The sequence below is a fragment of the Gymnoscopelus microlampas genome (genome assembly GCF_963454915.1).
Source record: "Gymnoscopelus microlampas genome assembly, chromosome: 21".
NCBI classification, from domain to species: Eukaryota; Metazoa; Chordata; class Actinopteri; order Myctophiformes; family Myctophidae; genus Gymnoscopelus; species Gymnoscopelus microlampas.
The window spans coordinates 22,506,301-22,621,935 of NC_139958.1; the positions used below are offsets into that span (position 1 = coordinate 22,506,301).

A 115,635-nucleotide genomic window follows, 5' to 3' on the forward strand; every position below is an offset into this window, starting at 1 on the left:
GACCAAGTATAGACCACTGGGAGATCCCGGTCAATGAAGTATAGGGTTTTAAGTGGTTAAAGGCCAACTTCACCCATTTTCAACCTTTGGTCCCCACTAATAATGCTCATTATAATATGGTACCATTTTTGTCAAAAGAAAATTAGTCTCAGAAGAGGACTGTAAAAAATGTGACAGCAATAACAATAAGGGGGGAGGGATGGGAAAAGGGAGAAAATGAAAAAATACAAAATGTTTACCTGATTTCATGTCATAACTGTGAAACTAATAAAAATATTTGTTAGAAAAAAAAGAAGAAAAAAAGAAGAGGACTGTAGACAGTTCAGAAACCCGCCTACCAGTGACATCATCGATGGGGATTCCAAGCTAACGGCAGGCTTTTTATTCCTGGAAAGTTAGCAAAAATCTCAAAAATCAAAGTACAAATTTAGAATCTAGTTTGAAAAAAAAAACCTGCCTAACAATGCTGTCACTGGTAAGCGGGTTTCTGAACTGTCCACAGCCATCCCATGAGACACAGACCGAGTTGAAAAAAAATGGTACCATATTATAATGAGCATTAGTGAGGGCCAATTATATGAAGATAGGTTAAAATTGGGTGAAGTGGTCCTTTAAGAGTGGCAAGTGGTTATTATTATGCCATGATAGCAATGTAGCTATGGCTTAGGTTATGGAAAGGAGAATTCGCTGCAATGATCTTAATACTGGAAAGTGACACAATCAAGAAGTTTATTTAACTCATCAATATTTAGAAATCCCTGCAACCGTAATAAGTAAAGTGTGGCATGAAAATTAAATAAATGTTTATCTAAAAGGAGCAACTTGCTATGTCCAACACAAGCAGTCTGCAAATAATAATGACTGCATGAATGTCTGCAGGGTTGGAGTACCAGACAAAATTCTCAAAAACAGTTTAATTACTACAAGGCTACGACAAAGAAATCATTGCGGTAGAAATATTTTCCACCGACTCAAAGCCTGTTCGAAATAATCAGAGGTTTGAGTGCAACGAAAAAACGAAATAATAACCGAGATACATTTATAGCATGAATATAGAATAAAAAAATATATACTGTATGTATTTTTTTTTAACTTTTTTAGTGAAGGAGCCCTGACACCCTTTGTCAGTTCAAACAAAACTAACAAGCTCATTAGAGACACACCTTGGCTCTGTTTTGTTTGAGTGCTGAAGAATCAGAGAATTTGTGAATACATGTAGTTGGAATAGTTCTACAGGACAAATTTGTATTTAATAACAGACTGTGTGACAAACAATAGCAAGAGATTAAAAATTCTACATCTGAGCAACTGAGACTCAAGCAATTCAATTAAAAGTCCATAAAAGCCCAAAAGTATGTCAATATTCTGCTTGATGTATACATTATTCAGTACAGTACATGTATCTGTCTCCAAGAGATGAGTGTTCTGTTCTGACACCGGAACAAAGCAATTAACACAGGCCAACAAAGGGCAGTAACCAGATCAGAACTGGAGTACGGAGCCATGAATATGTTAGGAAGTCTAAGTATAACAGTGGCTGTCATTATCGACATCACTATACAAATGCTGCTAATGACTGATCTGACAAACTAGAAGAGCTAGGACTGGGAAAGAGCCCACACAGTAAAACACAGAGTATTACTTTAACGCTTAAAGTGTACTTTTAGGACGCTTGGGTGGCACAGGAGTTAAGCCCCTCTCCACCACCGGAGTCTAGGGGGGTTCCATTCCACCGTGGTGCATCTGGCTTAGCTGAGCATCGATCGCAACAATTGCCCATGTCAGGGGAGGGAAGCAGGGCAGGCAAGGTCAGTTCTGCCACTGCATGGGCTATTGTGAGCATTTTTTTATCACGATAAACAACAATAACGATTATCGTCCCATCCCTACTTCCCGGTAGGGGCTCCTCACTGGCCCAGTAGGGTACAACAGTAGTGGTAACACATAAAGGTGTCGGGAGGTTTAATTGGCATAACGACTACATTGGGGTACAAGGGTACAAATAATTGACTTCTCTAGGGAAAAAAAGTCATCATTAACTTGGTACCAACCTAGACCTGGCTGTCACAACTGGTTCTCACCAGAATTACAGTAGCTTCATAGCTGGAGCCAATTCTCTCAGCCAAGCAGATAGTGGAGCCAAGAGGGGTGTGAATCCAGCCGTGGAGGAAGACGTACTCAGATTTATTACAAGTACAAGTAGCAATACCACAATATGAAAATACTCTGTTACAAGTAAAAGCCTGTATTCAAAGTTGTTTTGATTGATTGAATATTTTATTAGGCAAAAAAATGTAAAACAGCACAGTTACATTTAAAATACTTTATCTAAAAGGTCCGTTCAAAAACGTCTGTGCGGTCTTGACTTGAGTAAAAGTACAACATTTTTGGCATGAAAATATAATTACAATGCATATTTTCTAATAGCTGAAGTATAAAGTAGGGCTTAATTGGTTAATGTATGTTTTGTAATAATACAAAACAGATGTTCAACTATTGATTCAGTATGTTTTTTCACTTGCCTGTCATCATACTTACTGTACAAGAATGCCTGAAAAAAGGCATTCCATTTAGTTAGTCATCAGTGTGCTTCATTACTTTCCACCTGCTAATAGGACACAAGCTGAACAATTAGCGTAAGTTAAAGTACCAGCATACTGAACTGTCACCGTGAGTGACTTTGCTGCAGAAGGAACTCAGCTTGTCAAATATGGCCGCCTAGTTGCTGCATTGATACCTCATCTATTGCGCAATCAAATCAATAACAGAAAATGTAATAACATTTTAGTAATGCAATAATCCATTTAGTTATGTATAAATTTAACATTTCTAATGTGTGCTACGTACAACTTTGCCAAAATGTGAATTGCTGCATATTATAAAAAAACTAGTTGTGTTTTTCACTGCTGGGTGATGAAAAAAATATATTATGTAAAAGCTATTGACCACCGAAGCCCTAGGCTGCACCAGCGCACCTGTTTTCGGGTATAGAGGGGCGGGTGTATAGAGGCGCGAAGAGATCGCGCCTGATCCCATTGGTTCACTGATCTGTCCGTCAACCCCCGCCCCGTTAACACAATATTACAAGCGACCCCCAATGCACTCTGGTGGTTGGGGAAATGAAACACTTCCCATACCGGGTACACCGACGCGCTCCTCCAGGCTTTTATATTTTAGCAAAACTAAACAATAAAAGCCTGGAGATCGAGGCTAGCGAAGTCCTGACGTCACTCGTTCATCCCCAGGTTCGTAAAGTAATTTCGCTATGGAGAATAACATTGGGTCATCTTAGAATCGTCTCATATAAGAATTGTGGTCCAAAAATAAACAAACTGTCTCGGCGATATTGTCAGGGAGGAGGTTCTGTGTCGTTTATGATAGTCAGTCACTTATATTTGATACAGTCTGTTTCTGGCGAAAATGTAACTAATTCGGCTGAAGTAACATTATCGTTTTCTCACCGTCAGTTGATGCTTCATATCCATAAGAGTCAAACCGCCGGGGTAATTTGTTTATTTTTGGAACACAGTTCTTATTTGACGCGATATCAAATACGTCTATGGGATTCAGAATGGGGGCGGAAAACTACGAACCAGGTAGACAAACAAAGGATGTGTAAATTACGTCAGACTTCGGTGGTCTATTATTTGCCAATCATGACAGTGACATCCACCGCTGACTGAGGCAGGTGATAGGGCAGGTGTTCTAGAGGCCATGTTCTAGGTATGTGTCCTGCCTAATTGATCCTGCTCTACAATGACATATCCTAACTGACATCGTTTCATTCTCAATACTTACAAGGCTAATAGGGAATGGGATGTACAGTAAAGTTACTGTCCTTTCTACAGTATAGTGTGTGTGTGCGTGTGTGCGTGCGTGTGTGCGTGCGTGCGTGCGTGCGTGCGTGCGTGCGTGCGTGCGTGCAGGTGGTATATAACTCTACTGTACTACATACAGAATCTTACTGTCTTTTAAACATCCATACGCAACATCACCCCACCATAAACTGCAGCACTCTTTATATTTATCTTACACTGGCTAATTTTATACACAAAAAGCAGAGAGTTTATGCAAGTGAGACAGAAGGACAGTAATTGGGATACTTCTATCGATAAGAGTACAATAATAAGGTCCTATATTGTGTATGCTGGGGCAACCCAGTAAGGGTTCTCCTCTGCCTCTTTGGCGTGACGATGGCTTCCCTAGGATTGCTGTCATCGGTTTTATCAAGAGCAATGCTCTTTACAATGCGTGAAGACAGAGTGCCACCATGAGCTGCCACTCGACCACCACGACATGCTGGGGCACTAGAACACTGGATTACACACAAAGACAAACATATAGAAACTAAAAGAGAGACATACAATCACAAACACACGACAGGCGAACTCAACAAGGACTTAAACAAAACAAACGGCAATGACAGGCAACAGATCACTTTATGTTCTGTGAAACAGGGCACAGATAAGGGCTGGACCTTTGATTCACTAGTGAGCAGAGAGACCTCTTTCCATAGCTTATGAGCATCTATCCAACCATCAAACATTACCTCACAATGTTGTAAAGCCATTTCACAAAGGAGATAAACAATATGAAAACAGCCTTTCATCTAAAAAACACTGCTCTGCCCTGTATACAAGTAGGCCAAATGTCTTTTCCGTACAGTTCACTATTGAAATCTAATCTAGTCTTTAATCTTTATGTCCTTGTCTCCCAACTTCAACAAATCATTCCGTTCCTTCCAGTACATACAATAATAAATGTTTTATTCTTCCTGCTTTGGAAGAAATAACAGATAAAATTCAGAAACAATTCACAAAACGACACAGCAGCATAAAACCAGCTGGGATACATTTGGGCAGGAAATGTTGTCTGGAACCTCAGCTTACTGAACGAGGTTCAAGCCATGTGCGCGTGTGCGCATGTGCGCGCGCGTGCGTGTGTGCGTGTGTGTGTGTGTGCGCGCGCGCGGGGTACACACATAAGCAGACTGGACATGAGGTAACAAAGGAAGTGGTCAATAGTCAATACAGCAAATGAGCCAATCATTTTCTAACATCAAGCAGTTAGAGCAATATATAGCTACAGTTACTAGAGTTGCTAGCATCACTACTGCAGCAGTATTACATCATATGGAGTGATTCATACATCTGTCTGAGGTACCATGATGGGTGGGCGATGTCTGATTTAAGCACTCACTTCCTGCCGGAGAAAAAAATAAAGACTCTGAGCTAGGTGTTACACCTGTTGTGCATCGAACACACAGAAAAATCCCCCCCCCCCCCCCCCCCCCCCCACACACACACACACACACACACACACACACACACACACAGTCAAGAGAGAGAGACTCTTTCTGTCATGAAAAGTTTGTATCTTATCCACAAAATCTTACTTCCATGTGGCTGTCTAGGGCTAGGCATGGCAAGCAGCATGATGTTACTTTGAAATAAATCTCGGATCTAAGATCCTCGGCTGTCATCGGTTCTACCATTGAGCCTGTCACACATGATTAGGATATATCTTAAACTGAGTGCAGAACATAACCGTTATAATAGGCAGGCCTTTGGCGAACTTGGAGGAGCGACACAACAAACCGAACACATTCTGCCATACAATTGCGAAAACTGTGTCCTTCTGTCTGTCTGTCTGCATCCATTTTTCTCCTCAAAAGGCAAGCCAATCAATCTGAATGAAATGTATTGCACATGGGCATTGAGTGTTGGCATATGCAGGCCAGGGACTGACGAAGCAGATTTTTTTCCCAGACAGGGACTGACAAACCAGAAAGTTTCCATTTCCGAAATTTAAGCTGTTTATTAACATTTTTGCCAAGTCGGCGAAGAATCGTGGCACCCGATTCCAATGATGTCTGCATGTACAGTAGTTGGGGCGCACACATCCCTTGGTATGTAGTACATTTAACAACTTAAACCCTCTAGTAAACTAATACTTAGTTGACCGCGGTCGACTCTGTACTTGGTCCGCTCTTTTTCCCCTACACCAAATCTCTTCCCCTGAAAATAGCTGATCTAAAAACTCACAGCAAAGTTTCCCCCCAGAATAGGGATGCAAGGGTTCAAGTAGTTAAAGTGGAATAAAAGAAGGTGGCACGGTTTTGCCACTTGGAGAGATTATTTATTTATTTTTAAAGATATTTTTGGCCTTTACTTATAGTTTTACAGTAGAGATAGACATGCAAAGATCTTCGGGAATACAGGCTACATTGGAGCCTAGGTGCCCGGACCCCAGAAATCCCAAATTCAGACACATGCCAAACGGATAGTCATCCTATCCCGTTACCTCACACTACACAGTAGAATACTCAGGGTTCATTTATCAATTTGCACACTCGCCGAGTTAAACACACCTTGCAGGACATCATGAGGTGAACACACATGGCCCGCATGCACACCCGCTGACCTCCAGCAGCATCTCTCCTCTGTGTACACTTTCTGCCATAGTGGACACCAACAGGCTCATTACAACAACCATGTTTAGATTTAGACACTTTACTCTGCTCCTCTTCACACTTTGCTGAACACAACCACAATAGAGACTCCCAGCACTTAAACCAATGAGTGTGCGAGTGAGGTTGCCCTCAAATGTGTGTGTGTGTGTGTGTGTGTTTGTGTGTACACTTCTGCATTACTTTATTTGTGAGGGCCAAATGTCCCCACAAGTATGGTAGAATTTCAGAAATTTCCAGTTTCGCTCTGGCGTCGTCGTCACCAAAAATAGCCGATCCACAAGCTTATGTGTCGCAGTGCGACGTGTTGTGAGCTTGTAGATCGGCTATTTTTGGTGTGCGACACAAACTCAAGGCGTCAGGGTTAGAATGTTGGTTGGTCCTCACAAGTATAGTAATACGTGTGTGTGTGTGTGTGTGTGTGTGTGTGTGTGTGTGTGTGTGTGTGTGTGTGTGTGTGTGTGTGTGTGTGTGTACGCGTGCGTAAGTACGTGTGTGTATACTCTGCTCTTATCCTCAGGGGTTACAAAGAGACACTTTAGTAAAGGGCTAGATAAAGTGATTTTCCATTCAGGAGCCATGTTGTCACCGCTCAGTGTTAATTCCTCCCCTATACGCTACATTAAGCAAAAAGGTTACTGTTAACAGATTCCCTCGCGTTTCTCAATGGGCCATCGCTTGCTTCCTGTCCCCTCTAATTTTCCAGGGCCGGGGTATCAAGTGCGTCACTCAGCGCCCATGGCCTTACTTCACACCCGGCTGGCGTGGCTTGAAATCACATGACGTATGCAAAGGCTATAGTTGCCCAGAACAATCAGTGGGGTCCGACCTGTGCCTTAGGAGCCAATCAGAGACCCATTGTGGGGCAGCCGTCCTGTTCCTATAGGTTCACTAGCCAGGGAAGAGTGTGCAGGCCACGCACGGAAGAGATGACAGCCTCATGCATCCATGATATGACAGGCAAGGAGGAAAAGAGACTACATCTGTGTGTGTGTGTGTGTGTGTGTGTGTGTGTGTGTGTGTGTGTGTGTGTGTGTGTGTGTGTGTGTGTGTGTGTGTGTGTGTGTATACACTCACAATGATCACGCCAATGAGAGTGGAAGAGGTGGCTGTCCCTGGCGTGATCTGGATACCTCGTGGCCGACGCGTGGCACGGTGTCCTCCGGCTGCCGATCCACACATTCTCAGCCAACACTATCAGTTAATGAGCCAGTGAAAAGCTCTGAACAAGCGCTGCATGCCTCACAAAGCCCTCAGGTTGAGAGATAAAAGTATGTGCGCGTGCGTGCGTATGTGTGAAAAAGGGTGATTCCGCACCAAATCTGAGAAAGGTAATTTTCTGTGCATCAGGGTCCAATGTTCCCATCCTGATTCCTGCAGCATTGCTCAGTACAGTAGTATAGTGGTTGCACGCACCTTTCATTCTATTAATACAGTCTGTCATACAGGAGCAGATGAAGCTCCAATGAGCAGATTGGTTTGTGACTCAAGGTGGACAAAAGTGCTCAAGTGTCCTTGAGAGAGGGAGGCACTTAGCCTAAATTGCTCCAGTAATTGTTCATTGACATAAATGGGTAATGTGTGACCTTACATACATTGCCCTGCGAGGTAGACCAATTGAGAGCAAGATCAAAGATCATAAGGTGATTCCTTGGTACCTCCCTATGGACCGTTTCCGTTTGAAATCAAGTTAATGTGATGTATGCTTTGACGTGATGACATGGGTCTAACAGAATACAAATAAGAGCGTGTGTGTGTGTGTGTGTGTGTGTGTGTGTGTGTGTGTGTGTGCGCGTGTGTGCATGCATCATACAGTTTAGAGATTGTCGTTATGCCAATTCCTGAATTCCCCTCACACTTGTATGTAGTGTTTTCACTATCGACTCCTACTGGTTCACCTGCCAGTAGGGAGCTTCACCTGCAGGGTGTGGCAGCACAACCTATTCCTCACATTTCAACACCCCCGCTGACAGGCAGTTGCCTTGCCAGCCCGTAGAAGTTGCTGGTGCAGTGAGAATCAACCTCCCCGCCCGGCTTCCCTGCTGTAAACACGGCCAATTGTGCTCGTATGGACACCCGGCCAAGCCGGAAGCTCTCCGAAGGATTCAAACCTCTAGTCTCCTTGGTGGTGGACAGGAAACCTTAACCATGTGCCACCCGACAGACAATTATCCAAGACTGAAAAGGAATGTACAATGCCAGGGACATTAATTAATTTACCTGTGGCTTTTGCCCTTGTCATAGTAAACTTAAGCCATGATCTGGTTCAGCTTTGGATGCCACAAGCACTCGGGTCTAATACACACAATGAGACAGATAACCATGACTTACAGCTGTGTTAATGGATAGTAACTAAGCATTTTCATTAGATTGGAGGATATTTAGAGAGAGGAGGTAATAGTTTTGAGCAGCTCTTGTGTTAGATTCCTCTATTGTTGCTAAAGTCTGATTTATACTCGGTTGCATGATGTGTCGCTCACCGAAAATAGCCGATCTACAAGCTCACAATGTGTCACAATGTATCACGATGCAACGCATTGTGAGTTTGTAGATGTGCCATTTCTGGCACATTACAAGTATGAATTACGCATAATAGTTCATTGCGGGTCAGATTCGCTCGCTGGTTGACGGCTTTCTGTAGCTCCACAACAGATTATTGTCACAGTATTTTAAGTATTCTATGCAATGACCCAGGGGTATAGTGGCTGAGGTATAGTGAGGATCAGTCCCAGTATGCTCTGCTGCACTCCTTGACTATATTTGGATGTTAGGATGAGGGCTGGATCCCTCAGTCTGTGTGTGACAGATGGCCCACTGCCAATAGGCAAATGTGACCACATTTCTCATCCAGAGGTGTGCGTGTGTGTGTGTGTGTGTGTGTGTGTGTGTGTGTGTGTGTGTGTGTGTGTGTGTGTGTGTGTGTGTGTGTGTGTGTGTGTGTGTTTTTATGTGAGAGAAGAGTGGGGCATCGTGTCTCTCGTGTGTGCATGTGGGGTATGTGGATATGGTGGTGGGGGGACTAGGGCTGGGGGGGATCATTGGGGGTGGGTCAGGCTACGATTGGGATGTCCATAGTGTGTGACCGGTGCTAAAGCTGCTTAACGCCCCAGCTGTTCAGCTCCCCACCGGCCTCCCCGGTGTAGGAGTTTCAACCACAAACAACCATGTGCACACGCGCTTATGTTTTCATAGTTATTTACATGTACACACGCTTCAATAGCAGACCGTACGAGGTTAGGAGCTCTTTGATGGGCAGGACAGATGATGGTTAATCTGTTCCATAGGTCAAGTGGTGACTATAATTGGTGATTTAGGTAAATGTACCAAACAGGGTGGGCGTCTTGGTACTGTAATCCTCCCATTCTACACAGTAAAACCCTCAGTGCTAATTTACTGTAACTCTCTGAAAATGTGAAAATGGACCCGTACGGGTCTGGTTTTACAATCTGAGATTTAGATTACAGCCGAATTACACTTTGGTAGAACTTTGGGTTGTGTACAGTAGTTACCATGATGTAACTCCACATATTGGTGAGATATCTTTCAATAGATGCTCGGTTGATTAATAAATTGATCATCCAAAAGTCTCCTCATTGACATTGCGCAGTGAAACGGGTATCTCATAGTCACTCTTTTAACCCATTAAGACCTGAGGCCGATTTTACAAATGTCTTCTAAATCCCCCAAAAAAAAACGTATGTTGCTATATCAGTGGTGCTCAAACTTTTTCATGTCAAGGACCCCCAAAATTATATGTATTTGGCCGCCGCCTCAAAATATCTTGTTCCTGGGACCCCCAGAAGCAAAGATTTAAGTTAAAAATGTTCGTTTTTTGCACAAATTGTCACGATTTAAAAAAAAATACAGATCCACAAGCTCATAGCACGGCAAGAAGTGACATTCTATGAGCTTGTACATCTGCTATTTTTGAATAGCCAAAGTATAAAATAATGCTTTTTGCTCAAATCTAAAATGACACAGATGCTTTCCCGCTTGTAATGGCCCTATAGAAATTGGGCCCGCAGGTTGTGTGGGTGTCTTCTCTCTTCTTTCCCTGCACTGCCAAAGGTGATTGGAGGCTGAGTGACAGCACCTGGTCGTCATCGCCAATCAGCCAGCAGACAGCATAAAAGTCTGGGAGGAACTTCTCTTCAGGCTTTTTGCCATTCTTCACCCTATTTGTCATTGCCATACCTGTCTGTAGGCGGTGTGCCATTTTTTAATGCCGAGTGCTTAAAGTAGCTTTATGCTGCGTGTGCTTAAGTACAGACATGGGAAGCTTCTGGTAGGGGTGTGCTGCCCTTTATTTTGATTCACCTTTTCTCCTGTTTTTCTGTGAGTCAGGGAGACTAGAATTGTAATTTGACTTGGTGTAGATAGTGTATTTATTTATTATTTAGGATGGTCTTTGGTTTGTTGTTTTGGCCGTGGCCACCCTGACATCTTATGCTTCTATTTCGTTTCTGTAACCATGACTTCAATATTGTTAATAAATGTACACTTTTTTTCGTTACCTGTGTTTGTGGTACTTTATGTTACTCCTTAGCCTAATTGTCGTAACACCGGTTTGAATGGGTTAATACATAAACAAACTCAAACAAAGCTGATTCTGCCAATGAATAAAATGACAAAAGCCAACACATTATTTATTTTTAGGTACCATCATTGTTTCTTACATGCGTGACACATGATTCGGGTCTTCCTAGTTCAAATAGTAAAATCAACATGTAGTAGATTTTTATTTAGAATAAATGCTGTGTTAGGTATTGTAATTTTATTCATTATACAGAATCTGTACTTTGTGTGCTAAAAGTCTGACTTTGAGACCTGTTGCACTGCACAACATAATTCAATGAGGAGACTTTTGTATTGTCAATGTATTATCATTGGAGCAACTACTGAAGATAACATATATCAGTAGTGAGTATGAGGCATGGCAAGGGAACTACACAACCCAAACCTCTACCAAAGTAAAATTTTGCTTCAACCCTGAGGATTGTATTGTATTATTGTGTATCGTTTTCGCTGCAAGGTCATAATTGTTATGTTTTTAAAATATACAATAAGAGACTTAGTAATTGCAAAAGTAAATGTGTTACCCAGGGGGAGAGTACAGCAAACACTGTTGACTTTGAAAGATGTCCTAAGTACTTGTCATGAAGATATACAGTAGTAGTGCATTCCTAATGTCCACCTATGCCAACACAAAAGGTTATCTGTGTACTTACAGTATGTTATTATACTGTAGGTTCAGGTTGTGCGTTTTTGTATGTCATAAACGTGTGTAGCATACCCCTTGCAGTGTTGCTTCACAGACAGTGAATGGATAATGTGTGGGGGGGTTCCAAGAGGACCCTAGCTAAATGTTTCATACTGTAGTTAGGAAGCAAATGGGACCTTATGGATCTGGAACTCTGTATAATAGAACCAAACGGACTCTTACTGGTCCGTTTGGTTTCATCTGCACATATACATATATGCTTGTGGATGTGTATTTGAATGCAAAAGGTATTTACAAATTGTTTACGTCTGAAAAGATAATGTAACCCGAAATGTTGTTTCTTTTTGTTTCGTATGTTCTGAAATGTAATATTTGAAGCTTTGTGTTAGTTAATTTTCTTTTGTTTGAGATTACGTTTTCTTTATGCTACTATGATAATTTATTTTAAATGGTAATAAGGTGGGCAAAATAAGCTTCGGCTTCAGCCCATACCTTTTCGGCCAAATAGTCATCATGTTGACTAAGTTGTACTGTATGCTCAACTGTTTTGTTTTAAAAAATCTTGACCGAAATCAATAAAGTAACTATCTGTACTCTCAGCATTTAAATAACACAGAGGATTTTACAGTGAAGATTGGGGTCCCAAAGATAAAAATCATATAAAATAGGGGTCCGTGGCCTAATGTATCAAACTGGGGGTCCTTTAACTTTAAAAAAAAGGTTGAGAAATACTGTTATAAACAGTCCGTCAGGGTTGCTAAAGTAACATGGGCCATCTATCACTACCAAGGCAGAGCAGGGGCAATAGTTAGGAATTCTCCTCCACTCCAGAGGCACTCAATCAGAGTCGATATACAGTAACACTTACATAGCACAGCCCAAGCCAGACAAGATACATTTGAACACATTAAATCTGTGGTTCTCAAACTGTTTCATGTCGAGGACCCCCAAATTGATATGTATTTGAAAAGATTTTGTGCCAGGCGGGGACAGCCATAAGAGAAGATTTGTCAACATTAGTGAACTTTTTTCAAAAGTCGGTGATATACAAGCTCACAACCCATCAGGATGTGCCGTGTTGTGTTTAAACGGTTCCTTGTTTTGCTGGAGATCCCCTGGAAACCCCTCAAGTCCGCTGAGCGGTGCTGACCACACTTTGAGGCCAACTGCATTAAAGATTTGAAGCACAGCCAGCTATATCCAGTCCACCTGAAATCAGAAAACTGGCCTAGGGGTCCGGGCACCTAGGCTCCTATGTAGCCCGACAGCGCATCGCGGGTTTGAGTCCTGTTCCCGAAGATCTTTGCTGCATGTCTCTCCTCATCTCTCTCCCTGTTTCCCCAGGAGGACACTGAATCGTTTTGACACGTGTGGGTCTTCCTCAGGGCGTGGCTAAAAAAAGAGGACCCACGCGGGTAGAAATGGTTCGGCGTCCTTAAATGGCTTTTAACGTAAAGAACATGCATTTTGTAACATTATGCCCTAGAGACAATAAAGGCATTTAACTGTACAGTATCCTTGGCTCGCTGCGAGTGCATGCTTGAAGTTAGCCAGAAAGTTATTATCAATTTTAACCCACTCCAGCCGGTTTTCCTGAAAATACCATTGCCTCACCCGGCTCAACTCTGAATAGAAATAGGGCTGCTCGCTAGTCATTCAGCGCATGTTTACACGGTGGGAAACACTGTTTACACTTCCAGTCCACAAAATTACATCACATCGTGGAGGAGGAAACTTTGATCAGTTATGCCCGATTTATCCTTGGTTGCGCGCCGTGTCGCACACCAAAAATAGCTGATTAACAAACTCAAAGCGCGAAACACTGCAACATGTTGCGAGCTTGGAAATCTGCTATTTTTGGTGCGCAACACTGGCAAACATTTAAATATAATGCGCGCCAGTGTATAAATCAGCCTTTAGTTCTTCAGTAGCTGCCCTCAAATCCAAGCAGATGAAAATGCCACGGGCCTTTGTGAATTTAGAGGCAAATGAAATAACAGCTTTTTGGCTAATATACTTATTATGAAACAAAGTTATGCAGTATTCACAGCACAACACGCACAGCTGTGTTCCTTGGTTAGCTGCTAGTGACTTTAGCCAAATATGCACTGCTGATGACAGAGTTGCTACACAAGCCAAGTGACTGCAGCCGTGGAAAGGAGAATCCTAGGCTTAACACTTTAGCTACACATGGTTGAGTGGAAACATCCATTGAAGATCTGTAATTAAACTATCTCTCTGGACTGGACCCACATACTACTATAACCAGCCAAATGTACTTGGGCAGGCTTGGCCAAGTTGGCCTGCTTGGCTACAAGCAGTGGCGATTCTCTCCAGGGATATCACAACATAATAAGCCACATCAAGAGATTCAAAGCCTCTTTCGCACCTTGGCTACTCCTAGTGTCGAAGGATGAAAGACCAACTTTCCCATCAAAGGTTCCCTTCAAGAGCATGGCACGGGGAGAGGCAGCCCACTGTGTGAGAGTCATCGAGCGTGAGATGTTAAGTGTAGCATGAGCGAACATCAATACGCAATAACACCATCCACCAAAATCCCACCCTGCTGCTCATGCAATACTACTCACCCTCAGTGTAATTCACATCAACACTGTTGGGCGGAAACCTTGTATGTTACTTTTCAGTAAATGGAAAAACAAACAAACGATGGATTGCGAGGGATCCAATGTTGTTATTAAATGGCGCATTAATTTAGAGCCATTATCCATAGCACTTTACAATGTGTATTACATACACCCATTCACACACCGGTGGTGGAGGAAACCATGCAAGGCACCAACCTGCTCATCGGGAGCAGTTAGGGGTTCAGTGTCTTGCTCAGGGACACTAATTCCTTACGTTCTATTTATAAAAAAGAAAAAAAAGAAAAAAATAGAATTAACCACTTTCAATCTGGCATTCCTATTTTGGTCATGGCATGCAATTTTCACTATTCTTGCGCAACACGGTCATAGGCCCTGTAAAGCAGGGCATTCATTTATATCAAAAAAACATAGAAAGATGAAATATGGAGATACAAGGTTTCTGCCCGAAGTGCATACACTCGCACACTATATAGTGAATGCAAGCGCACAGACACCGCCCCCCCCCCCCCCCCCCCCACACACACACACACACACACACACACACAAATACACACGCTCATATCAGGGCTGCAATTCTCAATAAGCCTCCTTTTGAACTCCAGCCAACAGCTCAGTGCTGTGTGAGTCAGGAAGGTCTCACCTGGTTCCTGCCCTTCAGATGGACTAAGATAAGCCCAAGAGTGCTTTGAGTATTTAACAAACAGGCCTAAAACAGCCTCCACTCCCAAGCGTACCCCAGGATCCAGGTCTGGGGTTATATAGACTGTTTAGGTAGAAATGATTGGTGGCCGTTCCTTTCACTCGCCCGCCTGATGCACCACTTCATAAAGACTGCACTTAAATTCTTTAGGCCATCGGAGAGGCAGACGGTTGATGTAAACCTAGTAAATAGCTCATTCATCAAGTCTCCAGAGTACATGTCACCCAGAAATAAATGGTTTGCTGCAAAAACAAACCTTTACCACCCCAAAGTCAAGACTATATGGCATTGGCAAGGTTGCCAGAGTCACCGAAGTATAGGCCTTTTTTCAAATACACAGCCAGAATACTTTCGCTCTGCCTTAGAGGCATGCATTTTTGTTCCCATTGCCAGCAATGGTAAGAAAGCCAATTTTCTGTCGCCTCCGATTATGTCTGTTATCACATATTTTGTGATTCATTACAGTGTATATACTGTACCACAGAACAGGGGTGTTTTATGTCATTAACATCAGACGACTGCACCGCACACTGAGAATCTGTGCTTCCTCTGCAGAATCAGTGTGTCTTCCGTTCCTATACAGGTATTCAAAGTGTGTCGATTTACACAGAAACTGTTGGTCTGATCGCTTTCTGAGTTACGCCCAGGACATACACACACAGAGGTTCCGTGAATGAATGGGAAGATATGGACTGCACCCTAGATATTGTCAATACTATTAATGGATCCCGGTCCCTTTCAGTGATAAACTAGCCCTAACGCTTCAGAATATATTTGAAATATACCAAGGTACCGAGTCCTAAACAATACGTTCATACAGAAACCAAGGGTTTTATGCATATGCAGAAACAAGTGCTCTAGTGGCCCGGAACAAACTGTTCAATCTAAGGCCATTGATTTGATAAGCAAGCATGGAATGTATTCAATTCTAGTTTAATGTAATATCAGGCCCTTTCACTTTACCTCAATGTTACATCACGGCACTATGTTTACTCTGCTGCACCACTCTGAGATACCAGGCTCTCCTATCAGTAAATATGAGCTTATCTCTTGAGTTTGCAGAGCATAGACCCCATAAGTATGTACTGACAGCTGGGGCTTACACTCATGACACCTACATGGTGTATAACCTGAACCTGATGTGTAATGCAAAACACAATTTGCCTTGATCAAAGACTTTATAGAATTTGTATCAAATATAAAGTATTGCTTAACCCACTAAGACCGGGAACGCATCTGTGCCATCTTTAGATTTATAAAAAAAAAAAAAAAAATTGCGGATATTCAAAAATAGCAGATATACAAGCTAAAAAAATAGCAGATATTCAAAAACAGCAGATATACAAGCTCATAGCGTGGCATCGAGTGCCACGCTACGAGCTTGTAGATCTGCTATTCTTGAAAAATTGTGAAAATTATATATATATTTTTAAGCGAACATTTATAAATCAAATCTTTGCTTCTGGAGTGCCGCGCTACGAGCTTGTAGATCTGCTACTTTTGAAACATTGTGAAAATCACATAGATGTTTTTACGCGAACATTTGTAACTCAAATCTTTGCTTCTGGGGGGGTCCCTGCAACAAAATATTTTGAGATGGGGGTCCGCGGCCCCAGGTCTTAATGGGTTCAAATCAAACATAGGTTTGTACATTTCAATGGAAACATTTGCCTAGCAATGTTCCCATGCACCCCTAGTTGTCTGTAACACTCTAGGCAGAAAGACTATGTGGTTACAGTACTGTACCATGAGTTGTGCACTGCACTAGGGGGTTGTGTACTGAACTACTGTAGGGGTCTGTAGCCTAACAGCAGCTGGTTAGAAAAGAAAGAAGGTGCGTGTGAACACATGCACACTCGCAAATGAATTCCCCTAATTGACACTTTGTTAGTCAGATCTCACGGTTATGATTAAGAACATTGTGGTGCTGTATTCAAGACCACCGAAAATGAAGGGGGACCAAAGGAGTAGCCAACTTTGGAGAAATTTGCATACGGAAAATCCAGAGTCCTCTGGTCCGTAACAGAGTCCCTTCTTTCGAAAAGAGCAGATCTACAAGGTCGCAACGTGTCGCATAGTGCGGCTCTGTAAGAGTCAATGTTGTGGTACCATCATATGAGAAGGTGAGGCATGGTGTACAGTATGTATTCCTGGAGCATGAGCCAGATGACAATTAAACTTAGTGTGGACCAAAGGATACAAAGAATAGGGTTCAATTACAGAGATAAGCAAGTCAAAATGTAACATAAGCCAGTCTATACAGAAGCATGTCTCTCACAAAAAAAACTAATATGTGCAAAAGGTAAACATTGTAAAATTGCAACAAAAAAATTATAATAGCCCATTGCCAATTAATAATGTCCTGTTTGTGTAAACAATGGTTGTGATGACTGTTGGTCACAAAAACAAAACTATATTACCACATTGAGCAAGCAAGCAGACCACCAATTATAGAAAATATCAAAATGAACTGATGCATTAAATGATACATGATAATCTAAATCGATCATCATGTCTTTTACGGCGTGGCTCTGTAGGAGGCAAGCCATCTATAATTGGGTATGTCTGTCCGGGGATAATCTCACAAACTGCTAGACCGCTCGCAACACATTTCTTGTGTGTGAGCCAGTAAGCCAAAGAAGTATGTTTTATGGAGTTTCTTCACATTATGTTTTTTTTTTACCTTTCATTTTATAATGGAAGTGAATTGCGGTCAGATCGGGCTATTACCTTCCCAAATATGTTGTCATACATCATAGATACATCATAGATGATTGACGTCATTGATGACTGACTGACAGACTGGCCACATGAAGACTGAGATCCACATGCAAGCCATGATGTTATTAGACCCCATCTTATTTTGGGGGGTTATTTTATGCCAAATTCCTTTTGTACAGGAGCCCAATGGGGATTTTCCACTAGACGTTTTATAAAACTGCCAAGTGCAGGACAGCAACGGTATCAGAGACGGTCTCCTAATGTACTATGAAAACTCCCATCCATGTTTTTCTTCACTTTGTGGATGTTGAACTCTGCCACTGCAGTAACATAAAGACCTTTTCATGCTCCATCTCTTCAAAACAACATACGGTTCCCATTTCCTCCTCGAGCACTATGAGCTACGGACTACGTATACTCAACCATGAGCCCACCACCACTTATGAAATATAGTAGCACAATTACACCCTGTTCACACACTTTCTGTGAGGTTCTACCTTGGAGATTTACTTTGGCAATGTCAGGTATCTGTCTGACAGCTGCTAATTTGTATTCTTCTGCTCCTACATGAAATATAACGCTTATATAAGATGTTATAGCTTCCATGCAGCTTCACAATTTTGCTATCAGCGTCAGATCATATCTACTGTTGATATTCTGTATACATCCACTATATGCCCATACTGGTCATTGGTACAGGATACATATCAAGCCTCGATTTATCCATTACATGATACTTTCTTTTTTTATTTAAGATTTATTTTTGGGCTTTTAGGCCTTTATTAATAGGATAGTAGTTTGACAGGAAATGGGGAGAGAGATGGGGACTGACATGCAGCAAAGGCCGTCTGGATCGGGACTCGAACCCGCGACACACTGTCAGGCTACTTTGGCGCCTAGGTACTTATGCCTATATTTATATCTACTAACTAGGCCGATGCCCATTGGGAAAGATGCCCGTTGGGAATGCCCCGGAGGGGCATGCATAAGGAATCTTCTTCCTCTTCTCCACGCACCTGCAGTTCCATCTTCATCATCCTTCTCCCAATGTACTCCTCATCAACCATCTCAACCTCTTTGCTTTATCCCCAAACCATCTAACCTGGGCTGATCCTCCAATGTAGTCATTTATGACCTCGTCTCTCCTAATGAGAATCGTAGCATCCTCAATTCTGCCACATCCAGCTTCGCCTCCTGTCTTTTCCTCAGTGCCACCGTTTCCAAGCCGTACGTACAGCATGGCTGGTCTCGCTACTGTCTTATACATCGTGCCCCTCACTGTTGCTGGTACCCTTCTGTCACAAATGACTCCTAACAACACTATAATAGAATTGTCATTTAGCTATCACTTTTCCTCCATGCACACTTTCCTCCATGCACACTCCCCATTAGTTTGGTCCCGGACAACCACCAGTCTGACTGACTTCCAACTCGGCACAACACATCCTTGGTTCCTCTGCGATACACCCAGCAAATTCGAAGTCGGTCAGACAGTTCTCGAGATATGCCACACACACACACACACACACACACACACACACAATACACACACATACAGTACACACACACAATACTTTATGCTAACCAGGTCAGTCCAAGTGCAGACGACCAGGCCAGACTTTAAGTCTCATGCTACTGGTGATTGCATGTGCATGATACTTCATTTATATTTACTGTACTACTGGTTCATACACTATGCCAGTGGTTCTCAAACTTTTTCATGTCAAGGACCCCCAAATTGACACTTATTAGCCCGCAGACCCCCATTTGAAAAGATAAGCCAGGGACCCCCGTAAGAGAAGATTTTTACGGCTCTAGCAGTGATTCTCAACCATTTTAATTTCAAGGACCCCCAGTTTGACATGCATTAGGGCTACGGACCCCCATTTAATGGCATTTCTATCCCTGGGACCCCAATTTATATTGTAAAATCAATGTTAATTTAACTCTGAGAGTGTACAAATGGAACCAAATAAGGGTCCATTTGGTTCCTATCCATCATTTAGCTGGGGACCCCCTGGAACCCCCTCAAGTACCCCTGGGGGTCCCCGGACCCCACTTTGAGAAACTTGACACTATGCTAACCCGACCAGTCCAAAAGGCTTTTCTTTTATATTTTACTTAACATTTTCTTTTTTTCTACATAAAAAAAATATGTTTTTTAATTAGTGTAACCGTACCATTTATTTTCTACTCTTACTTGTATCTGTGTTTCATGACTACTGCGGTGCTGCTACAGAATGGCAAGTGAACTTCCCTCGGGATCAATAAAGATCTATCTATCTACATGGCTTACTAAGGAACATACCCTCGACAGGCTGGCTCCTAACTATTGCCCTGGGCTAATGTTGGTCTTTTCATTGTTTGGCATAGCCTACTCTTTGACGTCATGGCTATCCTTGATCATGTCCATAATGTCACCACAGACAGGCAGAGTAACAACTGTTCTAAAACTGCAGATGAGTAGAGGTCATATCAAAACATCTCTGACAATGGCAACTAATACAGCCATAGCTAGAGCCACAGCATCAGGGTAATTGGGGGCGAGAATTGAGAATAGGCGATCATCTGTTTTTCAACTGGTTTTATTTCGTTAGGGATGTGACTACGTTGTTCCTCCACTACAGCAGCAACTATTGTATGATAAAAGTGAATCACAACAATATATAGAACTTTCATGCAACTGATAAGTGGCAGCAAGTACAGAACAGCACAACATTGTGGTGGTATTGGCAGCTCAGAGGTCTCCCTCACCTTGGAACTTCTTTCACAGGCTATTGCTGTGTTAACTTGTGTGCTTAATTTTTTTTTTTATTATCAACTCATCTGACAATAGCCCAAAACAACCAAGTAACACTAAAGCGTAGGGACTTTTGTTCTGTTGAACCCAAAGTACCCTAAACACTACTATTTCCACTTAACAAGGACAGATCATGACATGAAAAGACTAAAGAGAAACTGAATGTTGTTCTACGTTGATGGGGCTATTTTGGAAAGAATAATTTCCGAGAAAAGGCAGCAGACTTTATTCAAAAGTCATCTATAAACTTCCTAAGTCATTCATTCCAGTATCTCAATCTTGTTCCCTCGGTCAGAGGCAAACACTTGAACACTTGGTATAAACAGGTGTTTCCAAGATGGTTTGCTTTCACATGTGTTTCCTCAGTGCTCACTGTGAGTGGTTGGTTTACAACTGCTGTGGAGTGGGTTGTGTGGCTGGTGCCAAGGTCTGCAGGTCCATGCTGGCAGTGAACCAATGTGTCCTCAAGTGTAGAATATCCTCTACACTGGTACAGTAAAAACAAAAACAAGAAAGAATTCTACTACAGTGCAATGTGATATCAGACTCACTCAAAGAGAAACATGGAACCATATACAGTACATAAGTAGGATTAAGCTAGGATTTACATTTACTAGGCTGATGCCCGTTGGGAACAATGGCCATTGGGAAAGCATGACCCTCCTGTTATGCAATACCCAATGTACATGTTGTACCTGTCCGAGTACCCATCTGCCTGTGTCCCTTTCACCCCCATATATGGAGATATATGTATCTGTCTGTGTCCCTTTTAAGCGCAAATACAGTATGGAGATCACAATTGCTGATCAAATCAAATGGAAAAAATCTAATCATGTGAATATCAGGAACGGCTTGGCTCCAATGTGGCCAGCCTGTGACGTTAGTCATGTACAGTATGACGTGTATGATGTACGACTCCAAAATTGGCTACGTTTTCAGCACGATCAGCCCCATTGACTTCAATTATAAAAGTAAAGTAAATAAATCATCATAATTGAATAAATATTTCAAAAAGTATAACAAAATATGTGAACATCTGTGGCCTACAGTACTAGCAGTTTAGACAAGAAATGTGGTGCTGATCGGTCTAGTGGTTTGCGAGATTAACTCTGGAAACACACAAACACAGACAGACCGACCCTCTTATAGACGGCTACCGTAACCTCATGTAGAGTCACACTGTAAAAAAAATGTTTTAAGGCTATTTAGAGAGAAGGGAATGATTTTTGAAACAGAGAAATAATGGGGATTTGTTATCCCCATCATTAGTTCTCTTTCTCCATTGATTATATAGATATCATTTTGATATATTATATACAGTAGATACATGTCAGCCAGCTGGAAGAATGGATAAATAAATATGGACAGTCAATGTCCAGTGAATATAATGAGGGATACAGAATTTATCCACGTTTCAGCAGTTTGCCTTAGAAGCTAGAATACCTTGGCTTTACCTGGACTGAGTACAAACTGAGTTCACACAGATGGATCACTATCAGACGCCCAGGCTCACAGATGCAGAGAGCTTCCCAGCACTCAACGACCTCAGTTTATACATCTATATTTTCATTAATTCTGAGCGGTATGCAAATAAATCAGAGGAAAGAGAAATGTGGCAACATTTGACTCTGGAAGCTGGATAAGGAATTTGAAGTGTGTGCAGTGTGTGTGTGGGGGAGAGATAAGATAGAGAAAGTCAGAAAAAAACTATTGGAAAAAAGAGAAAGGTATAACAAGAGTGATAGTGAGAGTGGAGAGAGGGGGATGAGGGATAGTGTCCTTAGGGTACATAGAGGGGAAAAAGAGGGTCATACAGTAAGTACTTTGGTTCCATTATAAGTGGAGGGAAGTTATTAACCTGTAAGACAGAGATAACACTGCTACATTGAACTGTAGATAGCAAACATTCATTCAACACTTTTGAGTCCTTGGCCACCAAGCTTTTGCATTCTTTTCAGAGGTAATTTCCTGCTATGCATTATCATTTCACCCTCACCTTACGTTTCCATCCTTCACTTCTGTTCTCTTATTTTATCTATCTATTCTTTCATGTGCTAGATAGAAATGGATTTGCTACAGAAAATTACTAAGAGGTCAAATACATGTGTTAAATATGCCACGTTTTAATTCTAGATTTTCACTAATACCGGTATTTAGATGGATGTGTTGAAGGTCATCTTGGACCCACAAAAAAATAATTAATATAAAAGGGATAAAATGTTAAAGGGAGAGCTCAGTTATTTTTATGTGGGTATCACACATCACAAGGAACTTGTCAAAAAGTTGAAAAACTACTTTTAAATCAGCACTGCGGTTACTGTGTAATGTCCACTAGAAGCATGTTAGCATTTTGTCAAAATGTTAATGGAAACAAATGGGGATATAGCTAGGCAATAGATGCAGTTAAACGCAGAATACCTTTCCTTGAGCTTTGAGAATTGGCTTCTACTGCATATTCTCTCTAAACCAAAACATAGGTATGAGGTAAGCTTTGTTACAGCATTTCTGCCAGGGTAGATTTGATTACTGTTGACATGACATATGAAGCCCCATCCCTGGCCTTTGCATTCAAGGAGGAGTGAGTGAGGGACGGACGGACGTAGGACATGTGGTGGGAATACACGAGAAAGAAAATCAGCAGTCTGAGTCTGAGACCAATGTTATTATAGATTTTTATATATATATATATATATATATATATATATATATATATATATATATATATATATATATATATATATATATATATATATATATATATATTTATTAACTTTTGTTGTTTCCTAACTACAACATACAAAGGTGATTAACTGATGTAATTAAAACACAAACCTGTTTGTCCATTGTGCAAATATTAGCATTGTAAACATAAAACCTAAATCAATGTGCTGGGAGGTGTTAGCTGGTATTACAACCTATGCTTAACTTTACTATTTATGGATCATGCCCTGTTGTGAAAGCTTAAGTGTTTGTTTGTTCTCATCATGTTGGCGAGCACTGGCAGACACTGTGCTGTTTGCTTCCTGTGATAGTCTATGGAGTCAGGTTGTGAAACCTGATTCGTTTGAAGCCTCTTTCACGCCATGCAATCCAACTTCCTCCCTAAGCAGCTCCGTCTTTGGCCTAAACCAGCAATGGTGGCGCTGACCATGTAGCCCATGTGAGTACCGGACGCATAGATATGGACAGCCAAATCCGGTATTAATTTCACTCTAGGAGTGTAAAAATAGACCCATAAAGAACCCCATAAGTCTAAAACAAGACCCACAGGGTAATTTATTTAAAATTAACACGCCAGGATTTAACTGTGCGCTCACATGCAAAAACCTGCATGCCGCCATGCTGCCTGACACTCCCCTGATGACCGAACCACTGCAAAAATATTCCACGCATTTTCAGCAGGGGAGTTGATAAAATAGCAGAGGGAACAGAGCATTGGGTTTCATCATCAGCGGGCTATGATAACGATCTACCACAGGCACAACTGTTCCTGACCATGCCATTTGAGTAGCATAAATACTGCGTCTCTTCTGCTCCCAAACACATACACACACCCAAAACCCACACACCTGAGACACTTTATGATGCCCTCTGTGCAGCCAGTTGTAGGAGTAACTCTGAGGATCGAGTGACAAAACCACAGTCCTGAACAGCTGCACTGATCTTTCATGGAAATCAACAAGTGGTGACAGTGCGTGTGTGTGCGTGTGTGCGTGTGTGTGTGTGTGTGCGTGTGTGTCTGTGTGTGCGCGTGTGTGTGTGTGCATGCATGTGTTTGTGCGTGTATGGCATGCGTGCGTGCCTGCGTGTGTGTGTGTGTGTGTGTGTGTGCATGTGTGTGCGCGTGTGTGCAGGAGATCAAATTGGAGTATGTACAAATGTAGATAATCCTTGAGTGCATGCAGTAGAACAGTAGAGTGCATTTCTCAGTGTGCCTTAAAAATGGTGCATTTATACAGCGTCTTTTATCCAATGTGCATTACATTGACCCATTTACAGACCGACGGCAGAGGATAACAACATTGGGAGCAGTTAGGGGGTTCAGTGTCTTTTCAATAAATATGCCCTGCTTAGGCTAACGGTCATTTCTGTGTCTGTGTATGTCGTCTATAAACTGGACTATAGGGTTTTAATAAACCACAGAGTGACAGACCATGGCACATCAGTGTCTTGCTCGGGGATACTTCGACACTAGCTGGGGATTGAATCGGGAACCTTCCAAATCGCAAGTGGCCGTTCTACCTCCTGAGCCACTCCCGCTCCCCTTATTTACACAGTCCCTTAATTCATTAAGACCGGGAACGCATCTGAGTCATTTTAAGATTTTTTGGGCTATTCAGCAGATATACAAGCTTAGATATGTATTGTCTGACATTTTGAGATCTGACCATCTCAAAATGTTTTGTTCCAGGGACCCCCAGAGGCAAAGATTTGAGTTACAAATGTTCGCTTTGATTTGCGCCATTTTTCTAAAATAGCAGATCTACAAGCTCATAGTGCGGCACCGAGTGCCAGGCTATGAGCTTGTATATCTGCTATTTTTGAATAGTCAAATACATCTAAAATGACACGGATGCGTTCCTGGGTTGAATGGGTTAAAGGAAAGGACAAAACCTGTTGTGCCAAGTCCTGATGTTTAACCTCTTAAACCCTATATACTTCGTCGAGTACACCGAATCTCTTCGTCAAAGCAGCAGATCTGCTATTTCCCACCTAATGCCTATATTATGACGTGCCCAGAATAGGGACGCTACTAGGGTTCATGTGGTTAAGTGTGGAGAGGAGAAGAAAGTTCAGGTTGGCCATGATGGAGCTCTGTGAGAATGGGGTGATGCAGCCTGTCACACTGAGCTCTGGTCAAAATCTTAACTCATTCAATCCGGGGAGGCATCTGTGTCATTTTAGATTTGAGCTATAACCATTATTTTATACTTTGGCTATTCAAAAATAGCAGATCTACAAGCTCATAGCGTGGCACCGAGTGCCACGCTACGAGCTTGTAGATCTGCTATTTTTTATTTAATCGTGAAAATTTGTGCTAATCTTTGAATATTTATATATTTTTAAGCGAACATTTTAACTCAAATCTTTGCTTCTGGGGGTTCCTGGAACAAAATATATTGAGATGGGGGTCCGCGGCCAAATACATATCATTTTGGGCGTCCTTGACATGAAAACATTTAAGAACCACTGATATACAGCAACATAAGTTTTCTCAAAAAAATAGATCTGCTATTTCAAAAATAGCAGATCTACAAGCTCATACAGTAGCATGGCACTCGGTAAAAAAACGAAAATGACCCCGATGCGTTCCCGGGTGGAATGGGTTAAGGAGTAGGTTGCCTTCAGATGGCCCAGTTGGATCAGTTTGTTCACACTCCAAATGCTTACCAGAAGACAGCCTCATAAAGCAGCCTGAGTAGCTGCTCTAGCTAGCTGTCAGGCCCTGGACTTCTCTAAACATTCATTGGACCTGTGCTGCGAAGAACTTTGCCTATTGGCTGTTCTGTTCTGAAGCCAATCTGCCCAGACTCTATCTTTTATGACCCAGGGATTTACTGGTTTACAGTGACACTGTGCAGAGTCACATTGCTGCGCTGAGGGTCCCATTAGGCCGGCGAGTGCAAATTATGTGCTAGCCAGCGCTGGTGGTCGATTTATGTTGGAAGGAATAAAGTGCATGTGACTGGAATAGCAACAAAAAAAAAAAAAACGGGAAGTTGAAATTATCAGGAGTTTGTATTTAAACTATATCCAGCAACAAAGCTGACTAGGATGAGCCGAAGAATTATAACGGAGTGATCCCTGCATCAGTACCTAAAGACTGACTTTATGTTGTCTTATGATAACACTGAACATGATATTGTCTGAGTTTGATCATAAGCCCCTGAAAGGGGTCCCGTTCTGGGGAGAACAATGACTTCATAACATTCCACTGGTCTCTGTGGTAATGTTCTAGAACCAAAGCCAGTGCCTTCACCCACGGCTCAAAGTACCACAGGCCGCACATTACCTGGCAACCACAGAACTAAACCCTCGCAATTTTGGCACAGACTCCTCTGGTCAGAGAATGAGCATGCAATCACGGTCTCCAGCAGCCCACTGAGAGACCTTCTTGACTCCCATCAAAGGATCAATCAACTAATGTCAAGGTTCAAGAACACGATGTGTCATCCTCAATACCTTCTCTTCGGTCGGAACTCTAGATCAAGGTCAGGTACATGATTGATCTTGTCTGCGTACATTTTCTGGCCATGAGTAATAGTGGTGATACAACAGGAGATAGGCCTTTCTTGCCTTGAGTGGGGGAGAATAACAATAACAGCATGGGTAGGGTAACTCCTTTTTAGGTGCAGAGGTGAATTTGAGTCATGAACATAGCTGATTCAAAGTTCAATAATAATGTTAGCAAATATCAACTATTGTGTCACAACTATTGGGTTCTTTCCATCATACAGTATATATGTGTCTAATTCAAGGTTACCCAAAAGTTGCAGGGCACCTTCGGGGCAGAGAGTTAAGTCCCATCCCATCCAGCTAGACATACTGTGGTGGTCAGGGAACACACACAGCTATTGTAAGCTGCCATGCGTTGCAGGGTAAATATTTAGTTTTGTAGAAGAACGGGTAATAAATTAGAAAGCTTTTACTCAATCTCCAGGAGCCTACTGTTACAAGCAATCTAGTGGTTAAGAGTGGATGGGGGCGTCCACAACAATGGAACATAATTCAAACCACAGATGCTCTAACAATGAGGGGCCGGTAAGGTGGCACAATTCCTGTGTATCTGGATAAACCTCTGCTTAATCATGATGTTCCAACTCACCAACTATGGCTTGATTATTACTGTCACTGCTTTTAGACCAAATAAAGAACCATTCACCCGTGTCAGTATGAATGTGTGAGTAGGGGAGGGGTCGGTAGGAAGAAGAATGGCTTGGAGCTGAAGGGTAATGAGGGTAGAGATTTAAAGGGGAAAAAATCATGCTCTTATTTTCTGCCTTGAATAGACAGCCTGTGTAATACTTCTTCCCAGGTAGCCGTCTGCCCTGTAAATGGTGAGAAAAATTAGACTCAAAATCTGGCAACAGCAGCATGGGAAATTTAACTGGAGTGATTTTGTATAGTCTAACACTTCCTTTGTGAAGCAGGTCCTTTTGCCAGCTATACAATGGAAAAGCCCTCCTCTCTTTAAACTCTCCATCTAACATTGTGTCACGGAGGTGAGTCTGGTCCGTGAGTGTCTCTGAACAAAATGAGCGATGGGCTACCCACCCTGCTCTCACACTGATCCCTCCACAGGATGCAATATTCAGCCATGTCCTGCTCCAACAGAGATGTATCACTGTGAACGTTCTCTCAAGCATAATGGTCCTCAAGCATGCACCGAAAAATTGCATGTTAATGTAACTGTGAAAAGGGATTTTACTGTATGGGTAGATGTCAGTGTAGAGAAGTCGATATCAAGTGGAGGAGTCTAATTCTTCTTGGGCTACCATAAAACTACTTTATTAGAAACTCTTATCAAAATGAGAACACTCACCATCTCCCAGTGCAAGTCATTTTTAATCCACTGTGAGGCTTTGTCACATATTTCCAGCATAAACAGTCCAACGAGTGAAAGGAATGCTTCCCAAAAGCCAAGATCTACTATTCATTTCAACACAGGGAATAAGAGAGATGGAATGCACTTTGATCACCTAATTACATAATTACTAATAGTGGAAAAAGTACAGAGTACATAGTGAAGAGGCCTCCCAGCAACCTCCGTCTATGCCTCCTCAATCATAACACGTCAACTAATACAGTTACATCACCAGTTATTTTTCTCTGGGCTTACAATCACATGAGAGCCAGCCTGCATGAGAGCTCAGCTAGCCTGCAGAGCAAACTGTCTCACAGGACCTACAGTAGGTAAAGTCATATCAAGACTAGGCTTTTAATCCATTAACCCATGGAGACCTGAAGCCGATTCTACATGTCTCCTAAATCTCAACAGTATTCTGAAAAACCTATGTTTCTATATGAGTGGTGCTCAAAGTGGTGCATCAAAATATTTTGTTCCAGGGACCCCCAGAAGCAAATATTTGAGTTAAAAATGTTCGCTTTAAAAATATATATATTCAGAAGATTTGCACACATTTTCACGATTTTTCAAAAATAGCAGATCTACAAGCTCGTAGCGCGGCACTCGGTGCCGCGCTATGAGCTTGTATATCTGCTATTTTTGAATAGCCAAAGTGTAAAATAATACTTTTTAGCTCAAATCAAAAAATGACACAGTTCCAGGTATTAATGGGTTAAGACCGGGAACGCATCTGTGTCATTTTAAGATTAAACTACTACAACTAACTAGGGTACAACTTCTTTTAAGTCATGCATTTTCAAACGAGCAGGGCACCAATAAACAACATTCACTTTCCATGAAAAGCGTAAAGCATTAGGCTTTTCAGCTAAAAGCATAATTCAGCCGCTATTAACTTATAGTGTGACACATGACACTGTATTCCAGTGAATGTGGTATTCTACAATAATGTATAGGCTACTAGGATCCGTGTCAGAGACACAACAGGCAAATGTAATTTCCTTCCAACTTCCAGCTGTCATAAGATTATGTGCACGTGTCGTGCATGCTCCTACAGTATGTCCATTACATGTACAGTATTACAGTATGCAGTAGTATGCATACACCCCCTCTCTCCTTAACCCATTAAAACCAGGAACGCATCTGTGTGACCACTTAAACCATTATTTTATAGTTAGGCTATTCAAAAATAGCAGATATACGAGCTCATAGCGTGGCACCGAGTGCCGCACTATGAGCTTGTAGATCTGCCATTTATTTTTAACATTTGTGCGAATCTTGGAATATATACATTTTAACTCAAATCTTTGCTTCTGGGGGGTCCCTGGAACAAAACATAGTAAATCTAGTCCATTATCTACATCAGTGGTTCTCAATCCATTTTATACAATTCTTATTTCTGAGACTGCAACTTACAGTACACTGTAAAATCCTCATTGCAAATGGAACCAAATGGGTCCATTTGGTTCCATTTGTACACTATTGGAATTACAGACCTAAAGGGGTCCATTTGGTTTCCAGCTATCAATCATGTAGCTGGGGACCCCCTGCTAGAACCCCTAGGGGTCCCCAGACCCCACATTGAGATCCAGTGATCTACAGACCTGCATATCGTTGCTGTCAGGCAGAAACAGCCTATCTCCATATTTCAACTTCTTCTTTTACTAAATGAATGCCCAGCTTTGTCACACAAAAGTAGCAAAAAATAGCTGTAGCTCACAAACGTGTAGATCTGCAATTTTTTTGCTAACATTTTAAACTGAAAGAGCTTGTGCCTACATAATAACTGCATTGGGTCCATTGGATCACAGGTTATTTTTTCCATTTCCTGAAAAGTAAAGATTTTGGACATACAAGGTTTCCGCCAGACAGAGACAACATGTCTCTCTCTCTCTCTCTCTTGCATTCCATAATGCCAGCGAGGACGATAGACAGAGGGACACAACACAAGAAAACGGGATGGTTCAAATTAAAGCTATTTGCCAAACACAAGCACAACATTCCCCTCCTATGGTTTTATTTACAGCCGGGTCCTGTTCAGCGTTGCTGACCTTTTGCACTCTGACCCCGTGACCTGATGACCTCAGGCTGCATGGCCACAAGGATCCAGAACAGCCAGACTTTATTACCCAACTAACATCCTGAACTTCCTCTGTACGTTGATCCATGTTTGTCCACACACACACACACACACACGATCATTTGTTTATCGCACATTTAGAACCTTAATCACAAAGGCAATGAGTATGAGAGACAACACGTTTGATCAGAGAGAGAGAGAGAGAGAGAGAGAGAGAGACTCACAGTGAGGTTTATATCCCATATCTTGATGCCATCATGGCTGAAGATACAACAGCTGGGGATAGATTTGATTCCTTCAGAGCATGGTACGATTACAGACATTTGCTGTGTTGTTGCTGTATTCATGTCCCATATGCGAAGGGTCCTAAAGTATGAGACCATGAAGGCAAGTAAAGTCCATTTTGTTAAGCATCATAAATCAATACAATCATAGATTTTAATCTGTCCTAATTATATATTTGGATTCTCTTAATGTTTTATTTCTTACTGCACTTTATTTTTCATTCATCATTTCATTGTTGGTGATAGTACTTCCTGATGATCGGTGGTGTTTCTTTTCTTCTTTGTTTTACATATTCCCCACTTGGCACCTATTGCACACCTGCCTGCCATGGAAAGCATCCCCCGCTTTTGAGAGTCTTCCCAAGGCTTTTTCTTGGTAACTTTTCCTTGACTGATTGAGGGCCTAAGTGACGTTTCCATTGTTAATCTTATGTTATTGCTTGCTATGGTCGGAGGCCATTTATTTTCATAATTTAGATGTTGAAATTTTTATGTTTTCATGGTATTATTTCACAATGCACGTTTTGCACACAGTCACGTTTTTGTTTTGTTCTTTGATTAGATGTTCTTTTATGTCAAGCACTTTGTAACTTTGTGTCTATAAGTGCTCTATAAATAAGGTTTATTATTATTAATAACATTTTCAGAGTTAGTGTCTCTCAAACATTTTGCCCATAAACTTTATGAGGCAAATTTATTTGACTCATAAACTTTATTAGTGTCAACTTAGATGCATCTCTTACATTTCTAGGTTTGTAACTATACCCTTACAACTCCTGTCACATAGAGAAATACAGTATGTGCCTGTCATTTTTTGTATATGATGTGAGGGAACTATGTTTTGCATGGCTGGAAACAGAGGAGACACAGAGAACAGTAGATCAAGCTGACAGGCGTGTCTGAAGCTTCCATGAAATCCCGATTCTCTCCCCTACATCTGCTGAACACATTACAGACAGGCTGGACCAGGAAGAGGGAGGAATTAAAACAGAGTTGTACAAAATTAAGATATCCGTCCACTCAAGCTGCGGTCCAGTGAGTTAGTTAGGCCAACACTGGCAGCCAAAATTTGACCTATCCAGTTTGGAATCAGATTGTTTTTTAATAAGTCTGAAGAGCAAAAAAAACACAGAAATAGATTTTTGCGAATCAGATTTGAACCAGATTCCTAGGTGGTTTGAAATGTGATTCTATTCTAATTTCTAAAGATGTGTCTCAGTCTCTCTGGACACTTGGGAGACTGAAGCCTGATTTATACTTAGTCATAAGTATAAATGTCGCTCGGCGAAAATAGGCGATCTAAAAGACCACAACGAGTAGCATACGCGTTGGACGCGTTGAGAGAATAAATTAAGCATACTCATGGGTCACGCTTATGTGTATGTCGTTATCTACAATGCAGATAAGATATAGATAAAAAAAATAAGAAATACAAAAGACACATTGCTTCAAACATTGAAAGTTGAGGTGATTCATCCATCCATGATTCATCTAAGAAAGAATGAAAGTGGGAATCTAAGTCATTGGATTGGGGCAAGCAAGGTTTTTGGACTAGTCACTGACTCAAAGTATACATTGGTCCGCCAGGATGTTTATGTTCAAACAAGGCAGAAAAATGTTGCCTCTGACCCCTCAATTTCAACTTCCAGTCTTGGGGATGTCAAAAGGACGTCCCGATGTCTCCGAGCCACCTTACTTAACATCACTCATCACTTCACTTACCCAACTCTTGAAGCTTTCAATGGCTTTCTTAACCTAGAAGATAAGCAGACAAGAGTATGGGGGAGGATATAGAGATGAAAACAGACGAGGAAGAGATTACGCGATAGAAAGACACGATGAGTGGGGAAAAGATAGGCGTGCTGATCAAGAGACTCATGGCAAAGAGGATAAAAGAGACACAGCACCTGACGCGCCATAACCACTGACAGGCTTGGAGTTCATACACAGAGACATATGATACTTGCATGCACTCACACACAGAGACACACGTGACCAACCACTCGTGGCACAAAAACATCAGTGCCAGACGATGAGCGTGTCCTAAACTCTGTCTGTGACCCAATGCCTGCTTTAGCTAGAGTGACCTTAAGGTCGAAGGGTCAGTTGTGGAGCGTAAACACACAGACATTGCTGTCCAAGCAGGGATTCCACTATGGCTGCTCAAAGACACACACTCAACTATGTTTGGATATGCCTGACATCTTGACACATATGACAGCATAAGACATATGACTTGAGTGAGGATTGGCAGGGGTCAAATAAAACTCAAGTTTGATGAACAGCTGTAACTCAGTCCAAGGCAAATTTATCAGATCTTGCTGAGGAAAAAGCCCATCAGAAAAGCCCATGTGACTGTATATCTACCCAGTTTTACAGGCTATTGCATTGTGAGTTTGCAGTTGAGCATGGATGTATGCGTGTGTGCAATCATGTTCACACATGCACGTGTGTGACAGCCACACACTGAGTGACAAATCGTTCCACCTGCTGCCTCACATAGACGTCTCTATTCTGTTTACAGAAGACTGCAGGCGTCTGTCAGGACACTAAAGACAACATAACCTTTCACGTAGCGCACAAAACCTGGAATGCAATTCATCGTAAGGGCTCTTTCCAAAACATGGCACTGTAGGCTGACAGAGGGCTTGAGCCTACCAGAGTCTGCCTTGGGCACAGGGTCCTGCACTATTAGGCCACACGTTTTTAAAGTGGGGGCCGGGGCCACAAGGGAAGCCAGTGCAATGGGGCCAATTGGCAAGGTGGGGGTGACAACTTGTAATTTATGAATAACCACCTGGAACTCTGCGTGTTGTTTTGTGCATTTGCACAAGAATAATGAGTCCTTGGTAATACAGGAGCAACAGCTAAAAAGGTTTAGATCTTGCAATTATTCACGTCCTGATTTAGTATAGCAAGTTCAAAGTTGGCTGAATATTTTGGAGAAATGAGCATTGGAGGCATGAGGAAACTTTGATTATTTGGGTGAACATGCTCCAAACAGAATGTTTTTTAGATGACTCATAACATTACAGCATGAGAAAGCTTGCATCTTTACAGAAACACACACACACTGTCCGTCTGTAGCTATGTATGTATGTATGTATGTATGTATGTATGTATGTATGTATGTATGTATACATACAGTACATACATAACATGTATGTATCTCTACGTCGTCCTCAGACGAGCCCTCCACCGGCGTCTCCCGGCATCCTGGTTCTCCATACATCTGGCCAGCTCGTTTGTGCTTTCCGTACCAGCGTCTTTCTTTAACACGTCCACGTAGGTAGGTGTGGGACGTCCTACTGATCGATGCCTGTGTGTTGGTTCAGTACAAGCTTTCTGGCAGGGAGTATGTATGTACAGTATGTTGACATCATGAAATTTTGCCGATTTTGATCTTAAATCCCATTGTTTTGATGTGAGGAGATCATATATTATCGTGTGGGAAAATGACAAAGACAATCAATAGTGCAAACCTTTATCAACAACTGTCTAAGAAGAATCCTGAATATCCACTGGCCAGATTACCATTGATGATCTGTGGACAAGGACACAACAACCACCAGCAACAGATGAAATTGGATGAAGAAAATCAGTTTCAAACATCACCATCAGTATACATTCTGTACTGGGATTTAGGTAAAAGAAAAATCGGCAAAATGTCCCATTTAGAAGAGCATGAACGTTACACTGTTGTTCTTGTAAAGTACTTTTGTTGTTAAAGATAACGTATTTATGAAGATCATTTCCATTTGGTCAAATGAGGTGTAGACCAACACCACACTAGTACGTACATGCACACGGCCTGCTGGCTTTAATTCAGTTTCAAGCTTGTCCCAATAAATAAATAAAACGTCACGTGTTTAGGGAGGTGGTTGTTTTCAGGATGTTACATGAATGTGAAACTTGGCAAACATCACTCTTCACAATTCAATGTGATGAGGTGACAAAACATTCATACAACATGAAAACAAATGAAAACATCAGGGGGCAATCCAAGTACCACTCCACCCTTTCCTACTCCCTGCAACCCTGTTTTCCCTTCAATCAGCACAACACTTTTCCTGTGCGAATGTTTAAGACGCAGAGGGGTGAACGTGATAAAAGACAAGAGCCATACAGCCTCAGCCATGCGTGTGTGCGCTTTACGAGGTACCGGAGCAGTTCACACATCAACCGATGTGGTAAGGCCTCGTTGAGGCCCCCTCCTCTCTCAAACTCAGATGCTATCTGTACACCAGGGCTATAGGCCTGGTGGTGGGGTGCTAGTGGCTGGGACAACTCCACTGATGGAGGGATAAGGAGAGAAAGAAATGTTGAGTTTGTAGGGTCAGTTGGATTGTGGAGACGCCTCCTACACTATGTGACCTGTTGGTTGATCGGTTGACTGACTGCCTGGAGTTCTGTTATCACCAGGTGAAAACGTTGGAGAGGACACTCATTCTGTTCCGTCAGTCAAAGGCAACAGAGACGAAAAAATATGCTGAAGCATCGATACTAAGAGCAAATGAGACCCATATACATTTACTTTAATAAGTGCAGCTTAAAGAGAGATGTGCATAAGTAATAATAATAGCTCAGATTTATGTAGCGCTTTTCTAAGTACCCAAAGTCGCTTTACATAAAGGAAGAAAAGAGTAAGTGAGCTACGGCCTTCAATAAACACATAATTAGTATGGCTCCTTACTGTGTACCAAATTAATCTCAACTGAATTATATGATGTATGCTCATGAATATCATATGCTTGTGTTATGGAAAATCAACCACCTAAGTAAGACTTAACCTCGCGTCACCAGTCTTTCCACCGTGGAGGAAAGCCTGGTATTCGTGCTGAACTAGCCGTATGACCCTGTTTAGAAAAAAGGAAAAAAATAACCGTGTTCGATGGTTGGTTCCGGTTGACGTCCCATTGTTTTTGTTCCCCACATAATGCAAATCAATTTGTTTAGTCTCACTAGTCACGCTACGAGTTAGAATAAAAGATGGACACACCAAACGATTATTATACCAAAAGAAACGAAAAGATTATACCAAACTAAACGAGTTTTAAACTAGGGGAATTATTTTGGAGGTGCATTGCGCCGGTGGTTCAGGTCGTTGGCTCCGGCCACCTGATGACGAAAGGTTATTTCCGCTCCGACCGGATCAGAAACCCGAAAATGGTATTGATTCCAGGCTAAGTAAGCCTAAAGCCGTGTTCAGACTGGCAGCCCAAATACGATTTTTGGCCAATCCAAATTGGAATCGGATTGGTTTTCATCAAGACTAAACAACAACTAAATTAATAGAAACGGTTATTTTGCTAATCAGATTTGAACCACATTTGCAAGTGGTTTGAGACTGACAGGAAATGGGGGGTGACACGCAGCAAAGGTCGTAGTAGGGATCGGGAGTCGAACTCGCGACACGCTGTCAAGCTGGATTACCAGCCTAGGTGCCCACTGCCCAGACGGTTACGCCAACCATCTGGGCCCTCAGCTCAAAATTTGATGAAAGCAGAGGATACAAGGTGTCACATTGCAACACTTTGTGAGTTTGTAGATCTGCCATTTTTGGCGAGTTACACGTCCTACAACAGGGCATTAGTCACGCCTATGTTGTTACAAAAGCAACCAATGCAGATAGGACTACAATGTCTATATACACAAATCCTATCTGATCACATGCAAATAACAGTGTGGACAGTCAGTCCAAAAGATCAGATTTGAGAAACATTTATTTTGCCTGCAGTCTGTAAAATCCCTAAGTCGGGCCTAAGTGGGCCTACATAGGATACATAAAATATGCTTGACTCAAGGATAAAAAGATGTGACAGCAGCTCTTCAAATGTAATCAAATGTAATCAAGTGACTGACAGTGAGTGTCATTGTCTCACTTTAACTCCACAGGATGTCGTGGCCATTTCTTCAGTCGAGTAAGAAAGCACACAATACAGTATGTTCACACCTTGAAGCACTAGAGGTCACTAATGTCTGCTCAAAATTCAACTAACACTGCAGGTGGAAAACAAAGGTTAGCCACTGTATTTTAAGGTATGGTATGTGCATTCTTTGGCAGGACATGGAACACTTGCAGTGTAAGGCAGGCAGCAGGCAGCAGTGAGACAAGCGCTGCACTGTGGATGAACCTAATGTGTCACAATGTGTAAATTGCCTCAACATGTTCCCCACAGTCCCTGTGGTGTCTGTCTCTCTTCTATATCCCTGAATTGGCATGCAGGTCATGTCCAGCAGCCTCTGCTGGAGTCCTGCCATTTCCCTTCTGGAAATACAAGTTTAATTTTTGGCAAAAAGGTTACAATTCAGGGAAATACTCACTTGACTACATCAACATGCCAGAAATGATCAGTGACCAAAAATTATCATTGAATATACGAGAGATGATCTACAGCAGTAGGTTCCAAACGGTGTGCTGAGGCACACTGGTGTGCCATGAGACAACCATACATTATTATTGAAATATATACAACTATACAATAAGCAAATTATCTTTTAATTTACGATATCAGTACTTTGTACGCACTCATTTTCTAATTCAAAGGCAAATATGCCCAAAAACGATATATTGTATCCACTTTCAACCTGGCATCCCCACGACTTTTTTTGTGTTATCCTTTTACAGTAGCTCAAATGTCTGACTGTACCTCATGCCGTTTACATTTCTGTCTAATAAAGTATTCAATCAATCAATCCCCGTTTTGGGCAAGTCATTACGGGTGATTTTTTTTATTTACATTTTATAAAATGGCAGATCTACAAGCTTGATACATTGTGAGCTTGTAGATCAGCCATTTTCATTATTTGGGAAAATGTGTTACAGTATAGACATAGTTTTTAAAAACAGAGAAAAAACAACCAGTCCTCAACAGAGACCAAAGTGATAGGTAAAAGGTACCTGGATCAAAATGGGAAAAACACAGAAGAAAATTGATGAAGGATCCTTCATCATCCTAGAGCTATTTTGCACAGATATAAATGCACGTGTCGTGTACAATGAGACTTTGACTTGCCCTTTGGTACAAGTTTGAAAACCACTGATCTGATCTACAGAACTGAGAGCGATAAAACATTATGGCTAGGGTGGATGCTCGATACGTTTTCAGCAGTGAAAAGGGCCATCTATGCTGTCCTCTGGGTCCCCTTGCATAATATAAAGCTATACAAGCAAGTCCAGCTGCAGTCTTGACCCCAGGCCAGCATGAAGGGAATCCCTGGCATTTCAGCCTCATGCACTGTAAAAATCCTGAGTGTTAAAATGTGCACGGTAAGGGTCACACTTAAATTACCAATCATCATTTTGCAGTGTGGAAAACATCTAAAGTGTGTGCACTGTGTGAACATGACAGTGCGTCAACATGTCCCTGGCTCCAGCATGATAAAAACACAGATCTAAGCGGCGTGTGGACTCATTTCAGATGCTGCCATTACCCTACAGTATTTATAAGACTACATTTCAGCATTGCAAGCAGTACAACATGTGATTCCTGACTGCTACCATGGGGACACTAAAACTGTCCATCAACACGTTATGTTATTTCCATGTAGTCACAAACAAATATCCTCTATTACGGAGAGAGATTTGTTAAACATCAAATAACTTCTTAAGCACTTTCAATCTGACATCCCTATTTTGGGCAAGATGAACATTTTCTTTATTATTATCATTTATTTTCTTCCCCCAAAAATGAGGGACAGTGAGTTCCAAAAGCGGCACCGGCAACCTCGGCGGCTCCCGTAGCAGATCTACAAGCTCACAACATGTGTAGATTTGTGTAGATCATATGACTAATATACTGCAAATCAGTGTTTTAAAACAGTGACTGCTGATTAGGATTTGTTCTGTTAGAAATGGCTGAAACTATCCCACCCCCCTCCTCGTGTTTAATCTTGGCAAAGAATATTCCCATTGGGAGTGCACCCAGGGCATTCTGACTACACTTTCTGAGGAATGAATAGACTATGTGGCTGGGAGACATAATTCATCTCAGGTTTTCAAACAGGTGTTCATACTTTCAGCGAGGAATTAGTTGAAGTGGCTGTGCTCTTAAAACATATTCGGGGCCCATGGATCAAATATGAATAATGTTAGCAAACATTGTAATGTATACCATCTGACAAGAGCTATCTAATTCACAATCTGAATTGACAGCAAATGGTTTTGGCGGCGTCAGCCCAATGAAAGCATAAACGCTTTCCATTAACTTACCATGCCGTAAAGACATCCTCTCCCTACCGTAACAGCAATCTGCCCTCGATTTGTAGGGACAATCAGCATTACACTGCTGCTGTATTGTCGATACTCTTCATAAAGCTCTTCCTTTATCCATTTCATCTCATGGAAAAACAACTGGGTCAATGAAAACATTCAAAGAAAAGAGCAGCAGTTTATATCCACACAAACTTAAGTTACACAAGGAGTCGGCATTTAATTAAGCTGCTGAGCAGTCAAGCAACTATGCTTCATGATGCATTCAAAGCAATACAATAAAACACTCAATAAGTTAGGAGAGAGAGAATAATACCTCGGTGATGGTCGGTAAGTTGGCTACCACTAGGCACCCAGTGTGGTTCTACTTTCCCCGAATTGGACCATTGTTAACCACTATAACCACCCTATCATACGTGTCCGTGACTCGCGACGGTGTAGATCTGCTATTTTTGCTATTTGTGAAAAGTTTTGAAAGGAAGGACGGAAGGCGAGGTGATAAGGAAGGAGGGAGTGGACAAGTGAGAAATGATCCCTTCAGAAATACTGCATTTTTTAGTAAGCTATGGGGACTAAAATCATAAACCCAATGTCAACCTCTACAAGGCCCCAAGGTCCCTAAACTGCGATCTCTATTCTAACTGCCAAAATGCTATAGGCGTATCCATGCACTGACTGTTCTTGATACCGTAGTAGGATGTCCATTTTCACTAAACAGTCCCCTAAAGCAGTGGATCCCAAACCTTTCTGGATCAGGGCCCTCTTGAAATCTTAAAAGAGTTTGTGGCCCACCCATCTGACCCATCAAAATTCCCTCTTGCTAGTATGGAGAAAAAAGGTGGCAGAGGTGGAGCACACACTGGCTGTACATTGCACTCCAAGCTGCCATCTTTATCTACAATCCGTAGCTCATTTGCAAGGGAAGAAACCCCTCTCCAACTCACATTCGGTCCACTCAGTGCACCGAGATCACTAGATGTGGACTCAAGGATACGGCCTCTTTCAACAGTAAAGCACACCAAGCAATCCCTTAATTCCCCCCCCTCCTCCATCCCTGTGCCTCGGGGGGTGCTGAAATGACCTGCTCTGCCGCTGTGGACCCTCCAACATATGCATGCATGCAGCTGCTCCGGCTGTGAATGACTCCCTATGCACTCCTCTCTCTCGTTCTCTCTCTCGTTCTCCTGTGAGCTGGCCGGGGGCAACACCCAGTGCTAACGTGCCAGGGGAGGATTTCCAGAGCCTCAATAAGAGCTAAATAAACCAACCCCCACATCTGGGAGAGCAGCGAGACTGGTAAACAGTGGGCCGGGGCCTGCCCACAGAGCCAGGCCCTTGTTTTCACTTAATGATGATAGCACTGGGTTTCTGCACTGCTGCCTGTCACACTCACTTAAACTCATCACGGCACTCTCTCTGAGTCACACATGTGCACGCAGACGGCCGCATGGATACAAACACAAATGCATGCATACGTGCACACACGCAGACACCACTGGTTACAGCTCCTGTGGCCATATACAGCTTTTCAGGAAAGCCTGGCTTCAACTCAGGCTTGGCTAACGGAAAACTTAATTTGATGTCTTGCCTACCCTAAAGTGACATTCATCCTTTATTGTAAACATATTACACTTTAGATTTGGGCCACATGTAGTGAGAAACGGTGCCATCTGTCAACATAGGTATGTGAGGACAAGCCAAGCTTCACAGAGGCATAGTCTGGTCTAGGGGACGCCCTGCTGGCGACAGAGGGGATGAGAGCTAACAAAATCAGAATTAGATCAGGATGCTGACTTGAAAATGCCACGTTCCAATTGCCTTTCAAGTCGGATAGCTTGGTTCACATATTAGAATAGCCATCTATAGAGACATGGCGCCTCCATCATGAAATATGCCAAGATACGTCTGATTCCAGGTAATGAACTATATGACTATACTGCAGTCCAATGATCATTTTTCTGATCATTTAAAATGAATGCCTCTAACCTAGGATTAACAGTTTCACAGGTGCTGAGAAGTAAACAGAACACAAGGCTTGCTGTTGCAAAGTGGCAACTCAAGAGATGGTTTGTTCTACCTGTAGAAACCCAGAGATTGTAGCATCAGTGACTTAATAATTACTGGAAGTAACAAATCCTACCAGGGTCATTAACTCAGCAGTTATTTTTGCGCTCCAGCAGCCATCATTGAGTGTGTCAATGTGCCCCTGAAAAGGTACAGTAAAGGTTAAAAATAATAAAACGTTATTGAGTCAAAGTAAAAATAACAAATACTGTAATGGGCATGGAGGCCTGGGGTTATTGCTGTCACGGCAAGAAGGTCCTGGGTCAAAACCCCACTGAGGCCTTTCTGTTTCTCCCACACCAATACAGTACATGTTAGGGGCATACTGTAATCCCACTAGTGCCCTGGACCCAGACTTTGGCCTCAGAGGTGGTCCCTGAGTGCCGGAGCCTGGCTGATCTTTGGACGAAGAATTTACAAAATGATTTGCCTCCTCAAATAAAGGTTAACCACTTAACCATTGAGCCACTTGACCACTAAGAATTTTAAATTATTTCTAAGATACCCGATCTACAAGCACATAATAAAATTACAAAAAGTTGAAATGGTTCAAATTAGTTTTGCCTACAATGATGGTCAAAAGTGGGATGACAGGGTTCATGTGGTTAAATAGTGTGTTAAATTCAAAGGGTTAAATGAGGATCAGTGATCACTGAACTTACTTAAAGGTAGGGTAAGTGATTTTCTTTGGTTAAAATAAGGGTTAAATAGCTCTATACTCTGATAGTACTCATTGCTATAGAGTGTTTGTTCAGTAAAAGGAGTCTCCTTGTCTCTCCAGCTCTTTATAAAACAGAAAATGCATTTTTGTTTCAGTTTCATTTCCAATTTTATCCAATCAGGATAGAGAACTCAATCAGGATATAGATTAAACAAGTGAAATTGGAAGTGATGACATTAAAGGGTCTACACCATGAATTTTAACTTTTTCTTCATTTTTGTGTGTTTTTGGTCTCCCCCACCTCTCTTCTGTTCCAACAAATACCCGACTTCGAGCATGCAGGCTTTCATAGGCTATCTGTGGTTTTTATGTAAATTGGTCTGAAAACAGTCCGTCAGATTTGTTCCCCCACCCTACGTCACGTCTGGGAACAATTCCTCCCGTTTTTCAGTTAACCCCAAAAAAAAAAAAAATCTTATTTTTTTTTTTTACTTTTTCCACACAGAACCAGGACATAACATGCATACAAACTGGCTCAATAGCGCCCCGTGCCAAACAGGACAATGTGGTATTGCAGGTGAAAGTGCTTTATAAGCCAGAGAGAAGTTAGTTGGAATGAGTATATCTGAGGCTTGATTTAGGCTCAAACCTTTTGAAAAACGTTTGAGGGACATAAACAATATGATATCAAATATTATTATTATTTTTTAAATTCATGGTGTAGCTCCTTTAAGAAATGAGCAGGCAAAATTGGAACTGGAACACTATAAAAATGAAGCTTAAAAATGGGTACTTTCTCCTGATTGGCTGAGATTTTGACACCTACCGGAAAATGTAATTTCTGTTTATTAAAGAGCTGTAGAGACGGGGAGACTCCTGTTACTGAACAAACACTCTATAGCAATGATTACTATCAGAATATAGTGCTTTAACCTTTTAACAAAATACTTTTTGTTTTAACCAAAAAATATCACTTACCCTACCTTTAATAAAACAGACCTGGATAAATGCATCAAACATAACCAAACCAAAACTGTGCAAGCAGGGCCAATGTCTTGTTCAAATGTTTTCCCAATCACCAGGAATGTGAAGACAATGAGAAGGATCAAACTCTAACACACAATTCCCTAGCCTTGGAGAACTATGGTCACAGTTCAGTCCGCATCTTGCCTTCGTTTTTGGCCTCCTCCAGAGAAACCTTGCCATAAGGGCTAGGTATAGCGAATGCTAAAAACCCAAGGCATCAGGCTATGGTTACAACCCAAAAACTCCAACTCACAACAGAATGACCTTCAGACGTTTCCTTTGCTAGAACAACCCTGTAGAGAATTAGTCATAATAAATAACATCTTCAAAGAGGGACTGCCCAGGGAGGGGAGGCCTTCTCCACTGCCATGTCAGAGGATCACTCTAGTGTGCTGCAGGAGCTTCAGACATGACATACCTCTATCTGACAGCATGGCTCAAGGAGGGGGAGCCTCATATGTGTGCAGGAGATTACCAAATGACATCAGTATGTGTTGATATGGATGAAAGGCTAGCCTGCTCACTGTCAAATAGTTTTTAGATTTATATATATACAAGGCGTGTCAGAAAAGTAACAGGACTGTGGCAGCCAGCCACGCTCATGACTCAATGCTAATTGAATAACCGCTTATGTCACTGTGTTGCGCAACATCTCACCACTATTCTGCTATAATATTGATCACTTTTCTCACTGTGTGTTTCTGTTCCAGGATGTTGTGTACACTGCTGTTACCCTCCGTCACGCAACTGGAGGTGGCACAAACATGGAGCAAAGAATCCATTTGAAATTCCTGGTTAAGTTGGGTCAGGGTTAGTATGACCCGGAAACTAAGATTTCACGGTGAGCACGGTGTGTACGGGCGTGTTGTCGCGGTGGAGTAGCCACAACTTGTCTCTCCACAGAGCCCGCCTGCTGCGCCGATCCCGTTCATGGAGACGATTAAGGACCTGCTGGTAGAAGTGCTGGTTGACTGTCTGACCCTGAGGAACGAACTCACGATGGACGACGAAGGATGCGATCAGCATGACGTTGATCATTGATTTGGACATACACGCCTTCTTGGGTCTGGGTGAAGTTGTGGTCTCCATATATGGAGACCACATATATACGTATTTGACACGTGATGTCACAAAGGTGTGACAAATGGGACATTTTTGCACCCATTAACACTGCATGTGTGGTGTCCACCGTCCACCCACAAGCCAGATTTAATATAGGATTCGTCGTAAAACTAAGTACAAAGGGCTTAAATTGTTAATGATCAGTACAGGCCACTAGCTAAATATTTTTGAGAGGAATAGAAAGAAATAAGGACTTTGCCTGCCTGGTTGTTAATGTTTATGGCAACAGCTGCACACTCCCGAGGTTAAAGCTTGAATGGTTTGTAAATGACTGAATTGCTTCCATGCTGTGAGCAACAGCATCAAAACAAACATTGTCATCCGCCGCAATGACTTTTTAATTGGCTCGAGGAACTACTACCGTTGCTAAGCACATCTGATTTCTCTTCCTCTACATCCTGGAGAGCAAATGACCAATGACTACAGAAACAGGCGATATTCATACCAAGGGTAAACACTGTATCAGTGGACCTTGATAGCAAAAGGTCAAAGGTAGAAATGGTCCTCCCAAGGACTGGGAGCTGGAGGGGTTTATGTGTAGGGGTGCATAATTTATATATAATAATATTAATAATAAAATAAGATCGACAGAATAGCAATGTGGCAGTGGATGCACATCTTTTTCTTAGCAGAAACCTTGGTCAAATTTATGAGTTACAGTTTGAAAAGAAACTGAATAAGCGACAATCTCTTTTTATTTAAACTCAATAACTTAACCACATTAAGCCCATAGATAGGGCTGGGGCAGGAGCCCATCTCCTGTTTCTGTAGCGTGAGGCAGCTTGATGTACAACTTGATGCTGAGTGCCAAGCAGGGAGACATTGGGTCCCATTTTTTATAGTCTTTGGTATATGACCCGGCTGGGGAATCGAAACCCCGACCTCCCAGTGTCAGGGCGGACACTCTAACCACAAGGCATTATAGGCAAAATATTTCCCCAAATCTGAAAGATTTGGAGAAAAAAAATTGAAACTAGAAGTGTGCTCCTCGGAGAACAGGTCTCCGCCAGGCCGGGTTGCCAACCCAGGGCCCGCACTTTGGTCATAGCCACTTGGAATGGGATCTGAAAGATCTTGATCACATGAACCCAGAGATAATGTGTACCAATTTGTGTGAGATTTTGGAAACATCTGTAGGAGTAGTAGCAAAGGTGTGATTTGAAGAAAACGCACTATGGCAGTAGATCCAAGGAATCCATGGGAAACTGTTCAAGAGTTATCAGGCCAAAACTTGAAAATCACATGACTACAGACATAATTGCATACCGATTTGCATGAGGTTTGGACAAGATCTGTAGGAGTAGTAACAAAAAATGTGTTTTGCAAAATGGGTGGCGCTATAACTGGACGATTTGAAAATCCAAATCATTCCTACAAAACCTGCAGGCCTCTAGGGAGTGTGCGTGCAAAGTTCCGATCGGCCCAGTTATAGGTAAAAACTTGAAATCGGCCTCTTATAGCGACGACATAGATTGTCTATTTTTGAAACAGGGCTTAAAATGGTTAACATGCACATCTCTATTACTCTGCAGCTGCGGAGAGTTTGGTTGCAAATAAAGAGTGTTTATGTACTTGTATTCTAATTAAGGACCATTAAAGGTCCAAAACAGCTTACACTCCTGTCAACATTTGACTAGATTCAGCAAGAGAGGGAGGTAATAGCCCAGCCCCCAGGAAAAGATTATATAATCAATTGACAGTCATTCCTAAACGTATAAACAATGTCCAATTGTATACGTCAGCCACCCTGGATGGTCAATGTCCACCAATTTGGCTTTCTAAATACAGTAACGCTACAAGCACTTTCAAGCAAACAGTTTAAACCAGATCCTCAGTACTACAATCATGTACACCTATGGAATGAAGATGAGAGTCTTCAGTCTTTGTGGTGACCCTCTTGCAGCTGGGCCTACATCACACACCATTACCCAATACCCACATCACAATGACGGGCCATTTCAGCTGCAGCAGGTTTCAATCATTACGGCTGGATCCACACAGAACACAGATTGAAGGCCAGATGAATAGAATTCATATAGATTGTGTTAATACATACAGAAGTCACTATCTTTATACATATACTAATGTCCATATCTGCTAAGCAGCAAGCTAGATAGGCCTCGACTAATTTGGTTTCCAGTAGGAATTAATTACGTGACTGCAGAGGCAAAACGGATGCAACATTTTCTACTCAATAACACCACAAAATAAATGTGTGAGCCAAGTCTGTCTCAAGAGACTAGTGTCCATCAGATGCATGCATGACAGACATCTCTTAATCAGTACTACTTTGTGTACCGATGTATTTGTGTTGACCATATCAACAATGTACTGGTCTCCCTTCACACACTCCATGACATTGAATCCAGCATCACGGTCGTTCCCGGGCGTACACCATTAAGATTACATCAACAGTGATGCTTTACTGCAGAAACTTGATCTGATGGATGATAAGTACACTACACACAGGAGATATGTTTTTATTTGCATTCCTGTGATCAACCATCTGTCATTCATTTAAAAAGTGCAGTTACTGTCTTTGTGTGCATCTGTTTGCATTGGTGGAAAACATCTAATAACTGAGTGTGTACAACAATTGAGAGACCGAAATCTGTACTCCACCTGGTCAGGGGAGATATCGCACTTATCAGTTTCAGGCAGTGCCACTTGTCAAACAGTCAGTAAGTGTCCCACCCGACACCAGGGTCTACATTTCTCAATAGAAGAATAAGGAGACCACCTCAAACCACTGCAGATACACTAGTTGTATTGTACTGACATACAGATTAAAATATGTAATTATTAATAAATAAATAAATGTTTTATTCATTAAAATAGTTTCTGGGTTTCAGCTTTAAATAACATAAATAAACAAGAGTTCAATATATAAAAGACAATCTAAGAAAAAACAACACTAGAACACATACACATTTACACGTACACATTATACAACCATGCACACGGAGGGGCACAAAATGCATACAACCGCTTTACCAGAGTGGAATTTGCAATTCAGGTCAATATCAAATAGCATTAACACAGCAGGAGGTAAAGGGGGCATGCTCATTTTTTTGCAGGAAGTAGAAAGGTCCGTTGTTACAATAAAAGTGGGGCTGCAGTCAGTGTTGTATTTTATTAATAGGGGTGGGGTGTGGGGGGGGGTTTAGTGCCTTTTAAGAGGTCCACCACACACAGTAAACTACATTGTGTTCATTTAACTCGGAGAGTGTAAAAATTGAACCAAATGGACCCGTAAGGGTACACTCTCTGAATTAAATCAGATTCCTCATTGTTTCTGTTTGACCCAGCTGAAAAAGCTCTCTACTATTCAGTGAGGTGGAGAATAATCATATTTGAACTCAGGACCCCCCACCCTGACAAGCACTTGACATTGTAGGAGTTGAGGCATTACATTTAGTTTGACTCGGTTCCACAGCAAATAGCCGATCTACAAGCTCACAACACCTCGCGTTGCGAGGTGTTGTGAGATTTGACAATTTGGCCAATATTTGGCCAGTTTATTGATTACTTTTGATGCAATAATGGCCTTTTTTATGTATTAGGTATTATTATAAGTCTGTAAATTGTCACTTCACTGTCATCTGGAGACCATGGGGGTCCCACCCCACAGGTTGAAAACCACTGCACTACTAGAGGACATAAGGCCCAGTATGTCAGTGACCATACAGGCTAATGCAATGCACTGTAATCACACTGAATGTAGCGTTGTAATTCTGTCAATAAGGGAGTGCCTGCTCCACTTCAGTCCATTGCTTACCAAAAACAGTGAGAATGCAGTCTCTGATGATGGCTTCCATTAAACACATGTGTGTAAGTAAACACGCACACGCCATCGCCATCTGCTTCTACAGTAGGTGGGTCAGTTTGATGTAAAAGAGTGTCCCACTCCCAACGTTAACATAAGACTCAGTTAAGCACAACAGCTGTGTTTGTGTGCATACCTTGGCAGTGGCACACACAAGCGCTGTGAGATTAGGCTTGAATCAAGCCAGCCAACCACATGTTCAGAAATTCTGTTAATGTTCAGCATGCATGCTCACCTTGTGAAAGGCTGCAGGGACCTACAGCCTGAGAAGGGCCTGATGATCCATGCCAGCACAGTTCCAGAACCGGGACACTGTAGTCCTCCTCCAGTCACCAGACGAGCTCCAGAGGGATCTAAACTTAGGGTAGGGTGATACCTTGCGATGCGACGAGGCAGCTAATCAGAGACAACGAGGTGAGGTCTGTGGGGGAAAGGTTTTTCATACATTCAGACAAGATTCTAAACTTCAGTGAGGCCTTTGATGCCAGTCAACAGTCGCTAGCTTCTATGTTGCTTATAAAGCCACAGTGTCAACTGTCATTCATCTGACGGTGTGCTGCTGAGTGCTCTGTGTGCCCACCGCGAGTATCCTACTTCGCCATACAGCGGCACGCGCATCGAAAATAGGCAGCTCACAATGCGTTAGTTATTTTCGGCACACGGCCCCATGACGCAGTATAAATTCAGTGTACACTACAAACTGATACCAACTTCACATTTAGGATTTAGGCTATGAAATCAATCATGCAATATCACAGTCATGCCTGTCGCCTCGCCACTGATGGGTCTGCGCGCACACACACACACACACACACACACACACACACACACACACACACACACACACACACACACACACTTGAAATATCTATTTATGCCCACATAAATAGAAGTACAAGAAATGCCTTGTACAAAGGGCATAAACACTGCCAGCGCAGTCAGATAATGGGAAAACAGCCAGTTACAAAGTGCATATAAGGCAGAACATACAATAATGTTGTCATACTTGTCAAACACAGAAGACAACAATCATGGGTAAAGGAAACAACGCCTCCTCCAAATTGAGCAGCTTCCTATAATAGCTGATATTGAGCAGTAGGCTACCTTGCTAATTGTTTAGCCCTCCTTTTGGAGAGGCAGGCAGGCCATTTGAAGTTTTGAAGATTTGAGTTTTGAACATTATCATATATCTTAGTATTATTATCCTAACTAATTATTGTAATACAATCCTTTATCAATACATCAATAAACGAATATTCTGCTTTGCTCTAGCTAATATGCAACGCGTAACTCCTTGTCCTGGTTCAACCTTACCTTCAGTGTGGGTGGCATCCTAAACTTGAATAGAATCAAATAAAAAAACGAATATAGGCCTAATGGCTGCCTACAGTAGTAGGCCTACATAAAATGTTAATGTAGGCTACATATAGGGTACTTACTTTATAAAGAAAGGGGGGGAAAGAAAACAACACCTCTTAACATTGAAAATCACTGGTTCTCTTGGTCCCAAGTAAAAGTTGCTTTCACAGTCAGGAGAAACTATTTTGAAAAGTGGCGCGAATCTGACTGTCAGGGAGAGGGAGTTCTCTGGTCCTCAGGCTCTCAGACAGCTCGTCCCTCCGCTGGACGAAGTAGTCCTTTCTTGTTTACCACAACCACAGTGTCTATTTTATTTGGAATTTGAATATGTCTATGATTGTACTGTATGAATATAGTTTAGAGTGATGATGTCATGTTTCAACTTGAACCAGGCAAGTGGTTGGGGTTTGAGGGGTTTGAGGGGTGTCAGCCAGCAAAATGAGTTAATTAATAGTGTCGGAATCAGTTTGTAACCCTAGCCTACAGCAGCTATTTGAAAATAGCCGATCTACAAGCTTACAATGTCTCACATCACGAGCTTGTAGATCAGCTGCTTTAAAAAAAATCTTGAAAATGTTTTGCTAAATTTGGAATAACCCTAACCCTAGGTTTGAAACATATAGGCCTATATACACAAATCTTGTATGGATAGCACAACATGTTTTCAGATGGGGGCACTTTCTTTCTCAAACTCAAATGACAGGAAGTGCTTTTTAGTTTACAGCCCACATCCAGCAACCAACATTTCCATCAAGGTTTTCAATAAGATTATGACAGAGGTGACAGAAATTATTAAAGCAATATTATAGCAATATAGGAATTCAGAATCCCAGGATTCTTTTCGGAACATTGGAAAATCCTATAGGATTATTATAGGGATTTCATAATCCTATAGGAATTCTATTGGAACATTGGAAAATGCATAGGATTCTGATATAAATAAATTCTATAGGATTCCATTGGAAATTGGAGATACATTTTCCAACTTTATTACCAACTTAATCCAATTATAAGGAGAGATAACTCATATAGGAAACAGGATAAACAAATGAAATTTGCTATAGTGATTAAATGAAGAAATGAGCAGACAAAATCAGAACTAGAACACTACATTTTAAGCTGATCTTGGATCATTATTAAGTTATCTAAAAGTGTTAACCCGACCTGAAATTGTATTTACTCTTTACTAAAGAGCTTTTTTTTTTTTACAAAAACACCTCCTTTAATTCCACAGATAACTTGGATGTATAGAACTGGACAATATACATGTAGTCCAAAACAAAAATGTCCGCATCTCCACAACATCTCCTTTTTAATCCTATGAGAAACCAATTTTCAATTTAACATATTTTGCTGCACTAGAAGGTATTTTTAATGAGCGTTGAGGGAGGTTTAGTCAAACATATGTTCATTATTGTAAATGACAAGCCAATACAGGCTACATAGAACATCTTGTGTTGGTAATTAGGAATGTTCTGGGAGGCTTTGGGAAAGGGGCTTTATGTGAAGTTTATGATTATGGTAGGGTTATGAAAGGAAAGACTGCATTGTTGCCGTGCTGCAGTGTTAAGCCTGACTACCTAGCAAGCACTATAACTATACCTATACAAATATTAGTTTTTCTAACTCAAGTGGGGTCCACAAACAACTATAACGAGTATAGTGGTGAAAATCATAGTTATAGTACTTGCTGCAACGTCATCCTGTGCCAAAAATAGCCAAACTACTAGCTCACAATGTGTTGCATCATGACACATAGTGAGCTTGTAGATCTGCTGTATGACAGAGTATAAATTAGACATTACACTAACCTATGACAGAAACAACACAGGGTGGCATAGAGAGACATGAGATGGGATCGATCCTATTTCAGCTTTAACAACAGTCTGATAGGCCTCCCAAATATAGGGAGCCATTCTTACTGAGTGTTATCAGCGGGTCTTAGGCCACTATCCAGCACGTGGTAGCCTACCACCACCGCAGCTGCAGCATGACATCACCTATGTGAAAGACAGACAGAACAAATCTACACACTGCAGTGTAGCACCCAAAGCCATTTGACATGTATTGCCTTCTGAATTAAGAAAGCTTATATGCAGAAATCTACACTTTATGAAGAAAATTGCTTTAGGAGCTACATTGCCGTGTGCACACACATTTACCACTCTTGAAGAGAGCGATGATAGAGGCTGCACTTTCTAAATGAGAAAAACAGATGAGCCTTGTACCTCTAGAAATTTTGTTTAGAGAATTTAGAGATGTATTCACTATCATCTTTTCGTTTATGCCACTGCCATCTAGTGGTGCAATCTTGATCACACCCTTCAAAAAGAGGGCTAGTATAAATCAGAGACTGTAGAACTGATTTACTGTACTTAAGTACAACTTACAATTTGGGGTTATTTTAAAATTTCTCACATGGATTGGTTCATATTATCCAATCCAATCTAAGATTTGAAAAGATTAAGATGTTCCCCGTTTAGTTTGTGCATTTTATAACATGTTATGAAAGAGGTCAGCATGGCTCGTAGTTCGCCCATTGGGGACACATGGGCCACACAATACAAAAATATGCATGTATAAAACTAAGGTAATAAGGTAAGGAACCTTATTCTGTTATAATGTACAATTTCAACTTGAAAACATCTTTCTTGAACATCTTTTTCTGATCAGGCCAGTAGACATGGAGATGGAGAAGTATTTCAGGTCATCTAGTAGGCTGGAGTGGTCTGCTATAGCCCCGCCTCCAAAATGTCTCTCCATCTGTGAAATCCAAGGCCAATGGGTGTAACTAGAGGACAAGGTTAAGGCTTCCATTAAAGTGCTAAACAGTGAGCAGGCAAGCCTTTCTTCCAGATGTAATTTGTAATTTCTATGCCAAACAGTGACTTACAAATGAAAACCTACTTGCACAAGTGTGTTAGAATAACGCTGTGATGGGCGGCAGAATATGAGTCAACTGCCTGTTGTTTTGGTAATAGTAGCTTATAGAAGACGCATAATCTCATTCCGTTTTAGCACACAACATGAATGAGATTTTTGTTGTACATAGGTACAACATACATATTCAATGGCAGTCGCTCAGGAGGTAGAGAATGTTGTCAAAGTGTCCTTGAGCAAGACACTAGCCCACAGAGTTCAGGCTGCTACACGGCCTTCAAGTGGTCTCCGTCTCCCTACATTGGCATGTTATGTCACGGATGTCACGTTTGTGAATTTATTTCAGGCGTTAACATTGTGACCCACCAGCCGCCCACTTCGTGGCCTGAACATCACTACATCACGCCAGACTCATGGGCAATCAAATCCAGAGTCACAAACATGACGTTTGGGATTTGGACAGAATGTTTTTCACCCATCTAAGTTCATGATGTCCCAATCATATGTGCATGTTACGTCACGGATGTCACATTTGTGAAATTCTTGCCCTTGATAACATTGCATTTGTGACGTCCCACCACCACAGTTTTATACCCAAATATGGAGATGACTGATTTCATAGTAATGATGTCATACAAGATTGACTGGCCTTCAAGTACTCTGACGACGGGTACTTATAAGAGAATGTTGAAGTTGTCTGATAGTTGATCCGAGATTTCATTGTTGGGACCCTTTAGCACCGACTTTTAGGGGACAGAACCATAAATAGACTAGTCATATGTAGCGTTGCATCTACAGAAGTACATGATAAAAGATGAGGTGTTTTTGAACAATATCGAGTTCAATCAATTCAAGTCTTATAGCTATGGAATCGTGGGGGGTCCGTGTCTTTGTCCTGTCATCTCTGTGTCTGTTGTGTACCATCCTATACCCCCAGCTGGGTCGTGTCTCCACATGGGTATCCCATGCGGAGATTGAGAAGCACTCAGAGATGGGCCGGAAGCCTCTCTTGGATGATAACCATGCAGAGATTGAGCAGCACTTGGAGATGGGCCACCGCAAGCGTCTTGTGGATGATACCCATGTGGAGATTACTGACCAGCACTTAGACAAGGGCCGCAAGCTTCTGGCAGCTGGTCAACTTGCTGAAGCACTATCCCACTACCACTCTGCTGTGGAAAGGGACCCTGACAACTACCTAACCTACTACAAGAGGGCTGCAGTGTTCCTGGCCATGGGGAAATTCAAATCTGCCCTGCCTGACCTGACTAGAGCTGTCCGGCTCAAGCCTGACTTCTTGGCTGCCAGGATACAGAGAGGAAATATCCTTTTGAAGCAAGGCAACACCCAAGAGGCCGGGGAAGATTTCCAGGCAGTGCTGGATCGGAACCCTGCACAGGCAGAGGCCAAGGACCATCTGATGAGAACCAACGAGCTGGAGGATCTTCAGGAAAAGGCCCATGCTGCCCACCACCACGGCCACTACAGCACTACCATCACCATGCTGGAACGAGTCATAGAGCTCTCGCCGTGGGATCCTGAGTCGCGGGAGCTTCGTGCCAAATGCTACATCCACCTTCAGGATCCCCAGAAGGCCGTCCTCGACCTTAGAGTGACAACGCGGCTACGCAATGACAACTGCGGTGCCTTCCTAAAGCTGAGCATGTTACACTACAGCCTCGGACAACACCACGACTCACTGACTCAAATTCGGGAGTGTCTGAAGCTGGATCATGAAGATAAGGAGTGTTTCAGCCACTACAGACAGGTGAAGAAACTCGGCAAGCAGCTGGACTTGGCACAGGAGCTCTTCCAGGGAAAAAGATATCAAGAAGCCATTGACAAGTATGACTCAGTGATGAAGATCGAGCCTAACATCCCATACTACACAAACCTGGGCAAGGAGAAGATCTGCTTCTGTCTGGTCAAGCTTAAAATGGCTGATGACGCCATAGATATTTGTTCAGAGGCCCACCAGAGTGACCCTCGCAACGCCAACATTCTTAGGGACCGAGCCGAGGCGTTCATCCTCAACCAGGAATATGAGAAAGCGGTGGAGGACTACCAGGAGGCCATGGAGTTTGAAAGGGACAGTAATGAGATCAGAGAAGGTCTGGAGCGAGCACAGAAACTGCTCAAAATGTCCCACAAGAGAGACTATTACAAAATCCTTGGCGTCAAGAGGAATGCCAACAAGCAGGAAGTCAAAAAAGCATACAGGAAGTTGGCACAGCAGTGGCACCCGGACAACTTCCAGTCAGAAACTGACAAGAAGAAAGCAGAGAAGAAATTCATTGACATCGCCTCAGCTAAAGAGGTCCTCACCAACACAGAGATGCGGCAAAAGTTTGATGCTGGTGAGGACCCACTGGACCCAGAGAGCCAGCAGAACGGCGGCCAAGGTGGGCAGGTTCACTGGCCCTTCCACTTTCATCCCTTTGATGCCGGTAACAACTTCCATTTCAAATTCCACTATAATTAGGAAGGTGGACGTCCTAATGGGGACTTAGTTGAAAACTGGATATACAATTAAGAGGATGAAGCAAGGCCAATGTAAAATGTGTGGAGGAACACTCTCAGCCTCAGCTTGGGATTTTTAATCAACTAAAGTTGAAGTTGTGTGCCTATCTCTCTGGACAGATATGGACATGCTTAACATCGATGTGTAGTACCGTATTTACGTCAGAGTGACTGACGTCATAGACTGGCCTCAAAATACTTTGTGCCCATTTTTCCAACGCAATAACCTGAGCACTGCTATGTACAGATGCCATAGAGCTGGCATCATAGACTGACCTCCAAGATTTACAAGCTGATAACAGAAAACAACAATCACATTAACATTACACCATAAATATACCAACACAAGACATAGCCACAATACAAAAAAAGAGCTAAATAAATAAATAAAAACAAAACCTTTTTTTTTCTCTCATCTATTGATTACATTGTCCAACTTCTGCATGGCATGCCAGGCCCTCATCCTGTACCCTTTAGACATGCCTGTCAACCCTTCAACAGACCCACCTACGTCTCACTGCCACTGTATATAGGTACCCCAGTTTTTTTTCACTCCCGTCTCCCCTTCATAGAGTAAGAGTCGCTATAATTGGCTTCCAAAGTTTGAGAGAGAGCCCTATTTTACAGAAAATTACGAAAATCATGAAAGCATCATCTGATCGACCCCAAATTTTAATCATATTGAGTGGCCTCTAAATAACAAATCATCTAGTATAGGGGATACCACAAATGTTTGTTGCAGTAACATCATTTTTTTTCTCCTCCAATTTAGGTACAGTACACATGGTGAGTAAGAATTATACTATGTAGTTATTATGGTTATAGCTAACCTTTGTATTTAACCATCACTTATAGTACTCACACCTACATCGCACTGACGATCCGACGTATGTCTGTGTCATAGTGTTGGGGGCTTTTTAAACGCTATTTACCCCTATTACATGGCTTTCTCTGGTCCTGATGGCTGCAACCCATGACTTGCACCGCGCTGAGTAGGCCAGTGCCCCACCCAACCTGGCGGAGATATGCGCTCCATGGATTTCCCCTTTCTAGTTAAAATGCTTTCTCTTTCTATGCGCCTTACATGAGATGAAAGATAAGCACTACCTCCTTTGAACTGTGTCTCATTTAGTCATTTACATTTAGTGAAAACTTAATTTCCATTCACAATTACGTTTCCATCTGAGAAAAATATAATAAAAAAAAATGTCACTGTACGTGAACATTTGAACACACTACAAAGACAAGCTTGTCCCTTAAAGCAGTTCTTCACAGCTCCATTACTCAGCCTCCCAAAGTGACCTCTTTGAAGTCACAACTCGAAATCACAAACATATCCCAGAAACCCTGCCCTTCTGACTGGGTGTCTCACAGTTACTGAAGAATTTAAAGAATAAACAGAAATGACTGCTGAATCATTAAACCAATAATTCAATGTGCTCCCCTGATCTAAAGGATCAGTAGTATAAGGCATACACTGTGCATACCCCTTATAGACCGCATTGGTTTACATCACTGCGTTTAACACATCAATCAGAAGTCAAGCTTCACAACATGCCATATTGGAGCATGGGTTCCCCTGACTGACCTACACAACCCAAGGAACGGCTAAGCTTTGCTTGATGTTTGTGCTGCTGTACCAATATAGGTGGTAGCACGTGCAATAGGACTCCATTATTTTACAGAGCAAGACTCTGAAATGAAATGTATTTTGATCCAGGGTGCTTCTCAAGTGTGAGATGTTACGCTGGACGGTGTATCTGAAAGGAGGCCCAATGACGATCTATCTTGCTGCTGTGGCAGCGCGGCACAAGGTGTACTCCTTCGGAGGGCACTGTGACGTCAATAAAAGGGATCAGATTGAAGTGAACATCTTCAATACAGTGCCTTTGCGCTGGATGAAGTTGCCCCCAGTGACAACTGGAAGAGAACTTCCCCTTGAGGTTCCCTCTACGCGCGACGGCCACACAGCTGTGCTAATAGAAGACATCATCTACATATGGGGCGGGGTTACTTACGCAGGGGTGTATTGCAACATGCTGTATGCATATGATATTGACACGCACAGGTGGTTCAAACCCAAGATTTCTGGGACTGCTCCAGAGGCGATGCGCAACCACTCAGCCTGTGTCTTGGGGAAGTTCATGTATATCTTTGGAGGATTTGTTGAGAGTTTTCAAAACACTATTGAAATCTACAAGTTGGACACCACCACAATGATCTGGGCTTACATTAACACTAGAGACACCCCAGCACCTGCTCCATCATATCACTCTGCCACCATCATCGGGACAAAGGTGTTTGTATTTGGCGGCCGACGGGACTCTGACCAGTACAAGATCTATTACAACAACATCAGTGTGTTTGACACAGAGACCAACTGCTGGCTGAGCACGCCTTCTGTACAGCTTATTCCAGAAGGACGCAAGGGTCATTCAGCCTTTGCCTACAATGGAGAGCTGTACATATTTGGTGGTGAAAACTTGAACCGGTTCTTCAATGATATGTGGAAATTCAATCCAGAGACCTTCACTTGGAAGAGGGTTGAACTTGGGCCTAAGGGGAAAGGTCCGCGTCCATCGACATCTAGGATGTGCTGCTGCATGGTGGGAGACTGTATCATCCTCTTTGGAGGATACAGATACACACCTGATGAGCTGTACATGTTAGACTTAAGTCCCAGTCTGAAAACATTGTGCAAGCTAGCCGTTATCAAGTCCCGTCTGGAGCATTCGGGACTCCCACACAACATCAGGTGGGAACTGGCAGCCATGACTACCACCACTGCCAGCAAGAGAAAACATAACAGCCCACTAAAAAGAACGAACAAAAGACAGCGAACCCACTAAAAAAAGCTACTTCCAAGCAATGGGGATGAAGAAAGGGAAAGACAAGATTTCCACCCTTAAAAAGGCTCCCTTCATTCAGATGGGAAAGAAAGCAGAGCACAGGAATATGCTCAGTGATACCCAACAGGAGAATAGAGAACTCTACTACAAACTGAATTACTTCACTTGCTGTCGATCAGGAATGAATGTAGAAATTAGATGATTTGTGTAAAGGAACGGACAGTTATGGAAGAGGACTTCACGAAACACATGTGAAAAGGAGAACTGGGAGTGGGAGAGGAAAATCACTGCAAAGGTGGAGACCTTTGTGTGTGTTTTTTTTTCCTTTTCTTTTTTTGCTGCTTCGTTTGAGGCAATAATAAAGTGAGGAGCAGATTATAATAGACAGACAGACTACAGACAGATAATTTGTCCTAAAGGAGTTAGTTATTTTCCACAGTAAGATATATATATATATACACAACAGAAACAAATAAGATACAGAATTGTACAGAATTATATAAAATACAAGATGTGCAGGAACACTTGCGTCACACAGCACAAACACGTGGGTTTTGAGTGTTGCTTTCTAAAGGCTTTTCAGTTGTTTTTCAGTTGTGTCACTCATGACACGCTTTCCAGTCACCAGTTTGTGACAGGAACTAAGTGCTGCCATGTGTCACGTGAAGCTTGACCAATCACTTTGTTGACGGGTCTGACCAATCAGAACGTTGACGGTGAACACGGACAAAGTCAGGTATAGAGCAGGATCCGCTCTATACCTTGCTAGCGCCGCTAAAAATAAAAATAAACATGAGACAAAACTCCATGTTTCACATTCTACATTGGTTTAATTATTTAAATGAAAACAAATATACTGATAGCTCAATTAATTTACATTGCAATTCTTGTTTCCTATGAAAATTAAATGATATATTAAAATTATAAAGTTTCCATTTCCACAAGCACAAAGTATTTTAAATAAAATGTCTAAATTGGAAACGTGAAAACTATTAGTATAAAAAAAAACTAAACTAACTAAAAACTATTAGTATAATAGGCAATAGTAAAATGAAACTGATTGATAGGCACAGAGATGGTTGGACATTACTCTATATAAAAACATGTATTAAAGCCGGCTGATGGGTTTGTATCTATTTTCCTGAGATGGCTTATACTTGATTTGTAATTATTTTATACACATTGCACCGCGTTGTGATCTTGTAGATTGGCTGTATTCGGTGTGTGACACCGGTGCGCAACGAAGTATAAATCAGGCTTTAATCTAATTAGATAGTCCCCTCTGCAGCTACCATGCTCTCAACTGCAGCCCAGTCAAGTTTGCTGAGGGTTGTGCTCGCACTTTCCGACGGGTTCTCCAGCCAATCCATCCATGACATGCCAGGTCTGGTCACATTCTGACCATCAGTTCGCTCAGTCACACCCACACCCTAAGCAGAAAAACAAATCACATGAAACAAACACATGAAACCACAACATCTCTAAACTTCTAATGCAGGGTTTTGGTGCCAGTGGGTTCCCAGCCAAATGAAGGATAGTTTAACTTCATTATAACTAGAGTTGTTCTTATACTGATACAGTATCGGAAAAGTTTCTGATACTGCCCAAAATGCTGCTAGCGGTATCAGAGAGAGTGCCAGTCTACGCCAATCTGATTATCACATGATATTTAATTTACAGTGAATATTTGTTTTGATTGCTTCAATTGATGTTATCATGTTGTACTACTGTTTTATAATCTTACTGTACTATTTACATAATTATTTTACTTACTTCTATGGCTGCACTTTAACAATTATTAATGCAATTGTTATTTATTGCTACTAGACATTTCTATTACGTGTTGGTATTTGATCGGTACTCTGTACCAGCCAATATCCAAATGCAGGTATTGGAATAGGTATCGGGAAGGAATAATTGTAACCTCTCTAATTATAACTAAATACATTCACTAGAAATGACTACAATTACGTAAAAAAAATAATCATAACAAAAAAACACTGGATTGAGGCTTTAATTTAATTTATAAATCCACACATACCAGATCAGGGTCGGACTCCTCCATATCCAACAAGCGACGGATTTCTGGAGGGGGGATCCATGGGCTCATGCAATCTCTTTCCTCTTCAAACTCCATCTCCCTCTGCTCCCTTCTTACTTCATCCCTTACGACAGCATGCCTTCCAGTCGGAGATTTGCTTTGTCTCGTCTTTGTCCCTTGTCCACAGGGTTGTCTGTGCATTCCTTCAAATTGGTTGATCATGTTTGACTTACACTTGCCCTTTACGTTACTGATCATGCCTCGTCTGGTCACCTGAGACAGACAGTCTCTTGGCAGAGAAGTCACTGATCGAAAAACAAAAATCACACATAAACGTATGAAGTTAAACATTGTGCGTTGTGTGTTGTTGTTGCACTCGTGATGTACGCACAGTTTCTATTGAATACTAATTAAGTTAACGTGTGAGCTACTTCGAACTCCGATGGCCAGCAGTCATTATCACCTGAATAGGCTCACCTAAGCCTTCACCTCGGACACTACATTATCAGCTGAATAAATAGGCTGCTATACCAGCCCCTTCTTCTGCGTTTACAGAAACGCTAGCTAAGACGGTTAGCAGACCGTTCCATGTATTCTGTAAACCTTTCACACTAATTAGATAGTCCCTTTTTCACACAGAGCATACTATGTATAGCGTGTATTCATAGAACACACTACTGGATTCCAGGGTGTCCCCACAAGCAAAATTGGTTAATACAAGTTTGAGAACCACTGCTTTATGGCATTCCATTTTAACAGATTGAGCTGCTTATCCATTATAACAATAGGACCCCCTCTAAAATGAGATGCTGCATCTAAAGGGGCTATCCTCTCAATGAATTCTGACCAAAAATAAATTATCCATTATAACATACTGTAGATAAAATCTCCATAAAAGTAGTTGAATAACCAAGTGAGATACCTGGTCTTTGTAGTCCCAGCCTGTTATGAAGATTCTGTCCTTGTCGTTCAGTGTTTTCCCATTGACAAATATGGGGCTGAGCTTGTTGTAACTGGGACTTTGGTCTCATTCTTTTACCAACAGCAGATACACTTTGAGCCCTTTGACAAAAAAAAGCACATCCATTATGTTCCTCATATATACCTAATTTCAGATATTATACAGATTTACTTTTATATCATTGTGAACACTGTATGGCACAAGGCACGTCACACTTTTCAATGTATTACTAATATAACAACATCAAACAGGCGTTCTCTGTATTAGCTTTCAAAATGTTGCCGTATAACTCTTCAAAGATTTATGCATACAGGGTCATCTGAAAATAATAATGTTTACTGATGCCAGGATACCTGTTTCTGCCATGTGCACTGCCAGCGGTCTGAGCTGTAGCAGACAGTATGGAGGCAGCAGAAGGGGCGCCTTGGTTTTGCAAGGAGTTGGGCAGGGTGAGAGGAGCAGTGAGAAGATCATTGATCAATGTACAGGCCGCATGGGTCCTCTGGGTATTTTGCTCCAAAAGCATCACTCTGTAATGAAACATAAACAGACCACTGTTATGCACAAACACACATTAACACAGTCTGATAATATAGACATATACTGTTCTGTACATACTTGTCTTTTTCCAGCTTCATCTTCCTAATTGTTGCTGGGTTTGTGTATGTTGATTTCTGTAGAAAACAGTGGTAGGATCAACATCAATAATTGAAGCCCTGTTTCAAAAATAGTGAAAATAGTAATCTAAAAGGTCATGCATTGTGAACTTATAGATCTGCTATTTCGGCTATTTTTGAAAACGTCTTTTTTTTTTTTACTTTAAAGCCATAGACATTTTTTAATCTATTTTTTTTCACCTATAATGAAATACCCAAAACAGGGTTGAAAGTGGTAAGAAATGTTAAAATATACACCATTGTCATATACAATTGCAGTCTTTCTCACCAATGTCACAGACGTGGAGTAAGGTCTGTACTCTCTTTCTCTCATTCCCTCCCGTTGTTTTTGATACTCTGCAAGTCTTTCTCTTTGTTTGCTCCTCATCCAAATCCTTAACTCCTTCCTATTCTCCTCTTCAAGAAGCACATTCCTCTGCAACGTATGTCTTCTGTGCTGCTGGTCTTGCCTGATTTCCATGACACATTTCACATTACTTGCTGCTGAGTAGTAATCATGTTTTTTGCAGACTTGGAATCATAACAGGTTTGATTTACACAGTTAACAAAATTAAGTATTTACAATACCTCTCGAGGTGGGCAGCGTGTGTCGTGGGCAATCCGAGGTTAGTGGGAGATAAAGCCCCTTCCTTCACCAACTCACCCAAGATATCTGCCACATCACTCAGCCCACTAAAACCCAGAGTATCATTTGCCCACCTGAGACAGGGACAGAAGAGAGTAAGCGCATAAGAAAAACAGCAGAAATTATGAGTGAATGGAGAACAATAAAATACATGTTTATCATTGTAGTATAAAAAGGACTGAAATCTGAATTGTTATGTTAAGACTTACGTTCCAGAGATTCCTGATGTTGTAGGTGCTTCTGTCATCTTACCTTTCACATCTACAGGAGCAACACAATCATTCAACACAGAGATTAAACTGGTGAGAGATACAACTGGGAAGAAATTCAACCTGACTCCAAAACTGAATTTGGGCTGCTACTGCACTGTAACACCTAGATTCTGTTCTGGATCGGCGGTTGTGAGTGCCTGTTGCTTCAGTGTTGGGTGACACAGCTAATGCCTAATTTATACTCCGTTGTATGACTATGTCCCGTGCCAAAAACAGCAGATCTACAAGGCTTGTAGATTTGCTATTTGGTGCATGACACTTGCAGTAAGGCCCATGTAGATAGTGTTTTCCAAAGGTGCTTGCCCTCCCATACTCATATAGCATGTGCACGCATGTATTTGTTATCATTCTGAACTGACAGGAGACAGGCCTGCAGCCATCCACATTCAACTACTTCACAAATTAACTATCATCTACTCTCAATAAGGCTGTTATCGGATCAGAAGGAAATACACACGTTTCTAATACCACTATAGTGGTATGTGTTCTGGTAACATTAGCTGTTTGTCTGGTAATTAGAGATACTTGACCTAGTCCTCCTGCTTCAAGTCTGTCCATGTGGACAGACTACTCTCAGTATTTTTGTCCACATCAGCAAATCATTTGGTTATTATTAATAAAGTAATTATTACTCAATTTTCCATTTGATCCATTGGCTACAGCAATTTATTAAACACCAGTCAAGTGCAAGCTGAAAAGCATACTATGTCAAAAATGCAGGCGTAATGGCACATCCATTATACATGTGAATTCTATTTTATGCCAGGCCTCAGTATAATAAATAATACATCAAATATGTGCCAGTAATATAATATTTTGAATTTCTAAAATTTAGTTTAGGTCATGCAATTTGTCATTTATTTCATTTAAAGGGTCATGAAACCCTAAATTGAGTTTGTAGTTTGTTTTCCAGTTCAGGATTTTCTTTTTTTAAATACAGCCGATTGAAAACATGGCAGTCTAGTAAGCAACACAGCTGCCTGCAGCAAATAAAATTAATAATGCAGCAGTAGGGGCACTATAATGGAGCATTAGATTTAGGTCTGCCCAGAGCTATGGGTTTACCAATGTGCAATCATAGACAGTAGTCAACAGTATTGTCAGTGCAAATTGACAAAAATGGATCTAAATCTAACAGATCCCTTATTAATTGTATTAGCTGCAGCCATGTTGCTTACACTGTACATCACAGTGTACTAAATTTTCAACCGTTCTGAATTTCCTTACGACCAGAGAGACACTAGGGTGTGCTAGTACGATTTCCGAATGCACCCTATGTGAAAGAGTTTTAATAGATTTTGATGATATGTGTGAGAATATGTGCAGAATCAATTCATTGTTTGTGCTTTTGATGAAACACTGCTTCAATCCCAAAGCACAAGGCAAAGCATAAATAAAGATGTATTATTAGCAGGCATTATTCATTTTAATGTGGTTCATTAATAAACTTTATATTCACCTGAAGGACTGTGAAGGCTTGAAGAAGCATTTCTATAAATAGCAGCAGTCTCAGGAGACAGAAATGACTCTAGTTCAGGAATGGAGCGGTTGTGGTCATCCTCCTCGTCTATACAAGCATTTGGTTCAATCAAAGTGTGTGGTCGTGGTGTCCATGCTGAAACAAACAAAGAGGGGCCATTAATTATATTGTGACGTTCTAATCCGTATGTCACTGTAACGACTGAATCAGCAAATTCCCGTCGTTTTTTATTAAATTGGCTATCAAATCAGGATTTATGTGGGCAACCTGATTAGTGAGGTCGGTTCGGTTGTGACATAAACAGAGTGCATAGTCGAATAAGAACACCTGGAAGCTGGACGAGTGTGGGTTTATTAGATAACAATGGTTTTGGTGTCTTTCTTTTACAATCTTTATTGAGGAAATGTCTGTCGTCAAACCTCTTTTTGGCACATCCAGGCTGACTGTTTTGTTCCTCACACCAGGGACCGTGATTGGCGTAAGTGTCTCAATGGTGTTCACCAACTAGAGGAGAAAGACAAGTGAGAGAGAGAGACAAACTGGAAAGTGGAAGGCTTCAAGCTACCATACCCATTCTATCTTAACAAAAGACCTGACAAACTTGGGAAACATGATGAATGGAAAAAGTATTAGTGGTCTGGTACCTGACATGAGTCGAACAGGTCCTAACAATGTATTGGGTTTGGGATTTTTTTTTTTGCTTACATCTTCAGGACGGGTTTGTTATTATTCAAATGTATTTTTATTATTAGGAACGGATCAAAAGAAAAGTAAGCCACAGCTGAGCAAACCACTGTAAAACTTTGTGAGAAGGCATTAGAGTTCTCAAAAGGCCTGAAAATTAAGGCCAGGACCTAACTGGGCCGGCCTAAACAGAGCCTGGCCCGAACAATTACCATAATGTTAGGCCAGGAATTACTAATTAGCATACATTTTCGGCTCGGCCTGAAAACGGCCTGTGTTCAGGTTTCAAATATGGCGGTACCAGTCAGGCTCAGTCTGGTAAAAGGCTCAAGACATTGCCAACATACCAGCCTGGAGTTGGCAAACTCCATCTCCATGTGGTCTGCAATCCTTTGCAGGGCTGCCAACTGGGCATCCATCTCTGACAGGCGGGCAGAGACCTGGACAATTGGAGGTACGGGTAAGCTGCTCACGGTATCACGGGCCACTGACGGACTGGTCATGTGCTGCAGTAGGCTGACTGTCACTGGGTCTCCACCGGGCTCAACAGGCTGGAGAGTTTCAGGGACGTCTACACGGTACACAAGAGATTAGGGTCCAGCTGGAATGAAACCTATTCTACTTTCACAATATTGTGCTTTGCCAAATATCTGATTTCATTCATTCTAAAGGCTCAATACCTGGAGGAGTTATGGGTCTCGGGCTCCCCTCTGTGACCGGTACAGAGGTGTGTGCAGCAGTAGGGGCATCATTAATAACAGAAAGTGCCATTAAATGGAGTTCTGCGGAAGTAGGAGGAGGGGGCTGGGTGGCAGGAACGTCCTGTATCGCTGGGCTGGGACAGGCTGGTAGGTCCTGGAGCAGCGCTCCATCCTCCAAATCAATGACATTGATGAACTGGTGGCCCTGAAGTTCCTGAGTGAGAGACAGATGAGACAGCAATTGGGGAGAGACAGAAATTAGAGAGAGAGAGAGAGAGAGAGAGAGAGAGAGAGAGAGAGAGAGAGAGAGAGAGAGAGAGAGAGAGAGAGAGAGAGAGAGAGAGAGAGAGAGAGAGAGAGAGAGAGAGAGAGAGAGAGAGAGAGAGAGAGAGAGAGAGAGAGAGAGAGAGAGAGAGAGAGAGAGAGAGAGAGAGAGAGAGAGAGAGAGAGAGAGAGAGAGAGAGAGAGAGAGAGAGAGAGAGAGAGAGAGAGAGAGAGACACAGAGACAGAGAAACAGAAAGAGAAACAGACAAGGAGAGACAGATAAAGTGAGATGGATTGATCCTGCCGACAATACATAGTGGATTGCTTTGTGCATTTTCAATGACAAGCATATTTTCTAACATCACTGTTTCTCCATGTCGGGTCCAGGGACCATCAGGGATCCAAATGGACCCTTTTGAGTCTGTAACTCTGAGAGTGTATAAACAGAACCAAATGGTTCAATTTTTACACTCTCAGAGTTAAATAAACAGATTTCCACTGTAGTGGTATCAAATTAGGGTCGTTGGAATTTTAAAAAGTTTGAGAATCCCAGTCTTACATGGTCCCTGTGTTTTTCCTGTGTGTCTTGATCAGGGGTTTCAAGATGCAGATGGAGGGACGAATCAGGAGGAACTGCAGCAGAAGATTGTGCTGTGTGGAGAACACACACAAACATACAGTACATAGAAGTTAGAGAAATCAATGATGACACACTCAAAACACTATTACTTACTTATGCGGCATGCCTGACAGACACCCCTACTGGCGTATAGTCCGTCGACAAGGGACCTATGCAAATACTGTATGCTGTAACGAAATTACACTTGTGTTGAATTCTGTAATTCACAGTGCAATCTTATTCCTGATATTATGCTTTTGATAGGTTTACATACATTTATGAAGTGTACTTGGAGTTCATGAACTGAATGACCTAAGGCTTAGATTCTAAGCTATTATAAAGTATGAGCATACTGTACGCGGTCTAGCAGGACCTAAGGGTTACAGGGCCTACAGTGTACATTGAGTACTGGACAATAAGGGGAAACACATGTGTAAGCCATACATAATGTCTGTTTGGAGAATATACATAAGTAGCCATCACACACACACACACACACACACACACACACACACACACACACACACACACACACACACACACACACACACACACACACACACACACACACACACACACACACACACACACACACACACACACACACACACACACACACACACTCTAACTATAGTAATAATTCCCTGTACACACTGTATAGTGATAAAGGAGTGGCTACTGTGAGAACAATGTTCATTGTTCATTGTAAAATGGTATTGCATTGAATGCAATACTGTAGCAAATGGTCTCCATTCCATGCTCACCTGGTTCTGTATTGGTGCAGACATCATGAGTCTCAGGGGGTCTCTTGTGAGTGGAGGCAAAGGCATGAAGCTCAGCTGTGGTGGAAATTGCCTTGTCCAGCAATCTTTGACCAGTCAGCATGGAGTCAAAGGACCCTGGAAGAATAAGTTAATTCATATAAATGGTCTTAGGCTGCAAACAATAATACAGCTTCTCAAAATGTTTCAACCCTGTGAACATTTCGTTTGTAACTACTGTCATGGGAAACATCATCATAAACTACTATCAATTGTTACCAGCTCAAGTTGTTGTCATTTTGCTTTGGTGTAAACAATAACTGCCGACCGGATGTTGACAATCATTGCCAGATGATAACACTCAATTGATAAGGTACACCATGTCTCCTAGCAACAATAAAATGTTGAAATTGTCTATAACACATACTGCCAGATGATAACACTATTGGACTCGATATATATATTGGAATCATATGTTTCGATTTACGAAATTAACTTATATATATCCACCCACATGTGTTGGTGTGTATGTGTGTTGATAGTTTCTAGGCTCTTGAGAAACGATGATAATATATGACAAAACAACATACACCTCTTTGTTCTGATTGCTTGGTTATGATAGCTTTAAACCAACCGCAATCAAATCAAATATTTATCACTCAATATTTTGAATTGCCCACTCCAAGTTCCAAAAACCTTTTGGATTCCAAATGTCTGTATTTGTTTGACACCGAGATAAAGTATAATCCCGGATGAATATGATACTCACCAAGTGGAATGGTAAAGCCCTGCTCAGTGGTAGACTCTACTCCATCGGCAACAGGTTCCTCATTTACAGGTGTATCTGTTGGCTGAAGATGCATGGTTTCATATACAAGTTCACAACGTGTTGTGATGCGATGTGTTGTGAGCTTGTAGATCGGCTATTTTCGCTATAGTATATAGTGGTTCAAGTGGTTAATATTAGTAAAGGTAACATGAATGCAGAATTGAGTGACATTGATCTACCTCTTGAATAGGAATGATGGAATGATTTGGTCTGAACGTGACTTCTGTTCTCTCTCCTTTCCTCCTCATCCTTTCCTCTTTCCTCTTCTGCCTAAAAAGCAAAACACAAAGTAAGTATGGCACTGTGGGACAAGTTACAGTATACAAATATAAACATGGGATGTGATGCATAAACCTCTTGCTGGAATAGGGGCTGGTGGACCATGCAGCATTGTCAGAGTTCTGAATTTCTGGGTGTACACTGAGCAGCCGAAGGCCTGTTTCTCCCGCCTTCTGCCTCCCGATATCTAAGCTAGCCAAGTCCTCCAGAGAGATGAGATGAGTTGCTTGGATTGGAGGGGTAGCGAGGGGCAGCATCTAATATGGAAAACACAAGTTCATATTGTACATGTTACAGAGTATGATTCAGTGATATCTACTTTCCCCCCTGGTGTCCCTTTTTGGCCACTTGTCACACTTACAAAAACCTTCATCCAAAAACTGAAATAACATATTTACAAGCTCACAATATATAGGGATTCAATTATATTGAATTCAAATGGGCCCGGCCTACCATTCTGGGTTCAGGATTTATGTGTAGAAGTTGGATACTTGTGGGTTCTCCCATGGGGACTGGAATGATAGAAGAGGATCTGGGTGTAGGTGGTAAAGATGCTTGAGAGACAGCGGTGAAGCGGTGTGGCTCAGGCTGAAAGTGCAACAGACGCAGACCCTGGTTTGGAGGGGGTCTGTGAACAGGGAGAGCAGGGAAGATTTGAGGAGGCTCTGAACCTCTGGGTCTCAACCAGCAGCAATCTGATTTCTGAGCATGAGACTGAGCCGTCTCCAGGGTTGGGTCAGGTGAAGGATTTGTAGGCAAGTCTAGGTTGAGGTGTCTAGCTGGAACTATGGACTCCTTTTCCACAACCCTCCTTTCTCTCTTCTCAGTGCATGGGGCCCAGGCCTTTCTGACAGGCCTCTGCGGTGGCAGTAGGGGAGGGTGGGGCTCAAGCCCAGAGACCTGGGGAGCAGGGCTGTCCCACGTGTCACCATAAGAGGGCGCTATCAAAGGGGTTCTGGGAATAGTCTGGTTGGATTCCATGGTAGTCAAAAGTCCCTGAGAGGATGGGATCAGCCTTCTCCTCCCCCTGCATGGGCTTCCGGGTAGCTCTGCCTGGACTGACAATGGCTGCATATCCTGTAGCACAAGCAAGAAAAGAAAAACACACAATTAAATCAAATGGTTAAGATTATTACTCATATTCTGATTTGGAGGAAACTATAGAGTGACACATAAAACCTTAACCAAAACCTTAACCAAATGAACCCTAGCTTCTCTATTCTGGGGTTAATATTTGGCATCTACAAGCTCACAACACATTGCAATGTGGCACATTGTGAGATAGTAGATCAGCTATTTTCTGCAAAGATATTTATTTAGTGTAGAGAAAAAATAGGATGGGGCGTAGGGGTAGAGACCTAGGGGTCTCCGGTCACCTAAAGACAGGGCTTAAGTGTGTTTAACATTTAAAAGACCAACTTGCCATTACCTGAGAATTCCACACTGGGTTGCCATTGGAGGGGGGATTTCTGGTGGCAGAAGACTGGTGTAATTGTGGTCTAATAGGTGACAGTTCTACTGAGCTCTGTGGGGCCGGGTCCACAGACCTGGATACAGGGGCCTGACTAGGCTGAGTGCTCTGACATCCAGACACCGGGACAGCAGTCTGTGTCTGAGGCCCAGCAGAAATGTTGGTATTGTAAGATAAGAAATTTGGCTGCCAGGGGTTGGTGGCACTTGAGGATTGCATGTTGAGGTTTGATGGGTTCACGTTGGACTGGTCCAGGATACTACTCTGGTGACTAAATGGAAAGTTGGTAAAGAAGGCTCCCGCCACCTGCATCAGGCTCATAAAGTTGATCTGTAGCAAATAAAGACACAAAAACACAGTCAATTTAGGGAAAAACAAACAAAAACCCCTCTCTAATCCTAATGTTTCTATTCTTTCAGCACTTGTTCCTACCTGGACCATTCTGAACAGCTCATCATTCAAAAGCTGTCTCACAGGCTCTGTCTGTGCCAGTGGGGGCTGACTTGGAGCAGTAGTAACAACAGTGGGAGTGTTGGCTGTGGAGCTCTGTGAACGATGGAGAGAAGGAGTGACTGGTGTGTTGTGAGGCTGAACTCCACTTGAACTAGGGACAACCGTTTCATCCACAGGCTCCACTCCAGGGAGAAGATGGAGTTGAGGAGCGGCTTCTGAGCTTGCAGTCCTGCTGGAACCTCTGAGGAAAAGGACAGAAATACAACCATTCCAATTTTGGAATTTATATATGCCTGACAAGTTAACGACAATACCAACTGTGGTTTGCAATATTCTAATATTATTTTTATTAACTCACTGAGAAGTCGTGTTGGAAACGTCTTCATCTCTCTGCAAGCAGTGTACTTCTCCAAGAGTTAAAGCCTAGAAATGAAGAGCAACAGTCAGACCTTAACATTTCCTTTGACAATAACTGTTGCCACTGTAATATTAATGTTTACTGACCGGCTCATGTGAGTAGATGTGTCCAGAGGTGTCCCCATTAGAAAGACAGGACGATGCTCTTAAGGACTCACTGGCACCACAATTGTCTATGATACACAGACATCTACATGTCATTTTATATTCTCTCTTTAAAGTTTTCTCAAATGACTTTTCAGTTACTCTTCTAATCTACAATGTTCAAATATAATACCCTCTTTTTCGAGTGTCATGTCAAGGTCAGGAGACAGCTGTTGTGAATGTGGTGCTCTAATCTCATGGTTGAAGGTCACTTGTTCTTGGTCATTATGGTGTGATGTCAAGTCTGACGTCCCCCTCTCTGGTCCCTCTGAGTCAGATCTGGTACAGGAAAACATAAGAGCAGATTATTCTACATACAGTAACAGAAATATAACTAGGAAAATATGTGGATCTCAGGATCCACATATTTAGAAACGGCATGGCTCCAAAGTGGATCTAGGACTGCATGTGACCAGCCTGTGACATCAGTCATCTTTACATAACGTAAGTCGTCTATGACGTACAGTATGACTCCAAATGTGGGCAAGGTTTCAGTGCGATCACAGCCTCATTGACTTTCATTATGAAATGACAGTTGAATGTGTCCAAAAGTATAAAACATATATGAAAAGATTTGTGGAGGTACTTCTGTGGCCTACTGGCAGTGTGAATACAAAGTTTGGTGCTGATCGGTCCAGCAGTTTGTGGGATTAGCTCTAGACAGACAGACACACACAGACACACACACACAGCGTAAAAACCTGAGATACTCACAAGGACAGTTCCCCTTGTTGTGGATCTTGATCAGGAAGGTCAATGGGTGTGTTTGCTGATCCAGGGTAGCCTGTATCCACACTGCTCTCTCTCTCAAGGTTCCAGCCCTCCTCGTGTTGTTGCACTGAGGCCACAGTCCCTTGTCTTTCTGGAACATGGACCCGTTGCTCCGTCCTGGGCAGTGCAGCAGTGTACCTGCGCTCCATCAAGCTAAGGGCTGTGAGGACAGCCGGTGCCGAGGCTTTGACCCGGATCATTACTCCTTTTTCTTCCCCTGGCCTCTTCTTATTCTCCCTCTTCCTGTTGGAGTGTCCTAGTAGCAGCCTCCGGTCAGCCCAGCGTACCATCCACTCCAGCAGCCTGCTCAGCTCAGGGAACCGAGCCTCCAGTTCTGGGTCAAGGCCCTGTTGTAGTTCCACTTGGGCTTCCACGCAAATTAGGGAGTCGAGCGGCAAGCGCTCCGTCAGCTGCTCTGGTGGAACAGTGCCAGGCTCAAAGTCCAGGTGACCTCCCTTACTGCTCGGATCTGCGGCTCTGCTGGCCTGCTGTCGGAGCCCAAATAAGCCCTGTTGCTTTCCAGCTCGCAGTCCAGGGAGGGAAGCAACAGAAAGGTTGGATGTGGACACGGGGGCTTCACTCCATACTGTGGAAGGCGGTGGCTCAGGAGTAGAACTTTTGTCGCTTGACTTATAGCAGTGCCCAGCCCTGAAAACTGCAGCACTGCTGTCCCCGTGTCCCCTTGGATGGCGCCCATCCCGCTGACGGCGACGAAGAGTGGTGAGCACATCAAAGGTGAAGGAATGCAGCTCTCTGTCCCTTAGCTGGGAGCAGAAGCCATTCAGTAGAGGGGGTTCACAGCCTGAGTCTGCTCCCTCAGCATCATCCTTCTCTAGGACATAGCTAAGGAAGAGCTCCAGGTAACGCAGGTATTCCTGATCCTCCAGCTCAAACTCCCAAGTACCAACCACAGGCAGGGAGAGCTGCTCCACCTTAGGCTGCCCTTCAGATCCCTCACATGGGGTCATGCAACTCTCACTCTCCTCCTGGATGACCTTCTGCCTCTTGACAGCATTTCTCTGTGCATCTGCTTTGCCTTTTACTTTTACTCTCTTGTCCCTGAAATGGACAAACAAAGTCCACAGAATAAGATCTGAACCCCCCAAAATACACCTTGAAATTAAAATATAGCCAGCAGCCAAAAACATATTTTTTGCTTTCATAACATGGAACATAGACAAGTGTTCACATTTTGGTGCAGTTGTACATAATGCATGCCATTATATTTACTAAAATGACATGTGATTAATTGCTGTTGATCGATGAATAATTTCACCCTAATATTGTAGCTTGGTTACCTGGCCACGGGTCTGCTTGGCAGGTCAGGAGAGAGAGCCTCTGACGTGGCTGTGTCGCCATCACTGTATACCAAGGGGTGACCAGCATCAGTCAGGGTGCCGCTACTCAGACTGGCCCCTAGAGGGAGCCGCCCTAACATGGCTGTCCCCACACCTCCTCCCTTGTCTTCCTCCTCTCTCTCCCACAGGCAAACTTCAAGAGGTGCCAGGTGTCTCTTTAAACGCTTTAAGTGCTTCCTTCTCTGTCTGAGTTTGTCTTGAAGGACAATCATCATCATCTCACCCGCCTCCTCCTTTTCCGCTACTGAAGAAGACAGAGAATGCATTAGGGCTGCAACTATCAATTATTTTCTTATCGATTATTCAATCTATTACTTTTTCTATGAATCTAACGAGAAGCATTTTTTAAATGCTTTTTTTATAATCAACTAAATAGATTAGTCTGATAAACCACTTAAAGCCCTATTGTTAACAGCGTTGCACAAAAATAGCGAAGATTTATACTATATTTTTGCATGCAACCAGAGAGTAGGGATAAAAATCAGAGCATGGTGCACACTGAATGATAATCAAGTTAAGGCACTGTGCTTCGGAGCAACCTATTTGTACAGAGACGTAGCCGTACCTGGGACAGTGCATTGCCTCAGTCTCTGCAGAAGTGAGTTATACTTCTCTCTCAGGGGCACTCTGACAGACTCCTCCTCTTCTGGGAAGGCAAGCACCAGGCTCTCTGCCACCTAGCAAAGAATGAACCAAAAGATTGTCTTCTTTCAAAGCCACACTGTTCTACACAACAAAACAACATGCCAGTGCGTGTTTGTAAGTAAACACAGGAAATGGTCATTTCACCATTGAGACGGGAGGTAGTTCTGACACAAGGCTGAGCAGCATGTCCTGGAGTATCTCCTCAGCATTGAGGAAGCGAGAGAAAGGGATGAAACGGCAGGCCCAGCGGAGAGCCTCTTCACAGGAAGGTCTCCCCTCAGAATCTCCAGAGACCTGGGGAACAAATACAGTTATCTAGGGGGTATAAAAGGCAGAGGCTATCCTACACACTTACTACACTTATGATAGGTATACCTGCATAGGTGTGTGATGATGTCTTACGGCCTGGTACTTCCTGCAACAACTAGACAGCTGATCCCTGACATGAAGCATCCAGCACAGGCCACATAGCTCTCTGAAACAAACTGGTGATGGAAACACAAAAGCTAAAAGTTAATCTGCTTATCGAATCGGAATCATTTCGAATTCTGTATCAAATGTTTTATGTAACTTGTTAGTGGATGAAGCAGTGTAAACAATTTCTCTGTACTTAAACTCTGAATAGCTTTTAGTGCACAATACTTGCCAGTCTTCTAGAACACCAGCAAAGAATTCAAAAAGTAATGTGGGGTGAAACTTGTTTTAAGAGGTTTGGTTGACTTAGAACGTATTGAATGTGAATAATTTTCCTACTCTGATCTGTTTCCAAAATGTAATCAGCTATCAAACACTAGTCTCACGTAGCCAGACAATCAATCAGAGATCTCCGCCTTCTGATATGTCTGGAATGGGCTCAAACTGTGAGGAAACATTTCTGAAATTGTAAAAATAACAGCATCACAGAACCAATGCAAAGACTTCAGGGCAGTCCATCAAATTGGGACCGTATCAGGATTGGTTTTCAAAACAGTGGACGTTCATTTGTTAGCACTGGTTCTCTCCACCCTTCAAACCCCTACAGTACATTGAATTTAGATTTCCCCAGACATATAATCAGAAGATTAATCGAACACTAACCCAGTCATTGACAGGCATATACGTTATACTGTACTGTAGATCAGTACAGTAATTTCAAGTACTATCAGATTGATATGCATTAGGCCACGACCTGCATTTGATATGATTTTTATCTCTGGGAACAAAAATCCTCAAGAGTTACAGACCCCTAAGGTTCCATTTGGTTTGTAACTATCAGTCATTTAGCTGGCCACCCCTGGAAACCCCTCATGGACACCTGGGGGCCCCCAGAGCCCACGTTGAGAGGCAGTGCCATAGATAGCTTCTTACTAATAGTTTGAATAGTGACAGGATCCAGTTGGACATCTCTTTTGGATCCCTGCTTGAAGAATCCACTGCGGCTAATGAACTTCATCAGGCCATCTGGGAAAGGCTCCTCTTCCTCAGTAGCAGAGGGATAGGAGTATTTCTGCTTGATCTGTAAACAAACCAAGGTAATTGTAGCCATTGAGAAGATATAGGGATTTCATAGCATAGTGTAAACAAAACATTAAAAATAGAATATACAGTACATGATTTCAAATCGTCAGTGTAAAATAAGACTCAAATCAACACTCAGTATTTTTAGAGTATGAGCCCAAGAACTACCAGAACAGAGTGGACCATAAAAACAATGACCACCCCTCAGTGATTAAACCTTACCCAACACTAATTTATTGGTATCACAGCAGCTTTACAATAGTCAACTATCATTTCTTCTCTCAAGGATTCCTTTCTCTCTACACTTTCACACATCACAAGAAACATGTTTTTTTACTCCCGTAAACATTAGTATCCTGCCCTGGAATCAATGTATGTACCTTGTGCAGTAGATGTCTGGCGCGACGGAGATTTCTGATGTACCACTGGGCAGCAGGACGACAGCAACGGGCAGATCTCAGAAGCAAAAGTAATCTCCGAAGCACTGCGGACAGCTTGTGACGGGTCGCAACTTCTGCAAGCTCTCCTAACGTCCCGACAGGATCCTAAAAATGAAACAAACACACACACACACACACACACACACACACACACACACACATAGATTTGTTTCTGATACAAGGACTTCATATACAGTAACAGCATTATTTTGTTATTTAGATTTGTTTTGCTTGACCACATATAATTGTTTTTATGTAGCATTTTGTTTAGACAGATGCTATATGTGATCTTCACCTGATATCCTAGTTTTTTTGAAGCACTACATTGTTCTCTTTAACCTCTATACGTGTGACTATCTATACTCTGTCGTTTGTTGACTAGGGTTCATGCCATTTACTGTGATTTTGCACTTGTAAGTCGCTCTGGATAGGAGCATCAACAAAAATGACAGAATTAGAAATGGCATTGTAGCTGACCCTTCTGTTGAGTGTACCTGTGTATTGGGAGCAGGCTGGGGACAGTAGAGAGGCGGCGCAGGTAGGTACAGTCCACTGGGCACTAGAGCAGGCAAGCTGGAGGACAGGTCTTTAGCAGATTCCAACAAGGCAGTCAGGGGTTCAGACATAACATCTGCTCCAGCCATAACTGAAGCCTTCAGAATCTCCTGTACCGAAACCTGTAATAATTCTTCTCCTTCCAACGAGTCTAGTGGAAATGTAAAAATAAAAACAAGATATACAAAAAGGTTCAAATAATAGGAATTTCTGTGTTATGCACAGCAAAATATTGTGCTAAAATGTTGCCATGGTTCACAAACCTGTGAAGCTCTTATAGTCATTATTATCTTCTTTAGGTTCTTGTGAGCCAGTTTTTCTACCAAGCAGAGACTCTAGCTGAGCTTGGAAGATGTGCCCTGGTTCCAAGACAGTTGTGAGATGGAGTTCTCGCAGCCTATGTCTGAAACAAGAGGCACACAGCAACCATAAACACATACACGTTCATGCTTTTTATTTCAGATATGTCAATGCAGAGAGACAGGAAACCAAGGACAGAGAAAGAGGGTTACATTCGAACCCAGGTCCTCGCACTCACCAGGAGCATACTGTTGCTGTTGGACACAAACCTCCATAATTCATGTTTTAAATGAATTCCCTAATTTACACTTTATACTATTTTAAACACAAAAGTAGTGAAAATAGTCAATCTATAAGCTGACAATGTGACAACGTTTTGAATGTAATGCCAGGCCCAAAAGCCAAAATAGGGACACCTGGTTAAAAGTGGTTACGTCTGCCTGTGAGTTTTATAAATATTTAACAAATGAAAAGTATTAATAAGAGCTTGTGACTGAATTATAACTACATCAGATCCATTGGAACGATTACAATTTAGGCATTTAGGAGACGCTCCAGATCAAAATAAGCAGAGTATGAATGAACTCTAGTCAATAAACAACAAGGTACACTAGAACACTGGTTATTTTTTTCCATTTTCTGAAGTAATAAGTATCAGTTTTGGACATACAAGGTATAATAACAGTATGCACCCACTGACCGAGTGAAGTCGTAGTGCTCAGTGCTGTAACGGGTATAGGCCAGGCCAAGAGAAGCTGCAGTCTTCCAGTCCCCAAGAACATGAGCCAGCCACACAGCCTCAGGCAGAAGTCCACCCAGTAGTAGGAGATCCAGGGCATACTCTACTGTCCACACTGCTGACAGCTGCTGCCCACGCACTGCCCCTGACACCTTTTCCTGACACAGGGGCACCAAACGCCCAACTCCCACGGCTGGGAAAAGATAAACAAACACCTTACCAACCAGTAGGGGTGCAACAGTCGATTTTAGGAAAAGATAAACAACATTTTTAAAAACACAGAAAATGGCAAATGTACAAGCTCACAATGCACTGTGAGCTTGTAGACAGGCTATTTTCTGTATTTTTGCACGACACTGTTATATGACAAACAATAAAATAGGGATTAAGTGGTTAATCAGACCACTTAAAAATCAAAATAAATCTATTAGAATTGTTTCATATAGGTTTGTTGATATATAGAAAATAAAAACAATTCTTAAAAAGAACACATGTGCTTCTCGGTTAATCGATTAATCAGAAAAGTAATCACCGGTTACATCCCTAGCCACCAGACACGTAGCAGAAAGGTATATACTATATGCATTAGCAAAAGATGAATGTGCATCACCATGTGGCACGTGTAGAGGGGGTAGGACCTCTACACTGTGTGGAGGCAGGATGTAGAGGGGTTGGTTAGTAAAGTAAGAGGCCATGAACCTCCCCAGAGTTTGAACCACTGCATACGCTGCCTCACTGTGGATTTCCTTTGGTATCCAGAAGCCAGGAGGAGTGTCTGCCACAGGATGCAAAGACGGAGCACAAAAATAAAACTTCTCACAATCACATCACACTTGTCAAATCTATTTCATAGAATAGGTAGCGATAACCAAATTAACTGAGAGACTAAGTAGATAAAAAGCTTATATTGATATATTTCTGAAAAACTAATTCATTTTCCAAGTGCTTTATGACATAAATATAAATATATATGTAGTGTTGTTGTTTAGATTTTTTTGTCCTTTCTTTTCGTTTTTCTTTGTTAAATATGGGGGTGGAGTTACAATCCTGCATGAATGACCAAATTTCTATCAGCCTTCCAAGAGGAAATCCTTGCTTGGGCATGGGATACGTTGAGCATACAGTATGAACTTCAGACAGTACTCCTTATCAACCAGTAGGTGTCCTGCCTGACACCAGGTTAAAACATTCTCAGTAGAGGGTGTCCACCTCCAACCACTGCAGATGTACTAGTTATATTATTGCCCTAGCATACAGATTGGTTAAAAATATGTTTATTCAAATAAGTTCCATATTGCAGCTTCAAATGAGAATTACGGCTAAGTATTGTTGAGCCAAGCAGACCTGTTGCAGAGGTAATGTAGTCCTGGTTCTGATGTCCATCACTGTACAGTATCAGGCGAGCCATGTGGTCACCTAGCGCCTGGGCTTCTCTCAACCGGTACTGGAACAACAGCCCATAAAGAAGGGCCAGGCACAGCCGTGTCTCGTTGAACTCCCTGCGATTACAATCTGACAAAGAGAACTCATGATTTATATTCCATTCTACTCTGTAAGTGAACAATTCATGAATAACCTATAAAGACGAAGCCATGTTTCTCACTTCTTTTTGTCTCCGTTAATATTCCTGACCTCCACGCATCGGTACTCTGCGAGTAGAAGCCAAACAGGAAGTGTTGTTCTCCTGTTTGGCGGGGGGGGGGGGGACAAGACATGAAATCAACTGGTTTTGAGCAATGACATACAACCAACAACACCCCCTAATCGTAGGTGCTTTAGACCAGCGGTTCTCAAAGTGGGATCCAGGGATCCTAGGGTTCCTTGAGGGGGTTCTAAATGGACCCTTACAGTCTTGTTACCTTAAGAGTGTACTTACGGTCCATTTGGTTCCATGTTTACACTCTTATTATCGGGGTCCTTGAAATTAAAAGGTTTGAGAACCACTGCTTTAAACAGATTGTACACTTGTATCACACCTGAATAACCCAGCAGCGCAGGGCCCTCGTCAAGCCGCTCCCCTGTACTCTGAATGGCTGTCTGAATTTGTCCCAGGATCATAGACACCTGGTCCTCTTCCTCATCCCAGCCATCACAACCTCTGACGCCTTTAAGCTCCTCCATGTACTGCCTGGTAGCCCTGTAAAGCCACTGCCACACTCCCAACAATCTACGTAAAAAAGAAAAGAGGATAATTCCCAGTCACCACACATAAGAAACTTCTGCTAACACTGGCATAAAGAGAGACAGGAAATGGACAGAAAAAGGACAGTAAGATAGTTGAGAAAATGGCTCTACCTGCTGGACGGTCGCTGGGGGACAGGGAGTAGTGCCTGCTGCATCGTGTTTGGTATCCCTTCCTGCTCATCCTGAAGCAGAGGCACATGGTAGCCGTCTGACGACCAGGACTTTGGTGGCCGGGGGACAGATTTTTCCTGAGTGACGGCCCAGCCAGTTCTCAGCCCTAGACTGTAGGTCTGGTCGAGACTGTCAGACACCGTCTGCAGTATAAGTAGGGCTGTGTGTAGGCTCTGAGAGGATATTTGACAGCTAGGCTGGCCACTCTGGTAGGATTCAGGGGGAGGAGACAGCAGCATGCGCAACAAATGTTGGCTGAGCTCTACCATTAAGCCCATGCAACCCCACCCTTCTGCACGAGTGGCATCCCAGGGAAGAAAAGACAGAATGTTCCTGAGTAGACTGAGGAGGTGAGAATAAAAAGAGATGTTCTTTTTTCCAGCGTGGGCCAAGGCGGCGGGGATCAATCGGAGAGAAGCAGCCAGTCGTATCATACAGCGAAGCGTGTACCTCATGAGACATTCCCTGTGTTCCACAGTGCCTCCGAAAGATACACCTAGAGCCCATGCTATTAGCAGACTACCCTGAACGCGATCAAGTTCACTGAGAATTTCTGAATGAACATAGTCTGAGTGATTCTCAGGGATGGCTCCAGGACCAGCCTGGGAGTCTGACATGGCATGGAGGGTGTCAAACATTGAGGCGAACTCCAGACGGCCACCTTCCTCCATATGAGAACCCGCAGGTAGTCCGTCTAAATCAGAATCGTCCTCAAATAATGCCTAGCAAAATGACACATGATTGACAAATGATACAGATTAGAGACATCGACGTATATAAAAAAGATCCATCACATATGATCTATTAGCACAGTGGTTCTCAACCTGTGGGTCGGGACCACATGATTTTTTTTGGGGGGGGGGGGGGGGGGGGGGGTGGGGGGGTCCCCAGATGACAGTAAAGTTACAATTTAAGGACTTTTAAGACCTTTTAAAAAGAAGAATTACTGCATCAAAAATAATCAACAAACTAAAACTGGTCAGACATTGGCCAAATTGTCAAATAATATAAGAAAAAATAAAGAATTGCTGATCTACAAGCTCACAACGCTGAGCTTGTAAGCTTGTAGATCAGCTATTTTCATAATATTTACCTGTGGAACCGGGTAAAACTAAATGTAATGCCTCAACTCCTACAATTTAAAGGGCTTGTCAGGGTGGGGGTTAAATATATATTTAACCCCCAATATGATTTGATATGATTAAATATGATTATTTTGGGGGTTTGCGCCCTGAAAAGGTTGAGAACCACTGTATTAGCAGACATTGAGAACCAGACACACCTGTACTTTGTGAAGAAGCTCAGCGGTGTCCCCCATGATTCCCTGGTCTTGTAGGAAAATGGGAAGAGTGGAGCCAGCAGTGGCTGGTGGAGTGTCAGTGACCGTCACGTTGGCCCTAGATGGATCCGTGGGTCTCAGCTCCTCCAAGCTGCTAACGGGGTTCAAACAACTCATAGACTCCAACCAGGCCTTTGCGTGAATCTAAGGAGATTATGAGGAAAGAGAATAGTCAATACATCCCTTCAAAAACTGTTTTCTCGCAGTAGGATTATCTTCCAGCTTGTGAGGATCAAAATATGGGTTGTGAAGCAACAATGACACATTAATGCAAGTTAGTGGATGGAGGCAAAAAAAGAAAAGTATTCTGAAAGTACCATGGAATCAGTTCAACAGTCCACTTTTCTTTTCTTTCTTTTTTAATTAAGATGGTGCGGACTCCTCCAGCGTTTCTCACCTGTGAACTCTCCAACATCCGTCTAGTCTTCTCCAGGCCTTGGCAAGTGTCTTGTAGCAGGTCTTTAATAAGGAGGGCAGGGGTGGGCCTCTCTGGCACCCTCAGAACTGTAGCCATGTAGCCGTCGGACACAATGACGTAGAACATGCGTGGATGCCAGGTCACAGAATATCGCTGCCTCAGGATATCCCGTGCAGACAAACTGGAGCTTGACAGAGAAGCATCTCTTTTCCCTGCAGACATTGGTGGCCTGAAACGAAAAGGGGTAGTTGGTACAAAATTGGAAGGCAACTTCTATCTAGATCTCCTATTTTAACTATTTTTTTTAAATGTTTAACATTTTCACCTATAATGATGTAGGGACACTAAAGTAGGTTCAGAGTAGGTAGAAAGTGATTAAAAAGAAGAGAACCACTGTTTATAGCAACATAAGTTTTTTCAAAAAACTCTTAGGATTTATAAGACATTTGTAGAATCCCCAGAAGCAAAGATTTGAGTTAAAAATGTTCGCTTTAAAATATATTATATTTTCAAAGATTTGCAAAAATGTACAAGCTCACAGCGCTATGAGCTTGTATATCTGCTATTTTTGAATAGCCAAAGAAATCTAAAATGACACAGATACCTTCCCGGCCTTAATGGGTTAATGAAGCGACGTAAAGTGTATTACCTGTAGGTGACCAGAGGGTGCAGAGGTAGGAAGTGTGCAGGACCAAAGTCCACATTGCAGCCAGATGTGGATAGAGACAGAAGAGCCCCAAGACGAGCCAACATAAGAAGGGAGCCTCTCTTTAGAACACAGGCCAGGAAAAGCCCACCTGGAGCCCAGCTCACACTACCCACCCAGTAAGACCTAGGACACAGAAAAATGAATTCACAAAGTAAAGTTTCTCCAGCAAAGACTAATAAACTCCAAACATTTATTTAATTGAGATGTGAACTGGTGTTTCTAGAAGTTACCGAATCTAAGTGGCATTCTGGCCACACAAATTCAACAACACGCATGTACTGTACATAAAACCACAACGTATAGGCAATGTAGTTTACTCAAATGAGATACGGTGAGATAATATAAAGAGTTTTTGTTTATATTTCAGTTATACTCTACCTCACATATTTTGATGGGATTTCTAGTTTCTTGCTGCCACATCCCCCAAGTCCACTGGACACTGAGACAAAATTCTGTGTGCTGACAAAGAGAACCTGTGTAGTCTGTAAAAAAAAGAGAAAAGGAATTCACATTTTCAGAGAGTGGTGCCACAGCCATAAATGGACAGAAGAAGTAAATAAGCAAAACATGTGAGGCTAGATGCTCACTCTGGGATCTCTCTGGTTCAGGGCAATGGCTAATAGTAGGCCATCAGGGGAAAAAGCTGGCAACAATGCCCCTCTGGACTTCACTGGACGACAGGGCGGAGAGAGACCAGACATGAGATATGTCTTGTTGATCCATCTTACACTGTATCCCACAGAACTAGAGAAAGAAATAAACCAAGTTAAAAGCACAGTTGATATTTTCCTCATAATTACTTTACAATAAAACCTTTTTCTTTTTTTATGTCAGGTGTCCCACACAGACCAGTCCACTCACCTAACTCGGTTCACATGGCCTTCCACCCACTGAATTTTCAGGAAGGTGATAATTAGTTTCTCCTCAGATGTGAAAGCAAACACTGACAAGCAGACATCACCTATGGCCTGTTTTGAGCATTTTGGGGGAGATACATATATGAGCATATCAATCAAATTGAACAATAGTGGAAAAAGAGTAATTTATTTAAACTATACAATGGCAAAAACAGGCGGCCCGATACAAATATATTTACTAATATTTAAATTAGATTATGTTGACCTCTGACTTGACAAAGATGCAGTGTTGCGATGCTTCTTTGTCTTGTGATGAAGGTAGAACTGTATCTTCCAGGGGCTGTATACGAGTCCAATTTCCTCTTGCAGTGCCATCTCGTACCCCTGTCAAGTCCCTGATATCTGCAGCCTCCCACAGACACACCTGCCCTGTTAGAGATACAAGGAGCACACGCATCCCATCCGCTGACACCTGGAGAGATAGACGTGTGCCATTCCCTGTGACAACACACACATTAAAGGATTTGAGATTTGAGTTGACTAGAACTTGCCCAAGTTAAAACAGATGTTAGGTTCACATCAGGCAGTTGAATTACTGTATACAAACCTTGAGCATCAGTAACCAGCTGAGCTACTTTAGGGGCTGCTGCAGTCATCTTTAAGGAATCTTTTTCCCTGTTCCAGAGAAACAGCTCTCCAGAGACTAACAGTCCAGCAAGCCATACTCCTGGGGGACAAAAGAGCTAGTGGCATGATCTCATCGGCAATAATTTACTTGCATAAGTTTAGGGGTACAACAGTTAATCGAACTAATCAATGTAATTGATTATAAAAATAATAATCGATTATTAACGAAGTAATTGATTATTAATAAATGCCCATTTTGGGCATGTCACTATAGGAAGAAAAAATCAAAAACAAATCACTAAATATTGAAAACGCAATGTGCCGCATTGTGAGCTTGTATATAAGCTATTTTACATGTTATATATATTAAGAAAATATTCGATAGTTGCAGCCCTACATAAGTTCAAACCCACCATTCTGAGATGCAGACATTGTCACCATATTGGTCAGCAAGGGGTAGAGTTTAGGAGTCTTCCTCTTGGTGCGGCCAGTCACCATGTTGATCTCGCTGATACGCTTGTCATCCAGCAGGAAAACAGACTCCTTCTCCTGGACATTGAAATCCATACATAACATACTCTCAACAAGTAGCAAGGAGGGTTAAGCCTGAATTATACTTTGTCGTACAATGTATAAATTAGCTGTCATCAACAGGAAGCCAGTGGTGGAAATCAACTAAGTACAATTACTCAAGTACTGTCCTTAAGTACAACTTTGTGGTACTTTGACTTTACTTGAGTATTTAAATTGCTGCTACTCCTCTATATCTCAGAGGCAAATATACTTTTTACTCCACTACAATTATTTGAAAACTATTATTAATACAAAACCCATATTCTAGACTTCAACTATTTGCCCATCTACAAGCTCGGCTATGTTCTAAAGAAATTGACAAATCTTCAAAAATGTGTATTAAATATGATTACACTGCGTTTGGTACTTTAGGTACAATTTGACGCCAATACTTTTGTTCTTTTACTCAAGTAAAATTTTGAATGCAGGATTTCTACTTGTTGTGAGCATGTTTACACTGTAGTATTGCTAAAAAAACAGTATAATGCTACTACTACATCACAGTTTAGTCTATTTACCAGTCCAAGCCAGCAGAATCGTGGCCATGGTTTCTTCCTTTTGATGCTGGATGACAACACAACCTCCAGGTTCAGCTTCATTTCTCATGAACAGCACCACTCCCGTCCATCAATGACACAGTCCAGGGATGCTCATTCATGTAGAAACTGCGCGGGGCAGCCTGCTAAATGGAAAACTAACGTTAGCTGAGGTTATAAAACTTAAACCGTACATGGGCCACATGCGGCCCACACCTTCACTTAATGCGGCCCCCAAGTTACTATCAGAATACTGATATATAACTGATTTCAGCTGTCACAATTCCAAACATGCAAACATGACCCACTTTAATTGCTTCAGTCTATATTAGTAGCTTAATGACTCGTATTAAAATGATATTGTCTTTTGTATGTCCAATGTATTTGTATTTAAGTTCATAAAGTTAGCATAAGTATAACTAAATGCATTTGAAATGAAATAAAAATATAACTTTTCAGGATTCCAATTCAAAAACAGCAAAAAAAAAATCTGGATTCGAATTCAAAAATAGCAAAAATAGCAGATCTACAAGCTCAAAACTGCGACGCGTTTTGAGCTTGTAGATCGGCTATTTTTGCTACTTTAATGTGACATAGAATGATGAAAGTATGCTCTCTGGAGTGAGTGTGGAAATATAGTGGCCCTCTCCATCATCAAAGTTGCCCACCCTCAGTTGATCGGAGTCCCTCAGGGCACTATACTAGTGAATTTTCTGTTTTCTCTCTACATTAAATATCTTCGCTGAATATAGCAAATCTACAAGCTCACAGCATGTCAACGTGTTATGAGCTTGTAGATCTGGTATTTTCTGAGAAGGTTTTCCCCAGAATATGGATGCTGAGGTTTAAGTAGTTAACTTTAGTAACCATACAATCACGACCCAGATGGTGAAGCATAGTGGTGGGGTCTGGGGAGGGACCATAGGCTGGGGACCCCTAGAACCTAGGTCCTTGAGGGGGTTCCAAAATGTGTTCATATAGCATCACAGTTTAACCACTTTAACTCAAAAATAGCCAATCTATAATCTGATAATAAATCGATCTAGCAATCACCTGCTATTTTTCAAACATTCCGAAAAATCTTGGGGAAAAAAATCAAAATTGTGGTATTGTTAGACATGTTAACACAAATCTTCTCTTGTGGGGGTCCTCGGTTCAAATCAAAAGTTTCAGATGGGGGTCCGTGGTAGCCTAATCTGGGGATCCTTGAGATGAAAAAACAACTTTGTTTACAAAGTTTACAAACCATACACACCACATAGAACAAGTGGAATAAATGACCCATCCCACACAGATAATGTGAGGATGTGGTGTTGTAATGGTGTTATTATAGTAACACAGCTATTAACACTATATTGTTCCTGGAGCACTATTTTATGATGTTTGAGAATGAAGCTTATGCTAGTTAGCCAACTGTGGCTATTGCAGACAAAGACCAGGGTCTCCTTCAAAGCATTGGCTTTTTAGTGTACAAACATTTCTTTCTGATGGTCAAAACAAGTCATGTAAATATATTTATACCACAATCTTGAAATGTTTCGAATTTCCCTCCGCGTTGATAACGGAAAACGCTTCCCATGATGACCCTCCACAGTTAAGCTTCGACGCGTTGCCTTAGAAACCCAGAGAGCCAGGAAGTATGCGCTCATTTTTTCTTTAAATGGTTCTAATCTAAACTAAAAGGCATATTTTTCTAATCGTAGTAGAAAACATTACAGTGTCTTCGTTTATTCAGCATATTCGACTAGACTAGAGCACCTCATGCACTATTATCACATCAGAGAACGCGAATGTTGCACATCAGAAACATTATGATAACATGACATGCATTATCTGGATAGACATACAGTGACGAACAATGGATAGTTAATGCAACAACTTACAGAGCAAATCGTTTTTTCGTTTTGTTTTTAGTCACAGTTGCCAACAGCCTGGGTATCATGATGGAAGCAGCCGATACCTCAACAAAATACGCCGCCACCTTGTGGTACTACGGCTGCCTCACCAAGGCTGTGTAAAGAAGGAACGGTCAGAATCTGGACATTTTCCTGTACCATTTAATTGACAAAGATAAGTCAGCAGTCATACACCCACTTGTCCACCTGCTCTCGGTGACGGCGATACATTCTATCAAAGTTGTTCCTGCTGACCAGTGGTGTAAATTAACTAAGTACCCAAGTACATTTTACTTGCTGCTCCTCAGTATTTACAATTTTCAATACTTTTACCTCTACCCCACTACATCTCAGAGGAAAATATTATACTTTTACTCCACTGAAATTGTATGAACATTTTAGTTACTAGTTGCTATTTTCAAAAGATTTCTAATACATTTTGAACTTGTGAAATGGGGACATTCTGCACAATGAGCAGAAGCGTAGTGTCTATTGGGCCACTGGCCCAGTCTAGCTGCTTTAAGTTGTGGGCCAGAAAAAAAATCAACATAACAACAACATTAGCAGCCCCTCACCCCTGTCTGTACTATGGGAACAGCACACGGTGCATGTAAATTTTCTGTTGAAGCCAACCACAGCAAGTCGCATTTGTCTTCAAATTGCCCCCCATTTGCAAGTCGGCAAAACCGGTTTCACTGAAACCTGCCAGGTACACAGTATAAAGAGGGCCCAGACAGAGTGCTTCACTTTCATTATTGTATTCCTACTATACCTACAACATGAAGCCGAAGCAGCCACCAACCAAGAAAAGATTTGTCCAGAGCAGCATGCTACTACACTTCGTCGCCAGAGCCAGCAAGACGCCAACAAAGGACAGCAGTGCCAGGACACCAGCGCCCACCGCCGTCGCGCCAGTGGTGACCACCAAGACGCTAGGCTGTCCAACAGCGCCCACCGCCGTGCCAGCGGTGACCACCGCAACACCAGCCCCACCAGCAGCAGCCATCGCCGCAGTCAGCAGCACCGTCGTACCCGTGCGCCCCTGCTCCCCAGATTCCAGCGGCACAGCTGCTCCAACAGACCTGTCTGCTATAGATGAGCCAACAGCTCAACCCAAACTAAGCCGCTTCCCAACTACAATAATCAACGGAAGCTGCAGGTGGTTTTCAAAAAACTGGTATGACAAATTTTCATTCATCGAGTACAGCATTAGTCAATATGCTATGTTTTGCAAGACTTGTCGGCATTTTGCGTCTGAGCTTTGGGAGGGCTGGAAACACATGAGCAATGCTTGTAAGAGGCATGAGAAGAGTGATGGAAGAGCGATGGACCCCTGATTGGCCCAGTCAAAAATGTAATCCATGCTACGCGGGTGACAATGAGTACTTTTACTTTTGATACATTAAGTATATTTTGATGCCGATACTTTTGTACTTTTACTCAAGAACATTTTGAATACAGGACTTCTATTTGTAACAGAGTATTACTTCATCGCAGTATTGATACTTTTACTTAAAGGTAGGGTAAGTGTAAAGAACATTCAGGGCATATTTGCCAGTATTGGCCATAGATGGATAACACCGCAAGGTGGACCGTGGCAGGATGCCCAGAAACCTATATAAGGGGATGAATGACTTATTCAGTCCCGACCTTTAGTGACCTATTCGATCCTAACCTTCCCATATATGGAGATCCCCATAGATGGAGACAATCAACCTCCCAAGTCTGACATCATAGAATCTCCTAGATGGCTATACAAGGAGATACCTGACATACCTAGCTCAGATTTGGGCATAAATGACATAGCCCGCTCCATATTTGGATATGCCTGACACTACCTGACATCACTGTAGTGACATTAGGGCCGCAGCCAACAGTATAAAAAGGGTCGACATGCCTTGGTTAAGTTGAGTTCCATCAGCGACCCAGAGAAACATTAACTCCTTCCAGAGAGATAAGCATCCCTACCTTTAAGTAAAACATGTGAGTACTTCTTACATCACTGCTGACCTAGCTATGGTTCACATGACACCCGTCTGTCATGACAGTCATGTTTCAGGGCTACTGCTGACGTAACTCTGTAATGTCACTATGAATTGAGTACGACGGACCCCAATGGAAACAAGCAAATGGCTTTCTTGGGTTTTTTAATTCCTATTAGCTGAGCTTATAATTGAACTGCACTTTCATGTGTTTTTTCTGCAAACTTCTAATAAAGTCATCAGTAATTGATTCAATCAATTATAGTTGATTCAATCAATCAAGTAATTAATTAAATCAATCAAACCTGCTCCCTGCCTCCCAGTGCCTAGAGTGTGATGCATATGACCACTCCTTGTTCAATATACTCCTTGCAGTACAACAGGAAACGTATGCAACAGTGTCTACTAGTATTTTGTTCTTTCCATCTTTCCGTACTTGTGTTAGTTTTTTGCCAGGTTTTGTGTACTATTTAAGTGCCTTAGCATACACCAACAACAACATACAGCATTATTTGGTAGCCATAAGTTGACCTGCCGATATAAACGAACGAGTTTTCTTCGCCAGATAGTGATTTAACTTACTGCTTTGTTCGCCTTTTATCTGGTTTAGGATGCGAGTCACAGTGTTGTCGAAGCTTATATGTGGACTTGCTGGAGGATCGGCGTTTCTAGTGACAGTAGCAGACTCCAAAGGATATTTAGATCGACTGTGGTCAGGAGATACGAAAGGGACACTATTTCCTAGTGTCTTAAAAGCTGCTCGACCACCTCAAACAGCAGCACTTGACCACGCTGTGCCACCGCCGTCCACTGGAACTGCATGGGACAACAACTGGGATAAGTAAGCCAGATGTCATTTCCTCAACCCTGACACTTCAGCGCCAGCGTAGCCTTGGATGAAGACTATCATAGATGTATTTGATCGAGTCTGACTTTTACTTTCGTATCTACGATAGTCTTGGCCTGCACCCCTCAGTGCGTCCTGCACTTTCACCAGTGAAGCCCGTACTTCTCCGTACGTGTACAACCAAATATATAAGGTGCTTACCCGGTTGCCCCAAATGTTAACTCGCGCTTCGGAGTCTTTGTGCAATATATATATTAGTCGGTATTTTTCAATTAAGAAGTGTTTTAATCCCGTCTGTGTTGGATTCTGTTGGAAGTTCCCTGTATTCCTCAATGGGCGGTAGTGACGGGGCGAATCCGGTGAAAGCCGGAATTACACTCAAAGTAAAAGAGGGGGGAAATGGCGTCCGGCCACAGACGGGATTAAAACACGTATTTATTGGAAAATATGGACTAATACATTGTACAAAGACTCCGAAGGGTGAGTTGACATTTGGGGCAACCGGGTAAGCACCTATATATTTTCTTTACACATGTTCTGAGAAATACGGGCTTTCCTGGTGAAAGTCCAGGACGCAGGTGCCAGCCTAGACTATCATAGATATGAAAATCGATCAAATGAATCTATGATAGTCTTGATCCAAGGCTAGCGTCAGCGGTTATTTTGAAAGCTTTCTCTAGTTAAAGGGGCTGTAAGTGGTTTATTTCTAAAAGCGTTAATTATCTCCATGTATCCCGATAGTAGCGATTTCTAGAGTGTTTTTTTTATAACGTGGGATAGGCGGAGGGGGAGGAGATGTGAGGTCACAAACGAGGCTGTAGGTGGGTCTCTCCATTTCTCCAGCTCTTTGTCTGGAAATATGTTTTCTGATTGATAGTACCAATTGTATTTAATCAGGAGATCAAACTCACTCATACAGGATACAGACAATGAAAGTGACGAAACAAAAATAAAAAAGTGCAGACAGACAACAACACTATAAAACTGAAGCTGATATAAATTATCTTTGTGGGGTTCTCTCACCTGATTGAATAGAATTGGTATCCTGACCTGAAAATATATGTTCTGATTAATAAATAGCTGGATAGATGTTACTGAACAAACACTCTAGTAGCCTTGGATCAAGACGGTCATCTGCCATAATGATGTCTTATAATATATGACAGTCTTGTATCAAGGCTCTATAGCAATGATTAGGCCTATTATCAGAATATAGAGCTTTAACTTTCAAGAATGGAATGGTTGAACTCAACTGCTTTGAGTACCTTGGTGATCAAGTTATGAAACAACTATGTGTGTGTGTGTGTGTGTGTGTGTGGGGGGGGGGGTCCTAATTTTTAGCGGCGCTAGCCGCTCTATACCTTTAGGTATACACTAATCCACAGAGCGCTTCCCTGTAGGTGTAGCTCCGCCCCCTTTAGGTTCCACCGCCATGCTGCGGTGTCAATAACAGTCAGCTGTACTGGGGCGAGTGCGGTGTTAGTGAAGTGCAGTCACTGACTGCTCAAGTTATGGTTTTTACCTGCATTTACTAAACTAACTAAAGATGTACAGAAAGTCGGGACGAACTTGCGTTGTTTATGGCTGCTCCAACAGCAGTGGACAAATTCAACTTTGGAGAGAAAGGGAATGTGAAACACACAAGCCTCTAGTTCATAACAAGTGTCGGTGCCCCAGGCCATATGGCTTACACAGATTCCCTGGGCGTGAGACTGGAGAGGACCAAGATGTTCGCCGAAAGTGGGTAAAAAATGTGAACTTAAAGGACTTTGTTCCCACGAAGAACAGCGTGGTAAGTTTGGGAAACTTTTGGTTAGTTCGCTCTTAATGTTAGCATGCAGCAGCTGCTACTGTATGTAGGCCTAGCTCTGGCCCACAGCGTCAGAAGGAGTTCTCCTTAACGCTATGGAACCTTCATCTAGCCTTTGCCCGAACACCCGCGGTAGCACAAACCTGTTTTCAACATCTTAAAACCGTCTTTGTTTTGGTGAGTAGACAAAGTGCATTTTTGTATTACTCGAGACGAGAGGCTGAGCAGCCTGTGCGTTAAGGAGAACTCCTAACGCTATGGACCAGAGCTACATGGGTGAAACATGTTATCTTATCTAAGTTCAGCTAACGTTAATAACATCATTGTTAGTAGTATGCTAAGCTGCTGCTCTTGTGTGTGCAAAAATGAACCACCTGGGGCGTTATTGTGATAAAATAGTACTTTATTTGGTAAACCTATGGCAGTCTAATGAACACAAATACTACTGTTTTTATGTTGTATTCAGCCACTTATGTAACACAACTCTGTCAGGGTGTAAATGGAACCAAATAAACAGAGTGACTGTTGACTCAGTCACAACAGTGGCTGAATGTTGATGAGCTTCCTATGAAAGCAATGTCTATGACATTGGTTCTCAAAGTGGGGTCCGGGGACCCCCAGGGTCCTTGAGGGAGTTCCAGGGGGTCCCCAGCTAAATGATTGATTAGGCACCTAATGGTTCCTTATGGGGTGTAACTCTGAGAGTGTTCAAATGGAACCAAATGAACCCTAACCTAACGTGTCCATTTGCTTCCATTTGTACACTCTCTGAGTTAAATTGACATAGATTTTACAATATAAATTGCGGTCCAAGTGATAGAAATGCCATTAAATGGGGGTCTGTAGCCCTAATGCATGTCAAACTGGGGGTCCTTGAAATTAAAATGGTTGAGAAGCACTGCTAGAGACGTAAAAAATCTTCTCTTATGGGGGTCCCTGGCATATCTTTTGAAATGGGGGTCCGCGGGCTAATAAGTGTCAATTTGGGGGTCCTTGACATGAAAAGGTTTGAGAACCACTGGTCTATGACATGAAACCATTTAGTGGACAATAGTTTATGTATTGTTGAGTTATATGTGGTACCAGTATTTACTATTAATCTTCTTTATTCCATCTTAAGGTGTGTGGAGTACACTTCCCTGATGGTAGGCCAACAAAAGAACACCCATATCCAGTTTTGCAACTAGGATATAAATATCACGTACGTGAGATCCTTTTTCCCTTCAAATTGATTGTTTTTGGTTCAACATGTTGTTTAATTTATTTTGAAAGAAAAAAAAATGTAGCACTGTTTTTCACTCTTTTTCTTTTGTTTTCATAGGGGAGAATGCAGTCTGGTAGAGCCCCCCCTAAGAGAAGATGCCTTCAGCCATTAAGCAGCAACACATTAAGTGCAGCACCTGAAGACACCACATCGAATGTGGAAAATGTCGATCAAGTACGCTAGATCTTTTTCCCCTTCAATGTGATTGTTTTTGGTTAAATGTATTGTTCAATTTATTTTGAAAGTAAATAAAAAGATGTAAGCACTGTTTCTTTTGTTTTTGTTTTCATAGGGGAGAATGCAGTCTGGTACAGCGCCCCCTAAGATTCGGTGCCCTCAGCCATTAATAGCAGCGCCTGAAGCCACCACATCCAATGTGGAAAATGCCTATCACGTACGTTGGATCTTTTTCCCCTTCAAAATGATTGTTTTTGGTTCAACATGTTGTTTAATTTATTTTCAAAATGAATTTTAACAAATGTAAGCACTGTTTCTTTTGTTTTCATAGGGGAGAATGCAGTCTGGTACAGCGCCCCCTAAGATTCGGTGCCCTCAGCCATTAATAGCAGCGCCTGAAGCCACCACATCCAATGTGGAAAATGCCTATCACGTACGTTAGATCTTTTTCCCCTTCAAAATGATTGTTTTTGGTTCAACATGTTGTTTAATTTATTTTCAAAATGAAGTTTAACAAATGTAAGCACTGTTTCTTTTGTTTTCATAGGGGAGAATGCAGTCTGGTACAGCGCCCCCTAAGATTCGGTGCCCTCAGCCATTAATAGCAGCGCCTGAAGCCACCACAGCCAATGTGGAAAATGCCTATCACGTACGTTAGATCTTTTTCCCCTTCAAAATGATTGTTTTTGGTTCAACATGTTGTTTAATTTATTTTCAAAATGAAGTTTAACAAATGTAAGCACTGTTTCTTTTGTTTTCATAGGGGAGAATGCAGTCTGGTACAGCGCCCCCTAAGAGAAGATGCCCTCAGCCATTAAGCAGCAACACTTTAAGAGCATCACCCGATGACACAACATCAGCACCCGAAGACGCCACATCCAATGTGGAAAATGTCATGCCTCTGCCTGTGAAGCGTGACATCGGCATCCAGTGGCCCGATAGGCCTACTGAGCACAACTACTCAACTACCAAGACACGGCGCAACAGGGCAACACAAACTGATCCTACACCATCATTGTCAGTCTATGACCTGGATGACAAAGATTCAAAATTTTACACAGGCATAGGGATTGAAAGTTTTTGGCAGCTTTTGCATGCCCTCGTAGATTTTCTCCCACCTCCAAAGATTACCTATTTAGCAGTCCACGACCAGCTCTTACTTGTTGTAATGAGGCTACGTCTTTGTTTGATGTTCACAGACTTGGGTAAACGATTTGGAGTAAGCAGGAGCTCAGCATGTAATATCTTTTCACTTTGGAGACCAACACTTGCTAGGTTTATGAGGGAAAAGGTGATTGCGTGGTTGCCCAGAGATACTCTCAAAAGAATAATGCCTTCCTGTTTCAGTGTAAATTATCCCAAAGCAACATGCATAATAGACTGTACTGAAATATTTGTACAAAGGCCAAAACACTTCAGGAAAAGATCACAAACATACAGCAACTACAAACATCATAACACTTACAAAGTCTTATATTGCATTGCCCCGAATGGTTATGTTATGTTCACATCAAAACTGTTTGGTGGAAGGGCCAGTGACACTTTTATCACAAAGAACAGTGGGCTTCTGGAACTCCTGATTCCTGGTGATCAAATTTTAGCAGACCGTGGGTTCAACATCTCTGATGTATTGCCCCCAGGGGTGACTCTGGCTCTTCCAGCCTTTACTCGCGGCCTCAAAGAACTTCCTGAGCATGAAGTTGTGGCAACGCGACGCTTAGCAAATGTCAGAATCCATGTCGAGCGTGCAATTAGAAGGTTCAAATGTTTTAAAATGGTCTGTTATGTGATTCCTGGGAGGGTAAAACATGTTGATGACATTGTAAGTATTTGTGCTGGGCTTTGTAATTTGCAACCCAAGTTAATTCAGACTGGGGAAACATCTGACATTGAGGAAGAAGAGGAATGTCATTTGGATGAAGCTGATGGAGAAAATATGTGCTGATTACTCCAAAAACAGTCGTATTAATTAAGACTTCATTCTCCATTGTAGCTTTAATATTCAAAAAGCAAATTGAAGCACTAACACATCTTTGTCACAGCGTTGCGTTAAATGTACTATTTGTTTCTGAAAAGGAGGGAGATGTTTGTATGAAATGCATCATCTGTGTATTGTAAGACAATATTGTACTTTGTTATATCACAAACTTTGTCAACTGACCATTTGACTTTGATGAAGTGCATTTACTCATGAATGAAATCATTTGACCCTCATTACATTCAAAAGAGGACTACTTTAGCCCATGTACTTTCATGACTCCATGTGCTATTCTAGTAGCTATTGCTGGTAATAAATACTCAAAGTACACAACCTTCAGGTGGCCGATTCTCTCTGTTATCCACTCTTGGTTGTATGGGACATCTGTGATAACCTTTTTAGTAGGGCACTTTCGAGGCTCCGTGAGCACCCCAAAAACACATCTCTTAAACCTGTTTTTTCAGGACCCTAAAGGTGTCTAGTTATGATTTCTGCTTGTTGCCCGGGTCAACTAATGTCCCATGGGATTTATTTTTAACCCTTTCTGACACCTACCCCCAACCCAAACCATAACCTGGAGATAACAGAGAATACCATAACTCTTGAAGTAAACAACATACAGCGACAAATGAACACATTTTTCTATATCATTTTGACCCAAGGAATTCATTAAAGTGGTTATTATTAAGATTCAAGCAGGTCTTGACTATTTCAGGACAGAAACTGTAAAAAACGAACAGAAAATGTTCAAATCACATCTATATTAATCCTTGTATTAAATACTTAAGGTGTATTCTACTTTACCCCATGTTTATGACCCTTATGGTAGTTAAGACATTTTTCTTGTTGCCCAGGTCAACTAATGTCCCATGGGGTTCATTTGGTGACCTTTTTTTTTTTTTTTTTAATCTTTTTATTGTTTTTCAGAGTCATCAGTGTCCATCAGCATTTTACACATATGTGGTCGTGGCTTTCCAAGTTAGATATTATAATAGCATTTAGAAAATTAAATGTCAGGGGAATAAGAAATAATACATAAATAAATAGAAATAAATAAAAAATAAAATAAAATAAAAAGATAATGATAATATATATATATATATATATATATATATATACATTTTTTTTCTCCCATATTTACAGCATTATATCAAGTGAGAAATTAAACACATTGCTCAATCACAGTACAATTAAGGATGACACTTCCTATGGTATTCACTGGGACTATTAAAGTCATGATCTCTGTTTTTTTTTTTCTTGGCGACCAATCAAGACCAGTATCTGACCCGGATATGGACTGTGTGCTTGCTCCCATGGTAACCGTGACAGTTATGACCCGTAAAGGTTATTTGAAGATTGAAAGGTAGAAAGCGAGTAATGAAAAGTTAAGGGAATGTTTAGCCCTTTCCACCAACACATAGGATCAAAAGCATAATAAACCTAGATCGTCAACCATGAGCCCCTTCATTCTATTGGTCGGGGGGAATATTTATATTTTTTAAGTAGTTCAAGAAGGGGTTCCAGGAAGCATAAAATAGGTCTTTTTCATTTGGTGACCATTTTAAATCGATGTCCACAGGAGTGGTGTTTTCATATCTGAACCAGACAACGTACAAAGACAAATAAACACATTTTAAGATTTTCATAGAATGTTTACACCAGGAATCTATAATGGAAAGGTCACTGACATGGTACAACCATTCTTTATTGGTGAAAAACACAAATATCAAATTCTGGCTTATATGTAGGCATAATATAACTTTTTTTGAGTGGTGCCACCTTGCCCTTGAAGGAACTAGTACAGCCCTGATCACTGAATACATGGTACCCAAGCAGGGTGCTACAGTATGGCTGCCCAAGAGAGGTTGCTAGCTCCGTGACATTTACCAGCTGACGGTGCCTGCCTGTGCCAGTGTCAAGGTAGATGAGCAGGTTGATGTCGTCATCAACATCAACAATCATTCTTGGCAAATCTGCTAACACAAGAACTCACCAAAGTTATATAGGTATTGATCAATCAACTCACTTCTCAATCTATTGCCACAAGTTTATGAGCTGTTCCTTCCACGATGAGAGCAGCTGTTTCACATTTTGCCAGCCGGGATGCTGCCTCCTTACTCCCCCAGACCTTGAGCATCAACTGGCAGAGCTGTCGCTTATTTTCCGCATTGCCCAGAAAGAACTGGGGTTTCCTGGTGGCTGGACCTTGCACTATGAATTTACAATATTGTACAATATTGTCTTACAATACACAGATGATGCATTTCATACAAACATCTCCCTCCTTTTCAGAAACAAATAGTACATTTAACGCAACGCTGTGACAAAGATGTGTTAGTGCTTCAATTTGCTTTTTGAATATTAAAGCTACAATGGAGAATGAAGTCTTAATTAATACGACTGTTTTTGGAGTAATCAGCACATATTTTCTCCATCAGCTTCATCCAAATGACATTCCTCTTCTTCCTCAATGTCAGATGTTTCCCCAGTCTGAATTAACTTGGGTTGCAAATTACAAAGCCCAGCACAAATACTTACAATGTCATCAACATGTTTTACCCTCCCAGGAATCACATAACAGACCATTTTAAAACATTTGAACCTTCTAATTGCACGCTCGACATGGATTCTGACATTTGCTAAGCGTCGCGTTGCCACAACTTCATGCTCAGGAAGTTCTTTGAGGCCGCGAGTAAAGGCTGGAAGAGCCAGAGTCACCCCTGGGGGCAATACATCAGAGATGTTGAACCCACGGTCTGCTAAAATTTGATCACCAGGAATCAGGAGTTCCAGAAGCCCACTGTTCTTTGTGATAAAAGTGTCACTGGCCCTTCCACCAAACAGTTTTGATGTGAACATAACATAACCATTCGGGGCAATGCAATATAAGACTTTGTAAGTGTTATGATGTTTGTAGTTGCTGTATGTTTGTGATCTTTTCCTGAAGTGTTTTGGCCTTTGTACAAATATTTCAGTACAGTCTATTATGCATGTTGCTTTGGGATAATTTACACTGAAACAGGAAGGCATTATTCTTTTGAGAGTATCTCTGGGCAACCACGCAATCACCTTTTCCCTCATAAACCTAGCAAGTGTTGGTCTCCAAAGTGAAAAGATATTACATGCTGAGCTCCTGCTTACTCCAAATCGTTTACCCAAGTCTGTGAACATCAAACAAAGACGTAGCCTCATTACAACAAGTAAGAGCTGGTCGTGGACTGCTAAATAGGTAATCTTTGGAGGTGGGAGAAAATCTACGAGGGCATGCAAAAGCTGCCAAAAACTTTCAATCCCTATGCCTGTGTAAAATTTTGAATCTTTGTCATCCAGGTCATAGACTGACAATGATGGTGTAGGATCAGTTTGTGTTGCCCTGTTGCGCCGTGTCTTGGTAGTTGAGTAGTTGTGCTCAGTAGGCCTATCGGGCCACTGGATGCCGATGTCACGCTTCACAGGCAGAGGCATGACATTTTCCACATTGGATGTGGCGTCTTCGGGTGCTGATGTTGTGTCATCGGGTGATGCTCTTAAAGTGTTGCTGCTTAATGGCTGAGGGCATCTTCTCTTAGGGGGCGCTGTACCAGACTGCATTCTCCCCTATGAAAACAAAAGAAACAGTGCTTACATTTGTTAAACTTCATTTTGAAAATAAATTAAACAACATGTTGAACCAAAAACAATCATTTTGAAGGGGAAAAAGATCTAACGTACGTGATAGGCATTTTCCACATTGGCTGTGGTGGCTTCAGGCGCTGCTATTAATGGCTGAGGGCACCGAATCTTAGGGGGCGCTGTACCAGACTGCATTCTCCCCTATGAAAACAAAAGAAACAGTGCTTACATTTGTTAAACTTCATTTTGAAAATAAATTAAACAACATGTTGAACCAAAAACAATCATTTTGAAGGGGAAAAAGATCTAACGTACGTGATAGGCATTTTCCACATTGGATGTGGTGGCTTCAGGCGCTGCTATTAATGGCTGAGGGCACCGAATCTTAGGGGGCGCTGTACCAGACTGCATTCTCCCCTATGAAAACAAAAGAAACAGTGCTTACATTTGTTAAAATTCATTTTGAAAATAAATTAAACAACATGTTGAACCAAAAACAATCATTTTGAAGGGGAAAAAGATCCAACGTACGTGATAGGCATTTTCCACATTGGATGTGGTGGCTTCAGGCGCTGCTATTAATGGCTGAGGGCACCGAATCTTAGGGGGCGCTGTACCAGACTGCATTCTCCCCTATGAAAACAAAAACAAAAGAAACAGTGCTTACATCTTTTTATTTACTTTCAAAATAAATTGAACAATACATTTAACCAAAAACAATCACATTGAAGGGGAAAAAGATCTAGCGTACTTGATCGACATTTTCCACATTCGATGTGGTGTCTTCAGGTGCTGCACTTAATGTGTTGCTGCTTAATGGCTGAAGGCATCTTCTCTTAGGGGGGGCTCTACCAGACTGCATTCTCCCCTATGAAAACAAAAGAAAAAGAGTGAAAAACAGTGCTACATTTTTTTTTCTTTCAAAATAAATTAAACAACATGTTGAACCAAAAACAATCAATTTGAAGGGAAAAAGGATCTCACGTACGTGATATTTATATCCTAGTTGCAAAACTGGATATGGGTGTTCTTTTGTTGGCCTACCATCAGGGAAGTGTACTCCACACACCTTAAGATGGAATAAAGAAGATTAATAGTAAATACTGGTACCACATATAACTCAACAATACATAAACTATTGTCCACTAAATGGTTTCATGTCATAGACCAGTGGTTCTCAAACCTTTTCATGTCAAGGACCCCCAAATTGACACTTATTAGCCCGCGGACCCCCATTTCAAAAGATATGCCAGGGACCCCCATAAGAGAAGATTTTTTACGTCTCTAGCAGTGCTTCTCAACCATTTTAATTTCAAGGACCCCCAGTTTGACATGCATTAGGGCTACAGACCCCCATTTAATGGCATTTCTATCACTTGGACCGCAATTTATATTGTAAAATCTATGTCAATTTAACTCAGAGAGTGTACAAATGGAAGCAAATGGACACGTTAGGTTAGGGTTCATTTGGTTCCATTTGAACACTCTCAGAGTTACACCCCATAAGGAACCATTAGGTGCCTAATCAATCATTTAGCTGGGGACCCCCTGGAACTCCCTCAAGGACCCTGGGGGTCCCCGGACCCCACTTTGAGAACCAATGTCATAGACATTGCTTTCATAGGAAGCTCATCAACATTCAGCCACTGTTGTGACTGAGTCAACAGTCACTCTGTTTATTTGGTTCCATTTACACCCTGACAGAGTTGTGTTACATAAGTGGCTGAATACAACATAAAAACAGTAGTATTTGTGTTCATTAGACTGCCATAGGTTTACCAAATAAAGTACTATTTTATCACAATAACGCCCCAGGTGGTTCATTTTTGCACACACAAGAGCAGCAGCTTAGCATACTACTAACAATGATGTTATTAACGTTAGCTGAACTTAGATAAGATAACATGTTTCACCCATGTAGCTCTGGTCCATAGCGTTAGGAGTTCTCCTTAACGCACAGGCTGCTCAGCCTCTCGTCTCGAGTAATACAAAAATGCACTTTGTCTACTCACCAAAACAAAGACGGTTTTAAGATGTTGAAAACAGGTTTGTGCTACCGCGGGTGTTCGGGCAAAGGCTAGATGAAGGTTCCATAGCGTTAAGGAGAACTCCTTCTGACGCTGTGGGCCAGAGCTAGGCCTACATACAGTAGCAGCTGCTGCATGCTAACATTAAGAGCGAACTAACCAAAAGTTTCCCAAACTTACCACGCTGTTCTTCGTGGGAACAAAGTCCTTTAAGTTCACATTTTTTACCCACTTTCGGCGAACATCTTGGTCCTCTCCAGTCTCACGCCCAGGGAATCTGTGTAAGCCATATGGCCTGGGGCACCGACACTTGTTATGAACTAGAGGCTTGTGTGTTTCACATTCCCTTTCTCTCCAAAGTTGAATTTGTCCACTGCTGTTGGAGCAGCCATAAACAACGCAAGTTCGTCCCGACTTTCTGTACATCTTTAGTTAGTTTAGTAAATGCAGGTAAAAACCATAACTTGAGCAGTCAGTGACTGCACTTCACTAACACCGCACTCGCCCCAGTACAGCTGACTGTTATTGACACCGCAGCATGGCGGTGGAACCTAAAGGGGGCGGAGCTACACCTACAGGGAAGCGCTCTGTGGATTAGTGTATAGAGCGGATATTAGCCCTCTATACCTGGCTTTTGCGTCAACGTTCTGATTGGTCAGGCTCGCCAAGGTTCTGATTGGTCAGGTCCGTCAACGTTCTGATTGGTCAGGCCCGCCAAGGTTCTGATTGGTCAGGTCCGTCAACGTTCTGATTGGTCAGACCCGTCAACGTTCTGATTGGTCAGGCTCGCCAAGGTTCTGATTGGTCAGGTCCGTCAACGTTCTGATTGGTCAGGCCCGCCAAGGTTCTGATTGGTCAGGTCCGTCAACGTTCTGATTGGTCAGACCCGTCAACGCTCTGATTGGTCAGACCCGTCAACGCTCTGATTGGTCAGACCCGTCAATGCTCTGATTGGTCAGACCCGTCAACACTCTGATTGGTCAGACCCGTCAATGCTCTGACTGGTCAGACCCGTCAACGCTCTGACTGGTCAGACCCCTCAACGCTCTGATTGGTCAGACCCGTCAACAAAGTGATTGGTCAAGCTTTGCGTGACACATGGCTATAAACACATTATAAACACATATCGATGACAAAATGTATCAAAGGCGCCGCTACCTTCACACAGGGTGTGATTTTTAACTTTAAAATAGCTGATCTACACTCACAACGCATTGAAACGCGACCCGTTCTGAGTTTGTAGATTGCCTATTTTCGCTATTCGTTGTACAAAGAAGTAGAGGGCTTCAGTGGTTAATGAAACAAAAGTTAATCTCATTTAATGATCACTTAACCAACCCCCTGTTACCCCTGTCTGGCAGACGAGATCCACTCACAGTGCTGAATGGGAAGAAGAAGATCTCCCATGAAAGTACAGGAGAAGAACTGGAGAACTGCAAGGCCAAAGCTACTCGTCACATCCTCTTAATAAGACACTCACAGTACAATCTCAGTGGGACAGTGGACAAAGAAAGAATTCTTACTCCTCTTGGTACGTCCTGTAGGCTCCCTGTATGTTTCTCTGGAACTGGACAATAAAGGCAAGCATCATTACTTGATTAATGCAATAAACCATTCAATTTATTTACAGGCAGGGAGCAGGGAGAACTCACTGGTCAGCGATTGGCTGCACTGGGACTGAAGTATAACATCATTGTTCACTCCACCATGACCCGTGCCACCGAAACTGCCTCCATCATCAGCAAGTACCTACCAGGTCTGCATTCAACAGGGCGACCATAATCACACTTAACTTGCTGTAATTGTGTTGCTCAAATTAGGCCAAATCTTTATTGTGTGATAAATTGCTCTGAGATTATTTCCACACTTTTAACCACTAGAACCCCAGCATCCCTATTCTTTGCCAAATGTTGTGAGCTTGTAGATTTATTATTTTTGGCAAAGATATTTGGTGTATACTCTACAGTGTACAATGTAGAGGGAAAAATGAGCATGCCAAGTACAGTTGCAACTCAGGTCTGTTTTACTAAGTATAGAGAGTTTTAAGTGGCTAACCACTAAAGCCCTGTACACTTCATTGTATGATGATTAGTGAAACAAGCTCACAACGTGTTGCATCGCACCACTTTGTGAGCTGGTAGATCTTAAAAATTGTAAATGTTTAAAAGAAAATGTGTGTGTGTGTCTTGCAATGAAACCCTTTTTATCTCCTGCCTCAGATGTTGAATCTGTGAGCTGTGACCTATTACGAGAGGGTGCACCCATTGAGCCAGTCCCACCCATATCTCGAAAGCCTGACTGTGTGGTGAGATATTCTTCTTCTCTGTTTCCTCCCGTCTTAAGCCTGAGTTATAATTCACTGTGCATTGTGTCTCGTGCCAAAAATATATCTACAATATATCTATAACACGTCGTTCTGCGACTGCGAGCTTGTAGAACGGTTATTTTCGGTGCGAGACAACATTGTGCAAGTAAGTATAAATCAGGCGTTATAGATCGTTGCATCCACAGACACCAAATGACAACAAAAGTGCTGTCATGCTGAACACAATTCTTTGTATAGAACACTGAGCCTTTATCGTTGCAGTACCACGAGGATGGGGCCCGAATAGAAGCAGCCTTCCGACGGTACATCCACCGTGCTGATGTCAAACAAGCAGAAGACAGCTATGAAATAATTGTCTGCCATGCAAATGTCATTCGCTACTTTGTGTGCAGGTCAGTGCTTCCTGTCAAGAAGACGACAGAATGTTGTTTGCCTCTTGGCATGATTTAGAATTAAATTAGAATTTTGGATTTCCCATAGGTTTCCAACACATTTTTCTTTGCATTTCAGGGCTCTGCAGTTCCCCCCTGAGGGCTGGCTTCGATTGTGTCTTAACAATGGCAGTATCACCTGGCTCACCATTAGACCAAGTGGCAGGGTGGGTCTCAGGATGATGGGTGACTCTGGGTTCATGCCTCCTGATAAACTAACCCGTACCTGAAAAAACTTTGGCTATGGTCCGACTGGTAGCCCAACCCAGCTCGACGGAAGCCCGATTTATACTTCATCGTAGGACGGTGTCGCTCGACGCAAATAGCAGATCTACAAGCGCACACAACGCATCGTGACACGTTGAGCTTGTAGATCTGCTATTTTCGGTGAGCAACATGTTATACAAAAGAGTATTAGTTAAGCATTATTCACACCTATGTCGTTACCACAGCAACCACTCTAGATAGGTCGACCATGTCTGAATAGCTACACAAAATTGATCCGATCACTTGAAAATAACAGTGAGGACAGTCAGTCCTAAAGATCGTATTTGAGAAACGATTTGGATTTGCCTGCAGTTTGAACAAAGCCTTTATGTCACTGTTGACTATCCTCTAGGACAGTGGTTTTCAAACTGGGTTGGGACTCCCAGGGGGGTCCCCAAATGATTTTGGGGGGGTACCCACATGACAGTAGAGTAAAGTGACAATTTAAGAATTTGAAGACCTTTTTAACACCTAAAATATAAATAATACCATTACTGCGTCAAAAGTAATAACAAACTATACTATAAGATAGTATTGGCAAACATTGGCCAAATTGTTAAATATTACCTAAGATCTACACAAGCTCACAGCGCCTTGTGAGCTGGTGGATCAGCTATTTTCACACGTTTTATCTGTGGAACCGAGTCAAACTAAATGTAATGCCTCAACTCCTACAATTCCAACTGCTTGTCAGGGTGGGGGTCCCCAGTTCAAATATGATTCTTTTGGGGGGTCGCGGCTTGAAAAGTTTGAGAACCAATGCTCTAGTCTAGGATATCATGAAAAGCCATATTTTTCTTTTGTAATATTGTGTTTGCACTGTTATTTTTAATGCAGTTTTGTACGGATAAGCATTTTGGAATAATATATTTTTGCACAAATCTTGTCATAAGTTAACTTTGTGTCATCTATATAGAATACAGTTTCATTCTCCATTTTGATGACCTTTAAGAGGACACAATCTGTTAATATTTTCCAAGTTCATTATCTCTAAAGCCCAGTCCACACCGATGATTCACGACGCAATTAAACCATTGCAATACATTGCAGAAAGAATTCGCAGCAATCTGATTTGCCCCATTACAGGTCGGAGCAGTTTGGGAATTCTTTTATAAGTGGTTGCAAGGTGCAACTCTTTGCATTGCAAATCATTGGTGTGGACTGGGCTTAATACTCAAGATCCAAAATAAATACTTTTCCACTATTTAAGTTTGTGATAAATATTCCCATGTGGTTCTAGTAATACAGAGATTACAGACTAATCAAAAAACAGTTTTATTGTCTGACTGAAGTCCAGAATCCAATGGTTTCTTTTTCTTCATTACATGAATTAAATGTTGTGCATACACATAAATGCATACACATTCTGTCCAACAGTTTGGGATCATTTCGCATTTAGATGTTATCTGTGGTGTTCTAAAATACCACATATTTATCTTCTATCTTCTTATCTTCAAATTCCTGCCAGAATGGAGATCTGGTGAGGAATAACTTTTTCATTTAATGTTGTGCAATTTCACCAATTCATTTTCCTGAAGTATTTGATATATCTGCCTGTTTAAATTCCTTATGATTTAGGTAAATTGTTTATACGTCAGAGGGAGCTGGATATCACTTAATACCTCTATTTGAACTACTTTTTTCAAATAACTTATTTGCATATGGCGATTCAGTCCCATCAGTTTTTCGTTGTACATTTGACAGAACCTATCAAGTCCATTATGTACTCTCTAGTTCTGCTATTTTCGCCGAATGTTAGCCCCAGTATGGGGACGCTAGGGTTTAATTAGTTAAGCCTTCATGGTTGGTATGCTGCACGTTCTCTTTACGTTTTTTAATCCATGCACATTGAACAAATAAATGAACAAATGTGAGGTGCAAATCAGGCATTTTTTATTTATGAAAGCTGCAGAGTTGAGAAAGTCAGACACCTTCCAAGAGACAAAAAAAAAACTTACATTATGTAAAAAATATTTGACGTGCAAATAATGGCTTTTAGAACATTAAGACTATTGCAATTAGTGCTTATATGCACAAATATTGCACTGTTTGATCAGTAGTGCAAGTATTAACTCAAACAATATCTTAAACCGAACTGTGCAAAAAAGAAAAGCATTGTACAAATGTAATCATCAATAGTGCAAGAAATAAATCTAAACATAGCCACAAATGGCAACGATCGGGGTCAAAGCAGAGCATTTGGATGCTTGTTTCTTACATGTGACTTTCATGAATGCAAGCTGAAATGATGAGAAAGGAAGCCCAAGGGAAAAAATGATTTTGTGGAGGATCAGGATGGCCGTCTAATATAGTGTAGTGTTTGTGTGCCATCTGTGCGCATCATGACACTGTATGTATGTGTGTCTATGACGTCGACACACTGTCAGATTGTCTGTAGTCTCCCAGTCACAAAGCAATATTATGAGAACGAAAGAATGCCACTGCACACTCAAGCTCTAATGAAAAGATACTTTAATATTAAAGTAAAGTCAATGTTTTGGCAGCAAGCTAAAGGGATCATGGGTAAATACATTTTGCTTCACAACTTAAGTGTGCAGAAGCATTCTTTAGATTTCAGTTGAATTCCCCTGGTTGACCACCTCTTCACTGGAGGTGGAGATAGGAGCGGGCCATTAACATGAATCAAAAATGTTATTAAACTTGCCCAGTAAAATATGAAATGCCTGCACATCACTGTCTGTGGGATAATGAGAAGCATACAGTAGTTTCCGTGCTGAGTCTCATTTACTTCAACACAAGTAAATGAGACATCGGCATCTGTTTGCAGCAGGGAGGGAGTGATGTGGCAGATGTTTCAACAATGACAGACAGACGGTCAGTAAGACACATTGATTGCATGAAGCAAAACAAGCTATTAGTTATTCATTCTGTTCACTGCTGAGCCCTGATCAGTTGGGGGATCCAGAGCCACTTGGGGAGCTCAGGGATCTTGGATGCCATGGTGAGTTAATCCTCTGAGAAGTGAAATCCTTTTTCTGCATAAGGTGTTTTTTTTGTATGGGACTTGGCCAGCTGAAAGAATAGCATCCACAATACATACACTGTTATTTACCAATGATAGAGACAATAATCTGTTCACACATTTCACAGAAAACAACCCACCTAAGTCTATGTGTTGATGGATAAGCTTGAACAATGTTCCTCCACTTGGTGATGAACGGGTATCTCTCTGCATTAATCTTGACATTCTCAATCGCAGACAGTACCTCGTTGTCCAACTTGGTAGGGAAATCCCTGCCAGAAATATTTATGTCACAAAAACATTTAAATTAGGCAGTTTGTACTGTAGAGCTTTGTTTTAGTCATAATTATGATTATTTTTTCTTATCCACAAAAATGTCATTCTGCTAACATTAACTCACTAAAACATGAAAGGCTTTCCATTTAAACAAAAACGTTAAAATATTTTATCGGCTTTATAACAAATGGATGGAGCCAATCAACACAGCACCCTAAGCTAATTTCATCAGTAAGGTATCACAATCCAAAAAGGATATCTACAGTATGGTACATATGAACCATCAGCCCACAAGAAACAAATGGCACCTCCTACAGTACATCAAAAATAATTACCCTTCAATGAATAGTGTCTGACTTGTGCTGGGTTGTGGTTTGAGGGGTGTGTACTCGCCAGTGTCCTCTATAGATTGGCAAGATGAATATGAAGAATCAGACTTCTTCCTGTCTCTCTCATCCTCTCTGGAGTCATCAACACTGTCCTCATCAGCAGTCAGATACTCCTCTGAAGAGGTACTGGATAGATCATCCTCTTTCTTTTTCTGTTTTGTCTGGCTCATCCCCCATGCTGTCCAGAAGCTGACACTTGCCAAATCCAGGCCTTCTCTCTCACTCCCAGGAACACAGGTAGCCAGCTGGCCTTCAACATGACCTGCCTTCTCTTGGTCGTCAAGTGAGTTTGAGCCATCCAGTAAATCAGCTTTCTCAAACTGTTGTAGCAGATTGCATACCGGAGACACAGAGTCATTTCCTGTTGTGGAAGACGATTCATGTTTTTTTCCAGTTAAAAGATTAACCTCCCTGGTGGTTTGATGAGCAATACTGCTGTCCTTCTCCTCTAGGTAGTCCTCCAGTCTGTTCAGTCCTTCCTCATTTGATAAGTCAACAAAACTGTCCAGGAAGTCCCAGTGTTCTGCCCAAGGGTGGCCCATCTCGTGTGCAATCTCCCTGCAAAAAAGGCACACAAATAAACACTATGGTACTACTAACATAAAGATATATGTGCTCCTGATAGATTGCATTAGATATTTCATGTGCATTTTATTGGGATTGTGTTCATACTGATTTTCAGATGCAACCACGAAGCTAATGTAAGCCACTCAGTCAGTCCAAACATTTCAAGTGCAAACCGAGAGCTGGTCGCAGCTATGTGTGTTTATTTTGTGCGATGCATTTACTTTACTTACTTTTCCCCCCCCATTTTTTTCTACAATCAAGGTCAATTTTTCAATTTATGAATGAGCCATCACCAAATTAATAGTTTGATGTGAAATATTCGCAGACACATTCTCTGATCTCGTCACGTTCCCAGTGTGTAGAATCCTTAAGACCAAATTGACACATAATATAAGGGTCTGTAACTCAGAGAATGTACAAATTGAAAATGTGTACACTCTCAAGAGTTAAATGAACACTGGTGCACTCACCTTCCCACACACTCCATTCCCCTGTCAGGGTCTGTTTTGAGTATAGTATGGAAATCCTTTGCTGGGTTCTCTGCTGTGTTCCGGTGTGAATTCTTCCATAGTTTATAAAACGCCTCTGCCTGCAAGACAGATAAATAGTCAAAGAGCCTAACATAACAGGTATGTATAGAGTAAATAATCCCAGTAAAAGAGCAGAACCTTTTGCACACCTATACTGTAGATCGTTGGAGAAGACCATGGATCGACTATCATAGAAGAAAGGACTCCTGCACACACGCAGACCTTCATATAACCTGATAACGGTCTATGTACCAAGACGTTCCCAATAAATACATGTTTAATTGCAAGTTAAGAAGACAGTGTGCGGGAGTCTTTTCTTCTACATAATCCAGTGGATTTCAATTTGTATTTATGTTTTCAGAGGTTAGACTACCTTCGAAGGAGAAAGAGGTCCCACGTATGCTCTCAATGCCAGGACAGGATCGATTGGACTGCCTTCCAATTCATTATCCAGAGGGTGAAAATCCTCCTTTAGTTGGCTTGGTGAACATGGAAATCTAAACACAGGCTGGACACTGTTGTCTGTAGCCCTCAGTAGATGTAGATAGCACCTATCTAGATGGAAAACAGTTGAAATCCCTACTTATTCAGCTATTTGTTTTTACAAACATAAAATGTAATGATTCCCAACTCTACCTTACCTTCAAGGTATTCTTGAATTTGTTTCCTTACTGTCGCTGTTGATCGCTTGTTTTTCCTATCACAAATCACCTGCAATTGCAATAACAGAACTATTCAAGGCTCTGTGTAGTAAGTAAGCTGTTTATTTTTGTCTTAATGTATATCTCTTTTGACTGCTATAAAGCTTATATTGCTGTAAATACAGTATATAGTCACGTTGACGGTAATAGTTGTAGGTTTTGTGATACTTACATCACAGGGCATTTTACTGTACTTATTCCGTCGCTGTTTGTCTGTGGTGGAATGGGAACACAGTACGTTGACCACTTCTGGGCATCCAAATTTGCAGGCAAAGTGAAGAGGTGTGTCGTTGTTCTGCAACATAACATAGCAGTTCCCTTTGGGTTATTTTCTCAAAAACAGTTATAGTGTTTCCGTTGCAACAGGTCAGGACTTTTGTCACAAATAATCCACCACCCACTCCACCTTGTTTCCTGTCAGTCTGTGCTATACCATCTAAATACGCTTTAATTTAAAATAACTGGTATTCCCAGAAAACTCACAGTTTTATCTGGTGTATTGAGATACAGGTCTACGATGTAGGAAATGCGCTGTTGAAGGATAGTCTCCTGGTCATCAGGATACATGCGTCTCATAAATACTGGGTTCTCCAGTGTGTCCAAGAGCACATGGACAATCCCAGGTTGATTCTCTTTGGCTGCTACATGTAGGGAATTATAGTGACAACCTGTCTGTTCAAGAAAAAAATATTGAAAGCTTACAATTTCCAGGATATGCTAAATGGACACAGATTACAGGACCTCAATAAAAAAAATAGTACATGGGCTCAACTATAATGTATTATTACAATGGTGAGCACAATGCATGCTATTAGTTGTGAACTTAAGAGAACATACATCCTTGTGGCTAAAGTATTGTGCTCAAAAGTGTTAAATAAGTACTGGGCTGTGCAGACATTAATTATAGGGGAATTTCACTTCAAAACATTTATGGGGTCATTTTTACATCTACTCAGGCTTTTGTGTGCACCCCAGATTTTAAATTGCTTGATTCAATATGTATATAATAATATATTATATAAATATATCATTATATATATTATATATTTAGAGATGTATGTTTATTTGATAAGGTGCCCTGACCATCCCATTCAAGCCCATTCAACCTTGAACTCCTTATGTAAAATTGTGCAACTGTTTTTTCCTCTTTTAAATTTTCCTAGTGATCGACACCTCACCACAACCTTTGGTAAGGTGAGGTGTTTCTCAAAAATGTCTCAAAGATTTGATTATATTTTTAAATATCAGAGAGGCTAGATTATGGAATGCTTTTCTTGTTAGATAACAACAACGTACTTGTACAATTGTAGGGTTGTCTCCAGATCCTATAAGGTAGCGTGGGTTATCCCACACAAGTTTCATAAAGGTTTTCTGGTCACCCTCCTCAACAGCTATTCTTAGCTTGCTTGTAAGGTCCTGAATTCGAGGGCTGGGGAATTCATTGGCCTTCTCCAAACTTGTAGATGACGTTCCTACGCAAATTAATAGATAAAATAACAATTTTAACTAAGCATGCTAAGGTCAATTGGGAAATTTACCTGAAATGTAATTGTGTGTAACAGTGTACTGCACACCATACCTGATTCCTGTGTATTCATCCCTTTGGAAAATGTCTCTGCTTCCTCTCGTGTTGAAAAGGCTTTGAACCTAGCCCCTGGCATTGCTCCCATGACTTTAAGCGCTGTCTTCCTGCCCACAAAGACATGGACCTTTTCTGAAAGAAAAAAACAAAAAAAACATGGCCATGAACACACACGTAATATCTACATGGGATAATAAGTGTAACAACATTACAGGATTGCTCTTACCATCTTTTGCTAAAGGGTCCTCCTCCCTTTGAGGGCATACGCCATAGTACACCACAGTTGATTCTGTTGGCTCCTCCTCTCCCTCTTTACACAGAGCTCTACTGCTCTCTCCCTCAGCCTCCTCCACTGACTGATTTAATTTCAGGCTCTGGTCATAAGCCTCCTCTTCACCCCTGTCGCATGACAGTCCTGTTGAACGTTCATTAGCAAGGCTATTATCTTTCTGCATCAGGGCTCGGGCCAACTTCTTCTGCCAGGTGGTCCGTGTGGTTGAAGTTATTGGGCCGCATTTCAGTCCTGCTCCAAGAATTGACTCTCGTAACTGGTCTTCTGTCATGGTCTGTAGTCTGGCAATGATGGTGTCCATGTTGCTATCACTAAAAGGCCTATCGGCGTCTCCGTGGTACCTGTTGATAAGTCATCTTTTTTAATGTTCTGATTTCATTAATGTTACAGTATTAATAAAATACCAGCATATCGCATGGTTCACCAAGATAAGAATGTTGTGATGATTGTCTAAGCTTGATTGCCGATCTGTTGAAGTCTGTCTTCTTGCATCTCAACATGTCTTGAACATAATATGAAAAGAATAAGAGATACATGACACAGGAATCTGTATCATCTGTATGTATGTGGTGGTGGCACACATAATTAGGTGGGAATGAACAGCAGAGCAATATATGTCCCACATTACTAAGTTACAAGAAAATAATCTATTTGCAATTGGCATACTTACTCTGAAACAACTGATATTTGAGAAGCCCATCCAAGTTATTAGGCTATATCCAACGAATAAGAACCAGTCTAGTCTAGTCAACTCCTAACTCAACTAACTAATCTAGGATTATGAGAGAATGGAATGCAACCCCAACATTATCCTGGAATTTTCCATATTTCCCCTTAATTGCTATGGGTAAGTACTGATAAAAACATGGTAACGATAGGGTAGTTACTGAGTAAGATATTAAGTACATTACATGCTGGGAAGTGTTGGTGTAGTAACCACTGTTCTGAATATTTCACAATACTAGGTACATAATACTAGGTACATAATCCTCAAGGACTGGGTAGCAGTGTTGCCATGTCTGCTTGCTTATTATAAGAAACTTTGGGCTTGTTTTTCTGTACAGTCGCTTGTAAATATTGGTAGGCTTATTTCTAAAGTATAGTAGATAGTTGCTTATTTCATTTGGGCTTGTTTCCTAAATGTAATTTAAACCAATGGTATTCAAATATGTCAAGGACATGCAGAATAGCAGATCCGACGCGTTGTGAGCTTGTAGATCGATTATTTTCAAATATCCAATGCATATAGGTTTAAAGTGCTCATGTGGCCTATATTCGCCTCTTTTGGGCTTGTTTTCATAGACCTTGTTGCTTATTTCTCTCGCAGAATCTGGCAACACTGCTGTGTAGGTAGGCTACCAGTAGTAGGCTACTGTAAACCATTGGTTCTAAATTTGGGGTCCAAAGACCCCCAGGGGTCCTTGATGTGGTTCCAGGAGGTTGGCTAAATGAATGACAGACACTGTACAAATTGATTTCTACACTCAGAGTAAAACTAAGACAGAGGACTTTATAGTGATGGCTGATGGGGTCCCTTAGATAAAACTTGTATCAAATGGGGGTCCATGGCCAAGCCTAAACCCTAAACCTTAACTGTGTGTACTTCTGATTATTGATTGATTGATTGATTGAACACTTTCTTAGATAGAAAGGCAAACAGCACGAGCACAGTCAAATACTTGGTCTAAAAGGATTTTTTGTTTAAAGTCCTAGTGGACTCGTTTCCATTGAGGTCGTATTCAATTCATCAACACAACACCAAAAATCTATATCATCATAAATATAAAACAGTATATGTACAGAGTAGGGGGGAAAGGGGGGGGGGGGGGGGTTTAATTTACCTCACCCTTTGGTCTCCTGACAAGTTAATTTTACTTTAATTATAGTATGTATTTAATTATACGCTGTGAATAACTGTACATGCTCCGTGTCTTGCGCGACGTCCTTTCACTTTCAGCACTGTCTGGGCATCTAAAGCATAGACTGTATAAATGAGATCTAAAGTGGTACTATTAGGATATTCCTACTTTTAAAATCTGAGTTCTTCCACAAATTAATGGATACTATAGAGAAGTAGTAGTTGTCTTTTTGGGACATTTTGAGGATATTTGGTCGTGAATGACTTGACGTTCTTTTCCAGAATGTTTCATGCTATTCCCAAACCAAATAGGTGTCACCAGACGGTCCAGACAGACCCATGGCTCTAGTCTGGGTGGCACATAAAATAGGCCAGAATGGCCTGGCCAGTGGCCAGTCAACTATTTACCTTCGGAATAAGCGTTTATCTTCATCGTCTTTCATCGTCATTCGTATAGTAATATGAAAAAGTACTCACATACGACAATATGAAGCCCTTTAAGTGCAGTAGCATGTGCTGTTGCTTGTGATGTTTTCCTTGGTTTCTCCTTGGAGGATCCAGTCTCAACCACACGTTCTGTCCAAAAGGGGTTTACAGCACAACTTTTACAGTAATAGGCCAGGGTTGCCAGATTGAGTGAGAGAAATAAGCAACCCGGTCTAGGAAAACAAGCCCCAAAAGATGTGAGCTTGTAGAGTGTGCTATTTTCAAAAACATATTGAAGAAAATGTGAAAAATGTGAATTTAAAAAAAAGAAGAAAAAAAAACTTGTTAACAACACAAATCTTGTGGGGTCCCTGTATGGTATAAAATATTTCCAGATGGGGGTCTGCAGAGTGCAGACAAATAAATATTAATTTGGGGGTTCCTTCACATGAAAATGTTTGAACCACTGGTTTTTAAACAACATTTAGGAAGCAAGCCCAAAATAAGCAACTACACTTTAGAAACAAGCCCAAAAACCGCAACCCGCAACTACCAATAATTACAAGCAACTTTACAGGAAAACAAGCCCAAAGTCGCTTATAATAAGCAGACATGGCAACACTGTAAAAGGCGTGGTTATCCATAGAGTTGTGTGCGTCACACTGGACTTGACTAGGATACATTTGCTTTGAAGTTTGGATCTGGAATATCCGGCCTAAAAAGGACACGGAAACACTCTGTGTCCTTGCATCGGCTACTATGTATATGTGCGTTGAGAATACCGGATACAGTTAGGCGGGCTTTAGGCCAGATATGGGCACGGACCACTAAATAGAAACCAGGTTGCCGGGTTGCCCCAAACTTCTGTGACGCAAGTCATGCGGGTTCATGACATGAATGTGTTGAAAAACAAGTCAGTCAGCCCATTTGAAAATGTGATGTCATCATCAACAACAACAACAATAATTATTATAATGATTATATACTGAAAAAATTGCCTTATTTACAATTAAGAGCGCATTCGTTTGGACTCATGTATGCAAGTGGTTTAGCCAGAGGGTGGCAGTGCTGCCACAGCGTGGAACCATGTAACCCAGCGCCACTGATGTAACCTAAACAAGAATTATTCATTCATATTGAACCAGTCTTTTTTATTGTCTGAGAAGACCATTTGGGTCTATGGTAGCCTACAGATAGACCCCTTAACAGACGACGTCATACTGGCTGCGTGCAGCCAGTATGCGCGCAACGAAACCCATTATATCAGGTCTCGTTAGGACGCGTCTCACTAGCCAACACACACAAGAGGGGGTTGGGGTGTGCTGAAACCAGTGCACCCCGAAACAGGTTGGGAATTGATTGCGTGAAACAATCACCTGTGCGTCCAGGCTCAATGTTAGTAAACAAATAATTGGTCTATGGGTTTCAAATGTCATCCAATCAGGAGAGGGAGCCTCACAGCTTGTGTTCCAGTTCCAATTTTGTCTTCACATATTTTTACTTTTTTGTTATCACTTCCTGTTTCACTTGTTTAGTTTATCCTAATGGAATTGGTATCCTGACCTGGAAAAATATTTTCTATTTACTAAAGACCAGGGGTTTTATTATTACTGAAGAAGCACTATTGCAATGGTTATTATCGGAATATAGGCTAGTTGTGTGATCTATGGTTAAGATACAGATAGAGTTATCCTTGTTGCTCCAAACTTCTGGTAGTATAGCCTACTTAATTATCTCTGACACCTCTCTCTCTCTCTCACACACACACACACACACGCACGCACGCACGCACGCACGCACGCACGCACGCACACACACACACACACGCACACACACACACACACACACACCCACACACACACACACACACACACACGACAGAGATGGCAGTCAGAATGGGTTGAGATGACTTTTTAACTGAGAACTTCATTGGTTCACTGTGTGTGTGTGTGTGTGTGTGTGTGTGTGTGTGTGTGTGTGTGTGTGTGTGTGTGTGTGTGTGTGTGTGTGTGTGTGTGTGTGTGTGTGTGTGGGGGGGGGGGGGGCACGGGGGTGTTTGTATCAATTATTATATCAAAGACATTTGGCTTGGAAAAGTCCTTATTTTCGAACAAAACATCAGACAGAAGCAAAGAGAGAAGCTGCAACTGCAGGCATAAATAATTATGTTTGAAGTGTTTTCAGTTCTTAACCAAAACAGTCTTGTTGTTACTGATCAACTAATGATCATAATGCACATTCCAGATGGAGTGGGTAACAACCTCAGCCCATAGGGAAAAGTGTTCAGTTAATTTACTGTTCTTTCTTTGCCTTCTAGTGGCACTTAGGTCTTGATGTCCTCATGAAGTTCCTCTAAACTAAACCATTAAAACTTTTTATTGAAGTTCCACAGACGGCATGTGCTTCACCACATGTGGATTGATTAGTGGTGTGTGGTATAGGCGAAGTGTGCTTCGTATACAGACAGAGAATATGTCCCACTGGCACAAGATCAAAGCGAATCCCCTTTGATCTGTATTAATTAATTAGTGTGCTTTGCTATGCTTTGAGGTATAGCTGTGTGATCACAATCTGTGATAACCATAACCAAGAGAACATTTCCCCTTACCTGTTCAGTTTTCAAAATAGGAACACTGGTTGGCATGGTAACCTCTGCTTCTGTGTAGCTTTCAAACTGAGGCATGACACTCAGGGGAGCTGTCAAGAAATCCTCTAATATTCCTTGTGACAGACACTCTTGTTTAAGTTGTTTAGAATGTGTTACGTCTGCTTGAAGTCTTTAGCCTTGGTGTGTGTTCTATAATCTTATTCATAAAGGCTGACATACTGTACATGTCCTTCACAAATATTAGCGAATCAAAGATATTAGGCTACTGAACTGAACAGTGTGACAAGATCACACTGTTTGGTTAACCACTTTAACCCTGGTGTCCCTATTTTGGTCACTCATTATAGGTGAAATTGTTAAAAAAATAAAATTAAAAGGTTAAAATATAGATTTACAAGTTCACATTGCATTGCTATGCATTGCGATGTTGTACATTTTTACAAATGTTTTGAGAATGTTCAAAGACATTTTAAAATATGGCTTAAGCATGTTTAATTCAGTGTATTGTGTGTCAAATGAGTGTTCAGTATGGTGAAGTTACAGGGGTGTATCTGAGGAAATTTGAGGTTTGGGTCTGGTGTACTATTGCATGTCGTTACGGCTGCCTGCAAATATTTATGATTTTCTTAGTGATTATTCTATCGATTATTTTTCGATTAATTGAATAACCGAGAAGTGTATTAAAAAAAACAATTTAACAAATCGATTAACCACATTGCATTATTTGATACTTTGTTGCACAATATCGTGCAATAATAGTGAAAATAGCTGATCACGATGCAAACTTGTAGTTTGGCTGATCTTTTGAAACTTTTCACCCATCATTACATATCCAAAATGGTGATTGATTCTTAATCGATTAGTGTATTCAATTAAATTGTTGATTATCGATAAAATTGTTTTATTATTGTTGCACCCCACATGTCTGAGTAGGCTAAATAGGATATGAGTTCAGGTCACAGATGCAGGATGCAAAACTCAAGGTAGAGGTGAGTGCAGCTGTTTGTCAGAGATGAAGCAGATGTGGACCTCCCTGTGGTGCTCTGTGCAGCCACACACAATGAGAGCTCAGCCAATTTGACTGAAATAAGATTATTAGGTTATTGGTTTCAAGTTGGATTATGGCAAACAATGGTTGCAGAAGACACACGCACGCACGCACACACACACACACACACACACACACACACACACACACACACACACACACACACACACACACACACACACACACACACACACACACACACACACACACACACACACACACACACACACACACACACACACACACACACACACACACACACAATTGAAATATGTATTTCTGTCCACATAGACAGAAGTAGGCTACAAGAATACCTTGTACAAAGGACATAAACACGGCCAGTGCAGTCAGACAAAAGGAAGACAACCAGTTACAA

At 41.8% G+C, this 115,635-nt stretch overlaps 7 protein-coding genes across 14 annotated transcripts; 4 read left to right on the plus strand and 3 right to left on the minus strand.

Moving 5' to 3' along the window:
• Positions 1–47,600: 47,600 nt before the first annotated feature.
• Positions 47,601–54,098, plus strand: LOC311037864 (dnaJ homolog subfamily C member 3-like; the record flags this gene model as incomplete). The annotated part of the gene is made up of 2 exons (XM_084047158.1): positions 47,601–47,741; positions 52,554–54,098. 2 exons carry the CDS (start codon positions 47,601–47,603, stop codon positions 54,096–54,098), a joined length of 1,686 nt encoding a protein of 561 aa, XP_083903284.1.
• A 1,777-nt stretch (positions 54,099–55,875) lies between these two features.
• On the plus strand, positions 55,876–56,985 carry LOC311037865 (kelch domain-containing protein 3-like; the record flags this gene model as incomplete). Its single annotated transcript, XM_084047159.1, has 2 exons — positions 55,876–56,494; positions 56,660–56,985. The coding sequence occupies 2 exons, from the start codon at positions 55,876–55,878 to the stop codon at positions 56,983–56,985; spliced, it is 945 nt and encodes a 314-aa protein (XP_083903285.1).
• An 863-nt stretch (positions 56,986–57,848) lies between these two features.
• Positions 57,849–85,358, minus strand: cplane1 (ciliogenesis and planar polarity effector 1). Of its 3 annotated transcripts, XM_084047744.1 has the most exons (49): positions 85,267–85,358; positions 83,366–83,526; positions 82,688–82,823; positions 82,255–82,374; positions 81,913–82,145; positions 81,652–81,758; positions 81,378–81,534; positions 81,169–81,272; positions 80,731–80,913; positions 80,061–80,310; positions 79,607–79,807; positions 78,265–79,046; positions 77,946–78,136; positions 77,573–77,653; positions 77,314–77,481; positions 76,580–76,744; positions 75,931–76,162; positions 75,194–75,333; positions 74,870–75,081; positions 74,316–74,480; positions 73,786–73,933; positions 72,814–72,923; positions 72,583–72,732; positions 72,359–72,470; positions 71,734–72,037; positions 70,379–71,494; positions 69,798–69,943; positions 69,608–69,693; positions 69,462–69,526; positions 69,083–69,344; positions 68,609–68,980; positions 67,633–68,256; positions 67,255–67,436; positions 67,080–67,170; positions 66,841–66,922; positions 66,075–66,209; positions 65,251–65,342; positions 64,406–64,640; positions 64,073–64,296; positions 63,461–63,545; positions 63,021–63,176; positions 61,499–61,550; positions 61,232–61,363; positions 60,933–61,113; positions 60,606–60,661; positions 60,341–60,517; positions 59,949–60,088; positions 59,027–59,331; positions 57,849–58,415 (listed from the first exon to the last, which is right to left on the minus strand). In XM_084047744.1, exons 2-49 carry the CDS (start codon positions 83,444–83,446, stop codon positions 58,254–58,256), a joined length of 9,690 nt encoding a protein of 3,229 aa, XP_083903870.1. In that variant the 5' UTR covers positions 83,447–83,526; positions 85,267–85,358; the 3' UTR covers positions 57,849–58,253. The 3 variants fall into 3 exon arrangements, with proteins under 3 accessions (XP_083903870.1, XP_083903868.1, XP_083903869.1); XM_084047742.1 differs by having other exon boundaries at positions 67,080–67,436; XM_084047743.1 differs by having other exon boundaries at positions 67,080–67,436; positions 83,366–83,529; positions 85,267–85,295.
• Positions 85,359–87,695: 2,337 nt separating this feature from the next.
• On the plus strand, positions 87,696–103,748 carry LOC311038318 (serine/threonine-protein phosphatase PGAM5, mitochondrial-like). Its single transcript, XM_084047769.1, has 6 exons — positions 87,696–88,101; positions 100,337–100,506; positions 100,606–100,731; positions 101,195–101,280; positions 101,563–101,693; positions 101,812–103,748. Exons 1-6 carry the CDS (start codon positions 87,872–87,874, stop codon positions 101,960–101,962), a joined length of 894 nt encoding a protein of 297 aa, XP_083903895.1. The 5' UTR covers positions 87,696–87,871; the 3' UTR covers positions 101,963–103,748.
• On the plus strand, positions 89,542–93,669 carry LOC311038314 (uncharacterized protein). Of its 3 annotated transcripts, XM_084047760.1 has the most exons (7): positions 89,543–89,899; positions 91,038–91,118; positions 91,239–91,355; positions 91,474–91,575; positions 91,690–91,791; positions 91,906–92,007; positions 92,122–93,669. In XM_084047760.1, the coding sequence occupies exons 1-7, from the start codon at positions 89,654–89,656 to the stop codon at positions 93,301–93,303; spliced, it is 1,932 nt and encodes a 643-aa protein (XP_083903886.1). In that variant the 5' UTR covers positions 89,543–89,653; the 3' UTR covers positions 93,304–93,669. The 3 variants fall into 3 exon arrangements, with proteins under 3 accessions (XP_083903888.1, XP_083903886.1, XP_083903887.1); XM_084047761.1 differs by lacking the exon at positions 91,239–91,355; XM_084047762.1 differs by lacking the exons at positions 91,906–92,007; positions 92,122–93,669 and having other exon boundaries at positions 89,542–89,899; positions 91,690–91,894.
• LOC311038315 (uncharacterized protein) lies at positions 95,102–99,489 on the minus strand. 3 transcript variants are annotated; one of them, XM_084047763.1, is made up of 7 exons: positions 99,156–99,489; positions 97,937–98,017; positions 97,700–97,816; positions 97,480–97,581; positions 97,264–97,365; positions 97,048–97,149; positions 95,102–96,933 (listed from the first exon to the last, which is right to left on the minus strand). In XM_084047763.1, exons 1-7 carry the CDS (start codon positions 99,399–99,401, stop codon positions 95,752–95,754), a joined length of 1,932 nt encoding a protein of 643 aa, XP_083903889.1. In that variant the 5' UTR covers positions 99,402–99,489; the 3' UTR covers positions 95,102–95,751. The 3 variants fall into 3 exon arrangements, with proteins under 3 accessions (XP_083903889.1, XP_083903891.1, XP_083903890.1); XM_084047765.1 differs by lacking the exon at positions 97,700–97,816; XM_084047764.1 differs by lacking the exon at positions 97,048–97,149.
• A 127-nt stretch (positions 103,749–103,875) lies between the features above and the next one.
• Positions 103,876–111,776, minus strand: LOC311038309 (ankyrin repeat and LEM domain-containing protein 2-like). 2 transcript variants are annotated; one of them, XM_084047746.1, is made up of 12 exons: positions 111,655–111,776; positions 109,254–109,660; positions 109,025–109,159; positions 108,742–108,917; positions 107,929–108,117; positions 107,618–107,740; positions 107,386–107,455; positions 107,118–107,299; positions 106,685–106,803; positions 105,594–106,205; positions 105,123–105,254; positions 103,876–105,032 (listed from the first exon to the last, which is right to left on the minus strand). In XM_084047746.1, coding segments are annotated over exons 1-12 (2,271 nt in total). In that variant the 5' UTR covers positions 111,657–111,776; the 3' UTR covers positions 103,876–104,908. The 2 variants fall into 2 exon arrangements, with proteins under 2 accessions (XP_083903872.1, XP_083903871.1); XM_084047745.1 differs by having other exon boundaries at positions 111,659–111,744.
• Positions 111,777–115,635: the final 3,859 nt, after the last annotated feature.

Bases quoted from the DNA above. Each gene is read 5' to 3' on its own strand.
- LOC311038309 (XM_084047745.1), bottom strand. From the start codon at position 111,690: ATGCTACTGCACTTAAAGGGCTTCATATTGTC. The intron at 107,741-107,928 runs GTGAGTTTTCTG...GTTATGTTGCAG, and splicing joins TCAATACACCAGATAAAACT to AACAACGACACACCTCTTCA. The intron at 105,033-105,122 runs GTGGGTTGTTTT...CTATTCTTTCAG, and splicing joins CCATCAACACATAGACTTAG to CTGGCCAAGTCCCATACAAA.
- LOC311038314 (XM_084047760.1), top strand. From the start codon at position 89,654: ATGTACAGAAAGTCGGGACGAACTTGCGTTGTTTATGGCTGCTCCAAC. The intron at 91,356-91,473 runs GTACGCTAGATC...TTGTTTTCATAG, and splicing joins ATGTGGAAAATGTCGATCAA to GGGAGAATGCAGTCTGGTAC. The intron at 91,792-91,905 runs GTACGTTAGATC...TTGTTTTCATAG, and splicing joins ATGTGGAAAATGCCTATCAC to GGGAGAATGCAGTCTGGTAC.
- LOC311038318 (XM_084047769.1), top strand. From the start codon at position 87,872: ATGCGAGTCACAGTGTTGTCGAAGCTTATATGTGGACTTGCTGGAGGA. The intron at 88,102-100,336 runs GTAAGCCAGATG...CCTGTCTGGCAG, and splicing joins TGGGACAACAACTGGGATAA to ACGAGATCCACTCACAGTGC. The intron at 100,507-100,605 runs GTACGTCCTGTA...ATTTATTTACAG, and splicing joins AAGAATTCTTACTCCTCTTG to GCAGGGAGCAGGGAGAACTC.
- LOC311038315 (XM_084047763.1), bottom strand. From the start codon at position 99,401: ATGTACAGAAAGTCGGGACGAACTTGCGTTGTTTATGGCTGCTCCAAC. The intron at 97,582-97,699 runs GTACGCTAGATC...TTGTTTTCATAG, and splicing joins ATGTGGAAAATGTCGATCAA to GGGAGAATGCAGTCTGGTAC. The intron at 96,934-97,047 runs GTACGTTAGATC...TTGTTTTCATAG, and splicing joins ATGTGGAAAATGCCTATCAC to GGGAGAATGCAGTCTGGTAC.
- cplane1 (XM_084047742.1), bottom strand. From the start codon at position 83,446: ATGAAGCTGAACCTGGAGGTTGTGTTGTCATCCAGCATCAAAAGGAAG. The intron at 75,334-75,930 runs GTCAGTGGGTGC...CTCTTGTTTCAG, and splicing joins GAGCACTACGACTTCACTCG to ACATAGGCTGCGAGAACTCC. The intron at 64,297-64,405 runs GTATTGAGCCTT...TGTACCGTGTAG, and splicing joins GAGACCCATAACTCCTCCAG to ACGTCCCTGAAACTCTCCAG.